This window comes from Falco biarmicus, chromosome 12, assembly GCF_023638135.1.
Source record: "Falco biarmicus isolate bFalBia1 chromosome 12, bFalBia1.pri, whole genome shotgun sequence".
In the NCBI taxonomy this organism is placed as follows: domain Eukaryota; kingdom Metazoa; phylum Chordata; class Aves; order Falconiformes; family Falconidae; genus Falco; species Falco biarmicus.
The window spans coordinates 26,453,432-26,597,610 of record NC_079299.1 but is presented as its reverse complement, the minus strand read 5'-3'; the positions used below and the strand labels follow the sequence as shown (position 1 = coordinate 26,597,610).

General features: G+C 39.1%; 1 protein-coding gene across 1 annotated transcript; it reads left to right on the top strand.

Annotated features, from left to right (window-relative positions):
• The first annotated feature begins 47,076 nt into the window (after positions 1–47,076).
• SPTLC3 (serine palmitoyltransferase long chain base subunit 3) lies at positions 47,077–133,906 on the top strand. Its single transcript, XM_056357442.1, has 12 exons — positions 47,077–47,415; positions 80,923–81,114; positions 82,706–82,860; positions 83,794–83,942; positions 94,660–94,784; positions 96,962–97,055; positions 106,940–107,045; positions 114,321–114,540; positions 116,692–116,818; positions 129,521–129,656; positions 130,655–130,784; positions 133,149–133,906. The coding sequence occupies exons 1-12, from the start codon at positions 47,305–47,307 to the stop codon at positions 133,260–133,262; spliced, it is 1,659 nt and encodes a 552-aa protein (XP_056213417.1). The 5' UTR covers positions 47,077–47,304; the 3' UTR covers positions 133,263–133,906.
• The last annotated feature ends 10,273 nt before the right edge of the window (positions 133,907–144,179 follow it).

The window sequence follows — 144,179 nt, the reverse complement described above, 5'->3', positions numbered from 1 at the left end:
TCTTACTTAACAGATTGGCTGTTCTGAGATGATTTCATGGCAGCTGTAACTATTGAAGAGTGGATCAGAGAAAATAATCTTAAACTAGAGCCCTTTACTTGTAAAAGCTGTCATCAAGAAGTGTCCCTCAGTCTGGATTTCTTTCTGAACTCGGACCATAAAATCATCTCTCTAGAAAGACTGCCGCATGGTCCAGAGTCCTCAGGTGCTTGTTGTAGTGCTTTATCAAGTATTCACGTGTGTTAATAGTTTTCTTGGGTAATGAGCATCCTAGTGTAGAAGAAAGTCAGTGATGTTTTTGATGTGAATGAAAACTGTGTCCTTCAGAAAGGGGACAACAGTCACTGGTGCAGATGGTCCTGAAAAAGGCATGAGAACTTCTGCCCTGTGGTGTCACAGCAAGATTCAGTATTACTCCAGGTCCCATTCAACTGGTGAAAAACACATGAATACAGATACTCATGCTGGTATTATTAAAAGGTGATTCCCCCTGAATCTGCATTAACATTCTAGCATAACTCTCCTTGTGTTTACTGTTTATTAACTCTATCTAGTATTCCTTGAATAGTTCTTTTACATATGCATCCACTCTTTTACAGCTTTCTTGTGGTAGTGACACTATTGTAGAGCCTTTGATGTGTTTAGGAATTTAAACAAATGTTGACTGGTACGAATGAATTTGTCAATTTAGCAGAAGCCGTTTGCCTTTTCAATTCTGATTAGCTGATCCAGTGAGAGAGCTTGGTTCCACATGGCCTGCATTGGACACAGTGGGCCAGCCATGGTCAGAAAAGTCTTTTTTATGTAAAGTAGTACATCAAGATATGCACTTGTTGATGAACAGCTATGGGGCTTGATTAATTTGTTTTCATACCATCCGCTATTTCTCTTGCAGAAATCAATTTAACAACATAAGCCAAAAATACCCCAAAATAACAGAGGAAATGCTGAAAAATAGTCAGAAAGAGAAAATCTTTTACTTTCAAAACTTATGCTGTGTCAGGTGGACTGTTGTGAGAATATACGTATCAATTAAGAAATACTGGAATGTTTTACTGCCTGACAAAAAATATTTTTCATTAGCATTTTTCTCCAGTATATTTTGAAAAGGGCATTTATTAATACTCCAAAAGATTCATATAGCTAAGTGCCTAGAGCCCTGACATGTTTAGAACTGATACTATGATCACATACAATTTAATCTCTTTCATTCCAAGTTATTGTTAAGGGATATCATGCTTGTAAAGTCAGCAAAGTGTATACTTGCTGTGGCCTGGGGGTGGTAGAAAGAAAAAATCTAATTTTTTTTTTTTATATATTATTGTGTATGTATATGAAAGAAATACATAAAAGATTAAGCAGGAACAATAGGAAGCTGACAGTCACCCAGATGTGGTGAAAGTAAAAGATACTACTACTTGTTTGCCAGAGTTTGGAGTTACAATACTGGGCATGGATAGCTTAGCAGCAATTAGAAGATTCCAGATTCAGTGCTATGCATTCCTATTGAAATTGTTGGAAGATTCAGGTTTGTATGTTAATAACATTTTTAATCTCTGTGCTTCCTTGTTAGTTTGGAACTTCCTATCAGTGATGTTTTTTTTCTCTTAATCCTGTTTTTCAACATCTGGGGGTTTTAATTAAAATTGCTGCATGATTTACAGCTTGTTCCTCATCAGCTTGTCCTTGGAACTGGGAAAAGAACCCAGTTAATTTATGGTTGTCTAAATCAGTAAAAGCAAAGACAACGATATATGAACTATCTTTAATATTGTTTGGTACGAGTAGATTTTAAAACAAAACCACACTATCAAATCTACAACCACTATTAATACAGTCTGACTGCTTCCAGTGGCTCTACATCTCAACCCCTTAGTTACTCTTCTAAGCACTTTACCATCTAGGTTTAACTTCCACATGCAATCTGCAGAATTAACCTGAAAAATCTTAAAATATTTCTTGCAAAAATCGTATTTGTGTGATTGTGTCAATCATGAGAAACCCTGCCTTGCATTTTGCTTCACTTCTTCTTTTCCGTACCTTTGTGATAGCTTTGAGTAGCAAAGGTTTTCTGTCTAGCACACAGTCTAATACAGTGGTAGATGTCCATGCTCTAAAATCACAATTGTTTTTTAACAAAAAAAATGTGCAACTAAATAGAAATGAATATATATGAATATATATAAAAATGCCCTGCTTTCCAACACAAAGGCATTTCATCTATTTGCCTTCTTTAATAGAAATGCTATGCCTAGGCAAGATAATTTTTGTGTTTGTTTATTTAACTTCTAGCTGTTGCCAGGGATTTTTTTTCAATACCCATTATGTTTGTGTTCAGATTGTATAATATTTCTTCTTGTATTAGGCTGTTCAATTACGGCAGGCACACAACAGCAATACAGGATAACAGTAAAAAGATTTTTACAATGTGGGTAAAATATATGAAAGGAAATATTATTATTCTTTTTTAGCAGCCTTTTATTATGCCAGAAGTTTCCTCCAGGGAATAGACAAAGGAGATCCTCACAGTCTCTTGCAATGTGTATAAGCTGGTTTGGTTCATCTTTCATTTTGAACTGGCTGCGGATGCAAATTGAAACCCCTCCAAACAGCCTGGAATTTCTCAAGCATCCCAAGACCTGAACCTCCATCTGCAGCTAATTTTGCAGATGATTCATCTCTTGTCTTCAAAGAAGATATGGGTGCATATTACAATCATACTAAGCCATCTCAAACTTTTGAGATGTTCAGCTGAATGTAAATTTGCATCTGTTTTCTTTACAACAGGCTGAACAAAAACTTTAACACTTAATCCCCTGAGCTTTTAGAGTGCTGGGTGCTCTGCGGTTGTGAAAATCAGGCCAGTCATTTCTGTGCTTATCCATTACTTTTGGTGTCTGTACTGACTTCCAAGTCAATCACAGCCAGAATTTGTCAAAGGGTACAGCATTTGCTAACACAGAGTGAGATGCCAAGTGTCATGAGTTCCGTGATTGAATTACATGTTACAATGCATAACAGCATTTCAACAGATGCCCAAATTACAGCAAGAACTGCAGCTCAGCCTGGCTGAATAATGCTGACCCTGCTCTCTATGGGCTAGATGGTAAATCTTTATCTTGCATTGGGGAAGAGCTGGCTGTTCAACTGGACCTAGGGAAAGGAGGAAAAAGGTGTTTGCAGCCTTGTTTGTGGTACGCTGCCTTTCCTAACCCTGCCTTTCCACCACCTTTACAGTTTCCCCTTTGGGATCTAGTGTAAATGCTGCCCTTTTCTCGTGTGTGCTCTCTGATGTAGGCTAGGCAAGAATACCAGAAAAATGCTAACGCATTTTTAATGCCAAGTTTGGGGTCCACGTCTGCACTCCTAAGCAGAGTGAATCTCCACTGCTTTACTTCAATGTCAGGAGTACCTAGTCAGACCTTTAAAAATGTCGTTTTGGTTTTCAGTCTTTATTTGTATCTCTTTCTTGTGTCAACACTGTTACACACCAAAGAAGCTCTGAACTCCTACCTTTTCCTTTCATTGCTGCTTCTTGCAGCTGCTTTTCTTTGCTGTGGCACTGCTGCTCTTTCCCATAAACTGTCCTCTCTTCTAAGATCTGTTGTTGACTGGCTCTCAGGAGATGAGTTCACATGGGTCATCACCCTGACTTCCACCAGGACATAGCCTAGTGTGTCTGGCATCTCTTTCTCTTTCTGGTAAAGAGAAGTTGATGCTGAGTCAATTTTCATACAGCTCTGTCGGGAAACTCCAAGGTGTTTAGTTTCTGTTATGTGATAGCTTTGACTCCATGTGTTAGCCTTACAGGAGCCAAAGGTTCTCAGTTTCACTCTGATGCTATGTAGTCTTAATTTTACACACTGTTCTTAGAACTTCTGGTTTAGTCACTCTTGACTAAAATACGGTAGGCACTATATGCTTTCTTGATGTTTGCATTTGCTTTCTATGCGATGGTAGTGCCTAGGTACAGAGTCTCACTTGCCTAGGTTGATTGTGCCTGTGTTTTGGAGCAAACGCAGTAGCTACTATGGAAAAAGAATAGCATAAGTATGTTTTATACTTATATGAAAAGCATAAGGCTAGGAAAAAAACCACTTTATTCTAGTGGTACTCAAAAAATTCTGCTGTCCAAGCACAGTGCTTGCTGTGATGAGTATTAAATCAGGGCACAAGAAAGCACATGTTGGTATGGAAAGACCTCAATTCTCCAGTGCACATGCTTAAGAACAACTGCTTCAGAGCTACAAGCATTTGCTGCCCAGCAATGCTGGAATTTGTGTGGCTTATTCACTTCACCGTTTTGTCTATGCCTGGAAGTACAAAGGAATATTTCAGCCTTGCCCACAGCATGCCACTCTGTTTCCCATTCATTTCCTTTAACGGAGCAGCCACATAGCCACTGGCTGTACTAAGTCCACACCAAGTAGTGAGGCAGCCAAACAGGGCTGGGATGTGCAGAGCAAAACAGCTGGTGCTGAGGATGCTCCCTCAATATGTATGTGACATTGGAGCTGGGTTATTTTTTAACTGATGTTAGTATGGCTCTGTGAATTGGCCATTGCCATTAGCTGGAGTGTATTGGGCACGTTCTTGTACATTATCTTCTACTCCAGCACATCCAAAAGGGATCCAGTTCATGCACTTTGAGACAACGCTGTGTCACAAAGGAAAGTAAAGCGCATAAGGACAATTGGGAGATTTGTTTCAAAACGGTACACGAGATCCTAATTAAACACAAGATCCTAACGAAAAAAGTTAATGAGGACTAATTCAGGAATCTCCAGAAATGAGGCTAAGGGTGTGTGCAGACTGCCACGTATCTTTTAAAAACTGTGGAAATAAGAAAGAATGATACATGCTGCTCTGTGAATTCCTGTCTTTAATGGCCCATAGTGAGACTGTCTAGTCTGTGCAGGATATTTGGCCCTTCTAAATAAGACAGCTTTTTTTCCTTTCCCCCCTCTCCCCCCCACCCCTTTTTCCCACCTCCTCCTTCTGAGCTTTTTAACTACTGAAGACTTCTTCCACTTCAGTGCTACAGACAGCAAGATACCCGGTCATCCAAGAGAGTTTCTGTTCCTATTACTCAGGGACAGGCTCCTCTTCAAACCACCCTGTTGGTTTTGTTACCACTTTGATACCAAGTTCTTGGACATTTAGGCTGTAAAGTTTATTGCTTTGACATTTTTCAGCAGCTGAGCTGGTGCCTCACATCCTGAGCCATTTTTATGCCAGGTTGTTCATTTACAGTAAATCTTCAGAAAGTGATTGGAAAGAAACAGATCTGCATGGAAACTGTATGATCCAAGTTTGAAATTAACCTTTTCTGTACAATCAGCCACAAAACTGGCATACTCATACTGTCTCAGCCTTGCCACCTTATAAACTGTCAGCTTCAAATGATCCAAAGACCTTTGAATTTCAGTTGTATTTATGTATATTTTTGTTTTCAGATATATATAAATGTTCTATACCTTAAAAGTTATAATGTGCCAAAATAACTGCTTCTTTTCTAGTAATATCATGTGTGAAATATGTAAATATACTGATTTCAGATACATTTGCAGTCCTGTATAAAGCTCACAGCCTGAAAGAACTAGCATATAACAGCAAAATTAGAATGCAGAACAAAAACATATTGTATTAACTTGTAAATTAAATTGGTTGCATAGCAAATGTATTGCTGAGCTCTATGCGTATTTGTGTTTCTGAAGTACAATGTAACTTCTTAATTCACTGTGCCTCTCAGTAACTATGGGATTCCATATTCTACAGGAAAAACAGAGCAGTGGGTAGTCTTGAATCTGGTGTTATGCCCAGGCTTCACTGAGCACAGTTCTGTGCCTTTCCAGTAAGTTTTCTGCTCTCCGTTGTAGTGACTCAGGATGTTGATACTACGTATTTTGTTAGGTTATGTGATAAAGACTCATTCCCCCAAACATGAGGGAGCACAGGGCACCATAGTATTTGGGGGGACCCCAATATCCCAGTCAGAGACCCAGACCCTGCTGAGGCTGTCCCAGAGGGAACCTCAGCCCCAGGGGCTGAAGGGCCACCAGCACTGTGTGTCAACAGGAGATGGTGTCCAGAGCACCTTATGGATGAGGGAGGGTTACCGCCAAAGGCATGGGCCTCATTATGTGTGCAAGGATAAATATCTTGGGATGTTTAGATTTATTGGCTTAGGAGAGGAGACAAAGGGAGGGAAAGGAGAGGGATCAAGGTGGTTTGGGAATGAACAAGCATGGAAAACTAGAGAGGCTATAAAAGGGACCAGTCTCCTGATCACTGCAGTTTGTCCTGTGTTCTCAGTAAGCTCAATTTCTAACTGTCCTGCTGGGTGAGGGACTCTGTTCTGAGCACATTTGTATGTTGCTGGAGTTGGACCATGGATCATAGGGGCTCATGTGCCTGTGGTGCCAGGAAAAGGAGTAACAACCAGTGTGTACATTGGTGTGCAATTGCTGGCAGGTAGAAAATTGGACTACCAGTGAGTAGAATAAGAGGCTTGGGAGCCAGGTATCGAGGCAACTGTGAGTAGGGTGAGATAGCAGAGAGACCAGAGGGCCTGCAAGTTGGCTATGGTAGGAACCCAGAAGCCCAATATAAGGCCATAAGGTCTCTAAGTCTTCAGGGGTCAGTTGAGTGGGATCCATTTGCATGTGTGTGTCTCTGCATGAGGCAGATAGAGATGAGAGGATTCAGGGCCAATTAGTGATAGGCTGAGTACTTAAGACCAGTTGCTGGAGGGATATCTAGTGTGTGTGCAAGAGCCTTTGTGGACTGGCTGGAGTGAGGCTGCTGGTCCTGAGGTGCCTGCAGCTGGGGAGAGCAAGGGCAAGCTCAAGACTGTCTGTGGCCAGTTACTTAGGGCATCTGTGTTGTGTGTGTATATTAATGTTTATATGTGTGTGTATGTATACTTTCCACTAACAGGCTTTTATCCTGCTCAGCCAGAGAGGAAGACAAGATTATGCTGGTGGTGCTGGTTTTGCACAAGTGCTTGGTATTTCTGTCTGCAATAAGCCATGTAGCTAGCCATGTGTCTGTGTATATATTTGTTATATACTTGTGTTTGTGTGGGTACCTATTTGGAATCGATGCTCAGCCTCACTACTCACAGGACCTGGGAAAATGGAGCTGCAGCAGTTTTGCCTCTATCTGGCCACTGCAATTGGCAGCTTCTAAATAGCTGCTGCAAACCCTATGAATGCTAAAAAGCAATAAGGTATTCCGTATATACTTTACTATTATGACTGCTGAGAAATAACAGTAAGTCTTCATGAGCAAAATATTGCATAAATTGCTTCAGAACTCCTGCAGAAATAATTTGCTTCTCTTTTTGGTGATCACTGAAAGGTTAAGCCAGAGAGAAATATTCTGTTCTGTACAGACAAGAGCAGACTGGATTTTTCTGTGTGTCATAACATCCATTCTGTAACAGGCTGGAAAATCTGCTGGAAAAAAATTCTGATGAGAAATAAAAGTTAGTTGGATGAAAAAAAATTTACAGAACAAATGCACGCTCCGTTTCTAAGTAAGTTCTTGTGCAGATGATATACTGTCCTCAATTGGTACATTTAACTTCTGCTGCACCTTGCTTATGTCAGTAGGACTTCTAAAACATAGTGACAGAAGGCTCAGAACAGTCTTCCATGTTACCCCTAGTGAGTATGTGATGAAACCCCGCCAAATCAGTGCGGTGTCATTTGATCTGAATTCTCTATTCATTTGTACCTTGGTGTAAATGAAGCTTGTTTGAGAGAAACACTTCCAAACATGTTACAAAAATCTAGACAACAGCTCTTGAAATATGGCTGTGAATGTTCTTCAGAGGGCTTCATTCCATTCATTGGATTATTTTGGGATCTTTTTATTTGGTTCCCTTTTGAGTAAAAAGAAAAAAGATTGTAACATTTCCAAACCACCAAGAGGTTTACTCACACACACACACAAAAAAAAACCAAAAAACAACCAGCCCAACAACCAAAACCCACCCACTGCCCTTAGAAGATAAACATCTTACAGAACTCACTTCAGGACTTGTTACCTTCATCTTCTAGATGAGCAGTTGAAACCTATGAGACGAGCTACTGTTTATGCCAGATCTGAAACTCCTACTACTACCTCCTGTCAGTCTGTTCAAGCATAAGTAAAGCTGCCATCAGGTGTCTTCTGCAGGTGGAGGGTCAGTAAATTGGCTGCTCTTGCACTGGAATACATTCAGTTATGATCTGTTTTCAGTCTTACTAATTTTCTGGGAATGGGCCATGTGTAATTGTAGGTTAGGTAATAATTTGCTGACAGACTAGCTGTCAGCATAATCCATAATTATGTTTTTCTTGGCCTGACTCTGATGTCTCAGTAGCTACTGTCAAGACCAGCCTTAGGTAGACAAGTCACTGCTGTTGCGCCATTGAAAGCAGTTCAAATAATATCAGTATCACACCCGCAGCCTCCAAATGATGATACACTTGTATGGCTGAGTAGGGAATTTGCATTCAGGAGCATTTTGTTGCTGTTTTTCAGGAGGGTCCGTGGCTACACAGATTTAGGCTGTTCCTCAAGCCTAAATTCAATATGTCTGCATTGAAATGTTCATTTAGCAACATTTCAATGGCTGGATAATAGCAGCTGGGTTTCTTTTCCACATTTTCAGCGTGTTTTCCCATCTGACATTTCTCAGAAAAATCTTTTTCACTCATGAAAATCAAATCTAGAGCTAACAGGGGTCTCCACGTGTCAAACCCCAGTGCAGGCTCCTCAATCCCACTGTCTCAGAGTGGGAAGAGTTACCTTATAGATATAGCTGACTGTTGTTCCAGATATCCCATTCCCAACATAAGAGCTTATGGCAGATGAACACAAGATCCCTTCTCATGCTGGAAATGCTTTGGTTGCCTGCAGTCCTGCAGGGAAGTGGGGTCTTGGGGGAAGAGATCATAATTTGGTTTGATGTGGGCCACTTTAAGAGGTGCAAGGAGAACTGCCGTTCAGCTGGGCCATCAGCCTTGGAGAGAGATAAACAAGTTCCTGTCTTAGTAGCCCGTATAATGCAGAGCAGCTTTACATAAAGCAAGATATACAGCAATGGAGAAAAAAACTTTTGAAAATACTGCCTTAAGAAAAGACAGATTATGCACCCATATATTACACTTTTAATATTTTTATTTAGTACAAAATTGACAGGCTTATACCACTACTGTGCTTTCATCTGTTACTGAGAAAACACCAATATTAATTGTGATGAGCCAATGGTGGTTATTTCAGTGTGGAATCCTGATCCTTAGCTTCTGAGAAAATTGTTGTAAAAGTAGTCTATAACTTTGTTTTTGGTTTTGGGGGTTTTTTTGGTTTTTTGTGTTTTTTTTTTTTTTGTTCAATACTAGTCTTTCAGGTAAAATCTTGTTCTTATCTGATGGCGGTAATCAGTAATGATGTTTAAGCTGATGTACATAATCTTCCCATTTTGCAGAATAGGTCTGTCATCTTCTTTCAGTGTGTTTTCTCATCTGACATTTCTCAGAAATGTGTTTTTCACTCATCTAAATCCAGTCTGGGGCTATTAGATGACAGACAGATTACAGCATTTGTGTGCCCCCATACTGAACCAAGCTACAAATGAAAAATACATCTTGCCTGATCTTGAGATTTGGTAGAAATGTAACTTCTTCCCACTGTTTTAAGCAACAACTTGTTTTAAGTGTGTCTTCTCTATCCCATTTATAACTTTCTACACTGTCTCCAAAACATAAAGAAGGAAAGGACAATAAGTGTGAAATTTATAAGGCTTTCAACTGGACTTGCACAGCCGCCTGCAGTTCAGGGCTGTGAACAAGAATTCTTAGGTGGACCCCCATCATGGTTTTGGCTGGAATAGAATTAACTTTCTTCTTAGTAGCTGGTGCAGTGCTGTGTTTTGGATTTAGTATGAGAATAACATTGATAACACACTGATGTTTTAGTTGTCGATAAGCTGTGCTTACCTTAAGTCAGGGACCTTTCAGTTTCTCATGCTCTACCAGCGAGGAGGTGCACAAGAAGCTGGGAGGGAGCACAGCCAAGACAGCTGACCGGAATGAACCAAAGGGATATTCCGTATCATAGAACATCGTGCTCAGCATATAAACCAGGAGGGAGTTGGCTGGGGCAGCCAAGTTTTTCACTTTCTTAAACTGTTCTTGTCTCAACCCCACAGGTTTTACTTTTTTCTGATTTTCCTCCCCATCCCACCAGGAGGGGGGCAGGGCTAAGCGAGTGGCTGCATGGTACTCAGTTACTTGCTGGTGTTAAACCATGACAACCTCTATTTACTATTAAATTTACTATTAATTTGATGTTCTGGACCTGTATCATGTTACATTCACAAGTCTGAAGTTGGACCTCACAGTTCTCAATGTTTTTGTCTACTGTCCAGAAAGTGTGTGTTTATTTTTGCACTAGTGTTTAATAATCCTCAACAAGTATTAGAGCCATGTTTTTTGGCATAGCACACAAAAACAATAACTGTCCTTGAAACTCTACAGTCTAGCATAATAAGCAGTATATGTCAGAGAAGAAAGACAGTGGGAAATAAAAAATGACAGGTGTCTATTCACCCATAATCACAGTAGAAGCCAAAGGCAAATGTTTGACCTTATAATCTGTCATCTACTGATCTTTGTCACCACCATGATAGTGGGAGAAATCAGGATATGGAACCAAGGAGCAGTTCTTTAATAGGGTGACATTTACCAAGACTTGGCAGTAAGGTGACAAGATCAGTGTCTTACCAATTCTCAGATGCAGCTCTGTGTCCTAAGTTGAGCTATGAGGAAACCTCTCGCCCACACCTCCCATTCCTTGGCTGGGCTGGAATAACATCAGATGCAATAGTTACCACAATTACTGAAGCATACTGTGATCAAGACTCGTACTAAAGCTGCTCCATGCCATTTCAGCATTGTAACAGGTATTTTTAAAAGCATGACTAATTTACACCTGCTATCTGCGACAGAAGTCTGTAAGTTGGCCTCAGTGTCTGAAAAGCCTACTCCTAATAAAAAGTTAATAATAATTATTGTAAATACTATTCTTCTCAAATTCTAGAAAATGGATGCATTTAAATTCAGACAGTGCTGGATTTAAAACGATAGCTGGTCTCAATTCCCATGTTAATAGGACAGTTTTAGCATGACAGAAGCACCTTACCAACATGTGTGGCATCAGCCAAGGAAAGTGGGGAAATACATACTGGGAGAAGCACTAAGATCTTCACTCCCAGCACGGGCCCTCCAAAACCGTGTCATGGTATGCTCGTGGTCCATGCAGGAAAGTTTGCCCAGGTACCACTAGAGGTCCAACTGTTTCATGACAAAGAATATTTCCCTCGCTTAAACTGTCCCTTCAGACTGTGATTTATTATTCTAACATCTACAGGCCAGGTTGTGCTGGATATTAACATCAGAAATGACAGCTCTCACACTTCAAATCTACTGTCAGAGACAAGTTATAGCAAGTAGGTAGGAAAAACAAAAGGCAGGGATTGAAAAGAATTGGAGTAAAAATATCAGGTATTTGAATATGTATTACTTGGCTGTTTATTTCCTAAGCTTTAATAAGCTTTAGTTGCATACATGTTGATATGTCTGAAGGCTTAGAGAAAAAGAAATTCACACACTTATTAATTATGTGTGTGCATTTCTGGTAGTATTTAAGAACTGTAAGGATTTTCTAGTGAATGATCAGTATTATCTGAATTTTTTCCACCTGTTATGTGTCTGATATTCATGTGCAAACTGACTTACCATGACATGGCTCAACTTTATTTTTGAGGCCTCTGTTAATCTGATCCTAAAAAAAAGTGAACGGTATTGCTCACTTCTAAACTTAGTTTTAAGCTTTCCAAATGCCTTGATCACAAATATTTCTTACCTAATTACCTGTTGCCCTCTTTCAGTGTGTCATTGTATTTTTCTCCTCTTAATATTATGGAAATGTAAAATAACTCGACCTTGAACAGATACCTTGTGGGGATTCCTTTAATATATGCAGTGAATTATATAAATGCCCATTGATAGCTAAAAGAATTTTACCTCTTCTATTTCATAACAGAGCTTTGCACTTCAGAAGCAGCAAGGTTTATGGTCTGAAAGACCATTTGGATTTGCTCATTCATTGCATTTTTATTAATTTGTGCTATGTCAAATGAATAAGTGATCTCTTTCACTTCTGCTGATTAAAAACTTCTATTAAGAACCTAGATGATAAATATATAAGATATGAAATGAACTGAGTTATAAATCCAAAATGGAGACATAATGTAATAAAACACCTTATTCTCAATATCCTGCTCCATTTTTCTAATGTGTAGACACCTATTGTCAGCTTAATTATTTTAAGGTAAGATCAACCTTAATTAATCAAAGACTGGCTTTGTAATATTAAAAAGAAAGGCAAAATAGATGTGTGCGTGCTTAAACCAGCACACATAAATTGAGATATAAGAACTCAGGAGGATATACTAATAAACTGAGTCATAGTAACCAACGGTATAGTTGGAGTTAATACTTCATTGACACAAAGGGGGACAACTTGCTGTCTTCATCGCAGGAACAAGCATCGTGTCAGCTGTCAGATGCACCAGGTAGAAAGCCTACTGTAATGACTGATGTGCTAGGCAGACAGGAGGGATGGATGCACTCTAAGAAAAATGAATGTCAAGCTTATTTCCCAATTTTTTTTACTTATTTCAATCCTAAGTTTTCTTTTAAATAGTTCAGACTTTGTGTGGTAGTTCTGGCTTTGCTTTTTCTTTAATGGATTCAAACTTTTTTTTTTATCCAGCGTCTGTTTTCTGTAATTGAGGACTTTTAGGAAATGGCTATTAAGCTATAAGCTGAGTTTCATTCTTCCATATACAAGCATATTGGCTGCTGCTTAGCTTTTGTGAGTTCTCCATTGGGATCTATGGTGTTGGAGCCTGTGTATTTGAAGCCCCTGCTTTATCCCCACATGAATTGTGTCCTGAGGAGAAACAGGATCCATGGACTGTGCCCATAACAGCAAACCCTGGAGAAGGGCAGTGCTGATATCCCCTTCATCCAAAAGTCAGATTAAGTCCTTTACCTGCTTCTCTTGAGTGCCTAGGTGAGGGAAAAGTAACATCTGCAAAGGGGATGCTGGGGACTGGTGGCTCCCCAGTACTGACTGCTCACACCTTGTTAGCTCAAATATGAGACACCATTTGGGACGTCAGGTAGGACTGGTAATGTTGTCTTCATGTCAGCCCCCTCACGCAAGGGTAGTGTGCTTATATAATGACCTTTAAAATTACATTCCATATCTAGAGATGATCAGTTTAAAATCCAGGATTGGTAGGAAATATTTTCCCTCTCTCATTGAGTGCATGTGTCTTTGTGGGGAAAAAGCAAATTCAGAACCAAATGTAATGGGGAGCATCAGGTTGCTAGTGTTGTTCATGTGCCAGTGGTGCAGTTCCACTTTACTTTCACTGCAAATCTGGCTGATTAGCTTTTCGTCAGTGAAGCCTGATTTTTTTTTTTTTATTTTTTATTTATTTTTTTTATTTTTTTTTCACACAGCTTTAGTGCAGTGTTTTTGTGGCAATTATGTAAATTATGTGTCACACCACTGCATATTTTCCACATCATTTGATTTGACCTTTAAAACTAATAAGAGAATTATCATTTTTATGGGTAATTTGTGTTTCACGGTATGAGACAGCAGGACAGGGACTGATGGGGAAAACATCAGAACACAGAAGTCATGTTGCAGGATAGTACTAGAGGCTGATAAATAGGTATTCTGGCACGCAACAGTGGCTGATGTGAGCTCCTGAAGAGTAAATTAGAAGATATACTGTGGAATAAACTTCCCAGAGGGGGAATTTTCTTTCCAATAACCATCGGTGAGGTCTGGGATAGCCATTGTTGCTTTGGTTCATAATTGTTTCTAATATGTGCATTGATATCTCATTGTAAACTATATATAGATACGGATATGTAATTCAGGCAATATAATAAAGGATATTACTCTCCCCATGCAAATGTTGGTAGGTTATACCTCATGATACGCATACATACCTAATCCCATTTAAACACACCAAACCTCTAGCTACATTATCTTGAGTTAATAAATTCTTTGGTTAAGCACACACTGTATAATTTTTCAGTTATTTTTGACAATTTTAAAGCTGCCGTAATTAACTTCTCTATGCATCCACTTGTTAAACTACTATGAAAACCAAAATGTTAAAAGCAAACAGAAGCATCTATACATTTTCTTCCCCAAGTTGTACAGAATAAGCATTACTGTTACCAAGTTCTTCAACAGCACTCCTCTTTCAGCCTCCTTCTCCCTCAAAAAAAAAAATTATGGAAAGTTCAAAGTGTCAAAACTGTTGCAGAATCGTAATAAAACATTGCATTTGAGCAGTGAAGACTTCATAACACTAGCTAAATGCCTTATTAATCTTACATGTCTCTGTGTGTTTAGGATGATGCCTGGAAGGACCGTATGTTGTTCTGTGTGGGCTGTGGTTTGAGGAGGGGGACAACAGACTTATTCTTCACACTGAAACTTAATATTTCATATAGTTTTTAGCAGTAATGGGAACTACCCATATATAGAGCCCTAGGAAGTGACGGGAAAGATTCCCAAATGGAATAACATAAAGCAGTATTTTGGCCACAGTTATCACTTCCCAACTTCCCTCATGACCATTTTTTATATGGTATTCTCTTCTCCTTATTGTTGGATTACTCAACAATAATTTTGTTTGGGGTTTGTTGTCTTTTGCTCTTTCCCTGTTCTTCAGTTCCTCTCTAGACTTTTTTCCAACAGATGTCTGCTGTGCTTGTACAGTCACGTTTCTGGTAGGTGGTTCTCTGTCCTGTTGCAGCAGAGACATGTGGAGTTCAAGTACTTGAACAGGTTCTGATCTAGGCTTACTGTGCAATGGAAATGTATCTTACAGATCAGTGTTAGACCAGCAGAACTAAGGCATTCTTAAACAGAAGCTGGAGAATCATGCTTTTCCTTTGTTCAGTCTGTTTTGGTGGTATTGCTGATGGCGTAGTTCATTTTCTCTTCAATTGCTTGTACATCTCTCTGCCCTTGCAGTTTCTTGCACCCATTTTGTGTCCATACTTAACATACATGAAGTTTATACTTCCCTCAGTGTGCTGATTTAATCCTTATGGAGTCCATTGAATGAGCACACTGAAACTCAGGGATCTGAGTCAAGTTTCTGTCCTGTGCAAAAGACTAGCATTGAAGTGAATCATTGTTGTAGGATCTTGAAACCAAAAGAACGTAAAAATCCCAAAGGCTGTTTTGCATAGCCTGACTGATTTTTGCAGTTACATAAGACGTGTGAATATCCTGTAAACACTCTTCTCACCTTGAAAAGAAGTTTGCACCTGTTTCTCATCATCTTGCAATGCATTTTGGTTTTTTCCCACCTTCTGCTTCTTTCTTCAGCTGAGCACACTTTTTCCTTTGCCTTGACACAGCATATCTTCGGGCTTTTCTTCACATAGGAAAGAAAAACCTACAGAAATGTAACAAAAAATACAAAAACCATCTGACTTGAAGATAGAGGCACCCAAAAACTTCATGCCAAGTTCCAGCTTTTTCAAGACAAATTACAAAAATGCTAAAAGCTTAGTAACTATAGCAGCACAAACAACACCACTACAATATGCCGCAACAGATTGTTCATATGTCACTATTTTTCCAAAGTTCCTTGGCAAACATTTCCATCAGTAAACAAGTCAAGTGAGAGAATTGTAAAATGGCCAGCAACAAGCCTCAGTCTTCTCTGGCTAATGAAATAAAATTATGGTGCTTATCACTATTATTCTGTTCTTCAAACTCCCTTCTTTCACCTGTGCTGACAGACTACAGTTGTCTCTGTTTCTGCCTTCACAATGAGGCTTTTGCCTGTTGTGTCACCATCCTCTTTATATTGCAAGTTTATCAAAGCAATGTCATGTCTAAATGCTGGGTCACATGCTCTTACCTGGGGGGAAAACTTACATAGATTCATTAACTTTGTCAGAAAAATGACAAATTGCGTGAGCTGGTACTGCATATTACTTGCAGCATGGTGCTCATCAATGGAACTGAAAAAAACATTAATAACACTAGTCCGCTTAGACAGATTGGCAGTTCATTATATTTCTATTGTCTATTCTGCTTTGCTGCTCAATATGTCGCTATCATCAGAATTTATTGTTGGATGAAGTGTCTGGGGAGTAGGCCAATTCATGCTATATGTTAATGATGGGCAAATGCTAAAAGTTTAAGAGTTCTTACTTGATTATTACTGGAATATTCTCTTGAATCTGAAAAATACATATTCCTACCACACCAGTACATTCAACATCTGTAAAATTGGAATGGGGAAGTTGCTTTTTTTATGGAAAAAAGAACCTTACTGACCAACATTTTAAATGGTCCTTCTGGGTGAGAAACTGAGGGTTCTTTGCCTGACATTTGTAATTACTTGTAATTCGAATGTTAAGTAAAATTAAGGTAGATTAGATTGTAACATTTATCTCTTCAGGTATTGAAATAACTTGAAGAAGTCTTACCTTTACTGAAGCCAGTGGAAGCTTTTCCATGAGCTTCAGTGTGGAATGAATTTAACTCACAACTTTTAATGCTTCCACTTTGTGCAAGAAAGCATGTTCTGGCTGTGCTTTGACTTTGGTAACGGCTGCAGTTCCAAGTTGCAGGGATGATTAAAAAATAACAGTATAATGAAAATAAATATGTAATTGAACACCCAATCTGATGAAAACAATATAGAGCTACCTGTAAATGTATATTTTACTAATGAAAAAATAAAGGAGATATAACTAGCAAGTATATTTAATAAAAATAAAAATTAAAAAAAAAAAAAAAAAAAAGAAAAATCCAGATTCTGGGGATCATACAGAAGAAGGGAAGAAGGGGTTTTTTTTGGTCAATTCAGAAAGTGAGGGAAAGTCTAGATTCTTATCTACATTCACTCAACATGCATAAGCAAGACTTAAGACAGGGACTGGAGCTTGCTACCCCTTGCTCCCTCTTTCTGGCCTCATCAGTGCTGAATTCTTCCATAGGAGAGGTACCGCTCCTGGAGGAGGCACAGTGAGTGCCTGTGGAGCCAACTGCCAGGTGAGAAAGGCTTTTGCATTTGGGACAGTTGCATCACTTTCCTTCCCCATCCCAAGCAGGGCATCAAGTTTGTGTTTCATCTCCCAGGTAAGTGCAGTAGTCTGATGTATATACTGCAGCATTAAAGAAATGGGCAATGTTTCTGAGAAACATCTCATTTGTAAAGTCCAACTGTAGTTTTTAAAGGGTATGGGGAACTGGAAATTCTCATGACCCATAATGTCTATCAAGTCATGTGTTAAAACGTATTTTATTATATTTCCTTTTCTTTAAAAAAATGTTCCTTACTCCAGAGTTCGCTTCAGCTCTGTGCCTTCCTTTGACTGCACCACAGATGGATTAAAAAAGGGAGGGGGCTTGGAGCATTTACTCTGTTGTTCCCACATGGCTGGCCACAGTGTTATATCATAGTAGTAGCATAATCAAAAGAAATCATTAAGTCAAAGTGCTAGGCTGTCCTCTGTTCCACTTTTTAGCAATTTAATACATTCATTACTTGCTTTTATGACACTCATCCTTGGCTTACCAAGTGTGATGGACTGCAAAGCCAGGCCTTTCTATCAGAGCTTTCAGAAAGCTACATCCATACATCACCTTCCCTGTTTATTTCTCTAAGTGCCCTTTCACAGTGCTCATTTCTCTTCATGCAACACAGCAATAGCTGTGGTAGATAAGTTTAACTACAGTTTAGTTAACTGGTATTGTGAATTGAGTCTCCTACCATCACTAGCCTGAGTTAATTATGACAATATTAGCAATAGGACTTTAAGATTAACTTCTGTTTGAGGAACCTACACAGTTCACGCAAAATTCACATAATGCAATATAGTTAAACAGCATGGTTGGCCTTCTTTGCAGCCTTTATTCCTGTATAGCAAAGCCGTGAGTTCCCAACAAGCTTAAAAAGGGCAAGCATGCTATACAAACCCATGTGTAACCTTCCTGTTGATTTGTTCTCAACAGCCAACAGGTGCCTTATACAGAATTCAAACTAATAAATGCAGGAAAACCAAACCAACAACCTTACAATGAAACTTGTCAGGGACAACTTCTAATCCTCTCTGTCTTTGTAACACTGCTTGTGTTGAAAAGATGAGAGGAAAAAAGAAAGGTAATAAAGGAGGGTGGGGAAACAAAGAGGAAAATCCTGAAAGAGTTAGTGCCCCAGAGAACTGCATAATGATTAATGATTCGTTTTCAAATTTTCCTTCTAAGTACTGGATGACAATAGAATCACAACTTCATAAAAATTACTTTGAATAGTCTCATTAATGACACATGGTCTTGGTTTGTCCCTGCCTCAAAGTCCGATAATATTTTCATACCCACTATTGAATGTGTGTTTAGCTTTGTGCTCCTCATTTGTACAATACATTCACACATATCAGATCATCTGCTTTTGTACTCAGATGTTCAACAATGCAAAAAAGGTTAACAATAAAAAGGGGGTAAAAGAGAAGGGGAGAATAAGATGCAGGTTTATTTTCAGTACAAGCTAACTAAACAATGGGAAGGGAAGTGTATTATATCATTTGTAGAAAGCAGCCTATCCATCCAATTCCAGCCACAGAGGAGATTTAAGGAAGCACAGGTCTTAAATAGGACTTACTGAAGTACAGTGTTGCCTTTGTTGTATAGAGTAGAGGCATTTTCTTCTAAAATAGCTGATTAACAGAAGCAGCTCCCTTAATGGCTGCACGGCAGTATTCCTGTCAAGCCCCTACCTTGTATAAATATTTTTAATTAATAGATGCCTTCATCAAATACAAGAAAAAATAAGCATTATTGCTCACCAGAGACCCCGCTATTAGAATGATTATCTTAGATTTAATTTCATTTGCAAATGCCATTATTTTATTTTTAATAAAGCTCATTTAGTTTTATCTATTTTTTGTTCAGTTTTTGCAGATAATAGCAGGATGCACTTCCTTCAAAGCCCACTGGCTTTCCTCTCCCACCTCCTTCAGGCTCTCTAGTCTCCACAGTGTTTGTGTTTAAATCAGCTGGACCACTGCAGGCTAAGATACAGACTAATCTTCACATGTGCCACAAGGTAGAAGTTAATGGCCTAGCTGAGGGACTTAAAGCAGGAAACATTGTTACTGGTGCAATTCATCTGTTCTGTTTGGCAAAGCAGTAGTTGTGTCACACAGGAGCAGGCTGCCCTTGAAATATCTTCTGTTCGAGTGAGTGGCAGCGAGTATTGTTGCACAGTATATAAACCTCCTTTTGTCAGCTTGCATTAACCACAGAATTGACTTGTAAGACGTTTGTACTTAGAGATGAATGATGTCAGGCCTTTAACAAAGGATATGTCAGTGCTGCAGCACAGAGGGGAAATAGTTGGTAAACTCATGGCAGCATGTTTGAAGTTTTCTGCTGTCCCAGCTCAGCACTCCTCTTTCATAGGTGTTTCAGTTGGGGGTTTCTGTGCAACTGTTTGCAATGAAGTGGCTCCAAGAGCTACATGTCTGATAGCTGCCCTGCTAGCATGAGCTCAAACAGCCCCTTACTTGGTATTCTTCTCATCAGTTTTAGGCTTGTGTCCGTGGTGTTCAGCGTATGTAAGAGCACTTCACAGTTATGCGATGTTCCTACATGTATGGTGTTCAGGAATGTAGGAGATGAGAATAAATCTTCCTTAACCCATCTAGACCGAGACACAAAGCAAGGGATGGAAGGCTGCTTTGCTCTGGTTTTGAACTGGCAACTCTGATACAGAAGGATGGCATGACTTTTTTTCAGTCACACAGGAACTTTAAGGTAGAACAGGAGATTAATCTAGTTTTTCTGTGTCCTAGTCCAGGTCTGAGCTGTAAAATTATCCTTTGTTGTTTTATAACGTATGAGTAGTACTTGCTAAAGAGCAGTGCTGTAGTCCAGTTAGCTCTGCGTTGTTGTAGTCAATATGTACTTTATTACTGACTTCAGAGGGAGTACACACTCAACAATTAGAAGCCAAGAAACTGCTAATTTTATATTGATCTAGAGAATAAGCTTCTCCAGCAGTGTGTCTCAGCTTCTAGCTGGGGATATCTCTAGATTTAATTTTAATCAGATCTCTTCTAAAAGGGGTTAAAGCATGCCAGTTGTGATGAGAAGCTTGGCATTTCTACCTTGTGGAAACTTTTTTTTTTGAGGGGGTATCTCAACAAGGTCATTTAATATGAACAGTGTTCTATGGGGATAATTTTAAGTTTTGCCATTCTTAGACTGAATGTGAACCAGCATCTCATAGATTCAAGGACCTGTGTTTCCTTGTCAGCCTCCTGACTCAGGAAACCAAGGATGTTAATTTATAAACTCCTCCAGGAAGTGGCTGGACAGATAAAAGATATTAATATTTGTTTAAAACAGTTGCTGTTCTTTATTTTTAAGATTTTTGTCTTTTGTCCATATCCTGACTTCAGCAACAAAACCCAAGGCCATAAGAAAAGAAGCTGAAATAATTTTAATAACACAGTGCTACCACCCCTCATTGTCCTTTTACTGTCTGGCTTAATAACAATGGTGTCAATAAACCTAAAACTATTCTAGTCCCTAGTCTGAAACTAGTCTGGAGATTGCTTTATCAAGTTAAGCTAGACAAAAATCACAGCAGGTCTGGGAATAAGGAGAATGCTACATTTGCAGGAGCAAAATCCATGAGAGAACATGGTTTACATGAGAGAATATTTTTAGAAACTAATTGGTGTGTGTGAAGTAGGCTAAAGAGTAGGAGAGCAGGCTCCCATCTGATCAGTTGCATACATGCATGCTCTGTTAGCAGACTGGGAGTAATTAACATTTGCAGTGAATCTGTCATAGCAATGAAGCATGTACCTCCTACAATTGCAGTCAGCTCTACTGTTTACAGCCTTAAATGGAAGAACCTCTAGTAAGGTCTTAATAATCACTTCACCTACTTCTTTGTGAGACAATCCTCAGAGAAGGGGATGTCCCAGATGTTCTTTGTATGTGCTGTTAAATTTGGGGGTTTAGTAAGCATATGATAGTCAAAAAAGACAAATATTAATGTAAAGGAAGAAGGAAATTATGATCATGATTATTGCTAGTGACTTTTCGGGGGGTGGGGGGGTTGGGGGGGCAGTGTTGATGATATATGGGTTTTTCTTCCATACCATTTTCACTCCTTTTTTTTCAGTGTTAAAAAGTTAGGTTTTTATATCAACATCATACTATAAAGTATGACTTGCTTATAGATATTTTTATGACCATATTCCAGTTAGAAAAATAGGATGTTTTTTCCAGCTGTATTTACAGTTGTTACTTCTGTTGTCCAGTGGTTCCTCCAGGGTAAATCTTTCACTTTCCAGAAGAGCATGGAAGCAGAGAAACCAGAATGGTTTCCCTGTTTAAGGATAAGGGTTTTATGAAGCTAACCTAACTGGGTGTGGATTTGTGTGATCTTCCTGCACCTCTACAAAGAGAGATAAACTACAGAAAAGCCACTACTTTCCTGTGACAACAGTTACTAGAAGACATCTCTTTCACAGAGACCCTGCCTGCTACCCAGTTTCTGAAATAACCCATGCAGTCTTCACCCATTTAGTAATTTCTGAAGACCTACTGGGTTGTGGGCACCATGAGCATCTTCAAAGACCATATTTTATCTAGAAATGCTATTCCAGGGGTTTGCAAGTTAATCTGAAATATCCAAGTATATGTGAAATAGAGAAATATCTTCTCATAGCAATCTTGTATTACAAACACTCTTCAAATGAGCATAGAAGTAAGTGTGCAGACATGTAGGCAAACCATAATTGCCTTGTGCCTTTTAAATTAGCTCCAGTGGCAATGGTCTGCTGAAGCTGCTACATTCTGATGTCAAGGCCAAGCAATGCCGTCTGTGAATCATCCCCAACATCAAAAACTGTGAAGAATTTCCTAACAGGAAAGCAAATTCCTGGGTAGGGCTGTGAGTGACTGCAGAAACTCAAGAGGTCTGGGAGTGAGGAGCACTCTCTTGAAGACTGCCATAGTGTGAGATGTTCTGTCCATATCTAGAAATGTAGCACTAGTCTGTTCGCTTGCCAGATCAGCAAGTCTCACTAGCTTCAGTTCAGAACCACAGAAAGTTAAAATATTCTGAAGCAGAAAGGAATTTGGTAAAAGAAGGGATGGAAGCTGCAGGGGAAAATCCCAAGTTTTATCCAAACTGGTATGAAAGTAAATAAAAGTAACAACAAAATATTTGATAGCTCCATTATGAATGCATTAGCTGTAAATATGAAATGCAGGCTGCTTAGAAGGAGCTATTGATAATGTCTATCAACACTGGAGTGAGTAAGTACTCATGTTGATAAGGGTCCTGGCAACATCCTATAGTACCCTCTTCAATGCACTTACAGGAAAGACTTGCAGAATGTCACTCCTCCATAGCCAATGTTGGAGGTTATTTTGGACTGCTAAGGATTTTAAGTTTCATCTAAATGCCAAGGTAACCTTGGAGTATGTTAAGGAGACCTGGCTGTGATCATTCATCTGTGGGTGATAGTCTGCTTGTGATGAGAGAGTGACTATCAATCACTGTACCAGCTAGATATGGAGACAAGTGCCTGTGAAGAGGTCACACAGCTTCAGCAGAACCCAGCAGTTTGGACAATACCCAGTATCTTGGCACTAGAAAACAATGTTCTGCTTAAATAAATAAAGTCATACAAGAAAGAAGCCTGCTGCATGCAAGCTAATGAGACCACAGATTTTAAGAGTTGTTGAGAGTGAAAAAAGATTGGTTCTCAGCAAAGATTGTGTTGATATTTGCTTTGTGAGTCCCCACTGTGCAAGGACTTAATAAACCATAAAACTTTCCCTTAGACTACAATCTGTGTCAGCTGCTAGACCAGGAACATTTTACCTGTGGTTGTTTCGCTTCACAAATATACTGCCTTTTAATATATTCTGCTGCCATATAAATGTGGGCTAGATATTTTTTCCAGTAAAACCTTGGCTATTGATTTCTTTTTAGTCTACACAAAAATATTAGGCCATTGATTATTACAGATGAAAAATGTGCTATGCAGTATATGCTTTCAGAAAAATACATACAGGCATCCCGGTAAAGGCAAGATTGTCTTCTTTCCCTTTGCAGAAGAAATGTGAGTTCTGCTCAGGAGATGTGAGATTATAAAAATAGCTATGCTGGTTCAGCCCAGGGACTTGTTATTCACTCTCCTGTTTCCAAATGTTGCTGGATGAAGTGTCAGGGTACATGGAACAAAGGGACCCCAGGGATATCACGACTGCAACCATGGCTCATCCTTGGTCTTCTGCCTGCTTTTGTTTATCAGTATATGAATGTACTGCAAACATCAGATTTCCTCCAAGTGGCTAACCATCCTGGTGGCGTGTGCAGGTCCGTGCTCTTCATCATCATCCTCACAAACTTTGGCGACCTGGGCAGGGTGAACCCTGGTGAAAGATTCTAGGTAAAGACATTCTGCAAAATCATTACCTGCTGCTTCCTCTTTGACTTTGGCCTCATCCACTGGCCTTGTGTCTGTTTGGCCTCTACAATGTCAAAAAAGACTCCCTACCAAGAGAGGGGGAAAAAGCAAGATGGGGAACTGATCCTGTGTAAACTGTCCCCAGAGTAAATGCCTGTAAATAATTTTTCCTGTTACAACAGGAAAAAATCAAGCCTTTCATGTATTGCTTTATCATCATCATTCTCTTTCATCCGTTAGCCCAGTTTTGTAAGCCTAGCAACTGCATACTGAATAATGGTGTATTATGGGAAGTAAGCAATAGCAGAAAATGTATTTGAGAAATTCAATTTTTCTTTCTGTTTTGAGATTAGCAGTTGTTTTTTTCCAAACATATTTGTTATTTAGAATGATACCCTGAGTAACTTTGAACTATAAATTCCTTTTGACACTGCTTCAGAGGAGGTAATAGTTTATTTGACATTAGCCATGTGATTGTGGTACTGTTCTTTTAACAGCTGAACCATAAAACTTTTAATTACAATTCTAGTTTTTCTCCTAGGATAGTGAATTTGAAACTATTTTTCTATATGGATTGGTTGTGGTGTTTTCCACCAGAAATACTTACTTTAAGAAAAAAAATTAATCTAGACAGTCTACTTCCTGAGAAAGAGTAAGTTTGTTTAGAAAATCATATATATTTGAAAAGGGAATTACAACCCCTAACTGGTTTTCAGCTTTGGTCAAATAATCTGGCCAAAACTATATGCATTTTAATGACAAAATGCTATCCTATTGTCCTATGTCCTTATTTTTTTTCTCCCTGGGTCCTCTTCCTAATGTCTACACATAGCATTATATGTATTTCCTAAGAGGAGAAAGCATGCTAATTTTTTACCCCAGTATATAAAGGAGTGTAAATTCCCTGAAGCTCCCAGATTGTGCTTCAAATCCCCAAAATATTATTGCTTTTGGCTAAAGCATTTAGAATGGAACAGGGAGGAGTCTTCCACGAAGTTTTCTGTGGGTAGAGGGTGAGGAAGAAGAAATGTTGATATGTTTTCAAGTGACTGCCACAGAAATATTTGGTGGTGTGTCTGATATGCATTTTCTCTGTGGAATGCCAACCACGAATGTGAATACAGGCAATATTGAATTAAAACTGGCACCTGTGAAAATACCTGCAAGCAGTATGTTTCAGTTTGTCTTTAGCTCTTCTGTCCACTATCTGAACTAAATACTCTTTCAAGCTGTATTTATTATGTCTGTTGAACAACTTATCCAGAATGCAGTCTAATTTATTTTAAACCCAAAAGAATAGGGGCGATTTTACTCTGACGACGGTGATTAATTTAAATCTTTTAAGTCCGTTATGGACTTGAAGTGTTCAAAATTATTCTTGATGAACTATTGAACTGATTACTCTTTTTTTCCTTTTGTCATGTTCCTGAACTAATCAGGTTTTCTATGAATGTGTTAATTCATTAAAAAATTCTTCTAAATCTTGCCAATAAAAAAAAGTTATTACAAAGGATTTTTTATGAACTATCCCTGCTACTGTTTCTTTAAGAATCTGGTATTTTTTTCAGGCATTTGATTTGTCTGCTTAGGCAAGTCTTCTGTTTCTATGCTATGGTTAGATAATTTAGTCTGTTAGAATGAGAAAATAACCAAAAACATCTAATCTATAATGAGTTGCAGTATTACTTTTCAGCATGGATAATTATTCACTGACTATTTGTGAAGTATTTAGGATTCATAAACATCTTCAAGCCTAAAAACATTTGTCATGCAGATACGCATATGCAGTTAATAATAAGCCACAAATAATAACTGAATGAGCCGACAGTGCTTACAACAAAATTATTCTCTATTTTTTTGATATTTAGCCAAGTCTACTCAGGATCTATAAATAACTGCTGACTTACAGATTCTGAAGACCAGGTAGAACTGTTGGATCATTTTTCTGATTTACTAGGTAGTATAGGCAAGGTGCTTTTTACCTAGTTATGCTGGGTGAAGATTATATCTATGCATATTTATTGTTTTAATTCTGCTGAGTGTAGATAAACTGAAAAGGTTTAAATAAAAGTAGAAAAAATCTGGTAAGGAATGTTTAGTGTAGCAATCTCTTATTTAAACAGTGCAGCAGTCATGTCATAGTTAAAATTTCCTCATATACAAGGTGGAAGGGTTTAGGGAATTTCTTATTCCTTCTTTTTGCAAAATCAGGTAGAATCATGTTGGGAAATAGAATCCAGAGAACAGTGACAGTTGTTTCTCTATAGCAAATGAGATTTGTTAATGGAAAGAAATGCAAGACAGCCATCTGTTGGAATGCACAGCAACATGCTTGGTTTCCAGGTCCCAGTGTGGGCTATCAGTAGCCCAGAAAGGAACAAGTACAGTGCTTGTTGCAAGGGCAGATGGTGTTTGTGGACAGTTTAAATTCATACCGAGCATAAGTCCACTAAACCCAAAATGTATGCATGTGAAAATGGGTCCTAGGAGTGCTGCAGACAACTGGCATTCAGGCAGGGCTTTGTCATCAGCATGTCACTGGTTGTACAGAGGTTTTCCATGTCTTTTCACAAGTCACAATTCTATACTGCAGTACTACGTGGCCAGCTACCATCAAAAATGATGGATTCACACTGATACACTTTTTGAGGAGAGTAAATGTGCAGCTGATCTCAACATGCATATCAACGTAGAACAGAAGACTGGTTTGTTCCTGGGCTTGTATGACACCTTCAGATATATATTGTAAAGAGCATACTACTGAAGATTACAATCATATTTATCTTTGAAAAGTTGGGTTTACTGTAAGATTTGGATTAGATATCTTGGATCCTTATATTTTGTATATTATTAGTTTTTATCAAAAGCCTTTCCAACATATTGACCACAATTGGGTCTTTGGTTGTCCCAGATCTACTGATCCAGATTTACAGTTTGATAAATTAGCCTAGTAGCATGTCATTGCCATTCATGCTGAGGATCTAAGCCATCTTCTTTCCCATCCAGACTTCTATTCTGAACTGATTTTGTACCTTTCTTAGATCTGGGGCTGTTTAGATAGGCTTAGTGCCCAAAACAAAGAAAGTGACTTCATTCTGCTTTCTGTCTCCAGATCTTTTTAGTAGACAGAAATAAAATAGTGCATATACCGCCTCCCTCTCTTACTGCAGTCTTCAGTGTAATGCTTGAGCACATACTCTCTCTTCTAGGTGATAATGACACAAAGGGGAACTCTTTATAAGGTACCATGGTGCTGGGTGTTTGGGCAGGGATGTTGTAAGCCTCTTGCGTATTGCTGCTGTCACTAGGCATTACAGCTGCATGCTAGTACTCAGGACTAAGCTCCAAACCACAGTGAAGTGAATGGAAATATTACCACAACCCATGCAATTTTTCAGAGCTCCCTGGCTTGCCTTTTTTTGTCCTTGGTGAGGCCAATTAAATGTAAAGCTAGAAAAAATTGAACCAGTGTTGAAAATCACACCCTACATGTTCCTCTGAGTACAAACAGATTGGATTTCAATTAAAAATTACAGTTAAGTAAAAGGTCACTTGTTAATTCTAATGTAATTCAAAATGGGCATAAACTAATTTTGTTTCTTTCTTTGTCTTTAAGTTCTGTCACATGCTTTTCTGTAGGTCAGTGAAATCACAAGAATGGATAACAGCCAGTAGCTGTAAAAGCTAAAGGGGAGAGGAGCAAGGGTGTGTGAAGCATAAGAAAGGTATCCAAATAATCAGTTACGCTATATAATGGAGCAGAAGTTTATACTCATTGATCTGCACTGATGATTTGTTTGCTGCATTTTGTGGCAGGCATGTTGTGAATATTTGACAGATGTGATTGCTTTGGCAGAGATACTCAAATTGTTTGCAAACACTGAGGATTTGACCACTGCATTCAATGTGATAATCATAACTCTCATACTCTGAATTCCTGTGCTGGTTATTTTTCCCAGTAATTTGACTTAGACTATGACTGCTTCTGGTTGTGATGTATTCATCCCATGTGCTATCATCATCAGATTAATATATGTTCTAAATAAAGTTCAGCTGATACCAGACCGGTACAGCTGGAAGGACGAGGGTACCAGCTGTGGTAGGCCAGCTTGTTAACATTCCTACAGATCTTACTATGAGCTGAATACCTGCTGCTCAGGTTGTAACTTTCTGGGAGTTTTAAAATTACATAAGCAGAAAGGACAGAAGAAAAAGGTTATACAGTTTCTGGGGAGATGTTTGACAGAATGTGTTCTGTTTTTAAGAGAAGCTGGCCTTTCTGCTGTGTAAGGTTTTATTCTTGATTAGTCAGCATATCATAACAAAAAAGGTCTAGTCTGGTTCTGATTTTATGTTATATTTAATGTAAATTTCATGACTCTGCACAAATTTTAATCTATAAAGCCTGGACTTTTCCCTTTAATTTAAATGACCCAGTTTTGAAATTGCTGACTGCTGCTGTTTGGGGGTATTCACTTCCAGAAGCTCCTGGGAAAGAGGGACCGATCCCTAACCTCAGAGGAAGTTTTGTCCTGCATAAATAACTTCATTCTCAGAAGCAATCTGGGCTGGGATATGGGATTGTGTTTAAGACAAGGGAAAGGTAAAACAGCTTCAATAGAAGAAGATAATAGCTACATTATGTTTACTGAAAGCAAAAGAAAGGCCTTCAGAACTTTGGGATCAAAAGCAAACCAATTTTTTGATAGAACAGAACAGTTTTCCAGCAATGCTGAATAAGTTTGATTCTGCTAATAACCTTCTCCAAGCTTTGCCTTTGACCCCAAAACCAAAATAGAAGTTTTTGCCTTCATTGCTCAAGACAGATGAGTTTTTTAGAGCAAGATAACAAATGTGGATTATGTCACTGCAAATATTGCAGCAGAGGGTGACACTTCATGTGCTTGCCTCTGGCTAAGTATGTAAGGCTAGTGCTATATTCTTACCTAGGCTCAGCCTCTCTGCTTACCTTAGAATAAATTAAACTGACTTCTTGTCTTTGGTATGGCTGAAGCAGCTTTTTTTTTTTTTTTTTTCTTCCTTTTAACCTCAGGGTAACGAATATACCTTAGCTTTCCTGAGGTAAAACATAGCGAAGAGGAGACACTTCGGTTTACAAGATCAGTGCTATACATCTGCCTAAGGCTGACTTAGCTAAATTCATCTCGCAGTAAAACTGAAACACTTTGACAGTGTTGTCTTCTTTTTTTGTCTTTTTTGCATTTTTTTTTTAAACCTCTGACAACCTTGTGTGTGCTAATTACCCCAGCTAAAACACAGTGCATCCTGAGCAATGAATGAAATGTTTTAACTGCAGTATTCTTAGGTTATGCTAGTATGGAGATCACACTGCTGATGTAATTTATCTTTTCCCATAGGCAAGTAATCTTCCTCCTTCTCCTGGTTCATTATTCAATTGTATATTTCAATTTGATTCACTCACGTGTGGCATTCTGCTGTTCTCCTTACTAGATGTTCCTGCTCAGATTTAGCTACTTCTAAAGTACTTAGACAGCTGTGGGCTTCCTGTGCTGCTGCCATCTGCTCTCCACTGAAGCAGGTGTAATTAACATAGGAACAGTACTTGATACCTCTGCACAATTTGTCTTTTCACCCCAGAGTGGCAGCCTGAAATTTTCTGACTTTCCTGCACTTAAATAGACTAACTCAGTTTCCCCGTGAAACTCAGTTTCACCCATCCAAGCTGTACAGGAGAATGCTGTGAGAGATCATGTCAAAGGCTTTACTAAGGTCCAAGTAGACAACATCCACAGCCTTTCCCACTCTAATCTTTGCTCTGTATAACCTTGTGACATCCTTATAGTCTTCCAGAGTTGTCTGTCCCTCCTTCCAAAGATGGCAAGCTCTCCTTTTTTCCCCCAAGTCCCAGCCAAAGCTCTCTTTTCAGCCAGGCCAGTCTTCTTCCCCAATAGCTTGTCTTTGGGTACATGGGGATGGTCTGCTTCTGCACCTTGAAGACTTCCTTCTTGAAAAATGATTTTCCTCCAGATAGGGAACCTAGGCACTTGTTTCTTTCATTCCCAAAGCTTTTTATCAGCCTGCTTTTTGGGCTTGTTTAGGCTATCTTCACAAGAGCCATGTGTTGGTTTGTGGGGGTTTTGTGTTAATAAAGAGTGATATTTCTACTTTAAAGGCTGAAAGTTGCTACTAATAAGGCTCCTAGATAAAGCTCTAGAAAGCGTCAGAGTTTGCCTCAGGGACAAAACCTTGGGAGAAAATCTTGATAGAATGAAGGCAGCTTCTCTCTGCCCCACCTCATTAACCTTTTTGGTTGGCCCATTCCAAAGATCAAAAGACATTTTCTACCATACTTAGTGATTTAAGTTCATGTGCTTCTCCCAACTTAGCTGTGCCAGGAATCGGGACTTACGTAATATATTGTGAACTTAGCAGCCATGAAAATTGTGACAGCAGGGTTTTTTTTCAAGCTTCATGTGTTTTCTCCCTATGATCAGAAAAATCCATTTATAAAGAAGGAATAAGGTGGACAGGTGTTTTAATAAAACCTTCTTGTGAAATTTCCAAACAGCTGAAAGATAGAAAAACAGATGATCTGTTAGTAATAATTTTTTCTGCAAATACTTGGCTTGCATATATTTTAAATATGCTTTCAAAAGAAAATGATGATGCAAAGCAAAAATAATCCCAAGGCTCCCTTATAAATCATTTTATTTCCATCTCAAAAGAGGTTTTTTCTTGTCATGTCAACATTATTTTAATTAGAGCACTGGAGCTCCTAAGGAAGCACAAATAACTGCAGAACCATGTTTCATACACATTCACAGCCATCAGAGGTCAGTACAAGTTCACTAATCTGAGCAGTTTTAAGGTCCTTTATTCTTCCAGTTTTGTATAACAACTTTTTCATAAGTAAGAGAATAAGCCTTCATGTCTGTGACATCTTACTACATAAGAAGATTCTTGGGAACTGTAAAAAGCTAATGAACACAAAATATATGCTTATGCTAATATCTTGACGCTATATAGTGTGCCAGGAAAAGTTCAACTTCATGTTTGTTCTAGTTTTGGGAGTGTAATTCAGCAATTGCCAAAGGACTGGAATGAGCGGAATAGCTATACCAAGTGTTCTTCCAGACTTTGGTTAGTGCTTGTGCATTAATGTTTATGTTCAACATTAGTCCTACCATTTATGAAGCTTAAGCTGCTAAGATTGAGCACCAGGACAGCTGCAGTAAAGGGCCTACACCTTGCAATGTGTTATTCCAGTGGCTCATCTAAGCCCAGTATTAATGGGCCACAGCGAAGTGCCCTCTAAAAAATAAATCTGAATAGTCTTTTGTTAAAAAGAATGAAGGTTTAAAGGCTACGTTTTGAGGATTTATAACTGATTTTAAAATATGCCGTGTTTATTTCAAAAAAGCATGCTATAAACTGCTAAAAATGGAAAGTCTAGCAAACTGAGGAACAGAAGGTTCAGGAAATTCTGAACTTAATTTTCCCAAACCAATACTTACTTCTGTATCCACCTGCATTTCACTGAAAAATGTTCCTTAGAGGAACATGAATAAAACTATTTGGCTGTAGTGTGGGAGAGTGAAAGAAACACAGTGAATCTAGTGGTTTAAGTCCCTGCTGCAGAAAAGGTCTGAGAACCTTCGTTAGGAAGCCGGCAGAGAACAAATTTGACCACCTTCTCCCACTACTAAAAGCGTGTCTTTGTTGTGGGATCTTCTCCCTCTACAGACAAATGTCAAAGGTAAACAAAAAATTGGTAACTAACATGAGTTTAAGTGTTTGTTTAGGAAAAGCCTTTCTAAACGATTTTGGTTTTGACACAAAAGAAATATTGAAACAGAAAAATTCTAAGAAGTATAATTTTAGCTCCCTAGACAGCAGAAATAGTAATGTGAACTGCTTCTTATCTGTAACTAAACTATGAAAATAAAATTTAAGTGTAGAAGGTCAGTTGAAAATTAAGAATGCAATTTATTAACTTGGTTTCATTGGAAGAAACACTGAAACACAGACTCAGGGGACAATATTACAAAATGCTGCATAATCAGAATTGCCAAGGCTTCAGGTTCGACTTGGATCTCACTATATTTGTTGTTTATCTTGAAGACTAGTTCCCACAGTCATTTATCATGTGAAAATCTCAGCTTTCATTTAGACACCATGTTGTTTCCTTTTTGCCTGTAAAGGAACATATGAAAATACAAAAAGTATGAACTCCAGTGTTCCTTTACTGTCATTGAAAGAAAAAAAAAATATAAAGCTAATCTCACAGAGTCCCACTGCTCCAGAAGGTAGGGCTGCAAGAGAAAACATTAAAAGCCATTAGACTATTGATAGAACTGTGACAGTTGGCAATTTTGAGTTTGGAAAGAAATTCTTCTTATAGTATCTAGCTCAAATAGGAGTCCAGTAAATACATATTAAGAGTACTAGCATTGAACTGACTAGGAAACCTTCATAGTCCTGGTGGATGATAGAGGAAATCCCAGTATCTGATAAAACCTCCATCAGGGCCAAACATCATCACATATCCCCTGAAGTCTGAACAAAGACTAAACAAGGCAGTATTCTGACTGTTCTTGCCACGTCAACTAGTGTTAAGCCAAAAGTCTTTGCTTTTTACTGGTGTTAACTCAGTAATAATTAGCTATCCTGTTCCATCACAAAACAGGAAAAAAAATATTGGATTTTATCAAAGGTGATGCTGAGGGACAGAGGTACACTATGAGGTCTTTATAGGGCAGTGACAACCCTGGAAAGAAGATTCACTAGAACCTAAACTGTAACCACATTTAATAATCATGATTTGAGAAATGTTACAAGAATGGTCAGGAATTTTGCTGTATCTTATAAACAATTATTCTCAGCCTTACCTTTACACTGTGAACAGCTGTATTAATTTAACCAGAAATATTTGATCTGTGTAGCTGTAAGAAGGCAGGGATGTTTGCAAGAAAAGCTTTGGTATTCTGGGAGTGACTAGTTAGATAAAAAGACTTAATTCAAAGGTGTTCTGTGTTATCAAAAGGTCATGATATTGAACAGTGGTTTCAGTTCTTGTAAAGTCCACTGGCAATTCTAATTAAGCATATATGGAAAAGAGGAAATATATGGATGATTTGTTTGCTGTTCAATATTGTATGAAATCTGGGATTTATCTTTAATTATACTGCTACCTGAAGTTAATTAAAGTATTGCCCTAAGCATCAGGTGGAAGGTGGGTTTGATCTGAAACATTTTGTGCTTAATGTCAAGGTGGATATCTAACTTTCTTGTCAAGTTTCAGTAAGACACGATGAATTATGCTAGTAAGAACACAAGCAGTCTTAAACTAGGCCTAGCTAGACACTGGTCTGGGTCTGTCTGGGAGTAAATCTGAATCTGGACAGAGTGCCTAGAGTCAACAAAGCTCTGCAGAGGCACATGTGTATTCTTAGGGAGAGCGCCATGACTCACCGCAGGGTTTTAACAGAATTACTTCCCGCCCCCCCCCTTCTAGATTTTGTTTTTACACAGAACTGCTGATTTTGTGTGTGCATTTGTGTCTTTGTCTTAGACATCAACGTCTGGACTGGGTAATCCTGAATGTTTTCCTAAAGTATTATATTTTCCATTGTTGAGGAATTCTGGTTAAATCAGAGAATTTTCTTGAGAGCTCTTTTAGTCAAATCCAGATCACTAATGGAGCACCAGGCTGTCTGAGTAAAATTGTACTAATCTTGAATCTAATTATTCAAGATTAGTGGTATCTCCTGGCCTCAAAAATCTAGTGATAAAGATGTAATCTTCACACCATTTTGAAAGGTTAAAAATAATATCAGAATTCTGAAATTCTTATGACAAGGAGTAGCACATATTTTGCTAATACTGTTGATATAAGTCAGTTGGTGTATAGGGCTATAGAAAATGACCTCCAAAACTAAGTGCTTCTGCCAAATCTTAAGTATAATGTAAAAGCAGCAGTCATTTAGGGCAGCAGGGAGCTGGGGCAGTAGAACGGCCATGGTTCAGCTGTCTCCATTACCAGGACTAGAAATCTTAGGAGCTAAACAGACTGCTAAAGCTGACAAGGGAAAGGTTGGAGTTTGAAGCATGGCAATTGCTGTGGGAAGGAAAAAATTAGTAAGGCCTTTTTCTTCCTATTTCTTTCACACAAGTACAATAGCAAACGTCAATCTCCAGATTTTCTCCTGACAGTTCTCAGTCCCTGCTCCACCTCTTTCTTCTATACACCTGCTTTCAATGAAAAGTCTATTAAGCTTTCCCCAGCCCTCAGTTTTCTCCTTCCCTGCTGAGTATTCAGTTTTTGCCTAGCCCAGTCAGAAGTCTTGAGTCACCTCTGTTCTATTTTTAGCATGCTTTCCTCCAGCAAAGAAAAGGAAGAGAATGAAACCTTATGCAAAGAAAGTGCATTAATGCTGCAGTAAATCTATGACATCAGCTGCTGTTTGCCAGCAGGTGAGGAAAAGAATTTTTCAAGGTAAAAGACTGTTTTAGATGTCTGTTAGCTACAGTGAAAGCACTGGAACTGAAGGGCACGCACTAGTCTCAGAGTAAGTTGTAGACAATCACTTAACAGCTTGAAACTTTAGCATTGAAATTTAGCAGCACAAGACCTCTGTCCTAGGTTACAGTCTCATGTATAGGAAAGGTTACTTTGAAATCCATGCAAGCAGTAGCCTCCTAAATATAGCTGGAATAGTCACCTCCCAGACTAGGGGATAAATGCATGTAGCTGGACAGTGGCATGAAGCCTGCCTAAATTACTCTAAGGCCCAACTTGCCTGGTATTCTCTGGTGATAAAAAATATGCTGCTTTGTTTGACATCAGAGTTTGTTTGAAAAGACCTTATAGAGACCGGGAGAAAGAAACCCTTGATTCTATTTCTTTACTGAGGTCTGTCAAACTTATCTTGCATAACATTAAAATTAGAGATTATGTAGAATACAAAAACAATTGAACACATTGGAAAGAAGCTTTAGTTTTCGATTGTCTTGGCATGACAGTTAAAAGACTCTAATCATAAGCTAGCCTCCTTTAAGAATACAAGTGTGTTTAATGAAACTCTTGTCTGAAACTAACATACCAAAATAGAAACTGCTGCTCTGGAAAATCTTCAAGATTATTTTATTCTCTGGTATATGTACCAGCTTTGAGCTGATCTCTTGTAGTTTAGATCCTGAAACATGGCAGAGTTTTTGGAATACCAGAATGTGTTCCTAAAGCTTCTGTACAAATGCAGGGTGTTTCAGACTTGTACACTAAATCTTAAATATGAATAACCCCAAGTAAAGAACAATATAATTTTTAATTTTTTGACAAAATTACATAGTGCCATTAAATATAAGGCTTAAACCAACTTAAAAAAAGTGTTTATCTCAGAACTTTGGGGATTTTAAAAATTCTTGGGATGATCTTGTAATGTTGCCCTTCTGGCATTTGGGACCAATTCTAGGATTATTTTTTAAATTCTCACTTACTCTTTCATCCTCCCATCTGACCCTTGGTACCTCTTCAGAGCTTCATTACCTTCAGTGAGGCATGAAATTTAGAAAGAATTGCAGCTAAGTCTGCTTAAAACAGAATTGCAACTAAGTCTTTAAAGCCATAGATGGAGCAAAAGTCAAAAGAATTTCTTCACAAGGGAAAATAGAAAAAACTGGATCTGGAAAACTTTTTGAAAATTTACAGTAGGTAGGTAAAGTGAACAATAATTTGGTTTCTTCCATCTGTTTGACAGTGGGGGGTAGCAATAATTAATGTCAACCATAGTAAAGTATCATGAGTCAACCAAATGAAAAAAATTTATTTTTTATAAGGCAACCTAGCTACCAGATCTTTACCATAATAACTGGCAATAAACACAGGGGTTTTTTAATTTGTTTTTTCTCTCTCAGCCTGTATTTCCCTAAGAGATAGTATGGACAGAACTGAAATGATGAATATCAAAACTATAGGTATTGACAACAGGAAATGAGACTATAGGTAGCCCATGTATGGAGTCACATTTAAGACAATACTCTAATTTTGTGTCACATCTTGAAATGATTTGTTTATTGGCAATGTGGAAGGCAAGGAATCTACTGTATCATGTCACTATGTTTAGTACTGCTAATAAAAAGGTGTTGAAGCATAACTACTACTTGGATGAGTAGGGCTATTGACCTAACTGGGTCTAATCACATGAAGTGCTTCATTGAATGAGTAAGAATTGCAAAACGGAGCCACTTGTACCTAGATTAAAAAATGCAATTTGGGTATTTTGCAATATACTATTTTATTATTTTTTTAAAAACAGGGTAGCATTACTAATTGTCATCTGGGCCTGTATAAATCTTATGCTTCTTTAAGCACTGAACAATTACATTATAAGAAGAATGAGCAATAACCTTTAAGTGTTGTGTGAAATCACTTCTTTAATTTCCTGTTCAGAGACTGAAATTTCATCATTAAACATAGGTTAAACCTATGGGTTTGGGTTCCCTTTTATTAGTAATACTAAGGAGATTTGTCTTCCTGGTTAAATATCAGTTGTCTTAATGTTCCAGATGTTTGTAGCTAAGAAAAACTTGTCTGAATTGATGTGGTGATGACACAGAGAAGCAACAGATGGCACAGACCTGCCTCTGCTCCATTCATCACGTCAACAACTGGAAACAGTGACAATACCGCACTGGCTTGTTCCAAATTATGGAGCCCAGCAAACAAATTAGCCTGACTTGCAGGAGGTCTTGAAAAGTACACAGAAATTTGCCTTGGACAGCTATAGAGGTTACGTGATCATGGATCACATCACTGGTGAAAGAGATCAGTAGAAAAATGTCCCAAGAATGAGGTTTTCTCTCTACCTGGTGCTTGTAAAGTTCTTTCAGCCTTTGGCTTGGATGAGTAAGTAGTTCTATTGACGTCACTGGGTCTAGCTATATGAAGAAGGTTTTCATTTAAGGAGTAAGAATTGTAGATTTGACGTTATGATCACATCCTAGTTAAGAATATGGCAATGGCATGATACTTTTAAGTGGAAGAAACTAGAGTAAAAGGGTATACTAGGCTTACTTATGCCTACTGCTGTGTTTTTGCACCGAGATCTTGGGTACTATACCATTATTCTGTTTGTCTAGATCTGATTTTCTGTATTACTGTTGGTTTTGTTTGACCATGACATTCTAGTCAGATTTTTTTTTTATCTTTGTATCATAAATTAGACACAGAACCATATCAGCTGTGCAATTTATAGTCTTAATCCTTGCAAGGAGATTGAAGGGTCAGGTACCACAGATGTCCTGGGGTTGGGTACAGATTCCTAACATGATGCATGTATTGTGTATCAAAAATCCCAACAAATTCCTAATGTTGTGAGTACTCATAGCTGATTGACATCTGGATGAGATGTCAGAGAACAAGTTCCAGTAATATTGCTCAGGAAACCAGGGGGACAGTATATTTATATGCTCATGGCTTGCAACCATTTTCCTGTTGTCTTATTGTATATCATTAAAGAACAAGGAGATGCAGGATTTGTAACTAAAGAAAAACAGATTTTGTTGTTTGTTCCACGAAAGTAGAAACCTGCTGGACTTTTTCTTCTCAGGCCTGCAGAACAGGCTGTTATAGAACACCAAATACAAGTTTTCAGTATAAGATATTTATTAGTATGAATCTTTATGAGGTTTCTTCTGTGCCTTGGTGAACACATAGTTTTGGTCAGGGGTATATTTATAGTTTGGAGGGAGTAGGAATATTCACAGTGGTATATTTAAAAATAAAATCAGCAAAATTACTTGCTTGGTAAGTAAAAGTGAGTAAAATTAACTGTTTTATCCAGATTGGAAAGTGATATGTGGATAAACTCCACCCCCTTTACAAATGGTAAACTGTTCAGCTGTTTTACTCTTGACTGCTCTAGCAGTGTTGAGGCTATTTGCTAGAAGACTATTCTGTACAGTGAGTGGAAAAAGGTAAACCTGTGATTCTTGTGCTAAGAGTATGAATAGTTCCCAAAATATGAAAGTTTAGGGATTTGAAGCCAAGGTAGTTTCTGATGCTTTTTCCTTACAAGCAGAGTAGCTTGTTCTGTGCTTCCTTTTATTACCTGACATGAGTTCTATATGTCCATCTGAAAAGTTCTTAGAAAAATGTTTGTACCAGCAACTCTCTGCACTCAGGAGTTAGCAGAATTCTTTGAAATTAAGAAGTCAGAAAAATTCCTTCTCCCCTGCAAACGCTTTGAGAATATTGCAGCAAAGCCTGTGTTTCTAACTATGGTGATTTGGGGCTGTTAAAACTTAACTTTCTGTCAAGAGAGATTCCTAGCTTTCAATAACAACAAAAGATTTTGCATTAGTATTTGAAAATATGACTCAAATGCATCCAAAAGTTTTAGAAAGGAGAAGGTCTTAAACCATTATTATTTTAAATTTATTTCATGGTGTTTCAATACCTGATATTGACTGTATCCAGTAAATCATGAAAACAATGATAAAATAATTTTGTAATCTACATAACAATTGAAAATGGTAAAGCTAATTAAGTATTTTCAGAGGAAAGTGCAACTGTGATTGAATTTCCAGTAGATCACATTATGATGATGGTAGACTGTTAATACAGAGTACATGTAGTTTGAGGATTTTCTTTTTATGGCAGAATAAACAAAAGGAAAATAGAAACTAATTTAGAAGCCTCATTTCTCAATAGAGATATCCAAAATCAGCGGTTATATGCAAACTTTTTAGACCATACAAAGGGTATTACAATTTAATTTTCAGCTTATAGACACTAAAGAAAAACAGAAAAGACTATGAAAATAACAGTAGTGACAGCCAAACAGCAGAAGACCTTGGCCTAAGATTTAATAGATCTAAAAAGGAGCACAGCCCTACAACATTAATTGATTCCAAAAATATCGATGACGATCACATGCCAAGACACCCCAAAATACTAATCATGGTAACCAAGTTATCCTGAACCATGATGCTTTTCCTTGATAACATAATACATCTGATTAACTAGTAGAAACTTGGCTACCTGAAAACCTAGTGGGGTTTTTTATCAGCTCAAAGCTTATAGCCCCTTTTATTTACATAGCTGAGCTAATGCAGACTTAGGTTATTTAATATGTGTACTACTGATTATAAACAGGAAAAAAGCAGATAATGGTTTATTAATTTTATCTAAACCTTAGCCTGAATAGCAGTTTTCATGATGAATGACTCTGGAATATAAACCGAAGATTTGAAATGTGTGGCTTCCTTATATACTTCAAGAATGACATCCAAAGTCATGTGCATGCTGATACATTAAGCTTAGGTCTGGTTATAATATGCCAGTCTGTTATCTTTTACTAGCCTATAATAAATTATCTGTGGATTTAATAATCTATTTTTCAAAAGGCCACCAAAACTTATGCTAGTTGCTGACACAACACAAGTTAGGATTAAAAAATCATTAGAAATTGAAGATATCTGTCAACTGGTAATTTATTCATACTACTATTACTCTGCTGACATGTATTGACTTAAATATTGTATTATTATAGTGCAAGAGTAGAATAAGACTTCAACCCTAGTCAAGGAGGGAACAACATCTGTGAGTAGCAAGAAATATGTTGTGTTTGTCTTTAACTACATATTAAAGCGGTGAAAGCAAAGATGACAGAAAGAATTTGACACCTAAGCAGAGATCTTCCTATCCAACAACAGGATGATCTGGCATTCAGACATACAATAGTGTGCGTAACTCAAATGAGTAAAACAGCTGCACTTAGTTCATGCATCTCCTTTTAGCCATTTTTTTTTGCTCAGAGAAATGTACATTAAGGTTTCAATAAATCTCCCTGTAGCACTGGAACATTAACACTAAGTGCATCCAAGGAGTGTTTAATAGAATGCAACATTAAAATGAGACATTTTATGCATACCATGTTCAGTATAGGGTTTTTAGATGCATCCACTATGATTGAGGGTGCCTTTGTTATCAATGATGGTCTGGCAATTCATGCAGTGCTGTCCACTACTGCACACACCTAGTACTGTGTGTACTGATATCAAAGAGCAAAATTTTCTGCTGTGGTTTATTCTGCTTTTCAAGAAAATATAATTTATTTCCAGTGTTCTAAAAGCACTTGGAGGTACAATTGGAGCTCCATTATGTTTCATATGTAAAATGAGAAAGATGTTCTGAGAAACCTACAAGAAATCTGAAACAAAAGACATAAAGCTGGTAGGAATATATTAGGAAAAAAAAATTCACTGAAAGGGTGGTCAAGCATTGGAACAGGCTGCCCAGTGAGGTGGTCAATCACCATCCCTGGAGGTGTTTAAAAAAATGTGTGGATATGGTGCTTAGGGACATGGTTTAGTGATGGGCTTGGAAGTCCTGGGTTAACGGTTGGACTTGATCTCAAAGGTCTTTTCCAACCTAAATGATTCTGTGTTCTATGCCAGGGGTGTGCAACTAGTATAAATAGACCATCTGCTCTAGTCAGCAACGTTTAAGCTTCCCTTCGAAAACACATACTGTCATGTAGGTGTGAGGAAACTCTCTACTTTCTCCTCAAAACAATTACTAGAAACATATCTTCATTTAAATTACTAGCACTTCATCCCTCTCTAAGTAACAGTTTTGTCAAAAATTTTTTTCTTTCACTGGCAATTCTTTTCTGTCCCTTAAGCCAACAGTTTCTGAGATAAGAGAGTCATTTGTTTTTAAAATGTTTTCTGATCCCTTCATGAACACAGTTAGTGTAATCAAGTTGTTAAACTGAATTCACCCCTGTCTTCATAGGAGTTATAAGCCTGAGGGAAATTTTTTGACAGCATATGGAACTGCCAGCCTGAGTGGTGTAACAAGTGTCCATGCAGGGTGTCTAGTTATCCACATCTTTTCAATGGGTGTATCGATTTATGGCTGTCTGCTGTGTAGATTTCACACTCTGCCTAGTACCGTAACTTTACTCACATCAAAGTAAACTTTGATTCCCAATAAATACGCACATACATCACTGCTTTGCTGCTACTGTGTGATCATAAATGAAAGTCTTTCCCTTTCCTTATACCCATGGAAACACTTTTTTATTAGTGCCATCCAATATGAATTCTCAAAATTTTCAGTGGCTGCTCTTTGTTTGTTTGTGAGGTTTTTTTCTAAGCCCACTGACAATTTTGTGGGAAAGCAGAATGGATGAAGGCCAAAAGCTCTTTGTGCGTTACCAAGAGCCTATCCACAAAAATCTGTTGAAAGGAAGGAAAGAGAAACAATAGATTGTGATGATAAAGCAATACAGATGAAATTCAGATGGAAAATGTAAAAGATCAAGACTCTGCCTGCTTCATGCTGTTTCCCAAGAGTTTCTCTTGGGTCACCCATCAAAGAAAGAGCTGGAGAGGGTTAATGAGGTGCATCAAGTTTTAAAGGTGGCACCTCTTCTGAACTGCCCAAAGCTGGATTGCTGGATTCGGGGGGGGGCTGGCTTACAGGTTGGGTTTTTTCCTTTTAGAGACAGGTAATCAGGGCAAGGGGGGGGAAGTGGCGGCAGCAGGGTGACAAACGTGCTAACCGCTTGAAAAAATGTGGAATTATGTATTTTTTTTTGTAGACATGCTCTCTGTGCACCTGTGAATGTGTGACTTCCCACAGAATCATGTTATTGTGCCACTCTGAGGTATGAGCCTGAAAGTAGGTCAGTGATCTCCCACCTCTGTGATTAAAAATCAACAAATCCATCTGGGCTATCACTAAGCTAAATAACAAATTTTCAAGGCCCATTCATTTGGACAAAAAAGAAATCAGTTGACATTTTTTTGATGCAAGACAGTTGCATAGAATGCAACATAGTGTACCAAATGAAATTTTCAGTTTTTTATAGACCCCTCAAATGTGTGAATCCATGTGTAAAGACTGAAAAATTGCACAACAGGCTTTTTTTCCTTGGGTACCTACATCCATAATCCCTAAGAAGTTCTTGCACTCTGGTAGTTCACAAGCCAGAGAGAATTGTCTAAAACAGTCTCTTAGGGAAAACCAATGCAGCTCAGAAGCCTGGAGTTACATTTCAAGCTATGAAGCAACACTTCTCCATCCACTGGCCCTTAAAGAGGCCTCCATCCCTTTTAAGATTTAGTCGCAGTCTGAGGTGTAAAGGAAGGATCTCTGCCAGCAGAACGGCAACCTCCATGTCCCTTAGAACAGAAGCAATGTTGAGGAAAGCTCATGATGACTTGTAGAGCAGAAGTTAAATAAGTTTTCTCAAGTAGGGGAAAAATACTGTTGCTTTCTAGCACACAGTAGTCATTTGTATATGCTGACAGGATGAAATTGCCAAACTGCTATTCTTGCTTCACCCAGAAAGATTTTCATAGCAAGCGATGAAATGACTGTATAAGTCTAATCTGTCTGTTCAAGAATTGGGTCCAAAAACAGGCTGTGGTGCAACAGCTTGAAACATGTCAAAGTGCACCCTCCAAGTCCTTGCCTGCTCCGCTGGCCCTTGGTTCCTAGGGCTAGCTCAGCTTTCACAGCTAGACATGTCTTCTTGCACTTGTGCCCACACCTCTGGCTGTGCTTTTCCTGCCTGAGTGTGAGCATTTTGCAGTCGATTCAAGGAAATTTATTTTTTACAAGTGGGGCAAGATTACCTTGTTGTCAGGACCCTCCTATTCTGGAGGTCTTACAGCTTCTGTTCTAGAATTTCATACGATCCAGCAAAGCTCTAAAATGTGCAAATTTTTGCTGTGGCTGATCTTCCCAGCTATTAATATCAGACGTAACTCAGAGTACATAGTCCCCTCTAACTCACCCCTGGGGAGCTTCTTTGTGCCCTTCTCTCCCCCCCAGCTCCCAAAATGCAGAGGTGGAGAAAGGCAGCCATGCCAACCCAGGGCTTTGCAAATGTCACATGGACCCGCCAGAGCTGGAGGAGCGCTGCCTGTTGTACCTTGTCTCTCTGTTGCAATGCTGGTTGCATGTGTCTGCCTGTGCCATAGGTCTTGGTTCTGAGATGCTCTAGGATCAGTTCCTGACCAATTTCAAAGCGGTTTGTATATCCTTCAAGAAGCAGTTGTGCAAGGGCACTTGAGGGGATCCATCAACATTGGTGTGCAGGTTTACGCCCAGGTGTAGGCTGTTATCCCTACTCATTCTCACATATAGTATGGCTAGATAGGTTTTAAAGCAGCAAACGTGGATTAGGGGTTCTTCCATGTGAGTGTTTGGGAAGTTTAGCCTACAGCCAGTGCTGGTGAAGTCTGGAGGAGTCCGGAAAGATACCCAGGGAGATGACTGGCCAGCTGATACCTGATACTTGCTGTTGCTTTGTTGTTATGGTGTCTCCCTATTTTTTTATTTATTTTAGCCTCATTGGTGTTGCTATATATTGTAAGTCATTTACAGATCTGAAGTAGGAATTCTCTCCAATATCCATGTGTCCACAGGTACCAAACATAATACTGGGATCCTAATCAGAGAATAGGTCATCAGTAGTACATAGAATTTATAAAGGTGGACTTACATTGTAAGAGAAGTGATTGGGAGAGCAAGAAGGCTTTTTAACTGTGTACTCCACTACTTGGGACATGCTCTGCAGCTGATTTAAATATTAGTAGAACCCTGACTTTTAATGAAGTAATAGTTAGGCTCCCAGTTTTTTTCAGTTCCTATTTGACATTGGTGTCTGTCCAGCGAAAATAAGCATAAAACTAGCAGGTGTCTTTGTGTAGATCCTTATTGTTTCATGTGGCATGTAAATTTGCATCTGTTGTGAACTGTAATTATCAAGATCTTGCAACCGGATTGCAAGACCATTTCACAATGATGCCATAACTAACCGTTCTCTGGGATTAGCAGGAATCCTGTGAAAAATCCTTCTGGCTAATGACATTACGGTTTTCTGGGGGTCAACTCTCACACCTTCTTGCAACACATACTTTTTTTATTGATAGGTAATCCAGTAGTGCTATTATAAATGGGAACCCTGTGGCCACTATAATGACACTATATGGTGTGAATGAGCCAAAATTCTAATGGTAGGTTAGATGGTTTTGTCCCCGTTTCTTGAGTGCATCTGAAGAGGTCAAGCTTTTAACCTATCCTGTGTAAGAATGGTAGTGCACAGCAGAAAATTTTCTTCAAATACTGAGAGACTGCTTAGTCAGAACCCTACCCCTTCCTATTGTCTTCACTGTGTTGTTAAACTTCATCTAATTAACTGTATATATTTTACTTCATTTCTGTACCACGCTCCTCAGCGATTTGTCTCAGAGCATTTACAAAGGATTTAAACACTTTATCCTGATTTGAAGGGGTGAGTCAGCAAACACCCAATGGTGTTAACATGATAATGACAAAGCAAGGAATAAAACCTAGTTCCTGAGAATTCATTGGTGGTTTTCTTACAAATTTATAGTAAATGCAGCCAAGTCTTAAAAACTTTACTAGCATCTATGTAGAACACAATGTGTGGTCTGCTAGTAAACTTAGAAATTCACTGACTTCTTGCCAGTGTATGATGGTTAACAGTGTTACTTCTGACCAGTACTCAAGCCACTAAAAGTGAAACACATATGACCTTTGTAGGATTGGAGTCCCCTGCAGTTAAATACACACAGTTCTTGTACGGTTAGCATAGTAAAATTTCTCCTCCCATTTCCCAGAATGGTAAAAAGAGACAGGGTATTGCTGTTTGCAGTTTTGGTGTTGCAAAGGACACAGTTATTGAGTCCTTCCTCCAGTGTCCAGGCAGCATAGATTCTCTTATTTTTGAGTAATAGATCTAGGTGCAGCTAATTGGTAGCATGATAGATAATGGATATCGAAGCCTGAATAACAGATGGCTTTGAGTAAGATGGAGTTCTGAAAGGCACAATTCAACCTTCTTTTTCTTCTGCAGGAGAAATACCACATCCTGTTTACAGATCATCTGTGTGTATTTGGCCAGACTTAGCCATTCTATGAATCATTTGCTCTGAATGGAATCGGAGCAGGGATTTTACTCAGCTCCTAGTGGTATTTGTTTTGTGGGCTATGGCTTTTAGAGCATGGTTAAAAGCAATCCAAAAGGACAGCTGTTCTCTAAGGTTTTTAAAATTGCTGATTTAAATTCATGTTTAAATGTAGTCTCTTTAAGTGCTGCTTGTTTCTGATCTTAAATGTTAGAGACATTGAAAACTAAAATTAATATAGCCTATTTAATTCACTATTTTACTGATGTAAGGGCACCAGTGTTTCATGGGCCTTGAAATCAATAACAAGTTTAGGCTTACAGCCAGGGGCTAGAGACAGAAGTTTCATCATCTGAAATGTTATCTAATCAGAGATTCCACTCTTTCATAAACATGATTGAAAATAAAAGAATAAGACACACGTGAGATGGTAATTATATCATATTGTGCCCTGGAAGGTGCTGAGTCTATTGACAGGAACCTGGCTGAAGTGCTGGCTGAGACACTGGAAGCTGTTAAGGGGAAGAACACTACTCTGGTAAGTCTTCTTGTCTTTTATCACAACAGGGTCAAGGTGATCAGTAACTGACTGAGCAGATGATATATTTTACAGATGTTTGATATGCTGTGACAATCAAAGAAATAATTCCCAAATGAAGAATGCTTCTTGGTGAAAGGGGGTTGCTAGATGCAGAGAGCATGCTCTACATTATCTTGTTCCATTTATCACGGTACCATAGGTGGTAGATATGCAGGGAAGTATTACTGACCATTTTTACTGCATGCTTATGGCTTGTCCTCATCTCAGTGTTCTCCTTGTGAATATGAACTCCAAGCCACTTATCATGACCAACAATTTGTCTTATCCTTACATATTCAGTTAGTCTGTAATTGAGTTATCCCTACAGATGGCTTAATGAAACCTAAAGAAGACCAAGTCATATAGAAATGAGGCATTCTTGCCTAGGAAAAACACAACAAAGAAAAAACCTACGAAATCTGAGTTCTGATAGTGAATCTGGTGTAACTGTGAAGCGGTGTTTTAATGTTTCTGTGTCATTTTAGTTGTTTAAGGAGATATTTTCTTGACCAAAATGACTACTGTCTTATTAATTGAAATATGCAAGTAAAAGGCTTCTTTCCAAGGATATAGAACTCAAACCTAGTTAGAGGTGGACTGCTTTTCCAGTTGTGCTACTCTATAGTCTATCATGGTGTTTTTTTACAGATCTTAATGGGGGTCTGCAGACCACTGGGTGGTATGAAATGAGGTGAAATGCAAAAGGAGAGAGGCACGGATGTTTGTTTTAAACACAGTTCAGTTCAGGTCTCTCTTAGGGTAGAGACTGAAAGTTTTCCAACATGTTGAAGATATTCTACTTTCCAAATCACTTCAAAGGACAAAATACATTTTAGCAGTTCTATACATGTCTAAAACAATTTTTCAAAACAAATGCAATGTGTTTCCCAGTATATTTTTGCAGTGGTTCATTTAACATCTCCTGCATTCCACATATTCAAGTTCTAGGCTGCTTTTTCTGTATCACTTGCATTTCCTTGCCAGGATGACACAGAATTTTTTTCTAATTAAAACAGTCCGAGTATCTTTTTTCTCCCTGCCTTTCGTCCTTACTGTTTTTCAAAATGGATATTATAATTCAGTTTTCCTTTAATCTGTCTCCACATTAATTTTAATTTTTTGGGGAGGAAGAGGTTCTATGAAATGCTGCCAGAGATGCTTATACTTTTATGTTTTGCCACTGAAATCTGAAACATGAGAATTTGGTTCAGGAAAGACAATATATATGAGTACTTCCACAGTCAAAAAACTCTTGTCTTAAAGGCAAGGTTGTATGTTAGTCCTGCCTAATACTTTCACATGTGACTAAAACCTGTTTTGTTTTAAAACTAAATTAATCAACTTTATAAAAATCTGTTTCTCATTAATTGTAATAGCATGCCATTTATCCTATTACTGGCTAAACTGAGTTTAAAGGGACAGTTCACACTAGTAAACACCTGTGCACACACCTGTAGGATAGGGACAAATATATTATTTCTACCTCTAGATAAAATTTCATTCTAATACTAAAATGCTTTCCATTTCCTGGTTAATATCATGTCTGTCATGTCTGTTACCTATATAAGAAAATATTTATTAAAAAAAAAGAAGAAAAAAAAAGTTCTGTTCTACTCAGCAAAATACTACTTTTTTCAACCAGTATACTCTTAGCAAGATGAACCATGTAATTTAAAAGATTACTCTGTTTAAATTTTCAAAACATTTTATTATTCTACTCTAAATGGAGTAACGTAGCTCTATGTTGAGTGTAATAAGGAGAAAAAAAATGTGATGTTCCTCACTGGGAGATGTTTAAGAGGTAATATGTCTTTAAGTGTCCCCGCCTCTGAATCCACCCACTTCTTGATAGCTGCAGCAGCCTTGTTGACTCATAGAAGCTGCATTCATACAATAGTCGGCAACGAGCAGTATTTTTCAGAGATTTTAATAGCACACCTCCTGCTATGTATTTCACGTTCTAGCTTGCTGGGGCTGAAGGTGTATGAAAGAAAAAGTTTTAAGTTTCTAAGATATTGCAAAAGATAGTTCCTCCTCTCATCCTGGAAAATCCTGACAGACCAGTTGGATACCTTTCAGGCCTTAACCAAGAACTTTATCTGCTCGTCCCACTGTCTTTTTTACAGTTGAAAGACCCAAGACACCCTTAAGAACTGAGAATCTGACTAATTTAAACAGATGGCTAATCCCAGTGCAGTCTGCAATGGACATCTACATCATCATCAGAAACAGAATAACCTCTTAAAAAGTGGAATCTATAAGAAAAATGGAATTACAAAAGGAATGAAGGTAAGGTGTAATAGTTTACCTTAATTGCCTCAATATTGAAAACAAATAGGTAGTTGCAACATTACTTATTAAGCTAGTTTTATGGCGGTCTTAGTCTCCATTGAATAGGTTGTATGGATTAGGCTTGTGTGTCAGATTTTGTGGTCTTAGGACCTGTCACTGCTTTTTCTCTATCATCCTGAACTGTTGTGAGTGTTGTGAATGTCGGTCCTGTGGACTAACTGGCTTCTAGTTCATATCAAACACAACAAACACATGCACACTGAAATGTAATTGTTTCCTTCTAAAGATTAACTGATGGTGAAGTCAACTTTGTGATGTATTAATCACTAGTGGAAAGCTGTTTTATCAACTTAAAGCATGTGTGGAGTGGTTTTTAAAGTGTGATTTATTGCCGTACAAGTATAACCCAAAAAACATTTAGGCAGGGAAGCTGTCTTTTCTTGATGTTTACATTACTGCAAGGTTGGTTTAACTGATGCCTGCACTTTACTGATGTCTACTCTCCAGCCTTGTACTTCTGAAAATACAAGTCAGTTTACTTACTATTTTCTCAAGCTGTTCTCTTTGAAACCAGCACTTCTCATTTATGTGAATGTTTTGTGGAACAGTTGGCATGTAGCATCCTAAAGAATGAACCACAAAACCGAAGGTATGCTTTTGCCAAAAAAAGCCCAAATCTTAAATGTGGTCTGTCTGCGATACCTGTCCTGACTGGGAACATACTGTCTGTCTTGAAGTGTCCTAATTCTAGATGTTGATGTGGTCACTAATAAAAATCTTGTAGTGACTAGAAAAAGGCTGGCTTTACAGCACAATGTGATGGTGAGAGGGGGATGGAGGAAGTTGCTTTTGGAGCCTGAGCACTCACCTGACCATCCTTGTTAAAAGCTTTAGATGGAGAGAGCTCCACTGTTTTACAAATAAACTGCTATCTTATATCTTTCTCTAAATGGAGCTCTTACACACCTAACACACTAATGAAGGCACGCCCAGTGTCATGCTTGATGATTGTCTGGCTTTAGGTGTCTCCCTTGGTATGGTGTTTCCCAATCATTGGCTTGTGTAGGATGAGGAAAGCAAAAAAGCTTGTGCAATGATTGAAAAGGCCTTTCCTGGTATTTGCTTCCAGGAACCTAATCTAGCATCCTTTTACGTATCACATATGTCTTCTCACCATTTTATATATTAGCTATTTGCCACAATGATGTCTGAAATCTTTGCTTTCAGCTTAAGTGGCAAATTTCAAGGGCTAAACCTTGCCATTCAGTTATTGTTAAGCTGCTGCAAATGAGCAGTTTTGAAAGCAGTAGACTCCCAGGAGGGGATTAATTAGGTTTTCTTCCTTAATAGGAAAGACATGGCTAGAAACATAAAGTAGAATACTGCTGAGGGGTGAGCAAAGAGGAAATAAATATTAACCTGAAAAGGGTGAGAAAGAAATGAAGGAAATGTTAGCAGATATACCTGCTAGATTAGTAAAGTCTTACAAGCACTGTATGGCTGGAGGGGGAGTTTTACCCTGCCATGTGATGTGTGAAAGAGGCACTGAACCACTGGTAAATATCATCCATGGCTGAGGAAGTAAAGCCTTAGAAAGTTCATGAAGCTTATCAAAGGCAGATTTGGTAAATCCGGGTCTAGTACTGTGTTCCGAATTACATACCAGTTCCCCTGTCTTCCTGTTTCAAACACAGATTGGAAAAGAAGGAAACAATAACAGACTAGAGTCCTGTATGAACCAGGAATCTCATCCCTGGTAGGAATCTTCCCAATCCTGTCTGGTCTGTTTCCCCGCCTCAGCTGCCTCACCCTGTTCAGTACTTATGCTTTATCCTATTTTACAGGAACAGATACTGTCCCTTCCTACCTGCTCTGTTTACACGGCTTACTGCTTGTAGGTGTGCAAACTCCCACAGTCTTCCAGTGTGTTTATATTTGCAACACCTCACTGATGTGTGCTTCTCACTTTATAGCAGGGATGTGAGGAGCAGGGAATATGGCAGCTGGGTGCTCAAGGAAGCTTGTGCAGAAATGATACCCGTGGTTGTCACGATTCTAGTAATCTTCCTCCCTTCCTCCTCTTCTGCACATTCTCCATGTTGCCCTGGTTTCCCCTAACACTCTGACACACGCACAAGGACACTGGGACATGGACACACATGCATGTATTTCACTGCCTATTTAGTAAATCGCCATTAAAGACCTTAAGTAGGAGGGGAAATATAGTGCTTGAATATTCAGGGGATGTGCCTGATGAGGCTGGTTCTAGCACCTGAGACTTGTGGCAGTTCTGAAACTCTTGGGGTTAGTTACAACTGTGTTACTTTGCAAGGAGGGAGATGTGTTCTGATTTGAGAAAGGCAACTGGTGGTGCAGAGGTTACAGCGAGGGCATGGCACAGTGAAGGCTTCTAAGCCAGGAATATGTAGCAATAGTTGCACACAACTGACTGACTGGAACATCAGGCTTTGCAGAAATCTGCTTTATAAACCTTTTTTTTTTTTTTTTTTTTTTCTTTTCTTGAGAGCCCACAGGAAGCACTAGCTTCAGGAAATGCTGGCTTTGGAAACAGTGCTTTTGAAAACACGGGCTCAGGAATAATGTGTTCTGCATCTTAATGATGTAAGAACATTTTGTGTGTCTGTATGTGCATGGCAGAAATAGAGAAGTGATTCTGATATAGCAAAAAATCCAGGTTTCTGAAGAAAGGATTTTCTTTAATGGGTTGGATGATCAAATGTGGGGGAGTAGTGAGGTCTTCTTTACTTCTAGCAATCTGTGGTATACCAGGAAAGGGGATAGTTAAGTGATAAAGAAGCAGTGAAGCATCCTACCAGAAAAGAAGCTGTTGCTTTGGGGAAAAAGTTATATTACTTTTGAGTGGGACTACATGTTTGAATAGCTTCTGTGATTATTTTAAGTCTGACTTAACTCTAGCTGATAGCACAGACTCCCATGTAATAATGAACACCAGGCCTAACCATGTCTCCACAACCATGCTGCATCCTTGCATTCATTGGAAGTTGGGCCAAAGTAAGACCTAAGCTTTGGAAGGTGGGTTGTGGGCCATGTCTTCCACTTCGTTAGTGCTTATAACACAGGCACATGCTGGGTGTTCCTCCTGAACCTGTAGCCTGGACTTGCCTTTATCCAAAGCACAATTCATGAGCTAACCTATTTATTTATGTGACAGTAGTAGCCAGGAGAAGGTTATTTTCCTAGTGATGGTTACTTTTGCTGTTATACTGCTGTTGATTGTGTGTTAATCGTAGGGTACATTTAAGTTTTAAAACAATAAATATGTCTCTCCAGTGGAAATATGTTTTTCCTACAGTACACATGTAACAGTTTTATTTCTTAGATCATTTCTTTGAGTGCGTTAGTGAGCCTGCAAGGCAGTATAAAGCTACCTGCAATTTCTTTTTTTTTCTTTTTTTTTTTTTTTTCTATCCTGCACTAAGAATGGCAGTAGCTTGGAAGAAACTTGCAGTGAACAAGACTTCAGCCTTTTGCAGGGCTTTCAAGCTCCTTTCAGAAAGCAAAAAAGAGCCCAGAATGAGATCAAACCCAGTAACACCTGCCCCTCTTATTTGATAGCCCAGAAGTATGATAGCCTCCAGCATTTGGGGTCTCTACATTCAGAAGCTGATTATATTTACCCTTTGTCCTGGGACATCTGAACCTTATCCTAACTGTTCTACTGCACTATTTATTCAATACTCCAGCAGTCAGTTTCAGTCCCTTCCATGCTTTTGGCTCCCCTGCTTTTCTTCCTCTCCGTTCTGCACTACAATGTCACTTACTCCTCAGTGAAGATCTTAACGAAAACATTGACTGTTTAAAAAGAGTCATGAAAGGAGTTTGCCATGCAACTGTTCTTGTAGGAATCTTCTATGTTGTAAACGCCCCCTGGAATTTCTTTGTGCTCTGTCCTCTCACATATATATATATATACACAGCACTTCTTCATGTGCTTTTACAGTAGTTTGCATCCAAAATGTCCTATTTATACTAACTCAATATAAATGTTAATGAGTCCTGTGGGGAAATATAGTAAGCTAATTCCTACAATTAGAGTTGTGCGATAAGGTTTATTGATAAGAGAAGAGCAAGGAGTGACTGTTAACGCTGATCAGACTACTACCTTTCCAAATGCTTGCAGCCTCAGCTGTGCAACCATAATGATCTATCAACGTAATAGGGTCTTTTTTTCTGAATTATCTTCCTTTTTTGATGTTGCTTTGGGTAAAAACAAACTGAAAGGAGGTTTTGTTGGCCCAGCCTTTTTCACCTGCAGCACTAAGCCTTTTGGACCTGTTCTATTGTGCACATACTAGTGGAAGGTGCAATCCCCCTAAGCCCTCTGGGTTTCATAGCTGTAGTGACAAAAGGAAGATACTGAGAATTGGTTTCCAGTCAGAGTTCTTTACCAATTACTGCACCTGTTGTTTCAGTTGTACCACAAACATGACCTCCTCATCCTCGGTTCCTGCCTTCTCTTCTCCTTGGTTTCGAGCCCCAGAAATTCGTTGCTTTGCACCAGCAGTCTCAGCTAATAATCACAGGTCTTAGATCCACACCCTTGTTTCTGTCATCTACCCTGCTATGTGATGAGCTCAATGCATTGGAAGCAGGAAATGTTGAAGACTTCTTTCTGCAAACTGAGATGTGACCAGTGTGTAGGCACATGTTAACAGTCAATGACTCTCATAGCAATTCTTTAAGTGTGTTGCACGAGACTTTACATGCAAGGTTAGAGATTTTTCACATAGCACAAAAAGTTTCCAGCAAGGCTGGAGTCACTACCCTGTTAACACCTGGAAATCCTTGAATTCATATAATTAAATTTTGGGAGTTAAAGCCCTGACAAAAATGGCATGTATTAATTTGGTTTGGTTTGAAAAACCTAGCATGTCAGGTCCTCTTAGCACAAGAACAGCTCATTCCTGTACATGTGAAAACAAGTAAATGTATCAGGAGACTGGCTTAGCTAACCAGATAACCCACGGTTGAACTCTAGTGCAAAAAAAGCAGTATACAAGAGGTAGAAGCAGGAATGGGCTAAGAAAGAGGAGTTTTGAAACATTGCAGGGGCATGTATGGATGGTATTAGGAAAGCCAAAGCTCATTTGCAGTAGACATTTGCAAGGGACATCAAGAGAAGCAAAAAGAGCTTTTACTGCTGCATTAGCAGTAAACTAATAAACATGGAAAATGCGGCCCATTGCTGAAGGGAATAGGTGACCTAGTGACTGCAGACATGGGTAAAGCTGAGGTATTCCATACTTTCTTTGCCTCCGTTTTCACCAACAGTATCTTTCAAGCCTCTGTGTCATCAGGCTGCCGGTAGGGGAAGAGGACTGAGTCGTGGAGCTCTTGAGAAATCTCAGCCCATACAAATGCATGGGATGACAAGGGAGGCACCCAAGTGTGCTGGCTGATGTCACAGTGACATCACACACTATCATCTTTGAAAGGTCATGGATATTCAAAGAAGATCCCTGATAACTTAAGATAGGCAAACGTTCCGCCTGTTTTTAAAAGACAGATCATTTCTAGCAAAGGTTGTTTCTTGGGGCACAGAGAGGAAAGTGATTTGAAATAGCAAACAGGGATGTACCAAAGATAAACTATGTTTGACTGACTGATTGTCTTCTATGATGAAGTGACTAGATTTGTGAAGGAGGGGAGAGTGATAGATGTCATCTACCTCAGCTTTAGCCATACTATCCTCATATGCTACTTGGGACATTAGGGTCTCTCTCAATGGGTAGACTACTATATGGGCTAATAACTGGCTAGATCATTGGGCTCAAAAGGTAGTGGTTAATGGTTCATACTTTTCCTGGAGGCTGGAGAGGTTTCATGTATGGGGGGAGCAGAAAAGGAAGATGCAGATAACAGCACTGGGACATGTTGCTCTGGAGTCTCCATCATGCAGGCTTTCAGGACAAAACCCCAAGCACCCTGCTGGGAATTTGGTGTTGACTTGCCTTTGAATGTGAGGATGAACCAGAGGCCAGCTGAGGGTCCATCCGGTCATTGTGTAAACTCAGACATTGAAGTGAGTCTGTGACCCTTTAGTGTAAGGAGGCAGCATTTCTCTGGCGAGAGTCCGCTGCAGTGATCTAAAAATGGACAGAATTGATGCAGAACTGCAGAAGGGCTTCTGTGGGCAAGTACCTGGCAAGCAGCTTATTCTTGCTCAACAGAAGTAACCAGTAAAAGAAAGCCGATGAAGTGACTAGTTCCATTGTCTGTCTACTTATGTCCCTACAGCATGAGAATTAATTACCTTTGTAAGATGTAAGTGGAAGTCTAGCTTTCAGAAACAAATAAGGTAATATGTATTTTCTGCCTGCTCTGTCAGCGAAGGACATAGCTGGCTGTGTTCCATTGCAGAAGCAAGTTCATTAATATAATGGGCAGAATGGTAAGATAACGGCTGTTTAGGGACTGTCTGGGTCTCCGTGTGAGCTAGTGCAGGCAGAATGCAGTTACAACCACAAAACCATGGATGAGGGGCAGAGAGTAATTTTATTTTCATTACCTCACTGGGGCATCCCCAAAGCAGCACCCGGGCAGAGGCGCACACAAGTGGGGACACAGGCACCATGGGGCTTGGTCCATGTTAGATGATCACCAGACCTGCTGTTTTCACTGGTATTTCAGGGATTCGTGCAGGCGCAGTTTGCCACTGTGCTTTGATCTTTCCCACAGCAGGGCAGGAATCTCAAGCATGTTTGATAGGATGCCTCTAAGTCTATCGCAGGCCTGTGTTATTGAAGCACAGATGTTCTACTTGTCCAACACACAAAGCTAAACAACAATTAGTAAGATATAGGTGTTTTTCTACACCTCAGCTGCAGGTCACTTGAGGACGTTTATAATCCTCCTTATCAAACTTCTGTTACTTTCCCACATTCCACCCCGTCACTCAATGGACCACTTCTGCTGATGCTGGCAAAGTTGGAGGTGTTTGTTTGTTCCTCTGGGGTATAAGGCAGAGTAATTTAGAGGCAAGTAATAAATACATGTAGAAAAAGGAAGGAACATATCTGTACAATAATGCTTTGAATCAGGTGTTCCACTTGTCCTGTCAGGGAATTAACCCACCCAGCCAGCCAGGCACCACCAGTAGATTGTTTCATTTGATGCATTAAGTCCTGGAGATGTTGAATGTCATCCTCTACACTGACTGATTCATCAGTTGTGTTGAAGCAACATGTGCCTTTAAAATTGGGGTAGTGATGTCAAAGAAGGAGATAGTTCACCACCAACCAATTTTGTAATGTTTCTTGGTGTACAGCCATTACCTACTCAGAAAAAATAACAACAAGGAACATCAATATGAAAAGCACTTGGCATAGCATAATTCTGTAATACAGCTACTGGGATTGGCATGCCAATGAAACACATTGTCAAAAGATCTGCAGCTGTAAATCCTCTCAATACTAAAGGCGGATGACTTAGTTACAGTAGAGGCCAACCACAACCATTTACATGTTGATCTCGCAGAAATGCTTCCAGAGCATGTGCCTGTAGTGTAAGACTACAAAGCATGATGAGCCAATCTGTGATAAGGGAGGAAAACAGGAATGTCATCTTCTTCCAATAATACGTATTTCAGCTCAGTAATACTCCTTCAGCTAATATCACTCTGGATTTGATAACCTGATGTGGGGTAATTGCCCACACGTATTGAAGAGCTATGGCTTGCACTTTTTTAGATTAAACTTCAATTTGATGTAGGGTTTGTGACACCAGTAACACCGTTCCAGTGCTATCCCCTCTAGATATATAGGCATAGGTATGCATTGAAGATACGCGAAATCCCTCCCGAGCATCTGATATCGATAGAGGATGTAAAATAAGAGAAACTGGGGTACAGAACATACAGCATTCTCAGGGCTTATTATATGAATCTTCACATCTAGACTAATAGGTCATGGTCCCACCATGTAATCTGTTGGTGTAAATAATTCCATTTCCCCTTTAGTTAATATTTTGGGAGAGAGACCATCTGGAAGAATTTCAGCCCTCACCATGTTTTGTAAGGGAAGTGTTGTAATATGATCATAGGGTGTTTGATTATGGATATTCCAGCTGTTTAACAAAAAACCTGTTTCAGTAAGACATGAACTCATGTTATAAATTTTAGTACTGGTTAACTTTTTAAATTGTTCCTTCAACATCCCATTCATGCTTTTAATCAAGCCATTAGGTTGGAGATGGCAGTCAGTGTGGAATGTCTAACCTATTCCTAGCCCGTGAGCGCAATCTTCAACATTATGTCCAATAAAATGTGTTCCTTGGTCACTGTACTTGGTGAGGAGGTCTATACTGATGAATGAGTTGTTCTAATGCTTCAATAGTGTTATGTTAATTAGCATATTTGGTGAGGTTAGCAATAAACAGTCCTGACAGTATATTCAAAGCAGTGAATATATATTGCCACCCCCTCAACAGGGGCCGGGGGATGATGTAATCAACATGCCAGGTATTCAAGGCCCACTGACACTGTTTTATCTTTTCCCATGGCCTATGTAATGCCCTTAAATAAAGCTGTGTACAAATAATACAATTAGGTGCACATGCTTTGTAAATATATAATGACTATCAAAAAGAAAGCATTAGCAAGATCTATCACCACCTTCCAGGGCTGTAATTTTTTGCTGATTTTTTTTTTTTCTATAAGAGTAACTATGTCTGGAACCATAACTGCAAGTGGGGGAGTAACTTTATTCAACGTATAATCTATAGTTGTTCTCCATGTGCCATCTGGTCTTTGAACAGGCCAAATAGGATTATTAAAAGCAGTCATGGTTTCCTTAATGATTCCCATTTGCTGAAGTGCCTGAATGGTTTGAGTAATTTCCTTCCCCCTCACCTCCTGGACTATGGTATTGTTTTACAGTTATCACCTTGGCAGGCAGAGGCAGCACAACAGGATCCCACTTTGGGAATCCACACAAAATGGTTATAGATGGAATAGCAAATCCCACTTGTGAAGTCTTAAGCAGAAGCAACTATTTAAAGTTTCTACTGCTTCTCCTGCCAACATATATATACCCAAGATATATTCTTTAATTGGGACAATTAACACTGTCACAGTAAATGGAGTGGCATTTCCTATTGTTAAGATAACCTTAGTGTTCAGAGGGCAGATGTCAGATTTTCCCCCAATCCACAGATCTGTGATGTGGATTCTTAATATTACTGTGCAATACAGTAACCTCAGCTTCAGTACCCACCAGAGGTAAAACATATTAAATCCCCGCAGACCACTACTTTAGAGTTAAAGGAACACAGGGACGTAGATCCCCCTCACAGTAAGAGGCTACAGTGGTAGCAATTTTGGGGGACCTGCCAAACCTTCATTTCTGCTGTTTTGGTATTTGCCAGGTAGTACCTTGTCTAGCCTATACCCCAGGTAGGTGGGGGTGGACGGTGGGTGCAGAGTTGGCAGTGGGGCCAGGGTCAGTTGGCATTTTTGCGTAGGTGCTAACTTTGGCCATTTCAGTTGTCTGGGAGGTGATCACTGCCCTGTTATCTATTTCAGGCATGCTTCCAGAAGAACCCATGTAGCTAGAGAAGTAGCCACAGGGGTCCAGCGCTCAGTACTGGGCCATCTCGGAATACAGGGGGTCACTGTTGTGGCCTCCCCAGTCCCCAGTTTTTTTGCCAGCTATGTCATGGCTGTTCCTGGATCCTGCCAGACATGTGAGCTGATACAAGAACAACCACAAAACCATGGATGAGGGGCAGAGAGTAATTTTATTTTCATTACCTCACTGGGGCATCCCCAAAGCAGCACCCGGGCAGAGGCGCACACAAGTGGGGACACAGGCACCATGGGGCTTGGTCCATGTTAGTTGATCACCAGACCTGCTGTTTTTAATGGTATTTCAGGGATTTGTGCAGGTGTAGTTTGCCACTGTGCTTTGATCTTTCCCACAGCAGGGCAGGAATCTCAAGCATGTTTGATAGGATGCCTCTAAGTCTATCGCAGGCCTGTGTTATTGAAGCACAGATGTTCTACTTGTCCAACACACAAAGCTAAACAACAATTAGTAAGATATAGGTGTTTTTCTACACCTCAGCTGCAGGTCACTTGAGGATGTTTATAATTCTCTTTACCAAACGTCCGTTATTTTCCCACAGTCTCTGTAAAACGTGACTTTTTGCCAGAATAATGGTTAACATCATGCTGCCTCTCACAGTCTGCTGTTTGCAAATGTGCAGTGGCAATTCAAATACTGTTTTACAGGCTACTAGACAACCATAAAGATCCCTTAATTTATCACAATATGCAGGTCTGTTTCTGCTGTATGAACTCTCTCATGGATTATTGTTTTTAATTTCTTTTTAAAGAACATTAACTCTTGTTACGGCTAGGACTGTGGGATTAACCAGCAAAACAGGAAATTAAATTTCCCTACAACAACCAGTGGCTCAGCCAGAGAACTTCTGCCCTTCCTGGCAGCTAATTTTTCCACAGAAAACACTTTCAGAAAGCAACCAAGCCAGAGGTTTTGTGAGACTATGGTCTGAGAGAGTTGTCATTATGGGATGGATGCTGAATTGGGAAGAAAAGTGCCATTTAGAAAAAGAGCAGGCAGCAGGAACCAGCAGTATTGTGAGCCAAACTGAGGAGGATCTGGAGCATTTCATGTTTTAGGGTGTATTGATTCAGTCAGATAGCTAGAGCCTTCGATGAGATACCTTTGGTATAAAACTGTGAGGTGAAGACCTGAATTTCCAGGGCAGATACCATCTATGCACACCCATGTCTTCAGCACAAAGTAACATTTATCCTGTTGTGGCCAAGTGACTTTCTCCATCCTGGAGTATTCTGAATTTCTGTGAGAACCTCCAGTGTAGGTGTAACACAGCAAAGCCTTGTCTGTTCTTCTGATCATCTCAGTCTTTTTGGAAATTATTCAGCTGTATCCTTTCCTTCATTTACTTGGCCAAGCACAGGCTTTGGCATGTGCTCTGTCATTTCCCTCTCTTCCGAAAAATGTGGTTTTCCTACTCAACCTACCAAGAAGTGAGGATTTATTCACTTAGCGACAGGAATATGGAGTGTCATATTTGTGTCAAGGAGCTGAGACTCGTAACCATTTCAGCTGACATCATGCTGCACTCTGCTTCCTCCATGAACTTCCATTTGAGTTTCTTCTTCCCTGATGCTGCTGATGATTCATATGGTCTGAAGGGCTGCCATACATCCCTCTCTGTGACTCACTTGCAGCTATCTGAGACTTCAGCTTGGCTAATCTTGAGCTTCCTGAGGCTGCTCTTCTGGAGAGTGCCTCAGCCTGTCCTTGTACTTCAGGTTCCTGTCCATTCCTTGTGTCTCCACAAAACTTTGTGTTCGTATTCTAAAAGGACCATTTCTTCCACTGTGCCCCCCAGGTTGCACTTCTTGAAGGTAAAGGTAGTTGCCATCAGGCATTTGTGCACACTGTTGTAGAGGACATCTGTAAATATCACTCAAGCCACTGCCTGAAGAGGGCAGGTTACGGATGTTTCCACCCAGTCCTAGCAGCCATGGGTCAGTGACTGTAGTGATTTATATGGGAAGCTTGGAGGCCAGGGAATATAACTTGAGAAATCAATTTAAAATCACCCGTGCTTGTCACATCATACCTCATTGTCAGCTGAAAGAATCCCAGCCCTGTGATCTGATCAAATATATCTCCTATTCAGGTCACCTGCTGATCAGCCTCAAAGTTTCAGGTATTACGCAGATATCAACACCAAACAATGAAACTATTCAAAGCAAATAGACCTTTGTTGAAGGTAATTCATGGTCTAAGAAAGCATTTGAAAAATCAATATATTTTCCCATCTTTTTAAGATCATAGTCATGTAAGTTCATGAGTTTGAGCTTTTGAACTTCCAGCAAATCTTGATATCAGGCATGCTCAAAGGCAACATTTTGCTTTGTCTTGGGCACAAAAATGTGTGTCTGCATGTCTCTTGCAGTCCTGTTTTCTTTATGTAAGGCATTGCTTTCCTGTACAATTTTTTCCTTGCATCATTGTTACATAAACAGCTTTTTTGTTTGCATATGTGGGCGGTAAGATTGTTTGGGAGGTTCTAGCAGGTACCAGGGTGTGTTAATCCTGAAGGCAGAAATCTTCTTCATTTTTTGTGGTTTTGTTTTGATCACAAAGGAAACAAACCCTGTTCAAACTGTTTTGATGCACTCTCCACCCCTTTTTCTTCTAATCACAATCGTTCTTTACCCATAGGCCATCATCCTCTGTTTCTTTTCACTTCCTTTAGGTTATAAGAGAACCAATAGTGAGATTTTTATAAGCCTTTAAGTATAGGATTGGTGTATCCGTGGGTGAATATATAAGGGGTGTTACAAAGTAGATTCTGCTGTGTGTGTGTATTCCAGTTTCATCCCAGGTTGAGAAATACAAAAGTGCTTTATCGAATAATCTAGGAAGAAACCCACGTGGGTTGAACTTGTCTATGTAATTTTTGGCTTTCAATACATTTCTTAACAGTGTCTGTTCAAGTTGAACTCACAACCTTTGTTTCCAAAATCTAATTCTTACCCATAACTAAGCAGCAACAAATATAGATTCCAAGACAAAAATAAGTGTTTGCCAAAATCTACACCTTTTAAAGAAAAATGGTAGTATTTTTGGTTTTCATTCTGTGACAAGTATGCTGTTGAATATGCTGTCTAATTGCTTGTTCATAAAATCTACACATTTTCAAGGGATAGAAAGCTTATTAATTTTGTATTCCATCTTTATTTTCAGATTTATATTATTAGAATTGATATATTGACATGCAGTTGTGTGAAATGTTGGATATGCTATGTGCTTGCAAAAAAATTATGAGTAATTTTGTGTCCTGAGACAGATGTACTTGGGGAACTGTAGAATAGCTTTAATAAAATCCAGTTTCATCTTTGCTTAAACCTTTTGTCACAGGAAAGGTGTAATTTATTGCATCCCTGAAAAGGAATTAATTGGCCCCTTCACACCTCTTGCTCATCAGTTAAAGGCAAAGAAATCAAAAAGGTGACTTGTTAACCAGAGATATATAGGATCAAGAAGGGCTGCAAGGAAACTGCTTTTTTTGTATGTCTGTTGTAAGGATGGATAGCTGAGCAAGCTGGCCCCAAAATCCTGGCCCTTGGGCACTGGTGCTCAGTATAGAAGCCTAGCAGAGGACTTGTTACAGCAGCAGTTCTCAGCCTAACGTGATGTCTACAAGAGCCTTCCATCTTCCTCCATGTACAATGTCTTCCCAAGTACACAGGTTCACCTGTCCATTTCCAACAAGCTTTTCTCTGCAGTTCATTAATGTCTTGGTTCTTCCTCAGTTTCTGTTGTAATGAGAAATCTCTTGCCTTTATTGTCTTACTACATAAAGGAAGTCCTGTCATCACCTCTTTGATTTGGTAAAGAAATCACTGTGGCTTTTGCATTAGAGATCCACCTCTGGAGGTTATGCAAGAGTGAAAGTCAACAGACTCTCTGCTAATAATGAACAAGACAGCATTACCAAGCATAACAGATCAGAAATGGAGCTCTGTCTGCTTCCATCTTACCCCTAACCCAAAGTATCAATTAATTGATGCTTTTGAAAATGTTAATATGAACTTCTTTATGCTTTCAGCATGGCATAATCAAATCAAGCAAATCAGAAGGTAAGAATCAGATTTTTCCATCAATAGATGGAAAATATTTTAAAACTAGCAGAGATAAGGTACTATTAGTAGTTTTTTATACCTGTGATTCAGTGGAGGTATCTGGAGAACTTTTGAAAACTTGTCTCGTATGTGGGCTGAGAATTACATGGGTTCATATAAGTGAAGCGAAGCATATCTTTATTCAATTTTGTCAGTATTATTATCAGAGACTTAGGCTTTTTTGACTGTTTAAGTATGTACTTGATGAGAAACAAGGCATTGTAATCCTGTGATTTTGTTATAAAGATGTTAACATTTACAGGAAATAAAAATTAATTCAATGACAAGTTATGCAGATTCTTAAAACATCAGGCAGGCATGCTTATTTTTATTCCCTGCTGAAAATTTTACAGGTGTCAAAAATGTGTGTAGTTCGGGGAGTATTGTATGAGGGGAAAACAAAAACCACTTATATAGTTTGTTCTTTCAGCATAGTAGCATTCTGCAATCTTGGTTGGTTTTGGCCTCATTTCCTATAACAACAAGACTTATTTAGTGATACTCTCTGTCAGATCCTTAACAGCTTGTGAGCTAGTAAGCCATTTTCAGTCAGACTTGACAAAGGCATATCATCCACTCTTTCCTTAAAGTAAGCAGCTGGGAACAGGAAACAGGTTCTGCACATTCACTGTTGAAAGAGAAGCTGCAGTGTGTGTTCCTGCAGTGTGCAGGAACCCATTCCTCCAGTACGCTGGAGAATCTGCAGTAGAAAGGTTTGGTCTGCATTCCAAATAAGAAGGAAGTTTTTGTCAGTGTGTTGCTTTATTTGACACCAAAGGCAGTCAACATGAAACACATGTAGAAGCCCATAATTTATTATTCCCAGAGTTCACAGTACTCTGTTTACTTCTGCTCTAACTCATTTCTGCACGATGCATATCCTGCAATTGCATTTCTCTGGAATTTATTTAGTCTGTAAACTTCCTGAGATAAAGATTTTATTATTATTCTGTCCTCCTCTTGTAAAATACTTGGTACATGTAGGAGAGGTATCTATCTATTAAGTGTACCTTCATTCACAGGGGTTTTCATCAATGTCTTCCCACTTTGTCAAATATCAGTGATTTTTTTATCAGTATTGTGTAAAGCAGTTGACCTGTCTCTTGTTCTAGTTGCAGATAGTAAGTCAAGATAGAAAAGTGTATCTTGGTCTCATTTCTCATGGGACATTTCTACCAGTCTATCTACAGATTAAGCCTGAATTCAAGTTAATTGTTATACTTGTGGGTTTGCAGTAATTCAATTCTAATTCAGTCATGCATCAGTTCTTCATCTTTAGATGACACTGGTTCAAAGGTGAGCAGATTCAAACTCATTGTTGTCATCTGGCTGGTGTTTACCTGTTCCACAAAGGCTGCATGATTTCAGTTCACCTACTTTTGATCAAGTATTTCACCTACTCAGCAATGGTATTCCAGTGGGAGCTGTATTTTGGAGCACCAGCATAAAGACAGAAATGGAACGGATGCAAACCTCTCAATGACAGGTAGTTTCTGTAAGCTTGGGCTGAACATTAGTGGGTAGGCATTTTAGAGAGCTTTCACTACTTCTTCCTTGAGATTTAGGTGATCACAGTTAGAATATTTTGTTTTTCAGGGCTACCCATAGAATAACTTGAATAGTGTGGAAAGCTTGTTAAAGAGCTTATAACCACATATCCAAGGGAAGCTTCTGCTTTAAACATGTAGTCTAAAATACTGGCAGAGGACGATTTGAGGGGGGGGGTGGGTGTATTTTTCTTATTATTTTGAGTCATGTTTTGCTGGGAAAGCTAATCAAAATGTCTCCACACCCTTACGCTTCTCAGTAAGTAAGCACCGTGCTTCACAGACAAGAATTTGTTTACGGATTTCACTGTTTGCTGCTTATTCTTATCTTTTTTTCTTCCAACCCCCCACATGTTCCTGGCTTATGGCTAACATTTCAAGGCGCGTTTAGCCACTGTTGCACAGTGTGTTCCATTAGTGGCTGTGCTACAGGCTCACTTGGTGTGTGGCCCTAAAAACCAGCCATTTCCCACAGGACTCGTGCAGGGTTTGAAACATAGTATTTCAGGAAAGATGGGCATCAATCATGTTTGTAATCAAACATGTTGGCAATCAGATTTGCCAACTATACCTTCTTGGAATAAGAAACAGCTTTACTACGAGATCATGACAACAGACAGAGTTACCAAGTCTGATGAGAAATCTTCTGGCACAATTTCTTGAAACTCATGGTAGAGGCAAATGAACCAATATTACTTTCTATGCTATTGGACAAAGAACTTTTTTCTTAACTTGAAACAATTGCTAGAGTCTTGTTTCTTAATTAGCCTCCTTTAGCCCTGGTTAAAACAAGCAGACACACCTGCGTTTTATCTAGTCACATGTTCTGACAGATGACTGAAAAGCTAAACAGGAGTGTGTGATTTTGGGGGTTTCTTTCAACCCATATTTTTACCATGTAAGATTTAGCAGAGCTCATAAATAACACTCTTTTAACAGTTGAGTAGGTAAGGACATTGCCAGGACTTTGAGACATTCTGTAATTAGAAAAGAGAATTGAATTGGAAAAAAAAAAACCAACACAATCAAATCTGCACACACATGTGAGACATTGGAAGGGAAGGATATCCCTAAAGCTGTCAGAAATAGGTCCTTATGTATGGATACTGATCACTTTTGGAATAGGAAAATTAATTCTTGAGATGCATAATATCTAATTTATCTAATATTGGTTAGTTTCTCATATTCAGGTTACTCATTAGGTAGATACAAAGCCATGTATGTTATAAGCCAAGCAGGTTACAATTATAAATAGTTTCATTTAGGCCCCACTTTCACATCTGTAGTGAGAAAAAAGACATATCTACCTGGAACAGCTTCTAATTATTCAAGTGGCAATACCAGGGACAAGAAATCACTGTTGAACTTTGTAACTTCTCACTTTCAAGTCAAGGTCAGTAAAATCCGTATTAGTCAATGGAAGGGACACAGACCTCTCTCACAAGCGACAGTTGGCCAGGCAGGGTGGAAATGTGGGAGTGAGATAAAGCAGTGGTTGAACTGGAGAGTCTGGCTTGCTTGGTTGTCCCAAGGAGCAAGCTGTGTTCAGCAGTGTGGTAGTGCTCGGGTGGAGCGAGGTGGAGCTGCCCGAGGGAGCAAAATGCACTGTGAGAACTAGGTCAGGGGAGTGCCCAGCTCGCTGGGGCTGCCAGAGTAGCCAGAGGCTAGAGAGGGAAAGCCAAGAGGAGGTGAAAGGTGGATGGGTTGAGTCTGTGGCAGGTGATCTCAGCCAGGGTGAAGGCAAGGAACTGAGGGGAAGGAATGGCACAAGGAGAGGAAGATGCAGATCTGTAAGCAGCTGCAAGCTGAAAGGGAGTTGCTGGCGTGTGGTTTTTTCCTTCCTATTTTTTGGAAATAGCAAAGAAGTAGGACTGGCAGGTGGGTAGCCACAGAAACATGAATTATTTCACAGTGTATTGACTAACACATAGCACTCTGAAATTAAATACTTTGGTGTTGACTGAACATTTTGTTAAAACAAAAGCAGCTGTGCTGGCCATGGCTGTTACTGCCAGCTTTTTACCATAGTCCTATTAGGAGAATTCTAGCATAATATTTTTTATAATTGTTTACGACACCCGTGTTCTGTTCATCTGGGCTAGTAAGCATGCTTTAATCTCTTTTGTCCTACATTCTTCAAAAATATACTTAAATTTTACAATTTTATTTCTAAATCCAAAATTGGGCTGTAGTATTTCTGGGGAAATGTGGTTTCCTCTGCAGTATGTCTCTTGAGATACCAGATCTGAGGGTTGTGTAGGGCTGAGATGGATCTTAGGAAACGAGGATAGAAACGCAGTTTACTGTGTAGGAATGCAAGCCTTCCACATTATTCTATTGAGATTTGTAACACAGGAAAAAGTTGGTAACACTTAGCTCTTGTTCACTAAAGACATGGACATACATGGAATTTCAAAATAATTCAGCTCAGCTTTGCAAACTAAGTGGTCAGATTTTTGGAAGAGCTCCCACAGAAAATAAAAATCTTTCAAAATTCTGTGGTCTGTGATCCTTTCTCCTGGTAGCACAGGAATGCCATTGTTAAATATTTTCCATTCTTGACATGAATTTACTCCCCCCGAGATAGGGTTCCGTTTTAATGCAAATAATCTACATGGTGTGACACACTTGAATGAGTGTACTTTAAAGATGTGACATTTTATTCCAGTCAAAAACATAAGCAATAACCTGAACCTTAAGCATAATTACATTTTTTGTTTCTAAACCTTCCTGTATATCTTCACTTACCACTACACTCTCTGACAGTTGCATTTTCAGTTTTCTAGGCATGGTGTAGGACCCAATCTTGCTGTTTGGCTGTCCTCAAGCATTTTTGGCATATAGTGGATAGAACTGGCCAAGCCTACCTTTTGGGGTAATGTGTCTATAGTAGAATCCCAGTTTGGACATTTTTCCATTGTTCAAGGTTTTTTTCTTTCCAGAAGAACTTCTAATCTGTTTTTTTTTTCTTTAACAAATAACAGAAGATAGTGGATTTTACCCCTATGCCTTGGCTTACAGTGATTCTGTGAAAATGAAGCAGCAATGCATTTGGTAAAGCAAACCCGTAAATAAACTATGTGAACATAGATTTTTATGTTTTGGAGTATTTGACATGAAGTGATATCATGTCTCTACATGCTTTTCTCCAGGTCTTCTGAAATGGTCATAACTTTTGGTTGGTACCTCAGGGAAGCCAATGTCGTTCACTGTGCATTTCTAGATCATTTCCACACAACAGCTCCAAAGGGTATAGCAATACTGAGCACTTAGCTTAGTCTGAACTGCCTTAACCCTCCTTTCATCCAAAAGGAGAAACCTCTCATTTATTTCTATTTTAATTTGACTTAAAGCTAGAGCACATAGTACATTTCTGGGATTAGCCTCTAGAACTGGATAGGGATGTGAACTGCCATCTCTTTCTGTGTGGATGTAGGCAAGACTCAAACCAGACCACTGCTCTGAGCTGAGTCCAATTCCAGAGCCACTACCTTTTGCAGAGGGAAGGTACTGCCAAGGTATCTTGCTTTTGTAAAACTCAGCATCAGAAAGCAGTTGGCAAGCCTGCCAGCTCCTGTACAAGCTGTGAGCCAGGAGCCCCTGCATGTCACCAAGGCAAGACCATGCCTTCAGGCATTGCAGAAACCACCTGCCACATGGACTGACTTACTGCAAAATAAGGAGTGTAGCTTGGCAGCGAAGGACATGCTGTGTGATCTGCCAGCCTGGCGTGGAAGCACCACTGGTTAAAGAGAAGAGGAAGAGACATCTTTGGAAACATCAGCTCCTCCCATAGTTCAAGCAATTATTTAAACAGGTAACTCAAGCTAATTACATAGTTTAGCCTTTGCAGCTGACAGTTACATTTCTGATGAAACAAGATTTATCTTTTTTAGAAGTTTCTCTAGGGCCTTGTGCTAGCACTCATAGCTGTGTTTCCCAAGTTGTGCTTTCTTTGGAGCTCACAGTGCCTTAACCATATTCGCACACTGATACCCTGGATTCTGCCTCATGAGTCCCTGCTGTTGGGCAGCTCTACCTGAGTTTTATTCTAGGAGTTCCACTTTCTTCCTCATGAGCAGAATGCAGAAAAAATACTAACATGCAGAAACCCTTTTATCATCCAGCACTGCTATGCTCTAAGAGATTAATTTCATCCATGAAAATGAAGAAAAAAAAAATGGGGGAAGAGACAACCATACTATCTGGTATTAATTTGTCCCCAAAAGGGGATATTCTTGAATTATGGTAGTTATTCTGCATGTCCCTCTTGGTTTTGTATCAACTGATTTTTTACACAGGCTTAAGTTATTCCATTAGTCTTTAAGGGAGCTGTCAGAATGGACACATAAAATTTCTTAATTCAGTTTAGGATGATTAATTTCCTATATGAGAATGAGTGGAGTGCACAGCTTCCGTCCCTGTGGAATGGGAAAGAATGTAAAATAAGGAGTTGCCAAAGTATACTAGTATTGTTTCAGCATTCCCTGTGAAGCATTATGTCTGAAACATCTTACCTAAAGGAGTGTCTCCTTAGACAGATTTTGTGAGGTGTTTATGTGCCTGATGATGTTTATGAGACCTCAGGTAGTTCATTTTTTTTTTTTCCCCACTGTAACTAAACTTCATTAATTCTTCATCAACCCATTTGTACTGTGGGATGTGCTAGTGAGATCATATTACTTTGCACACATGGACACTCCTCAAAAGTAAATGATATTTGTCTCTGCTAGATGGTAGGATGTAGGTATGTAGTTCATCCTCTCAGAGTAGTTACTAGATGAACTAAAGTTATCACAAATTTAAAGTTGTCAAATTTAACACCTCTCTGCTGCAGTTGAGAGAGGCACCTGCACCTTTTGTCATTGCTTATTATTTGCCCCACTGCACAAATGTATTTGTAGCATTGGAAGGGCACAACATTAATCTTATGTTTGTATGTATGTATTATTTATTTATTCATTTATTTATTTATTTTTGTGGAAGTGTAGAGGTGAAACATGAGGTCTTCTGAAAAAGGTTTATTTATCTTCTATGTGAAGTTTTACTGTGACTTGCTTATCATGTATAACTTCAAGCAATATCTGTGGGGTTTTTTTCAGAAATATGAGACTATTTCTTTTACTAGTACTTTAAAACCTTTGCATTTTAATAGGGTTTAAAACTACGTTCCTTTCTGAGAGAGCACGCACCTTCCTTTTGGGTTTAGTTGATGATAGTCATATTTTAGAAATAAGATTGGTGTATGGCCATCTTCTGTCACTCTTGAAATGTGTTGAGTGGCTCAGGAGAGTGGTTGCTCAGAACTTCAGCACATCCCTTCTAGATGGTCCTGTCTAGCCTTTGCTTTGCTGACTACTGTTGGTCTATCTTGGTACTTCTCAAATTTAAGAAAACAGGCACAGATGTGTGAAGTGTTATTTTAATGGAGAAGTCAGAGAAACATCATATCTTTCAGAGGACTGGTATACTATGATGGTGCTACACAAAGATGTTAATGACGTAGAGATAACAGAGGTTTTTGTATGGCCACAAAAGAAAAAAAAAGTAGTCTATACAGTCTTTGTTAGTCAGAACATTTTTCACTGAGTTGTGTGCTGAACAGATTTAAGTTCTCCAAATCCAGACAAAAGCCAGAGTCAAGATAAGCTTATTTTAATTCTAAACAAACTACTTCTTTCTTCCAGCAGCCATGGTTTAGAGGTTCTCTCTATCTGCTTGCATTTCACTTTGTGCAAAACATATATCAGCTGTTTTCAGAGTGTTGGTCTTTCCTGTTCCACATTCCGCGTCATGGTGAGGTTTCTGAACATAAGGTAAATGGGGAAAAACAGGTAATAGGGCTTAAAAGTATTTTGAGGTATCATGTAGACCATTTTTATACTAGGCAGATTCAGTTTTATCCAGGGCTAGTTTCATGCTAGAATATCTTTAAGGCTGTTTTGGAGCCTCTTAGCCTATAATCTGTGCCATTCTGTTCTGGGATTGTTAAGAGACTGACAGCATGGCTTTCTAATATCTTTTGCTAGACATTATTAGCTTTGACTTTACATAATAAGCACAAGAGCACAATAAGTAGTTTGATCTTCCCTCCTCCCCTTTTTTTTCCTGACCAGTATCATTTAAAAGAATAATTTTCTTTTTTTTACTTTATTTTCATAAAAACATAGGACCATAGAACAGCCCAGGTTGGGAGACCTGGAAAGATCTTGAAAGATCATCTGGTCCAAACTTCAATTTTAATTAACCTCTGACAGAGGTTTGTTTGTACCAGTCTTAAACACTTCCATTGCTATAACTTCATGTTTAACTGCTTTTATCAGTAGAAAGTTATTTCTAATGTCTGATTTAAATCACCTTGGCTGTGAATTACGAATGTCGATGCATAGATTATTCTCTTTCTCTTGCAAGTTACCTTTTACATATTAGGACTCCTGGCATGCCAGCCATTAGTGTTTTCTTTTTAGACAGACAATTCAAATTCATTCATTCTTTCCTCACAAATTACTTGACCAGGCTTTATGCTTCTCTTCCTAGCTCTCTCCATTTGGTTCACTTCTTGTTTCTCAAAAACCATTGCCCAAAGCTGGATGGAGTACTTCACCCGAGACCTGCTTACTGCTTAGTAGCACTAGAGTGGTTTGTCCTTTTGCCCTAAACTTTATTTTCTTAAAAGACGGCTGTTGTGGGGTTTTTTGTCCTAACTCCTTTTACCTTTAATATTGCTTCCTGTAGAGTTGCCTGCTATTTCTGAGTAGAAATCTGTTATTCTGCTGTTCCATTTCCTGCTTTTCCTAAGTCCCTTGATTTCTACCTTTTTACGATCAGTATAAATGAAAACTTTGAGTTAAGATACCCTAATGTCTGCTTAAACTAATTCCAAGGTGGAGTAATGTTTTGAGCATTGTTTTTTAATTTGCCCTACATCAGTATGGGAAGAAATAATATTGGAGGTAAGACAAAGGCTTGTGAAATGTCCACAACTGGGTTTTTTTCATTTTTTTCTAATGAAGCTTGATTGCATCTTGGGTTTTGTCCAGCATCTTCTACCACCCCAGAACATCCCAGCTTACCTACCATGTCCTCTCTTTCCAGATGCACAAGAGGTAGAGTGTGCTGAACCTTGTTTAGAGATACGTAGGTGCTGGCTCATGGATCATTACACTTGGGCTCGTGTAATTTGCTCCAAGAATGGCTAAAGAGCCAAGTTATTGCTGTCTCTCCTTCACCACATGGATTTGGATCTCTTTGCACTATCAGGTTCAGATTTTCCTGAAGCTTTCAGGAAAGTTCATATCCTGAAGACTTCCATCAGATTTGACTGAAATTGATCTATGATCTCAAAATCTACTAGAGGGGTACTTGCAGACTGAGGAGTATACATAAAGACATAAGCCATTGCTTGCTTAAAATACAGGTTACAATTTTTCAAATCCAAAGGCTAATTCAACTAACATTTTGCTTCTTACTATGTATTTGAAAGTTGTCTTCCTTTGCCGAACCAACAAAACATGCTTCAGTTGCCCTTTTCCCTCAGAATTCTTGAACCTGCTTTCTGTCTATTGAATTTCTGGTGTGGGGTTTTTTTTCCGTAATCCTTGTCTTTTCAGCCAAGAACCACAGCCTCTAGGTGTTTGCCTCTAGGTACATGTGGATTTACTGATGAAAGTTAGTACATGGTGGGTGAGGACTTTCCTTTTTGTCTATATCTAGACTGATATAAAACCTGAGGAAAGCATTTACTTAAGGGTGATTTCTGCAAACCTGATAGTTACAGAAGGTTCAGATGAAAGCCAGCCAGCCATTCTCATCTTCAGTGTTATGACTTACATAATTACTGGAACAGCTTGTAAAGACTATTGTAATGTATGATGTACTAACAGAAAAAATCATGTAACAATTTATTTCTAGATTCTTATTTGTTAATCTTTAAATAATTGAGGTAGCATATAGTTATTTTCTTTTGAGCTCTGAGATTGAATTAGCCGCTTTAATAATGATCAATGAATATCATTACAATTAAATAGACATTAAGAAGTCATCAAGGCCCAGATCATCTTTTCCAATTGTACAAGGCAGAAATTGAGATCCATGGGAAGACATAGCCTCTTGCAGAACTGTTGTACCACCTCTGGGATCCTGGAAGAGCCCACCTGTGAGATCCTCATAGGCGTAGAGGTGGACATGACTTAATCATAGCAGATCGAAAGTACCCTTTCCTTATATTTTCCAAACAAAAAATAGCTAGAGAGAGATATTACTGTTTTTGTAGAGTTTCAGGTGGAAAAGCAAAAACATAAAGTAATTGGTTGTCATCTGTTAAAATTTATAGCTTTTCTGCATTAAGGCAGAAATTGGTGCATCCAGGTTACTCTGTAAACTTTCTGGGGTTCTTGTAAGATAATTTGACAATAGGTCGGTTGCAGTTCTTGCCATGTTGTGAAACTAAATTGTGCACTGATTTGATCACGTATCCCAGTTCTGATGCTGGCTTTGGTATAGTCTGTTTGACGTTAATTATGCCATGGTCACTGCTGCCAAGTTGCCTAACTATTGCTTAAATGGATTCCTGTCTTCTTGCTTAAGACAGCTTCTCCTGTGTTTGAAGGTGTCAAGCTATCCGTTTTCTCAACTTTATTCCCACTGTGATGTGCTGTGAGACTGCTGGCACATTTATAAGATGGCTTTCTCCTTCATCTTCCTTGAATTCTTCTGTCCTAAAAACTCATGTGCTATACAATAAGTGGGTTTATTCTGAATGCTTTTTTTTCACTAGGGCTCAGAAAAGGACCTTGTCTACCCTGGTGGTGGTCTTCCTACTGAGATTTTAATTCCCCTACCTGTAAAACTAGCAATGCAAATCCTGATTGCCTCTTTCTCAACTGTTCTTGAGGAATTCTGCTTTCCCCATCATTAAATCGGTAATTTTTTGATTACAGTATTTCACATTCTCTCCATCCATGGTATGCCAAGAGATCTGCTTTTAAATAGCATTTAAAATGAGTTAATTACCTTGGAAGATATAGCATAAATCCAGCTAAGACACTGATTGCATTAACAAAATAGGCAATGATTTTTTCTGTTGTCACAGTTCTGAGATAGGATATGTTACTCCTTGCGATAATAGGAATGTGCTGTGTTTCAACTTAACCTATGCATAACTCTCAGAATAATTAGAATAATATGCAAATTATTCTAATGAGGTGCAACTTTCAGGTAGGAAGTGTGAATGCTGTAAGTTACATTTGTGGTCCTTTAACAAAGGACCTGATGTATTTATACCTTCCAGAAATCCTCATCAAAGTTGGTACTGTCATCTGTTTCTGAAGTTTTAACATAATTAAGACTGAAGCTTGTATTTGGTGTGATCCAGGGAAGTCCAGACACACATCCATTCTGATCAGGGATGTGTGTCTCATTATTAAACTGTTTCCATTGGTCACCCGTGCAAATGCCTGGCCCTGTTTGAAGCTGTTGTACTATATAATGGGAAAAGCTCTGGGATCCAATGATGATTCAGTTATGCAAGTTCATGCATAAGATCTGTCTGTTCACCTACAGCATTTTCTTCACAAAATAATTTTGCTGGGAGGGCAATGTGATGCTAGCTAAAACGTTTTCTGGTGTTCTTTGCAAAGTCACTAGCGGGGCAAATGAGTTGGTGGATTGTTTCAAGGAGATTTTAGTTCAGAATCCACACTGGGCAGAATCATTAACACTCTGGTTGGATCATCTCAAGTATCCTTCCATTCAGCTAGTCTTGATCCCAACGAATATAAGTTTCTTATCAAAAAGGTATATGAGGTGCACAGAATTAATTTCTAAATGCTATATCATTTCTGGGAGAAATTTCCTGTATTAGCAGATCATCACCAGTGATGTGCAGAAACCAACAGCCTTTGAAGTGATACCACTTAATTATCATCTTGTTAGTTTGTTTGTTTATTCTTAAAGCCAAAGCTATGGGATTTGAGTGATCAGGAGATATTCTGATGTGGCCAGGCAGTGCAAATCTTGTAGCTTACTATAAGCTTTGGCAATAATAGCGAACACTTGTTGCAACTTGATGCCCCGAACTATGTCAGGATTGCTGTAACCTAGGTGTTTCATCCAGTTCTTTTGTCTGATTCAACATGCCTGGCTTTCTACTCCATGATTGCTGTAAGGTTAGGAAATACCTTCTGCTGTTTTTAAGTATCTCTCCGAGTAGTGAACTTCACTGTTTTGTCTCTAGTAATCTGAAATTACTAAACTCCATCTTTGCCCTTGTGCATCCCTAGTTATATGGAGTTGAGTCTGCTTTGAATTTCAGGGGGTAATGGCAAGCAGAGCAGTTTCTTGCTATTACTTGCAATGTACAGATGTAAAGCCATTGGGAGAAGAGCTTACTATGCAGGATTTTTTTTATCTCCCATGTACTGTCTGATGTAAGTGCCTTGGTTGGTATTGGATAGTATCTGTCATGGTTTATATTGCAATTTCTGAAACCTACAGTTCAAAGTAGTGCTTCCTTAGATTTTTGTCTCCATCATCACATTACGTTTTTATGGTTTCTTAGTGGTATTTTTTCTAAAGTCAGTGTGTATGACTTTAAGCTTTGGTACTGTAGAGAGATGTGTGCAACCTTTCTTTTGACAAACACTGTAGTATGACCATTCTGCAACATGCAGTTCTACTTGCTGGACCAAATTCATACCAGATGAAAAGCGCTGATCTATAGGTTTTACGAAAATTGCACACAGTAGACAGTTAACTTAATAGTTGCAAATAATCATTCACTGATGCCGGAATGCATGTTGCTTGTGCTTTGTGCAGGGCTAGAAATTCATATCCTGATGTATCGGGCTAAGAGACTTCATGAATGAATATAAATATCTGCATTAAAACTTAAAAAATTAAGATAACAAAATATGTACCTTCCAAGATCATCTTTGTTCTTGTTTGGACCTCTTGCCACTTCTGTCTCTAGGCTTTTACCAACTTCTTTTCTTCCTGAATGTTATTTATAATGTCTTCTGCATCCTTTCAACCTCCCGTGTTGCACTCAAAAGTATCATTTTAGCATCAGAGTACACTGTCAGTCTGAAAATTATATAGTAAGGGTATTGTTTTCCTAATTATTATATGATGTTTTCTTTTTAACTGTATATTTCTAATGTGCTTATCATTCAGATCTGTATTTTTATAGCATTATTGTCATAGCATTGCAGGACTTGACTATTTGGTGCTGAAAGAATTTATTACAAGGTGAATATTTTGGAGTTTCACTTGTGCTCAACTGAAAAAATTATGCAAGTCTGGAAGGTGAAGGTCCTGTCTTTGCATACCTTTGTGGGTATTGGCCTATAGTATGCTGTCATGAATTTGTAGAGAGTCTGCAAGTTTCTAGACAGTAATTAGATGACAGTTGATTAAAAAATGAAAACCATTTTACTGGTGCTTGTGAAAAGTATGGTGAAAGGACCCAATCTTCATACAAAACTCAAGCAGCAGAACAGAACAAGCAGCAGCTAATACCGTTACAGGGAACAAACTTTTCAGAGTTCCTGAGTTGTTAAATTCTAAACCTCTGATGAGTTCAATTGCACATGGATTCCCAAGTTATTCTAAAGGTGTTCTATATTTCCTAAACCTTCTGGACAGTCTTGGAAATTTTACTCTTAGTCCTTATTGATTGACTTATTATCACGCATATATTTTTTTCTTGAAGGTTCAGCAGAAATCAATAATCAGTCTAAACAAGGATTCTGCAGACATGCAGTAATAAGAACTAAAGGTTTTTTGGCTTGGTTCCTATTTATGGTCTGTCTTGTGTGAAGATTATATTTTCCTGTGGCTTTGTCACATTGCAAGAGGCTGTGACCTTCATTTTAGCACCCTCTAGACATAGAAGTTTCACAACTATTTGTAATTTAAGTTTTGTCTGTATATGTACGAGTTCCCCATGTATTGATTTTTGGTTTGTGTTTTAGAAACTTGAGCCTGTAAGATCTGAAATGTGTTGTAACAGAAAAGAAACCACATACTTAAAGTAAAAGTTATCATTGCCAGTAACTGAAGAGATTTGTGAAGTAATCTCAATTTGTGTCAATAGTACATTCATTATAGGAAACTTTTGTTTTTCATAGTTTCGGTTTCCTTTTTTCTGTTCCTGGGGAACTGCATACAATCATTAAGAATCCCCCAATGTCTTATGGATGCCTATGTATGGTGGTTTTATGAAAACTTTTTAATTATTGCAGTCCACTGGTGGATTTGCATAGAACCTGACAGTTTTATTTTTTGAGATCCAGCCTTCTGGTGACAATGATCCATAGGGAACAGAATTGCACATCAGCCACTTCAAATTATGACTATCCAGTGGCAAGCTCTCAGTGACATTCAGCTAGTCCATACTCTTCTCACAGATAAAATGGAACTGCAGTACCCCGTCTTCAGCTTCTGCACCAGAAGGGTACGGGCCTCTACAGGTCCTGTCACACCCATGTGGCTGTCTCACACATCCTAGGACATCTAAAATCACCCACATTTAGGATCTTGTCCCATATGCTTTTCTTCTAATGTTGGGGAGGAAACATCTGTTTTGAACCAAACCATCTGCAAGCAACCAGATCTTGCATCAGTGATTATCAGTCTGTTCTCCCATCAGTATTTAGCTGAAGCAACACACTGTCCTAATTTGCTCAAGATTTCAATTTCATCTTGAAATGTGCAGATATTGAGCAAATATGGCTATCAGTTGGTTCATAGTTCTCAACACCTATCTCTTAATATACATATCTGTCTCGGAAGCTTTATGTAGATCAGTCACCTTGCATTGCTTTTTTAATAGGTTGTAATCAAGAAACAGAAGAAACATTCTTCTGAAACTGAGTGAGAGTAAATTATAAAATTTCATCCATTTCTGGATCAGATTTTATTCCTAGAGGAGAACATATATTTAAAGATAAATGCTTTATTATTCTCCCAGTAGTTTTATTTCAAGGATATAGCTTTCTGCACCTACTGCTGCTGTATTGGAAGTGGCCATAAGAGCTCAAAAAATATTTACTCAAGGAGGGTTTCAAAAGCAGATTGGGATTTCTGGATTTCTTTAGAGTTTATGTTGTCTCTACAGAACAGACTTGCATGAATACATGAATTCTTGGGTCTCAGTTCCCTTGATGCAGCTCCAGTCACACAGATTTACTCCTAACTTATGCCAGCATAGGTGGTTACCTTTTTGCCAGTAAATTAATCAGGGCCAACACACAGATTTAGTACTGTGACACTATGTCTATGCTGTTCAGTTTTTAGGTTTCCCCTTGATACAAAATCTGGCCCATGCCAACTAGCACTATCCCAGAGGCTGCAGGACCTAAATGCAATGAAAAATTTTCTAACTTTAAGGGTAGTATATTCAAGTATTATTCATGCTATTGCATAGCTATCTTTTAATTTTCTTTGCTAATACAAATATCATGTTTTATAGTTATTCCTTATAAAGGTGTTGCCAGGAGTGTTTTTAATAGGCTTAGAGATAAGTTTATGTTATTATTGGAGCAAGATATTTTGATTAAGATTATGTGTCTGTTATATTCAGTGTTTTATACTGATATCCATTCTAATAGCACTCAGATTTTTTGTTAGCGTTAATTTCTCCATTTTAAAACTGAAGGGATTTAGGAAGGGAATTCTTCATTAGGGAAGAGTTTCAGAATACTTTGGGTAACTGCAGGATATGAGGATCTAAGAGGTACTGCTCTTAAAGCCGACTTTACTGCACTGGCATCACTCTTGTTGACTTCCTTGTCATCATAATCTTCCCTAGGAATTATTTTTCTTTATGTGCCTTACTGGAAACCAATTTGCAGCTGTGGTTTAAGGCAGCTGCCAAATCTGCTGACGTGTTCTCTATAGCTATGTGCTACAGAGTTATAATGCGCTCAGAGTTATAAGGCTGATATGCCAGTGCGGCCTTTGGTATCAAAAAGTTAGAATGATCTAATAAGCTAAGCAAATATTCAACACAGAGAAATTGCATATCCTGATTGTGTTTTTGGTTTCCAAGAAGTCAATGAAATCCTAGATTTTTCAGAATCCATGGCAAAACATCCATTGGTTTTGAATTTCATCTGTAACCTTTTTGGATTGGGTGTCTTTTTACATTGTATCAGTAGATTCCTTGCATTTGTGCCTGGACAGTGTGCTTAACTCTGTGTCAGACTACTGAGAAACCATTCTGATTTGGAATGCCAGCAGAATTTTTAAAACAAGCCAATAAAATGCAGATTACGATATGACAAAGGGTGTTTACTCAAGGTTTTTAGAGGAAGACAAACATAAAATTGCTGAGTAACTCTGGGCTGCTGATTAAGTTGACATTTTTGCCAGAGAAATGGGAGATTACATATAAGAGACAATTTTTGAAAAGGCAACAAGGGAGATAGAGGGAATGGAGTCCCACGGGAATCTCTAATTCAGCCTGTACTCTCTTACATTTTTACCAATGGTCTGGAAAAGGGGGAGAGAGAAATAGGTGACAATATGATTTGACAAGACCAAATTCTTCAGGGTAGTGAAATATTAGCTCTGGGCAACAAACATTGCAGAAAATACTCTTTGGTAGTGTGTATTGCTGTTAAAAAAAAAACAGACAGAACTGCAGGTCACTAAGTAAAAACCAATTAATTAATTGGAGGGGGAAATGATCCTAAAAATGCACAAGCAACAGTGTGGTCTAAGGAAGGATATATTGTAATCATAAGAGATATTTCTGAAACGGTGAACTGTGGCAGAAAAGGCAAATAAAATGTTAACAAACTTTAGAAAAGCAACAGAAAACAAGACAAAGTGTCATTTACGGATTTATAAATCCATACTGTGCCCTCAAGTGTTGTATGCAATTTTAATTCCCTTCCTCTGCATCTCAAAAAAGTATTACTGAACTTGGTATAGTGAAGAGAAAGTTGAGCATTAAAATATGGATTTTTATCATTTTTTTTATCTTTTAAATCTGTGCAAGTACAACAACACTAGACTAGATTAGAATTAAATAGATCAAGATTCTTCAGCTTGGGAAGAGACAAGTGGAGAGGCAGACGTCATTGAAGAACAGAAAATTATGAGTTGTGTAATTGAGTAGAAAAGCTTAACAGACAACAACGGCAAAGTAAATTGTCAAATGAAATTATTAGGCAATTTTATAGTAGAACAAAATAAATACTGTTTTTACAGTTTAAATCAATCATCAGAGTTCATAATTCCTTTCCACAGTCTATGGGTTCAGCAATTATGAACAAATTCATAGTTATCCTCTGATTACTATTAAATGTGGTAACACGATCAGACTCATGCAGTCTCAAAGCCACCATTGCTGGAAGCTGGGAGAATATGCTGAAGAAAGTATCATTTTAGTTTTTAGAATCTTTGCTTAATAGTCTGCTACTTAGGATTGCTAGAGTTGAGGTATGGAGCTAGAAAATTTACTGCCTACTACAGGTGTTATTACAGATAATAATATACTTGTGAGTGTACAATTCAGCAGAGCACCCAGTATGTAACTAGTGTAACTAGTGATCTCTGAATCATTTCAGGCATTTGTAGGAGATTTGCTGTATTTAATTTTGGTGCCAGCAACAGCTTAGTTACATCGACCTTCACTGTCTAGGTGTTTTAAATGCACGGTCTCCAATCCCACCTCTTTCTTCTCAGATTAAACTTTATGATAACATATAAAAAATCAACAGTAAAGTAATGCACAATGGCAATTAACCATTCATCCACTGACCATTTAGTTGGCTGAAATTGAACTTCCTCATGATGTTCAGTCAATGACCTATATCCCAAAGTCTGGATTTGAAGTGCTGCACAAAAGCATCATTATTACTGCTCTCCAGAAGCAGCAAATCCACTTGTTTTAGTTATTTCAATGCTGAGACCCTTTCTCTACTTTGTGGGACTCTAGGGTTGGATCAAACATTCTTTACTCTCCTCATTTTAGTTTTCAGATGAGACGTCACTGTGTTCTTTTGAATTTATTCTCCCAGCCTTATACTAACCTTGAGCTATTTGAAGACCCCTCATTTTAGTCATTCATAAACTGGAGAATATGGGTTGCATTCTGATTCCTCATTCTTTAGTGCTTTACTACTATTGATGCCTTTTACTACTAGTTGTTTGTATTAAGGGTAGCAGGTGACAGTGGTTACCTGTTTAAATGCATGTCATACTGCATAAAGCAGCAGCAGCTGAAATGACAGTTCCACACAGAAGAGTTTTATTTTGGAAGGATTTTTCAGTGCAGGATATGAACTTCGCTGTTCCCTCATCCATAAGAGAAGTGACAACAAAGTGTTTCTTAATAAAATTTATAAACAGAATCACCATGCTAATTTTCTCCTCCGGGCTCAAGTGCATTACCACATCGTCACAGCTTGACAAGCTACAATGTCAATTGAATTGCCACAGATGACCATAAGTATGCTCTTAGCCCATGGCACATGTAAGGTAAGATGACTGAGCTTAATCCTTGAATTTATCTTCACACTGTATGCACACAGCTGTTGTGACTCATGTGAAATATGACTTGACCATGTATTTAACTCATGCTCATAAAATGTTTTTCATGGTAAATAGTTTACCCTAAAAGAGCAATTAGCTTGAGGTAGGAGTGCATGTATAGCATTTTTCCCAAGGCCTGCCTACACTCACACGTTGAGAGCCAGCCCTGCATTCCTTCTCCCTCACAGGGCAGTAAGTCTTTCCAAAGCCTAAATGGTTTCTGTTCAACCCTGCTAACAATTTTCTCCTTTTTTTTTTTTTTTTTTGGTTTCCTTCAAAATCTTTATATTCTGTCTTGTGGGCAAAACCTTTTTGTCTTCACACACACACACACACACACACACACCCCAGAAAACTTTGTGAATCCAGGATTGAACAGCCAGTTGCTACTGAACTCAAAATGTTTTAAGGATAAAGGTGTTTTAATGCAGTATGAAGATTAGTAATACTTTAGGTCTGACAAGTACCATGAACTTGCAGTTGTTCTTAATATAATGATTCTATTTCAGCTTGCTGCATTACATAAATAGATAATCTACTTTTTGTAGTTCATCCATCCCATAGGCAGCAATGTATTAATGGGATTTATATGTTGGAAGTCTTGCTTTATAATGTGTGCAAAAATGTCTTGTGTGTCTTTTTTTTTTTTTTAACAAAGGACACTTTTTTCTGGATTAAATTTTGTTATATTTGAATTGGCAGGTTGGTTATTACTAGCCAGTATCTCTAAATGCCATCATATTTTGCAGAAATAAAGGAATTACCTCTCTTCCAAAGAATAATCTGATTAGCTACTGAATAAAAGTTGGTTTGAGAAGATTGAAACTAAAAAACTTTAATTTTAAAATGGAAATTTTAGACTATCTTCAAGACAAAACATTTTGTCCCCACATGGTTGTAAATTTCTAGAAGCTCCTCACAACAGGGTCACTAATTCCACCAAGCAGGATGTCTGTGTCTCTCTTATCTTTTTTTTTTTTCCTTACCCCCACTCCCTCCCCCCCCCCCCTTTTTTTTTAAGTTCCCTTAGAAGTATGGAAAAGGTCACTGAAAATATGATTAAAAGCATTTATAAAAGCAGAACAGAAATAGAAGGCCAAGATCATAGGTGTTTTGGATACTTCCTCAGATCTGAGGAGTACCGTGGTAAAGCTGCCCTATTTCAGATGGGATTTGTTGTGTATCGGTTAGTTGCTGCAATGTATTACACAAGACTTCCAGAAGCAGAGTCAGGTGCAGTGTAGGTGAGTTTTTAATGCTGCCCTTCCCTTTTTATAGCTCTGTCTTGCAAGAACAGAGTATTGTGGTTTCTATTTAATCACCTCTGAAATAATTGTCCAATTACACAATAATATGTTGCCAATCTTTTATAAGTTTCACATTTCAAAATAGACAAGGGAGTGGTGTTGAAGACAGATGCAATTGAGAACATTGGTGGAGAGGAAAGAAAATGGAAGATACTTATAGTGGTCAGTAACAACCGCAGCATTGAAACTTGAAGGTGTATATATATATATATGTTCAATTTATGCTCTTAAGGTATAGGTTGAACCACCTGATACGGTGTCAGTTCTAAATGTCTCTCCTAATCTGTAGCATATTGCAGAAAAATATTTGCCTCAAGATCTAACATGTAATCTTTGATGAGATTAAATGTATTAATCACAAGTTTCTGTTCTATATTTTCAGAAGAATGGCATATCAAATGGAACTCTCTACAAAAAAACATTTATTGAGCACTTTGAACAGGCACCAATGTATGTTGCTGTTCTTACTTTCCTGGGTTTTGGAGTGGGAACAGTATTTGGCTACCTGCGAGATTTTATGAGAGCCTGGGGACTAGAAAAACGTAACGTTGCTACTGAGAGAGAACAACAAAAAGTATGTATGAAAAAGACATTATGTATCCACAGCTGAGTTTTCCCCTCCTTTCAAGTTGTGTAGAATAACCTGCCAAAGTAACAAGGCAGACAACTTTCACCTTAGAGAAGAACATTCCATAGGGATGAGAGGAATGACACACACTGCAGTATAGTTAAACTTGTGTGTATGAATATGTACCTATACATATGTAAAATCGTAATTTTCAGCCAAAGAGATGTTCACCTTGTTCTAAGTGTGTCAGAATACTCTAAGCAAAATAGAATCTCAGTGTACTAGGTCAATCCACAGAAAAAGAAAACTCAGAAATGCCTTATTGTTAAACATATTATCTCTCCAGATCTCTTAAACCCAAATTTTTCTTTGTCCCATCCGGCGGTCTTGCTTTGTCCATAACTAAAGGCAAAGCTAACATCTTTGTAACTGCTGACTTAAGTTGCTGAACTACTGGACACAGAGTATTCAGGAATCATTGTACCAGCACAAAGTTAATGTAGCCTGAATTCTTTTGAGTCCTAACTTGGAAATTTTTTCATCCCGCATTCTTCTAAGTGAAACTTGCACCTCGGCAAGCTCAATTGCCTTCCAACTTTGTTTAGATTTTTTTTTTTTTTTCTCCTCTTTCTCTGTGCAGTTTGAGCCATCATTTACAGTAAGTAGCACCTGACATAATGGAGGGAAAATGCCAATAGTGTTACTGTTCCACTTACAAATAAAATTCCCCAATTTTTTTCTTGTTTTTGCTTTTCAAAGGTGCAGGCACAACTTAATGAAATATCATAGTATAGTCTTTCTATAAGTGTTCTCATGGAATACCCTTTTCAATTTGCTTCATGATTTGGCCATTTGTTGAGCTATTTTGATTGCAGACATGCCAGCTAAATCTTTTTGCCATCCACCGTGGGTTACAAGCTCATTTAATTCTCCGGTCTCCCACATATGTAACTACATGCCATGTTATTTTTTTCATTTTATTGTAACCAATGTCTAATATGGCTATATTGGTTTTTCACATAAAACTTTGTTGAGATTCTACACCATTCTTTTAATTTAATTTCCAAGCAAAATCCATAGATAGAAATCAGTTGTCAACCAAACTAGTTGTCTTCACTGGCTGTTTGCATGTCCAGTCTAGGTGAATAATGCCCAGATCAGATACATTGGACTATCTTTAATCTTATGTATCCAGCATTTCATGAAATCTAACGAGTTGTTTATCCTAGTTCTGCAATCTGCTCCACACATAGCAAAATGCCCAAGCTGAAACATTTTGTTTCTCCGAGTGAAAGAATCATGAGTCGTTTCCAACTTTCCAAATATTAGACTGGAGAATTAGGCCAACTTGTTGTTTGTTAAAGAGAAACAAAAAACTCACAACAACAAAACCCCTCCTCCTAAAAAAGCCAACACTGTACTTCCAGGGAATTGAAGTAAGATATTTGTTGGTTGGAGTTGTTTGTAACATAGGAACACGTGGCTGTTAGAGCTCTCTGGTTGCTAATGAATCAATTTTTCCTTTTTAATGGGACTGACTTGGGTACAAAGCAGACATTTCCCTAGCAACATAACCCTGTGCATGTTTTCAAACCAGGACTTTGTGCCACTTTATCAAGATTTTGAGAACTTTTACACCAGAAACCTCTATATGAGAATACGGGATAACTGGAATCGTCCAATTTGCAGTGTCCCAGGGCCACAGTTTGACCTCATGGAACGAGTTACAGATGATTACAACTGGACATTTAGGTGAGTCAGCTTACACTCTGCAGCTGTCAGCTTCGTAAGAGTACTTCCAATACATCTGCAAAGCACAGAAAGTTGCACCTAGCCCCTCATACCTAGATGCCCAACTAATATACATCAGCATATGCTTTTCTGAAATCAGTGCTGTGCTGGTAATCTCTCCCTTTCTTCTGAATATTGTTTGGAAATGCAGTATGGAAGGGACAGAATGCTATCAATATGGATATTTGGTGTGTCAGCACAAGTAAGACTATGTACGCTTCATTTAGAACAGCAGACATTTAGTCAATATTACAACAAAAAATTGTATCCATTGATTACGATTTAAATCATAATTTCTTGCATTGCGTAAATGTGGCTTCCTACTTACGTAGTGAGGGTTTGGCAGTGAGTTTTAAGCAGTTCACAGCTTTGAAGATTGATTGCAGTGTACCGCAACTGTTACTGAATTAAATAAATATGGAAATTCACCACATAGACAATGTGTAGGTTGACTATATTTCAGCTTATTGAGAATGTATCATAGTGTTTCCTGCAATATTTTCCTCATGTTTAATTTCTGTGTGTACATGAACACTGATGACTTTGTGGAAGCTGTTGACAATTTGCTTGAAAAAATAGGTCTGTAAGTTGTTCCTGAAATACAGTCCTAGGTTCATTTATTTATTTAAATCCATAGAAGCCCCCTTTCACCTAATACCAGTATATTGCCATTTACAGCTTGGAATCTGGAAAACATTCTGATGAAGAAGCGGTATTTAGTCAGGAAAACAGAAAGGCTAGAAAAACATTTGGAACATTAAAGTATGAAGATTGTGAATTCCCAAATAGGAATTAGGCAGTGGAATAAAATTTGGTGGGAAAATTTTGGGTTTTTTTCTTTTAGTTTGGGGTTGGAGGGAAAGTTGCACTATTTAAGATTTTCTTTAATTATAGGTTTACAGGAAGGACTATCAAGAATGTAATCAATATGGGTTCTTATAACTACCTCGGCTTTGCAGAAACGGATGTTAACGCTTTGAAAACTGTGACCATAGAGTTACAAAAATATGGGACAGGAATCTGCAGTACCAGACAGGAAATGGGTGAGTAAACAGCTAGATGGCCACCAATGTTTCTGTAACTACATGCTTTTTATTACAGATATCTTGAAGAAATTGGATACTTAGAGAATTTTAGTCACATCAACAATTACTTGTTTCACTGTTAAAAATGATGCTGTGTTTTATTCGTTATCACATGAGGATTTTTTTAAAAAGAAAAAAATGTTATTGGGTTTTGGAAAAGCAAAAGCTAATTTGTCATCTAATGGCCTGGGACTTTTAATGATAGAAGTAGCAGGCTTGCTTTTTTAAAAAAGTAAAATAAAGATTGAGACTTCAAGAATTATCCTAGGGCAAATTTAATTGCATCACAGATTTATATCAGTTAACACATACAGAGTGTTTTGATTACTAAAATGAGCTTTTACATATTTTTTTTTTTAATGTTCTAAGACCACATTGTAAAGTTTTGTGTGACATTAATGGACACAATGTAGACATTTCTAGTGTGCCTCCAATGAATAAATTCAGGAAGGCTCCATCTGATGTTTTAGGTTTATATGTCCTTTATGATTTGGTTTTTTGGTTTGTAGGCTGTGTGTAGTATTATCTACAGTTGTATATTTTTACACAAAGCTGTGCATTCCTAATGATGCAATCAGCCTGCATTTCAGAGAAAACTGTTTTGAGCTGTAGAAATGCAAGGGGAGATTATTCTTCAGTCTTTGTCTTTCTTGGGAGCTATCAAAAGAGGAAAAAAAAGAAAAGAAAAAAAAAAAGTAAAAGAAAAAGGTAGGCTTCTCAGCATGGAGAAGTCTTTTATATACTTCATGCCACCCCAATCTAGGAACCTGAAAAAATGTCACTTTGTATCTCTCAAAGCAAACTATTTTCCTCCAGATATCTCATGGAAAAAGTATTGTATTTCATTTAGGTTTTTATTTAAAGTCTCATTTCCAGACAAAAACATAATGCAAACCTTGTCATCTGCTTCTTGTCATCATGGTTTGATTTCCAGTAACAAATATGTCAGTGTCACCATTCCATTCAGAGAGGGTTTACAGGTTGACCCTACTTTCCTTTTGTAGGCAACCTATCTGGGGACTGCAATATATTGTTTAACCTGATTATATGCTTGACAGTGGTCACCATTACTAGTCATCTAAGGTATTAAAGGAACATTTTTCTCTGTCTTTTTCTCTTGGATTCTGTTTTGTCTGAGAACATTTCAAGTTGTTTTCAGTATGTCAAAGAATATGCCTGGTGTGACTTGTTCTCAAAAACCTTATGCAAAGATTTGATTCTGTCTTCAAATGTTAAAAATCTTATTAGTTAACTTCATTTGGTCTGTTGACAGCCAATGTATATTGATTTCTAGGACCTTCTCTTCATCTGAACTCCTGTGCAGTACTTAAAGTTATCTTGATAGATTGAGCAAAGCTTTAGATTAATTCTAATTGCTTTCACAACAAATAATCCCACTCAGGCTATTCACAATGCAAGAATGCGCTACAGATAAAGAACACTGTATAAGTCTTGTCAGTATCAGTCTTTTAGGGAGTGAATTTCAGAGAGCAGCTTGGACAACAAGACATTAAAATAGGGAAGCAGGGTGTTAAGACCTGGGTTAGATGGTGTAGATGCGCAGTCATAGCGTTTTGTCCTAGGCAGCTAGCAGAGACCCTGTGCTTGTATAGTCAGTGGAGAGAGGTTGCTCCACAGAGCAATTCCGAGCAATTCTTACTTCACTGGCCCTGGCTGTGTTGGAGCCTGTCTACCACCAAAAGCTGTATAAACAACCTAAGGAAATTACCTTCTTATTAGTAGTGTGGGTACCCTCTTTTCTTTTTGCTTTACCCTCTTGTGCTGCTTCAGCTCTATTCTGGTTCACAGTTGAGCAGATTTGAGAAATCCTATCGGAGTTAAATCTATATATACATATATACTTTCAAAAGATAGGTAAGGAAGGGTCTATATGAAATGTCTCATGTTTTGTAATTATCATTTGCTATCTTCATCTTAGAAAAATAGAACCGAATGGTTTTGTTCCTGGGCAGATAACATTTCAAAACTTCTGTCATTATTGTGTGGCTGAGCTAAAGGGATTTGAAGTAAAAATGAAGTGAGCTATAGGAGGCAAGGCTATAAATTGCTTGTGAAGTCTCAATCCGAGAGAGCACTTGTATGTATTTATAATTTCAAGCTAATTGATTTTGAAAATACTGTTCTGCTTACGTGCATTTAAGTGTCTGGCATGTTTGGGGGGTTACCAAGATCTCTCTCAAAGCTGTGATAGGTCTCTCTTGAGAAGGATCATTCCACTACTTTAGGAAGATTTCAGAGAGGGGAAGACAAAGAAGAAACAAATAAAAGTAATGCAAGTGTTGTTTGAAAGACTAAATGATAGTAAAACTGTCTTTTGTGGTCTCCTGCCTAAACTTCTCTTTTTAAAACTATGCAGGCTATGGAGTGTCTATGAAATACTGTCATATGAGAATGCTGCTGCTCTCAAAATAAGTTAGTACGGACGTTTTAACATGGTGGTTTATATTTTGACAAAACTGTGTTTCAGTAAGGAAACTTAGTGAAGCTAAATCTTGCTAAATGTAAAATAGTTATTCTACATTCCCAGAACAGTAACTTAAGACTGTGTGTAAACACAGTTTGGAAACCAACTTCAGTGAGAACTGTGACGCCCTGCTCGTGCTTTCTGTAAAATAATAATGCACACACCACTTGAACATGCTTTTGTGGTTGAACAGGGATGGCTAGGAAACTGATAAAAACAGTGGCTGCTCTTCTGAGATTTGTCCTCCGTAAAAAGATATAAGGCTTTTCACTCCATTTTTAATTCCATGCTCTTTTAAAATAATAATAAACAACTTTCTTAGCATCACAGTTACATTTAAGACACATTCCTGGGGCTTTTGTGGGACTTTCAGTCTGAAAAAAAAATATTTTCCTTTTTTTTAAGACCAAGCTAACTACTATCCCTTAGGAGCAAGATCTTTGGGTTATAAGTGGTAGTTCCATGAAAGCATTAGCTTATTGTTCAGTGGTCAGAAAGCAAATCAAATACTAGAAATCATTAGGAAGTGAACAGAAGCCAACCACAGAACCTCAGTATGCTACTGCATAAAGCTGTGGTTGGCTGTCGTCTCAAGTACTCTGTGCAGTTCTGGTCAAAAACATTTAGCACAACTGGGAAGTGTCAGAGAAGGGCAACAAGGATCATCAAAGGCCTCAAACAGCTTTGGGTAAAAAGCTATTGAGCTAGCTGTCTTCAGCTGTCAGAAATGCCTATCAGAGCCCAAAGGAGGACATCACGGAAATCTTCAAAATTATGTGTGGCTTGGAAGAGTGGTCAGGGTTGGCTGTTCATTGTCTCTTCCACTACAATATTCTACAGGCCATCATATGAAGTTGGTAGAAGGTTTCCATCTAAATACAGGAGGCAGCTCTTCACACTGGAGGCTGGCAGACCCAAGGAACTCATTGCAAAGAAGTCTGCAGATCCTAAAACTTTACAGTCCATTGCATTCCAGGGGACACTGGTCACATACAGAGGACAGATCATCGACAGTTACTAGAAATACCAAAAAACTGTTTTCTGATTCAGGATATCATTACGCTGAAATTAGTTAGAAGCTGGGATGCTACTATATATACATGTTCGTCCTGCTTTCATTATTCCCCACTCATCAATACAAGACCACTGTCAGATGAAGTATTATGGGCAAAAGGGACCTTTTGTGTGGCACAGTGCATCTAATACTAGCTGTTTAGCATTATTTTCTGTAATTAGTTGTTTAGTATTAATTTATATTATTACTTATGTGCCTATGGCCATTACTGTGCAATCATTAATACCAGACCTGTGGACTAGCAAATCATTGTCCAAATTTGGCTTCAATCAGGAACGTGCACATACTTATATTTTCTGTAAAGTTGAGCAGTATTTGCTATAGAGGTAGCATATAAGGAAATAATAAAGCAGTAACATGGATGTTTTCAGTATTTCTGAGGACACTAAGATCAAAAAGGCATTAAGGGAAGACACTTGTAAGAGATCAACACAAAGAGCAACAAGAGAGTTGCACATATGCTTGGGGCATGTCTTCTAAGAGCAGTAGCTTGGATGAATGTGGGAAAGTGGTTGTTTGCAGATGGTAGACAAAAGGCAAAAAATGCTGATATCATGGTCTCTTAGAGAGGAAAGACTTTTCAGTTCTGTGTGGTGCATGGGATGGAAGGATCTTGGCAGCAAAAATGTAGGCATAAGTAAGACCCTTCAGAAAATCTCAGAGAAGCTGGATATGTAGAATGAGGATCCTCTTGGTCAGAGGGACAGGCTGGGAGGAAAGATAGAGCTGTTCACCTAGAACGGTAAGAGTATTTTGAGCACATCTGAGAACACCAAGGGTAAACTTACCAAAGCCAGGGGGAAAGATGCTGCATAAACAATGTGAGATGTCAAGAGAGGATAGAGATCTGCACCTACCATATCTAACAAAACTGACCATGGCTGTAATCTAAATTAAAACAGCTTTTGTCCAACAGCAGTCTCTCCTGCAGGTGAAGAAAAAGTAAATTTTTTTGTTTCTTTGGCTAGTTTATTATAAGCCAAGAAACCAATCAGGGCATCACAATGCAGGCAATTTCATTTTCCAGGGATAAATACTGGGTCTGTCAATAGTTCTTAAATATTAAAGGATTTATGTAACTGGAAACCAGCTATTAAAGTAACGGGAGCATTTGGAACTTTAGGGTATTTCATGTAAACTACTTCCAAAATTTCTCTATGTTATATTTATGTTTTGGTTGTATTTTATGTATTTTAATCTTCCTATCAGAAGTATTGTTTTCAGCTTAATGAAAATGCTGATTAATGGGTATCTAAATAAATTTGAAATAGTATGTATTCCTTCTATATAGTGAAAAGAATGACAACTTGAATGTAAAGTCCTTCTTTCCCATGCAAATCAATTTATTTAATGGCTGGAGTGAGAGTTGGCTACTATTGGAGGCAAGCTTACGAGCCTTTTGTCTGAGCCCATCGTGTCATTCTTATGTTTACAGTGAGCCTTTCCTAAGCAACGTAACCTAAAATTATTAAGGGAGAAACATGCAAATTATTATTTAACACTGTTTCCTGCTTGCTGATTGCAGGTGATAATAAAATCAGTAATGTTACACATTTTTAAAATAAAGCAGATTATCATGCCCTGAACACACTTCTAGGCTTAGCACCAGGGTGGTGGCGGGGCTGGTCACGTGAGCAGCTGGTAGTTCCAATGCTCTGTTTATCTAACTCACTATTATTCCTTATGGAGATTATATACGTGAGTAACAGGAGCAAATGTATCATTAGCACTGCTTAAGCCGCCCAGCAGGATTCCTGCCTTTTGAAATCCTTCTCCAGTGATTATGCCTTGGACCGAAAGACAAGACGGAGCCTGCACAGAAGGCTTGCAGGGGTGATTCATTGTGGAGGGCATGGTTAGGAGATCACCTTTGAGCGCCTGGCTTGCACTCAGCTGTAGGGCTTTTTGTTTGAAGACTTTTTAATACTTGATTGTGATCTGATTTCTAAAAAGCGGATCTGAAAACCTGTGCCAACATTAAAACTACAAAAGTAGCTCCATCTACTTCCTTCTATTAGGTTTTAAGGCCTAATCTGAATTTCTAGCAGCATTTCAAGATGGTAAAAATAGTTATTCAGTCATTGGGTTTTTTATACCACTTCAATGCATTAATTAGGACCAGGGCTCATTTTAAACTCAGTTCTGTACAAGCACAGAAATAAATGGTCCATTTTCCAGTTAGGAGAAAAACATAAAGAACTAAACTTCCCATAACTTACAGTTTCCAAAGAGGAGCTTAAGGAGCAATAGAACCATGTTAATGAGGATTTGTGTGTGTGTGTGTGTATATATATATCTGTGTTTTGTCATCTTGGCTACTTTCTGATAAGGTATGGTATAAAATAGGAAACAGTTCACAAGAGGAATTTTCCTTCTTTGTCATCTCCTGCTAACATAATTCTCCTTTTTGCGCCTACCCTTGCATAAATAACTGGTCCAACTTATAATCAAAGAGTCAAGTTTGTTCCTGGTATTTCACCATTGCAAAAGTATGCCTTACAAAACATGATTAAGCTCTGGATAGTCAGTCTTCTGGCAGGTGGAATTGAAGGCATCAGGAGTACCTAAGGGTTGTGTAAACCTGTTCAAATGTCTCCAATATATGATGTTATTTATGTACATACAAATATTTAGATACTTAAGATACTGCCATCCAGGCTTTGTCATGAAGAGGCTGGACTTAAATTGTTACTTTTAGCTTGGTTTTTTATAAAGGAAAAAAAGGAAACAAAACAGGAAGATCTAAATTAAATTATAAGTTTTGTTAAAATGAACCTTTTCTTTTCTGAGAATCAGTAAATTACACAGGTACATTATTATATCTATGACACCTGCAGCATCTTTGTGGTATGAAAGCCCTGTTGACTAGTAAGAACATTAAGAAAGCTTGAGCACTTAATTTCTTTCAAATGCTTCCTCAAAACCCATTTCTTTTGGGGCTCTTTTATGCACATGCAGTGTTAAATGAGCAACTACATAACATTCCTGTGTCCTTCCCTCCCTCTGTCTTGCCAGTATATATCATTCTACAAGTTTAGGCTTTGCTCTTGGAGTGGGCTCTGTATGGTAGTGGTGCTATTGGCATCATCCACTCTTGTAGAATGGTGTAAATAAAACATTTTCTGCATCTCTGTTTCTTCATCCTTCTAATAAAACCTCACTCAATCTTGCTTTTTTAAAAGTATGTAGGTGTTTCAGTAATGTTATTTTTCATCTCTGACAAATATCTTACCAGAGTGAGTTTGTGACCTTAAGTTTCAAATGTGGCAGGAAGGTTTAGGTATTTTATTCTGTTCCCCACCCTCCTAAGAATACCTCTGACAAACCATAATTTTCATACAGTAATGGTACTTATTCATCTTAGTAAGTCACATCAGTGATCCATAGGATTTCCAGTCGCTGTCCTTATGTGGAAGTAGCTTTTATGGGAATCTGTTATTTTTCTTTCGTTGTCTTGTTGCTTATATCAGCTTACTTCTCCAGCTTTTGTTTAACTTGAAGGTATTTTCCTGTCTTCTTTGGGTCTTAGAATTCCAAACAAGAAATTCTATTACATACTGTTGCCAGTGTTGGCAGTTTAACTAGTACATGTCATTAGCACATAAGAACCTGAAAGACTGTATTGGGCAGACTAACCAGTGGCATAAACCACCTTGTCCAAGCTGAAAGTGTCAAATCTAAATAATGAACTGTATAGATCATGGGAAGTGCGTTTTCAGGCTTTATCTGTCTAGTAGAATGACAGTGACTTTCAACCCAAAAGCATGGTTAAAACTATGAAAGCCTGCCAAAGCACAGGGTATTTCATGTTCCCTGTCCCCAGAGTGCAGTGGCAAGTTAATGGAGGGAACTAGGTCATCAGATTTTGAAAAGGAGGGCATTTGCTTTGAAAAGTGTGGAAATTTGTGGAGGTGGTTAACATCGCAAAAGTCCATTTTTTATAAGATCTTCAATTTTACTCTCCATAACACCTGTACAATCCCAGAACACAGTAACACCTGCTGTTCAGCAGGGAGAAATAACAAGATATTTTAAGGGCGATGATAACCTGACTTGAGGCTGCTAAGGTTGTATTCAATGAAGACCAGTGTAATTCCTGCCTTTCTTATGTAGCTTGAGATGTTAGCAGCCTGTGCCAGTGGAAGTTCCTTTGGATCAAATTTGCATGTGTCTGGTAGTGCTGTTTTTACTTGTTGGGGTGGTTGCTGTAACCAGCTGAGAATGCTAGTAGATAACCTTCGTTCCAGCAGAGCATATTTGACCCCTTGTTTCCGCCACTGGTCCACTGGAGAGAAGTGATATAACTGGTGCAGTTTACATGGTGTCCAGAGACTGACCAATACCGGAGAAATCTTATGATATGGTTAAATAATTGCATAATTTATTCAATAAATTCCCCTTTTACTTTAAACCTGGGAAAATGCAAGCTGGTGTGCTTTATCAGCTCTATTCAATGTATATTGCTGTCACAAACCTCCCACTGTCAGTACTGATGTGTATTGTATTGCTTCTACCACACCTCACCTACCACATACATTATTGCCATTATAATTAAAGTAATTCAAAAGAAGGACTTATTTTGCAAATAGTTGTCATTCAGGTTTTAGTTTTGCAAACCAAACCCTCATTGATTCCAATTTGTATTCCAGGATTTGTAGGCAATAACAATACATAATATCATCTGCATTCTCTGCTAGGATTAGTAAGTAATAAGTAGGAATCAGTCAATTTCAGAATGTCTCATTCTTCACAGTCACAAAATCAATAAAAATAGGTCAAAAATGTGCTGTTCCTTTCTGGTTCATCTAATATATGCTTGACCAGAATAGTCTGTAGTGAGTCAGGCTTTTCTTGTTTGTAAAAACAGAAAACATATGATGTAACCCCAAAAAGCAATTTAACTCCACCCCAGTAGTGTTGGATTTATCCCTGGAAGAGTCAGCAACAATTCTGTCATGCCTTAAGATGCCTGTCTTGCAAAGCACATACTACTTGTTTCTCATGCTTGCACAAACCTCCTCCTAATTCAAGCTGTGACCATAGTGTGGTTGACTTCAAGCTTCCATTTCAGACTTCGTCTTCTCTTTGTGTGCCAATAACCCTCAAGTGACAAAATAACATCTGCAGGGAACACTAGGGCAGGTGATTATGCTGGAACCTCCAGTTGTCAATGAGTGCTGCAACCAGGTTGAAACCTAACTGGGCCCAAAATGCAAAAAATACAGAACTAACCATGCAAATACACCCTGGGACTTACTGGGCTTACAAGTTAAGATGTAGATTCTCACACACATCTTTAGTGAGCAGCTCAACTATGAAACACTGTGTGGTTTTGTATGGCTAAAGGAGTTTGGCTACTAAGCAGTGGCTGTGTGCAAAGCCAGCACGTATCCTTGTATATCTTGGGATCTACAAATTCAAAAAGTAGAAATCCTCAAAAAACTTTATGCTGAGTCAGCTCACATCTAATGGAGGTTCTGCAGAGCCAAATTTTCTGCATCATGTTACCTAACTTATCAGAGCACAAAGCCAGAGACAACCCAGATCAATGTACACCCAATGTGATACTAGTGCAGAGGTGCTCTTGACGCTCTGCCAGAGTTGGCTCAGGTCTAGCAGAGCCCAGGCAGGCTCTGTGCAAAATCATGGCGCCACTGTTCTTTGTTGTCCATGTAATACAGGTTTTTCCAGAAGCCACATGATCCTTGCTCCTTATCTCCCTGGGTATGGGAGAGTTACCTGCCTGCATGATATTTTTCACATTCTGTTTCCAAGTGAATGCCAGTCTTACTTTGGATATTTAACAAGAAAAAATAACAAAAACACTACCTCACTGTAACAAGCTGAGTTAGTGCTGTTGCTGAAACTGTAATGCTGCCATTCTTATTTGGTTGGTGTTTTTTCTATGAGCTTTCCTCCATGGTGAAGGTAAGATTATCTTTGTGACTCACCATTCTTGTCAAGACACTCTAGCCAAACTTCTGCTTTCCTCCATTCTTCTGCCCGTGGTCCATCACAGTGAACACAGATTTCCTATTTCCATCAGCTGTAATTCACTTTCCTTATATTATTGTGAGATCAATTTAGGCAGTGCAAGTGAGGTGAGATATTCACTTCCCTAATTTTTTCTTCTGTTCCCTGCTTACAGCCTTATTCATAGGGGAAATGCTCTGTCAGAATCCACAGGCCACTTTCTTTTTTTCCCTACAGATCGTCCTGTAAGAGTTCCTTCTGCCTTGGTACCTGCAATGCACAGCCAGGCAATCAAAGACTAGAGAGCTGGCAAGTTGAGATGATTCATTACTGTTCAAAGTTACTTGTTATCTGAATCTCTTAACACCACTCTTTCATTTGTTGCCTTTTTTATTTTGTCACCCTTCATTGTGAGTTGGGTGGGAAAGATACAGTTTTTGTTGGATAGCTGGAACACCTCATTTGTTTGGAGACTGCAGGCGCTAATATTAGATCAGTAACGTGTGATAAAGAAGGCTCTCCAGTGTTGCCTTATCATTTATGTTTGACTGTTGAGAGGGAGGAAAAAGGAGAATTATCATCAGTTATGGAGAGTGGTGTGGCTTTCACCTTCTAAAACAGAAAAAGATGAAGAACACTTTTGGTTTTCTGTCCATACAAAATCATAATTAAGGATTTTGTACACATACCTAGGCACTCAAGAAAAAAATGGAAGAATTTTGTTGTCATTTGTTTTTATTTTCACATCCAGAGAGAACTCAAAGAATGCCCAAGATGTTTGTCCCACGTTTCCTATGAAAAGGAGGTGTTGCAGGGGGAGGAAATGGCAAAAAATTACTCTTCAGAATAAACTATGTCAAAGTTGTTGTTATGGGAAAAGGAAAGGTCTTCCCAAAGCAACTGTTTTGCTGCCTTAACAGCACTTGTATTTGTTAGCATTAGTTATAGTTGGTTTGCATCCTTGCTTTTTCTTGCTTTATCCCACATGCAGAAGATATAAATGGAAAACCTTCATTAGAATTTAATGTCATATAGCTTAATGACACATTTCTGGCCTGTTCCTTTTGTATGTTTTATGTCCTTAGAATAAATAATTTCCACAGTTTAATGAGATTTAAGATTCCCTGTGCTTATTTCTGCAGGCACCCTAGACAAACATATAGAACTAGAGAAACTTGTGGCCAATTTCCTTGGTGTGGAAGATGCTATGGTGTTTGGTATGGGCTTTGCAACTAACTCGATGAATATTCCAGCCCTTGTTGGAAAGGTGAGTACTTCCTTAAGGAATATACAGAACAATCATTTGTTAACTGTTTTAAGAACTCTTCCAGTATTCTGGGCATGTGTTAAGTGCAAAGGCTTGATTAAGGAACAAAGCTAGATACCAGGAATGCATGAGTCATAAGGCTGATGACGTTATGACCTTCACTATATGCTCCTTCATCATTTTTTCTAGCTCTGGGTGTTGCTTTCACACATACCTAGCGTCTGTTTAAGGATCAGCAATATGGTTGTTTAGCTTCTCTTAACAAAGTTGCTTCTCCTTAAAAAGTAAGCAAATGTTGCATCCCGTGTCTCAGGTGTTGTGGGATGAAGTATTCAGGCTACTTGCAGAGATATTGTCCAGTTGCCTGTGATGAAAGGTGATGATTAAAATATTTTTTACAACACTTTCAGAATAAAGAAAGCACAGTGTTTAGCATTCCTGATGAACAGATCTCCAGCCAGCCCTGCAAAGAAAGCAGGCAGCAAATGCAAGTCTAAAGTTGTGACCGTGTGACCAAAAGTTGGGGTTTTATTTAGTGTTGAAGGGACTTCATCTCCAATTTGAGGTACCTAACACAAAGGCCTAAAAATTCGTCATCCTGTCAGTCACAGCTCCTGACATAACAAGCAGATAAACTGTGCCGTTAGCTGGGAAAGTGCATAGCTCCTCTTTAGTTCATGCAAGTGTGAAACAGAAGTGTGTCATGCAAGTGGGAGACAGTATTTTCTTCTTGATGGAAACAGAAAGAGCTCACTGTGTGGTGTGTAATTAAGATTTCTTCTGAAGTACCGGCATAGGGGTGCAGCTACTTCTTTACTCACTATTGAGGATGAATCCAGCTTTTGCAAGAAATTTCTAAAATACTACATGTGTACAAGGGTTGGGCAGGGACAATTGCTTCAGCTGCCCAGAACATGAACTTCAGTCTGCAATGGTGCTGGAGAAGTTGTCCAACAATTTCATAAGGAATAGATACAGAGAATTAATAAAGATAAATTTATGAAATTGCAGACATACATAACAGCATAAAATGCTTGTCCCTTGCTTACCTACAAAATAATTTCCCCCCACTTAGCTGGCCTTATGTGGAGACTTAGGCCTCTGTCAGAGGTGGGATATTTAGGTATAAGTGCCACAGATAAAGATATTACTATATACATTATAACTATAACAATTTAGTATATATTATATATGTATTACAGATATTATATAATTGCCCTATGTTGAGGAGATTAATTTATTCCTAAATTTTCCTCTATAATTAAACCTAGCAGCTACATTTCCTTGTCAAGATGCACATACTCTTGCAGTATGTTAGTTCTGCATACCAGATTTTAGGCAGGTTTGTGTATCTCTCATAGGTATAATCTGTGTTTCCAAAATAAAAAATTACTTAATGTTGTGTTGCCCTTTGAGTAATGAAACCACAGCCAAGATGTGTAATTGTGTAATAGAAAGCAGAGCTAAATTAGGGTTCCAGTGTGAATTTCTACCATGAAACCTGGCTCCTGTCAATATAATATACAAATTTATTTATTCTGCATTTCTATTTTAGTTTCCAAAAACAAAATGAATTTTCAACAGAGTTAATTTATGAAAAATTATACTACAGGTGAACTGTATATGCATTTACCAGAGAACAACTCTGTCTGGTGCCTAGGCCCCACCTCACATTTTAATAGAGGTGGGATTTATGAGACACTGATCTGTTCAGCACTTTGGGTTGCAGAAACAAGATCAGATGTCATTCCAGCCTCCTTCCACTATTGTCATGCCGTCTTTATAAATGGAGTGGTGAATAAATGGAGTGGTGACTGCATTTTCCCTGCAACACAAATAGACTGTAGAAAGATGGTAGAGGAAGCAACATCACTTGGTTTTACTTTAAAGCAGTCAATCTTTACTAGTGTTATTCACTACTTTCCAGTTACAGGAAATATTTGGCTCTTTTGCACCACCTGGGAATGTCTGAGAATCTGATACCCCACTTTCTGCCTGCCTTTGCAGTGAGTCCTTGGCACCTTCAGAAAAGTGGCAGAAAATCCAGTTCATGCGTAATACCTACAGCTTCATTGGTGCAATGCTATATCGTAGACACACATGTATGCTGGCACACACATGCACATGTCAACAGCCTCCCAACTCATGCAGATGCTTATTGTACTCCTTCTCCACAGGGCTGCCTCATTTTAAGTGATGAGTTGAACCACACTTCTCTCGTTCTTGGTGCGAGGCTTTCAGGTGCTACTATTAGAATCTTCAAGCATAATAGTGAGTATTGAAGTTGGAAATATTTAGAGACAGAGTTGTTCACACCTCAAAGGCAAGAATGCTTCCTTTCAATGCTTGCTTTGCTGTCAATCCCAGATAATACTTTTGTCCAGATAGAAGGATTAACTATTAAACATTATGAGTGATTTTTGTTGGGGAAAAATTAATAGTGTAATACTGTAATTGCTATTGCACATGATTTGGGTCATCAGGTTGGATCTTAATTTCCAAATCCAGAGTCTTAATTTCATTGCTGTCTTTTTGACAGGCTGAATGACTGTGTGCTGTGATAAAGTTTTTATTGTTATTGTCACTATAGCCAAAATAGTACAAACATACTTATGGAAACATACTCCGTATTTCCTGCCTGTTTCTAGCAGGTTTAATGCAACCAGAGTTACATTAATGTGGCATTACTTTAAAACAGTTACCTCAAATTCCTAGGGGACTATACCAAAGATGCAGATCGTTATATCAAAAGCATCATCCCCAGTATTTTTTGAAGTATAATTTTAGTGTAGAAATCACACATTAACTTTGCAATCATATAACTATCTTCTAAAATACTTCTAAAATGCTTTTTAGCTTCTCTTTAGCTAATGATGCTGTGGTTACTGTCAGAGACATTGTGACTGGCTTTGATGACAAGAGCTTGTTCTTTTCCGTTATTCCCCATTGCAGTTCCCTTTTCCATCCCCATTGCTGCCACCAGGCAGTGATTGCCACACAAGTTATGAAGCTAGAGAAATGGTAAGGAATGAGAAAAGAGGTCTGATCACTTCTGTTAATAGCTAATACAGTCCCTTCTCTTTATTAAGTGTTCTGTTCAGCCCTGAGGTGAGCAAAAATGATTTATGCATATGCTGTAAAAGGCCCAAGGATCTGTTGGAATGAAAAGCACACTATAATTATAATATAAGGTGTTGTTATAATTAATATCTATTCATAATTTGGGCAAGAAGCAATTTCTGAAGATCATAGAAGAATTAAAGTTCATCTGAACCTGAATATTTTTACAGAAGTAATTATTCATAGATTAGACTGTAGTGTAGCCCAGTTTGATTCACTTCCGCAAATCTGGATATGCTTATCATGGTTGCTACACCAGGCTTTTCTCAACGCTTCCTTAGTTTGTTCAGTGCCTTATCCCATTCAAACTTAGGTTTGCATCACATCTTGCAGGATGACCTCTCGCTACCCAAATTCAAGTTTTCGCAGCTTCTCCACCCATCTACGCTGTGTGCAGCCCAGCTGGCTTGTGTTGCTTCCCATAGCATTTCAAACATTCCACTTTGAGGAGTGTATTAGTCTCAACTGCTAGGGAAGCAGTGAAGACATCACTGGGAGCTTCATTCTCTCTCTAAGGAAATCAGTCTCTAACCACCTCCCAATATTTCATTCTGCTCCCAAGCACCTGATACCTAACCAGCCTTTGCTTGCACTCACGATAAATTAAAGCTGATGTTCTTCCAAATAATGTGTGAACCTAAAAATAATAGTGGCCTGTCCCAAAAGCACTAAAGCAGCACCTGAAAACTTAGACAGTCCCTTCAAGGGTTTTAGCAAATATCAGTAGAAGCCTATTCAGATTGCTTTGAAAAACTCATTGCCTTCTAGATTAGAGATCTGATTTGACAAAGTCAGTCTTGTATACTGTTTCTGAGACATCATCCTAACTTATTTTCAAAATGAAACTGGGAGCTTATGCAAGTGCTGTTTGGAATCTAAATGCCAGCTTTTGTCATCACAATCTTACAAAATTACAAAAAGGCCTTGAGTTTTAACCTAAGTTGCATTTAGAGAGCATTTCATGGGAAGAAACTTCACATGTTCATGTTCTCTCTCTTAGCCTACTATCTCTCAGTACCTTTGTTCCATGTTTAGAAAGTTATTTCTTTTAAATATTTCCTTCATCATACCTGTAAGTTACACATCACCAACAGCTTTTAAAATCACATGTGCAGAAATGTATGGATATGCTTCTTGCTTTGGAGAAAATAGGATGTGTATGCGGGGAGGACAGCAATGAAAAGCATAATCCAGCAGAACCGCCTCTGTAACTTGCATACTTTCACCCAAAATGAATTAGACAGCCTTGTTCTATATGGATTTGCCAGGGAGATGTGTGATAAAGACAGTACAGCAAATTAATTAAGGGCGCATAACCAAAACTTCCACCTTGTGTTGGGAAGGTTCTTTTCAGCAAGGCAGGTGCTTGTTTGTTTTGTTAGATCAGAGCTGTGTGGCTTATGCTTCCAGATTATCTTTCTTGCTAATATGTGGATATATAGCATATATACAGACATGCACACTCTTGCCTGAATTGTCAGAGCATGTTTGTGCTGTTATTGTCATGCTTATGAACAGGGGAATTAAGCCATTATCCATGTCATACTGCTTGATGTAAAAGAAAGATTCCTTATGCTGTATTGGCCCTGTGGATGAATAGAAAACTTTGCCCCTTGAGTTACCACTTGAAGATCTTTAAAGATCATTAATTTCAGCATCAGGTAGTAATGTGTTTCATCTTACTTTTGAAAATCCTCTGTATTCTAGTCAAAAAAGGTAATACCCTCCACCTCTTCTTTCCAAGGTCAGGGGATTGATGTATGTCATTTCATAGAAGGAAATCAATGACCCTTTAAAGATCCTGGCCCTGGGCACCAATCGGATTAGGGCTTAATGTGCATTTCATTCTTACTTGTATGTACAAAGCCAAGTTGTGTGCTGGCGTGAGTTGGCCGATCTCCTTTGGAGCTCTGCCAACTTACACACATATACTGTTTGACCAAGTATTGCCCTATAGTAAAGAAAATGGAAGAGATGCCAGGCGGCACCACCACTAGTGCCTGAGACACGCTTTTTGTGCAGGAGAATCAAAATAAATTCAAATCAGGCAGTAGATTTCAAAGTTAGCTTCTTGCTATTACAATGCAGCTTGAGAAAGCAGACTTTTTTCCATGTTCCTTGTTGCTTACATCAGCCTCTTTTAAAATGCTGTGATAAATGCCCTGTTAAAACTGCCTAGAACATATTTACTTCAGCTCCAACTTCCTTGGTTGCACATGTGTAGAAGAGACACTGGGAGACAGGTGAGGTGTGAATGTTTGCAGTTACTATAAATGGCTATCAAAATGAGGAGGAATAACCAAGTAACAATTTAGTGAAGTAGTGATATATTTTCTCAACCAGCTACTTCCGGAATGTTATACTAAAAACATACACAGGTGTGTGCTAGTAACCTCTCTTTCTAACAAGATTGGCGTTGTAAATCTCTCCCTGCTCTCTTTTTCCCACCTGTTATGGAAAAAGTATTTTTACAAGAAAAAAAAAATGCAGGAAACTTTGTCCTATGAGAAAAATATTTCACAGAAAACAAATTAAACCCAGATATTTAAAACTTGCTACTGAAGCACATTCATCTTTCAAAGGCTATGCTGTACCTAATTTTGTAGAACTCATTTCATTTCAGAGCATATAATCTGTAATACTGGATCTATTTCTCATTGCTCAAAAGCAAATGATTATTTTTATTTCATTAGTAAGCTAACAAGTAATCTCTGCTTATTACCTTTATTATGTATAATACTTATTCTTACAAAAGTTAACAAAATTCTAATTCTATAAGTGGGTATCTGTTCCAGGCATTACAGTTTTCACAAAATCTGAACAGCTTTTCTAGAAGAGACAAAATTATTAGCCCTCTAATGCTTCTCCTAAGTAAAATAAAAGGCATCTGGGTGTTTCTTTTTTTTAACAAAAATATTGCACAGGTGCATGAGAAAGTCTTCAAGCCTTAAGGTGAGTAACAGAACAAAAATGTGCTGTGGACCTATAAGTCCATTTTTATTTGGACTTAGGAATGTGCCCTACATCCTGCCTGCCAGTGAACAATTCATTCCTTGTGATCAGATAGGAATTTACAGGTCTGGGCTGAGAGAATGCACAGGCACACACCTACAGATGATCTATGTGAGAGAAATTTAGGAGAATATTTCAGCCCTATAACTAAAAACTACTGAACAGGGAATTCCCTTCCTGTGGGCTTTCATTTCCTAGTCTCCCCCCTGCCAAGGTCACACCAGTATGCCACAGGGTATTTGGCCTGTACTGGACTTTTTCTGTTTCAGGTAATTGTGAGTTTTTGTGGATGTTAGCAGCAAAGCTCAGCTCCCTGGAGCCCCTGCTCTGAGGAATGGGTGGAGGGGGATTTTTAATTGGTGGGGTTTCATTTTATTTTAAGACCTGAGCAGTCCTAAATTTATGTAGTAGTGATTTTAGGGCTAGAATTGTTCTGACCTGCACCCATAAAGCATCTGCCTTTTGTCTCCCTTGCTGTAGTGTGGGCACCATTCAAGTCACCATTTCCCAGGCAGTGTTTCATTTAGGACACTAGAAAAAGGCTGCATTTCTACACTTGCACCTTCCAACAACTAGGATGCAGTGGGAGGAAGGTGGGAGGCTCTTTGGCAGTAGTAGCCCGGTCTTGGTTAGTTTTATGTCAGAAGGTGTCTGATATTACCCTCACCAGGCCTGGACTCCAGGGAGCCTCTCCCACCCTCCCCAAGGGACTGGAATGGGCGTCCCTTAGCTATATGGGTGCTACACTTTTGGATTTTTTTATTTCCTGGTCCCAGGAGAAACTATTTCTATTTCTAAGACAATCTTTCATTAATGTCATATATTTAAAAGCTCTTTTTCAGAACCTCTAATCTTGATCTTGGTTAAATATTAGCCAAAATCCTTTGACCCGTCCAATAAAACTTGAAAAAGCAAAACCAAATAGCTAGCCATTAATTGGTTTGTGATTTTATCAAGGATTTTGTGTCACAGCAATTACAAGTTTTATACTGGTATCAGGTGCAGCAGTTCTGGGTCTTGTACTGGTGTCAGGTGAAAGAATGTCTTTGTTCATTCAGTGGACAGATGAGTGTGCCACTGACTAACTACACCCAAGTGAATTCTGTTCCTATCAGCCTGTATAAGAAGGTGCTGTACAAGGCTTAGGATTTGTTTATTCTTTCTAATTCTACTATATTTCTCCCATATAACATCAAGCAAATCAATTGCAGTCACATTTTCAGGTTTAGATTTGCAATTGTGTGAGCAGTGTGTGGGAATGTCCTGACTACACACAGAAATCAGGCCATGTGGAAAAAAAAAATCATCTAATTCTCTTCATTGCAAGGACACTTCAACATGGAATCAGAACAAATGCTACCAGGAAGGCGGGCAATTGCAAGGCACAACCAAGCACCTTGGTTAGGTGAAAACCTGGCCTCTAATCTGGCGCTTGAATCTACATCTGAAATGGGAATCACAGCAGTACATTCCTAGCTCCTCCTTACTCACCTTTCCAGTGTGTCGTGGAAGTAGTACGGGTTTTTTTAAGTTCTCACAAATCAGGTGGTTGATGACAGAAGTGTGTCATGCAGGTATGAGCTGTTCAGGTTTCCATACAAAATATAGTTTCCTGCTTGGACAACAGTTGTGAATTTATGTTAATCCAACTCTGACATTTCTGAGTCTACTCACTCAGATTAATGTTTTGGAGTTCAGATATGTGTGCCACGAGGACACCTTAAAGCAAAAACACAGCAACACAGGAGGAAAACACAGGAGGAGTTGTAATTAACAGTGAAAGAACTTTTAGGCAGCAGAATGTCCTCATCTTTCAGTGCAAATATATTATCTAGCAAAAAAGAAGGAAAGGAGAGAAAAAAGAAGTGGAAAACTATAAGTGCATGCCTTTAAGTGAACAAGCAAACAAAACAGGGGGGAAACAAAAGAGATAAATAAGCAGGTAAAAACTAGTGAAAAACCTTGTCAGTCAAAAAAACCAAAGAGCTTGCAGTGGCTTGGTACAAGACAGTTTCTTAATATTTATTTTTTTCCCCAAAGGTGTATGTGGCCCTTGAACTTCAGAAGGGAGGGCAGTGTTAAGCTACTACAGAGCAGGATGAGAGGCACATTACCCACTTAGGTTTTGTCCTCCTTCAAGCCTCTGGCCACTCTCAGAGACAAGATTACTGCACCAGATAGGTGGACCACAGCCTAATCCAGTTTGGCTTGTATTTCCCTGTGACACATACAGACGCTGCCACAGAGAGGAGACTGGTATATCCTGCTCCTAGTATGCTGTGTCTGCATTTGCCCTCTCTGATTTGAGAAAGCCATGTCTGATTGCCAAGTGTGAATAGGAAGCTTTCCTGAGCCAGTGCCCTTTACTTTCCCAGAGATATATATTCACTGAGGGGCAGGGAGGGGAGTCTCAGACTGTTACTGTGGCTGCAGTAACCACCACTCCCACCACCCTATTCCAAACAAAGATATTCAAAGCTGTGATTTCAGGGAAATGGATCTAAAAATGTTTTTGCTGTTCAGCGCTGTGCCAGCACTCAGGGACTTTTCAAAGGCTAATTTTCACTAGAACGAAAACCACCTTCTACTGTCATACAGCTACTGTTTACATCAACAAAACCCTTGTGGTGGTTTCCCTTCGTCGCTTTAGGGATCAAGAGGGGACAGCATTGGAACTAACCACTGAAGTCACTCGCGAAAGGACAGTGACCAGGAAAAGGTACCAGCAGGGGGAAAGCAAGAGAGGAGGAGGCAGGTGCTGCAGCATATGCACTGTAGCAGGGGAGAGGTGGTTGCATGGGAGGCTGAGAAGGGCCAGGTAGCCACAGAGTCTGCATGAATCTGCGTAAGAGGAGAAACTGAAAACGACAGTGGCAAACACAAGGCAAAGGAAAGAAGCATGTGATAAGGGTAGTAGTAGCCTGTTATTTTAATTAAAAAGGCTTTAGCTCACATCACACAGGAGATTTCCAGTCCATGCAGAGGAATGGTGATGACATCGCCAGCATTGCAGTGTAAGGATGAGGGGTGGAGACGCTGTGTCTCCCTGCGAGGAGGCAGTGAGTGTGCCTGGGAGAGGGCAGGTGCCCCTCCAGGAGTCTGGAGTCCCACCTGCACTGGAGGCAACATGACACACGGCTGCCTGCCCAGGTCCAGGCTTGCTTACACCCACTGGCAGTTTGTGGTGTTGGTATTTCTGTTGAAGTAATTTTGAAGGATCCCAAACAAGGATTATGCAAGTCTGTATTAAATTCTAAAAACCCTAAGAGATTCCTTGTCCCTGCTTAGGAAACTTTACCCTCCACATCTAGACAATATGCCATAGGGAGAAGGTGGGAAGTAAGGCAAGGATACATTTGGTTGTGCTTTGACTAATTAATCAAGTGAAATTCTTACCACCTCCTGGGCTGGTGCACAGTTGTTAGCCATTACCGCTGAAAAGCCTGGGCTTGTGATGGTCAAACAAGAAGGACAGTTATTTTCCCCATAACTGGTTATTCAAGATGGACTTGTGCAACTCATCATCTCAATGTTCCAGTGTTTCACAGTGTAACTCTATTTAATGGGCAAATAATTTGATATCTGAAAGTCACTTGGAGTTGCACTGTTATTTTTCCTGAGGTTCAGTATATCCCACTTTCTGGAAAGTCTGAGCACGAGCACAGAGAGAGCACTGCATCTTCACTTGGAATAACAGAAACAGCCTTTTGGGGGGAAGATTAAAGGTAACAGATTTTCTCTTCCTCCCAATTTCCCCTTTCCAGATAAGGCACTACAAGCATAGAGTAAAAAGGTCAGTAAAATTCATTTGCACCTAAACAAATCATGCATTGACAGTTACAGGCCTAAGAAATGGTCACACGTAAATTTTTCAGAATGAGACGGCAAAATCAAAGTGAGATAACCCTGATCTTGCAAACAAACAAGTCCTTAGCCTGTACTCCAGCAGGGCTATGTCACGTGTAAAGTCAGGCAAGCTCATCCCTCAGAGCAGTTCTTCCCTATCTGCGGTCTCATGTCCCACACTAGTTTGGACAGGGGAGCTCCTCACATCCATGGATTTTTTCAGCAGCTCTATTAAACAGTTGTATGCATTTCACTTCTCTCTATCCTATCCTTTTTCTCTGTTTCACGTGGAAGTACATTGAAACACCTGAATCTTCAAAGCTATGCTTTTAGTTCAGAGGGCTGGGCGAACCGACTTTCTTGAAGGCTGGATATGATCTGGACTGACGTGTAGACAGAGGGTTTCAAAGGTCCCAAAAGAATGTGGATGACAATGACATCAGTAGAGAAAAAAATCAGTGGAAAAAAGGGGGACACAAAAATTTTGCTTTTGAGTGTCTGAGTGAGCTTTCTGTCATCCTGGACTGTCCTTTGCTGCTCAGAACTCAGAAGGATTTCTGAACGTTATCTACTCAAAACAAAAGAGAAGGTGAGCAGCTCTTTTCCATGAAATATTTACATGCTGCAAATGGTCAGCTGGCTAATGAATTCCCCTTTTAAAGCACCAAGGAACTTTTATTTCTTTGATTGCCATCTAGTGGAAACTGTGCTGTCTGCATTGCATTATTCATAATGCATTTCCATCTCGGAGTTCCTTGAGCTGTGCAAATGATTGCACCATTGAAATAAGGGGCAACTTATCGTGCATGTTTTGTGCTTTGGAAATTATAGCAAGGTCTTGTTAGGTCAAGAGATTACGCATTAAGGTGCAGAGTGGCAGAGGTGTTTCTGAGAAATTTATCTTTTACCGACATCAGTAAAAGGTACGAGCAAGAGGTGAGGTATCAGGATGGAAGGGTTCAGGTCATAACCCAGCCATCCCTCAGGTCATGGGTTATTCGTGATGGACATTCATATGCAAATGGACGGGTTCCACTCAGGCAAGAAACCAAACTATACATCAGTATAAATATATTTAAGGTGTATTTTCTTCACTTGGACAATTGGATTTTACAGATTAGCTTTGTACTATTTTCAAAGGTTCTAATAACTACGTTAAAATGTGTTGCTGAAACAGTGTGGTTATATTGTGAAAAAATGCCACTGATTTTCCCAACCCACAGTTTGAGTTAATCTGTGGGGTTCCTTGGGGCATTACAAGTCTCTGTAAGATGTTCTTTGAAACATTTTGAAATGTCAATCTAGATTCCTGAAAAGTACCAGAATAATTCGGTTTGGAGCGTTCACTCACGTAGAAACCCAGAATGCTGGTTAGATTTCAGCTCTGCCTTGAGAGTCACTTTAGTCTGACCCTTGTTCCTGTCATATTTTTTCTTACTTCTTCTATTCTTCCATGTTTTTCAAAACTTTGGTGACTTTCCTTCTAGAATTTTGTTAGGTTACCCACACTCAGCCCTTGAGAAAGAAGCTAAATTTCTAGCATTGTTCCAGGCTCCTTATATTAAAGTCCCACCAGCGCCAAGCATTTTGGTGCCAAATCAATGCATCTATGCCATGTGCTTGTATCCAGTTGTCTCTCCCTCTCTCATCAGCAAACTTTCACTCATTTTCCTTCTTGAGGACAAGATTTCTCTTGCTGCCATCCTGACATGATTCATGCAGCTTGATCTAAGCCTTTGCTGAAGGAATGGATGTTATTCATGAGCCCATGGTGATGTTGGAAAGCAACCAAAAACTTACTATCCGGAAACACTGAGACATTATGAATGTCAGCAATGCATACAGAGAACTGCTGGCACTTAGCCTCAGTACTTAAGCAAAGCACTTCCCTTTTGTCTTTAAATAAAAATTTACGTTTAGAATTTCTAAAAGTTTACCAGATAAGGTGCATAACTGGAAGGGTTTTGTAAGTCGTCTTGTCGCTAGATTGCAGGCAGGCAAATTAAATTAATCATTGGGTCTTGCCTACTAATAAAATGAGTTTGTCTTCAGGACACATTTTTTTTAATGTTCTCTTTTCTGTATAGGAAAAATAGTGTCAGGAGAAAATTGAAAGTTCTTTAGAAAAATCATTGTTAATGTTTTTTATTCCTCCTTTTTCTTATTTTTAACTAAAGATATGCAGAGCCTTGAGAAGTTGCTGAGAGATGCAATAATATATGGGCAGCCTCGAAGCCGCAGAGCATGGAGGAAAATTATCATCCTTGTGGAGGGCATTTACAGGTATGTTTGTGTTCTAGAAACGTGAGTAACCTTTATCATTTCTGAGGACAAAATTATATATTGAGTGAAGCGAACATTGACTCTAGGTATCTGAGAGAAATCTTAATGAGAGTGGAGGCTATAATAACATTCTGTGATCTTATAAATGTGTTGATTTCCATTACATCAATCTGAGTCCTGGTGTAATTTGCTCCAGTTAGATCCTCTGTGGTGTTCTGAAAGTTGATGTAGCAAATCACAGTGAAGTGGGAAATGTACTTTAAGAGCAAGATAGGTCATCAGCTGTTGTATGTTGTCACAGATGTGATAAAATCTGTGGAACTATAGTAGGGGTGGAGTTTTACTTATGGAGTAAGCTGAGTTTTCTAGAGTTGTTTGCTGTGCATGGACAGATCACAAGACAACTAACTATGCAGAACTAATTAAGTTTTGCATACCCAGTTCTTACCCGGCTGTTGGAATCTAAAAACTCAAGATAAATATAGGCCAAGTGATATCAGCACCTTTCTAGTAACCAGTGGTGGGTCTAATGGACTCACATTTTAACAGGAAAAACCACCAAAAGATTGGCTTTCAAAGAATTATATAGTGGTCTTTCATGTAGCCCCAGTCCCTGTAGGAATCTGAATGAGAGAAGTGCCTTTGATAATCCATCAAATTCAGCATCAATAATGTCATGTAATTATACAGCATCCTAATCAGATAGCTACAGTTCACTAGTGTGGTGCATCTTACACCCAATCAGAAAGACATACCTTCACTAGAATTTGGCAGCAAAGCAGAGGCACCAGCCACGCTCACTGTCCTAAGCATCATCCTGGCAACCACTCAAGTCAGGAGAAGGTTGCTGAGGAGGCAGCCATGGGGCTGGTGGGTGGCATGGAAGGGGGAGCCACTGGTGGGCAAGGAGTTGTAGCAGGGAGAGGTTGAGACCGTGAAGAGGAGGGAAGGGCTGAAGAAGCAGGGATCTGGACAGTAAGAGGGTTTGCAGGGATCTAGACAAAGCTACTGTGGTGATGATGAGAGAGGGAAGGGAGTAAGAGAAGGATAGTTTGGGGAGTAGCACCACCTGTACCAGAGAGAAGGGAACCAGAACCAGTCATTCACAGGATGTGACATGGTTTATGAAAGCAACATTAAACTTTATATGTAGGGATCATATCATGTGTTGCTGAAATATAAACACTCTGAATGGGCAGTCATTTACACCATTTTATCAAGAAATGCTAGCACAGATGAGCTGATTAGCTTTTTTCCTAAGGAATCTTTTACGGTCTCATGTCATCACAACTTCATAGCTTTCAGTGTTTTCTTTTTACCTAACGCTTTCCATCTGCATAGAGAACGAATCAGCCCTTATCTAAACACCTGTTACTCAGAGCTGAAACGGGTCGACAGCAGATCAGCTGATCCAAAGCAGGCTGAATGTCTCCTTTCAACCAGAATAAACAGAGCAAATCTGCAAATAAACATAGCTTGGCACTACTAAAAGAAAGTTCAGATTTAAGGACTTTGATCATGCAGAAATTAAGTAGACCACCAACATTTTACTGACAAATATTCCCATCAGTCACATGGCCTGCAGAAAATGCTCTGGCTGCTGAGCTTTGTTCACTTTTAAATCCTTTACCCTGGATATTGATCTCTGAGGAGCAAGAAGGTAGACTGGTGACACAGAAGCACAGCTTGGTCCAAGCAGTGGGACAAACCCATTGTAAGATATTTGCAATTTATATTTCCAGATGTGTATTTGATATAGTTTTCCTCTAGTTTTGCAGTTCATTGTCAAAGGAGATTTTGTTCTCAAAACTTCAAAAAACCTTCTGTTGGAATGCAAAATAAAAACATGTTAAACCTCAGAGAACTTCAACAAAAAAGGAACCGTAAAGTTCCTTCAGCCTCATAAGGGCTAAATAACGCTGACACCACTTGTGCTCTCAGTGTCTATTGTTGTGCGAGGCATAATGTTGAAGAAAAACAAAACTCAGGTCTCTAATAGTCTCTCACTGGAAACTAGCCCTAGCAGTAGCTAGTTTGGTTGATTAGTTGTTTTTGATAGTACAAGATTACGGTTTGCTTGCAAAGCAAGTCTCTGACTTGAGGCAGAATACCACCATGCCCCACCGTGTTGTATCCCTGCCACCACTGCCAGCCCGAGACACACACAGCTGATCTGTCCTTAACAGCACAGCTGGGGACAGATTTGCAGGCCATATAGTCTAATCCAGTAAGTAGCTAATAACATTTCATGTGCAAAAGAAAAGCCGGAGAAAGATATTAGAAATAGTCTTACTTTTTTTTGTGTGCATGTTCGTTCTTTTCTTGGTCCTTGATTTTTGAGAGACTAAAATTTTCCAGACCCCATATTGGCTAATGTTAGGTTTTATGAATACTTGCCAGATGCCAAATTAACATTCATCTAAAGGGTTTAAGAGGAGGTAGAGTGTTGTTAGAGTATTCTTCTTACAATAGTTAATACTGCCTTTTTTTCCTTTTTTTTTTTTTTTTTTTAACTCCTCCTTAAAGGACTTAAGTTATGCTTCAGGGACAACTAATACAGAATTTAAATAACTTAGAGCCTTTCTTCATGTTAAAATATCTTGAATTGCAAGTTTGGCTTGGCAAATTTTTGCAGAAATGCTTTTTCCAGAGATGCAAAAGAAACACTAAGCTTTCCTTCTTTAAAAAAACTTGTTATATGGGACACCATAGTCTTAGTATGGTCAAGTTGATGGTATGGAAAAAAATGTGCTTTCTGTTTCCATTAGGAGTATGTTAAAGTGTTTACACTGTGCGTGAGCCCGGACTTACCAGTTGGCAGAATTTAAAAAGGGTCATTGTTAGCCAACATGAGCATTTCTGGAAATCAGAGTTGTGTTTGAAACCATAAGCCACAGATTTTTCTTGGTTACAACTGAAAGCAGAATTGGCCCCTCGACTTGGGAAGCACTCAAGCAACATGTCAAATAAATAGCAATAAGTATATGTTTCTTTGCTTTTTAATGTCTCTATTATCTTTAAAAGAAAAAAAATCAGAAGTAAATGTAACTACTAGTGAAAGTTGGTTCTTAACTTGGGTAGCCTAGGAGCAAATATATTCCATTTGTGTTCCAAACTGAGACCATCTAACCATTGATCTTCAGTATAAAAAGCATGAACAAGTTTTGGCAGTGTCCAGGACACAGGTTAAACAGACTTGCTAAATCATATTTCTATTATTTAAATTCCAGATAATGTTTTCCTTGGCTTCTACCATTTCCAGTTCAGGATTAATCAGTTACTGTGTTCTTGCATGATTTGTGGTAGGCTTCTGCTGTCTTGCACACGTGCTTACCCAGGAGTCAGATAGGCCAAAGCCCAGGGCAGGAATTATGGGGCACCAGAAACTGTTCAGAACAGATTGTTTTTCATTTGTTTTTTCCCTGCTTCTAATTTAATTTGGGTATTTTCCCTTCCAGCTAAGAAAATAGCTCTCTGATCAGTTAGATACTGTCCAGTGCCTTTTCATGTACATTAGAAGTTCCTTGGGATTCAGTGCCAATACCTTAGGAAATTTATCAGGGTTATTTTTTATTTCCTGGGATTAAGTGACTGGACTTCCAGAAAAGAATCAGGTAACGTTTAATGTCTTTGGCTGGGGACCAGCATTAAAGGTTAACATTTCTATCATTTCAGCGTATGGGGTTGTGTTTGAGAGCAGGGTCAGAAAGTTTCCTTAAAACTATTGCTCTAAACTGCAAAACAGATTGTTGTATGAATGTGCAAGGCTTATGTAAGAAAACAGTAACTAAAGTAAACATTAAAATGGAATGAATAAGTCTTGGGAGTAACAGGTCAGGAAAGGAGGGATATTCCCAATTACAAACTAGCCTGAAAGAGGAACAGATACAGTTTGCAAACATTGAAAGGATAGTGCTACTATAGGACATGTTTAAAGACATTGAGTGGTACAATTATGAAGAAGATAACAGGTTCAATATTGGTAAATTAACTTTCCTGACAGAAAAATTAAATTGAAACTGTGGTGCCATAGTAGGATGTAGAAAACCCTTTTCCTGAGAAGTTTTGAAATAAACTGGACAAAAACTTACCAAGCGCGAGCCTGTGTTCCAAGTGAAGTGACCAGCACAACTGCACACCTCCTGCCTCTCAAAGCACCTGGCTCCACAATTCATTAGCTGCATCAGGAGGAATATCAGTGATTTGGTAGGGATTAAATCAAGCTTTAGAATTCAGTGATCCCAAAATTTTGGATTATTTCCTCACATCTGGAAGCAGATTTAAACTAAGCGTGTACTGAGGCAAGCTTTTGTGCCTGCCCACTGAACAAGGGAGATGAGGATCAGCTGAAATCTAGCAGCTTTACATCCCTGTCACCAAGCTAATAATTTTTGCTACAAGACAGGATGTAATACCACGTAATGAGAACGTCTGGCCTGGGCAGAGTTGGTTTATATTCATCTGCATACAGCTTTTTCAATGTGCCCTGCGCGCTTGAGCAGATCTGGAAACAGATCAATAGCTTTGTAAAAGTGACACAACCAGACTGAGACAGAACTTCTGGCTCTCTGGCTTAAACTCAGTTGACATCAATATTTACTGAAGGATCCTGTAAACTTTCCATCTGGGCTATCCAAGGGGTTATGTGAAGTGAGCTTTATCTTGGAGCAATTCTAAACAGAGCTTATGTGTTCATATCACAAACCATCTCCCAGGGTCAAAAGAGAGACCAAGAACAGAGTAGGCAGCAAAACAACTCTCATCTCTGCCATCAGGAGGGCTGAGGCCTGTTTGAAAGGCAGCACAGAAAATGTACACGAAACCAGCAGCACTTTATCTGCTTCATGGACACTTCAAGGCCATGTTAGGATGGCTGTTAACTATTGTAATGTTTATGTCAGACAGCATCTTTCAAGAGCAGTAAATCAACACTGGAACTGAATACAAGTGCCTAGTTTTGCTAAACAGCCTAGAGTTCAGAGAGAAATCTACTCATACAAGTAAGAAAAGTTTTCATGAATGCTTTTAATGATTAAATCTGACAACAGCCGTGTACCAGCTCTATGTGTTCTGGGATTCAGCAACAACTTGCTTCCATTCCATAAATAAGCAGCTAATCAAGCTCTGTATTTTTAATTTAACGTTCTTACTCTTCTCTTTTTGAAGATAAATGCTGTCTCTCCCATCTGAATTGCCATGAGCCACTAAACCTAATAACATCCACGTAAATGTGGGGAAAAGTATTATTGTCCTTCTCTGCCTAGCTGGTCTGCCCACGTATTGCTGGAAGGTGGAGGGTGGGATGTCTATTTACCTCCCTCTGCAGAGGGACCTGATATAGCCATATAGCGGGCTGACCATATAGCCAACCTGGAGGCTGACCAGGTGCAGCCCAAAGCTGCCACCCCCAGCACGTATGGTGCTGCGTGCCCAAGCGCACACAGTGGCTCCGTATAATTTTTAGCTGACTAATGCTTTGACTCTGGGCTATGTGAGGACTGTGGGCTCTGCCCTTGTATTCCTTAGGAAAATAGCTGTGGTAGTTCAAGTTGCAACTCCCCAAGCTGCCAAGTGACATTTGGGAAAAGTGAGAAAGCCCAGTCTTCAGGAGCTTGCAGTACAAACCCACCCTTTTTTACTGCTGCGGCCATGGTGCCGATATACAGACCCACAGCTGCCCCTTCTATGTCTGAGCAAGAGAGAAGGGCAAGATTTGCCAGCAGTCACCTGACAGCCAAAAATATGCCTCCAGGCACATACAGTCAGGCTTTCTGAACCTCCCAGTACAAACAGCCCAGGCAACCCTTGTCCAGGGCTGCTCCCCCATGCTGTTCATTCAAACTAATGGAGACTTGCCTATGGGCAGGTCTCCTTCAAAGCTGGAGACCAAGATGTTTCCAAGCTTAGTCAGGAGACCAAAGGATGAAGGACGACTAAAATTGTCAGAAATTTCCCAAGTTCTAAAAGCACATCCTGCTCCTTTTGTGTTACCAAACTGCCAGCTGCATAGTGCAGCTAGAGTGGCAATAAAAAACTCTGTGAAAGCCAGTGATCCAGGACCTAAAACTTGCTAAGAAGTTGTGGTGATTGTAGTGCCCTTTTGTACATGCTATTTGTGAACAATGTTTCTGCTTACCTGAAACTCTTGTAGCACTTGCAAGGGGATACCCCTTAGCTGCACACCTTAGCCAGGGAGCGCTGGTTTTCCTGGCACACAGCGTACTCCCTTTGTGTTTGGTAGGAAGTGGGTTAGCATTTCAGGCCCTGCTCACTACAGCTAGCGGAAGAGAATATGTTTAACTCATTATGAAACAGACACTGAGCGCATCAGAGCACATCCAAGCATAGCTATAGTCATCTCACAAAGGCTTTCAAGACATAATAGTCTTCACAGCAATATTATTGATACTTATCTTAATGGGATTAGAGTGCATTTCTTATTCATCTCCCTGGGCTTTCATTTTGCTATACAACTCCTCTGTGCCTTCTAACATACTGATGTGATTACCAACAATACAAAAGATTTATCATCTTTTCTCATTTCTACAAATCTCAGTACACCATTAGTGCAAGTTCAGAATATTTCTTTTTCCTGCATGGCTGTAAGAAATTAAAAAGAAAAAGTGGATTTTTATTTTTTTTCCCTTTTGAGTACTAGGTAGCAGGCTACGTTTCCCAAGAAGTACATGTTAGGAGCAACTATTGGCAAGAGTGGATTTAAGCTCCCTTTTCTAATCACCAATTCTGTCCGCTCTGAAGACTGGGGCTGCTTAGAGTTATGCACAGCACCATCTGTGAGTTTCATGGGGCCCATCTCCTGTGCATGTCAGACCGAGCTCCTCTGCGCCCGTAACTGTAGAGCTGTTACCTCCAATTGTTGCCACAGTAGCTGACAATGAAGTAAGCAGGGACCAGACTGAATTATAGAAATTCCTTAGAATTCATTACAATATTCGTTTTGTAGTAAATTGCAATGTGCTGCTTTGGGTATCTCCGTCTTGCTTTATACCTTTCCTTCCTTTTCTGGCGCGTTGAAAATTTTTAAATGTTCAAAGACTTTTGACTGGTTTGGATTGTTTGAAGGCTAGAACTGTTTGACTGTTTTATATTCACCTACAGGTGGGAAAGGGTTGCAATTTTTCTTTGAACTGTAAATACAAATCGAGGTTCCAGAAGATCTTTCATGGAATAAAGCAATTAATGACTATGTTTTCTGGCAGTATCTTAAAGAGAGTACAGGATTTGCTGTTCATCCATGATTCTCTCTATCTGCAGCATGGAAGGATCCATTGTGCGTCTGCCAGAGATAGTCTCCTTGAAGAAGAAATACAAAGCCTACCTCTACTTGGACGAAGCTCACAGCATTGGTGCAGTGGGAGCAACGGGCCGAGGAGTTGTGGAGTACTTCGGTATGAGTCCTGATGATGTTGACGTGTTAATGGGAACATTCACAAAGAGCTTTGGCGCAGCTGGAGGATACATAGCTGGCAGAAAGGTAAAAGAAAAACACAAATGTTTTAACATGGTGGGGAGTACCTTCCTATTATGTTAATATGTTATATATTTAATTATCTTATTGCATTGACTGCTTCACGGGAGCACTATTCCAAAGTTAGTACCATTTATGTCTGGATCCCAAATGCACATCAAACAGTCAGACTTTCTTATTTTTGTCTCATGTTCATATTATGTAATTTGCTTGTTTTGGGTATTTCTGTGCCACCCTGATGATTGTTGTTTGTCTTGGAAATGTTTAGACACGTTGTGGTTGGCTAAACATACTTCACTACATTAATTTGCATGCAGATTGCTCATTACTTTATTTCACATTTGTAAACAGTGTGTGGAGCAATATTGAGAGATTAAAGCCACAGTTTCGTCCACTGATAATAAAATTCCTAAGCAGCTGTGAATTTTCATAGTTGCATTTTTAGGAGGATGAAGAAAGAGGGTTACTCAGGGCCTTTTGCAATAGTAAAATCCATGTCCTTGGTTGCTCTATGTCTATTAACAAAACAACCTCTTGCCAACAACAGATGTCAACAAAAAGTAGAGCTGAGCTTGCTTTAACTGGGGGTGTAGAAGAAGAGAAAGCATAATCATCTCCATTGTGAAATGTCATCCGTTTTGCTGCTTGACAGAGATATCAAGTGGTTGCTGTTTATTTACCCTTTTCATATCCTGCTGAATGTATTTCTGAAGTAGTTTGTTGAATGAGTAGGAAGTCTGGTTAGACAGCCCGTATGGTTGCTGGCAGGATAACATTAATAAGGGTAGCACTTGAGTAGAATAAAAGGGCTATAAGAAAGTATAAAGTGTATATTTCTTACTGTCTTTTTTGGTTTTGCCCCTGGAGATCTTAAAGCAGGCTATCATAATACATCAAGAATCATTTTTTTTTTGTTTCCTTTGCTTCCTGAATTTGTATCTGAAGGTTTAACTCTTATCAAAGACAATGTGGCTAATGTACTAGAAATTATAGTAAGCCTAGACCTGTGAAAAGCACTCTGAACTAATTCATTACCTAATCCTTGGAAGTCTTCTGAAATGAAAGTGGGTCACTCTTTTCCTCGCTGCATGTATCACTAAATTTTGTCTCAGGGCCTTGGTGGCAGCTGCCCACCCAACACACCTAGCATACCTACATTCATTTCTGTAGCCAAAAGTTCACCGTGGCATTTTTATTCTGTGTCAGTTAGAGCACAGAAGCCTTCTCAGCTATTCAATCAAACCCTTAGGATTACAATTGCATTATAGCAATGCATAACCTGTATAAGGTTAAGTAATCTTTATCCTTAGCGTTGAAGTTACTAGACTAGAACACTGGAGCATAGACTCATACAGCTTTTTTGGCAATAATTTGTGTTACTCTTTTTGGCTTTTTTTTTCTGGTGGTATTTTTTATCAAAGCCAGTTTTCAAGCAGGCCGCACCCCTTTCTCACTAACATGCGCTTAGCTTTTAGTTGGTAACTGTTACTCTGATACTTTGCAGTGGGAGGTATCAGCTGTCATAACAATGATGATCTCAATCAAGGGCCAAATTCCAACAGTATCCTTGGATTCAGGAGAGTTATTGGTGCTTTACACGTGCCAACAGTGCATCAATGCAGATTGTGCTCTTAGTTACACAAGGAAATGTTAAAGCAACTATACCGGCTCTAACATGACTGCCCCTGCCGCACTGATGGAAAGTATCAGATGGAAGAAACTTATACGCTAAATAGCCAAAAACAGATTGCAATAAGCTTGCTTTTCCTGCATTAGGTCTTGTGGCAGAGAAACTACACTGATGTCATGTAGGCTTTGTTTCATTCACAGAGAGGAACCGACAGTATTTTAAGTTCAGCTGTTCATTGGTCTTTAAATTATTTTGGCTCCTTTATAATAGATCTTAGCGCAGAAGTAAATATTATTCTGTTCCAGACTTCTGTTTCAGCTGTAATTGCCCCACTTAAACGGTAAAGTGTTTGCACCTGCCTGATGTTTCTTCAGGCCATGTATTAACAGTAGCAGCCAAGAAAGCAAACCAATAACTGGTGCAACATCATCTTCCTTTTGCGTGTTCTCACTCCTGCAGTAGTTAAGAGGGAAATCTGCTGTTTGGCAAGCTCAAAGCTCATTCATGCTTTGTTTTGCTTGTGTAAGGACCTTGTGGACTTTTTACGAACTCATTCTCACAGTGCTGTGTACGCCACATCTATGTGTCCACCTGTAGCAGAGCAAATCATCAGGGCAATGAAATGTCTCATGGGACTAGACGGGACAACACAAGGTAAGCCACCTTCTTTAACCACTTATTTCAATTACTACCAGACCATCTACTGTTTACAGGCACATGCAAAATGTCATCCAGCAGCAAAATAGTATGGTAACGTAACACAAAGGAAATAATTCTTACTGTAAAATTAATATAAAAATCATCATGCTTATAAGTCCTATCAACTCTATTTATTTTTCCACACTCATTCCCGTGCAGCGGGGATGGAAACATTCTGGAATTCTGGATCTATGGTTGCCAGCCCAATCTGATTTACAGCAACAAATTAGGAGTATGTGAATTGCCCTTGAGTAGATTTTCTGACTTTGTAGGAGGGGTTCGTAACAACATGCCTTTGTTTATGGGCTAGATGCTGTCAGTTTAACTTCTTTGTAAGTGTGAACCTTCAAAATGGCAAGCAACTCAAGCATGGTGCAGAATTTCAAAACAGGTATTGTATGTTAAATAATGGTGTGAGAAGATGATTGTGATAATTCCTATCTTTCTCAGGCATTGATTATGCTGTCCTGAAGCTAGTTTTGAAGTACACTTTGTGCCAAAAGAATTGACTACTGGGTATCTGTATGAAAAAAATAAGTTTATTTAGGTATATTAGGAATATAAATTCCTCAAGTTTCAGATGCAGCTACCATTCATTCCTCCATTTAACATGCTTTCTATGCAGCAAGCAACAAAACAATCGTGTGACCTATCTATCTGTTACTGTCTCAAAGTAGTACTGATATGTATCCAGTGTTCTAGGTCTTAAATCTAAACTCAGAGGAAAGCTGGTGGGTTTTGAATTTGTATATTTTTTGTCAGGAATGCCTAAGAATCATATTATTTTGCAACATGAACCTAAAGATACAGGCTCTGCTCTGAATTGCAATCTCTTTTATACTGGTCCAGCAGCACTGTGCTGTGCTGTTTTCTCCTACCTTGTGTAGGACTAATGGAGCAATTCTTTACTAGTCCTCCCTGATAGATAGGACCAGGGTTAGGTGGGAACGGAAAGGAAAAAGAACGTATGAGAGCAGGTAAGATAGTGCTCTGCACTATTCTTTGCAGTGCCCTAGAGGGCAGTTTCAAACCGTGATAGGCACGAGGCTGTTAAGACGTTTATTGCAGCCCTTCAATGAGGCCAGAATTTACAAGACCCCAGTGTACAAAAGGAGGGACAGAGAATCTGGTCCTAGCGCCAAACTGCTGAGTGCAGTAACAACGCGCAGCAGAACTCCAGTGCGACGTGTAGACAGTGAGGAAACGATGCTTTTGTCGTTTTGGCAGAGAAGTCAGAGCGTAACAACTGTTTCCAGCTTGAAATTCGAAAGGTCGAGGTTGCGTGTGCAGATGCCTACGTGCTGTTCCGTGGAAGGGACCAGCTGTGACGTTTCCCTGACGTTGGGGACCAGGTGCCGCCCGCGCTGCCGGGGGCTCCCTGCGCGGGCCGGGGGAAGCGCTTGCCGTCAGAGGGCGGCCTTACACCGAGCGTCCCCAGGGCTGCCTACCAGGCTCCCCTAGATGCCGCGTGTAAAGTATTAAACATGCAGAGCGTTTCCAAACCTTCAAAGCCTTTTAAAAATGCTCTTCAGCTAGCGTGATTCTGCACGCAGTTCAGTGCCGGCTAATAGGAGAATTTGGTTCAAGACGGTCTTTTAAGATGCGTGTGTCTGACTGTCTTAGGGCTAAGAGTTTGCAGTATTTTCTCTTCCAGAAGCAGTGGTTGCTTAATGACACAATGTTTGTACTTCTGCACAAAATAAGTGCTTATTAAGTCTTCTGTAAATCCTTTATGAAATAAATTAGAATTGTGTCATTTTTTTTTCAAATGTGTCTTGTAATCTGAAATGCAAAAGAATAGAAAAACAAATAAATAAATCATATATCTCAACTTAAAGTATTGCACAAAGGCTAGCAAACTGGCTATGATGTGTAAAAATGCTTCTTGTCCTTCTGAGCCAGACTCATTATTTTAGTCTATTGGTTTTTCTTTCATGTGGGCCTCCCTTCATTAGGCTGTCTTGTGGACTACAAAAAAACCCACAACCCAAAACACAGGAAAAAATGTTATGCTGGACTATACTACAATGCTGCTTTGGCATCAGAGAGAGGAAGGTGGTGGCTTAGAAAAGAGGGGGGAACAGAAGGGAGAAAGCACTGTCTTTTCTTAGATATTTTTGTTTCTAAGTGCAACAGTGGCTTTGGTTGAGGTTTTTTTTTTGGTCTGCTATCATAGAAAATGGTGAATCCTGCATGTGAGCCGTCCTTGTGAGAGCATGAGCCACTGTGTAGCAGAGATACCTGGCAGAGAAGTTTTAAGTGAGCCAGAGTTGCCACAGGGTGGTATGGAACCTTTGTTCTCTGGAAACCTGTTGAATCGATAAAAGGAGTTTATTTTGTAATTTATTTCAAATGGCATTCTCTTCCCACAGGATGATTTGGGGAATCCTTTATAAGGAGATGTCCACTGATGGTTTGTCCTCTAGCGAGCATTTCTGTGGGGGAGGGAGCCTTGCAAAAAATACTGGGAATGTTTTGGGAAAGAGTGTAATTAGAGTTTGCTAGAAAGTTCCATGTTAACTGGAGGGTACTTCTTGAAAAGAGTATGAAATAATGGGATGACAAATGTGTTAATCCAGCATGTTCTTACATCTGAACTTCATGACTGATGCCTCGGTAGATTAATAGAAATCTAAGAGAAAGAAGGCTGATTTGATAATTTAAATTGCTGCTCTGAAAACTCTTTATATTTTTTAGCACTTCAAGCCATCTTCTTCTGATTTTTCCCAGCTATCAAGCTTTTACATTCCTTTCAATTTCTTGCTATTCTCCACTGATTTGTTAAGCAGCTGATCTAGAAAAGAGTAACATAGGTGGAATTATATAGTGGTGCTGCCAGAGGCCCAAAAGGCAGCAATACTGCTTGCATTTATCCTGGTGTATATCCAGCCGATTGATCTCCCACATTTTCTTCCCTTCTTTTCAATTAGTAAGAATATGGTCGTTTGGAAAGGAAGTGCATTTCCAGGACAGGGTTGGTATACCGGACACATGACTGCAGGATATGAATAGATGTTTATGGACATAGGGGGCACAGCAGCTTCATTACGAGGAAGGAACAGGTTAGCACTTTAAAAATAATTCTATGAAACGTAAACTGTTTAGCTGGAAATATTCTACAGCAGGTGTCTGTTTCAGGCTACAATTTTTTCATATCAACAAAAAGGTTCAGTCCTTCCTCAGGAGAAGGCTAGACATGCATATGGGGGTTTGATAATCTAGGAAAAACAAAAAAGGGGAAAAAAACCCAGATTTTAGAAAATCCTTTTTGTCCTGAAGAACTTCAGTTTCTCCAGGCTTTGGGATGAAGATTTTGATTTTGATAGCCAAGTTTATAAATTTTGCCATGTCTGTGGAATACCATCTGAATTTTGGGATGTTGCAAATCTCTAAAAAATCTCTACTTAGAACACAGACAAATGCCAAGATCCACTGAGTGAGGAAGCAACTTCCAGCTCAGCTGGGGGGGCTTGAAAAGAATTTGCCTCATCTGAAGCCTGAACAGACGACTGGGATGGGCCTGAGCACCTGCATCCATCCTGCACTGTGAGGCACTTAGGGAGGTGAAGCAGGAAGATTAAAGAGAGGAGAGACTGACAAGCAAAGGAGGCACAACATGGAACAGATAGCACGTAGGGATAAGGATGGAGACCAGGATAAAATGAGGCGCTGAGGAGATGGGCTGGAAAGGCAGTGAACAAAAAGGGCCTAGTATGGGAAAGGAGAGGAGGAGGGACAAATGTGTCTGCACGAAACTATAGCAAACACAGAACCCTCCAAACTGGTGCTGGTACCTCAAACACTCCTTTGCCTTGTCTGGCCAACAAACTGTTGTGGAGGTAGGCTAGCAAGATGTCTGTTTACCTTCCTTTGCAGTAGGAGACTCCAGTTTGGATGGGCAAGTTCTCATTTTAAAAGCCTTGCACCGACATAAGTGAAAAGATACAGAGAAGACATAGTAACTCCCAGAGAAACCATCTATAAATGGATGGGTATGTCCCATATTAATATTTGTGATAGCTGTGAGACACTAATGTCATGACAACGTGACTGGGAGGATACTGCAGAGCCTGCAGCCAACCCTCAGCCCACAGTGACTTGAGAAAATGAAGCACAAGAAATGCTGAATTAGGAGAAGATAGTAGTAGTTCCCTCAAAACTGATATGCACAGTTGTTCCTGCCTGGGAAGGAGGAGTACATTGGGGTCACTATGACAGAGTCCTTTGTTTCTTGAGGGACTGACGGAAGAGTCAGAAATTGACAAGCAAAATTGCAAATGTATTTCCATTTTTATGTGAAATCAGGTTTTTAGTTGAGTTCGAGGCTTGATGTTTTTCAATGCCATGTTTCACACAACTCTGAAAATTGATGGCTTGTAGAACAAGGCACATTCATTCTTGGTACCATAATGTCATAGATACTATCATAGTGCCTATAATAGAGTTGTTCAAAAGTGTATGAACTTCTGGCAGCTGTATTTCCTTTAGTAATGTCATAAGGCAGCAAGTTCCACGGTTCAGTTCATAGACTCTATTAAAAAAAAATATCATTTTATCCCTCTTAAGCCTTTGTGGCCTTTTCATCTCGAATGTGTCTCTCCTCATTTATTAGGAGATAGGAGAAGCAGAAGTTCCCATGGCCTTTACTCTTTATAATTCATAATATAGATATTCTTTATATGTTCTCCTCATAGCTTCTCATTACACCACTGGAGATACCTCAGGAAACTCAGCAGCTGCCTTAGTGGTTTTATCCCCATGATAAGACTGTAGTTGACTCAGTGTTTGGACCCTGCACAGATTTTCAAGTACACATACTTGCATGCAACACAGCCCCTCCAGCTGTGACCTCAGACCTTTCTTTTTCCTTTTCTGCCTGACAATGCTAAAAGCATATTTTTACACTTAAATATGACAGGTAAAAAATAGAACTACTAGGCAGACAGGTTTAAGACTGCTAAAAAATCTAAAGTAATTTTCTTGATAACCAATAATATATTATAGTGGTGTAAAAAACAAATCACAGCATTGCAAAGGCATCATTTTTTTCTGTTTAATGCATGGCAAACAACAATTCACCAACAGCAACAGGTATTTTTCGTAAGTTTTTATGGGATGCTGAAAAATTTAAAACCCTATCCTCGGGAATCTACTGCCATTGTTATGTTAAAAGATAATTCCTAAGGCTGTTTAGATAGAAAATGTTTCTTTAAAATGTTAATTTATGCTGTCATTTTTACTGATTGTCTTTTTGCAACTACTAGTTTTCATCTTTGTTTTAGGCAGACTTTCATCTTTGTTTTAGGTAGACTGCGTTCTTGCGTTTGAGCTCATTCAGATTGTGAGAAGCAACAGAACACTTTCTGTTTGGGCTTGGCATTAAAAAGATCTGTTTTTAAAGGTTCCTTTTTAAAACATTTCTGTCTGCCTTAGATTTTTGTATAACTGGACGACCAGCTTCTTAAAATGCTCAGTTTCCAGCATTTTCCACTGTTATCTGTGCTCAGCGATCCTTTGAAAATATTAGCTTTGCCTGTCAGGGTCCTCTGTAAATTCAAAAACCTTAGTTTAACATCACTACAACCTGCCATAAACCAGCGCTGGCGCAAGGAAGGGCAGTCTTGCTGTCCTTTTTTCCTTTCCCCCATGCCTATCCCCTTATTCATGCCCCTTTTCCTAACACCAGCATTAGTGTTCGTGCAGTCATGCAATGAACTGAATCAGAGAACTGATCCAGCTGAAAAATAACCAGCCCTCCCACAAATGGTTAGCCTACAGCCAAACCGGTTTGCTGAGCCAATCTACCATATGGCTACAGTGCCAGCACTTGCGCAGCTGGAGCTGAAAGGAACAATCCCTTTTGCAGCTAGGAAAATCTGTGCCACACTGAACTGATCATGAAAGTGCAGCTGTAAGCTTTAATACCTCAAGCTACTTGGTGACGAAGCCCTTGAACCTGCTCAAAACAGCTTGCAGAATCAGTAATACTAAAATATATCTTTTTACTGTTCCCTCTCAAATTCTCATTTTGCTGCTTCATTCTGAGATGTTTGCTTCTCTTGGGTCCTCATCAAGTAGAATGCTTGAACCCTGGCTTAATTTTAAGTTAATATTCCCTATAACCGTGCACTTACATTTAAAGCACATAAGCAAATTTATTCCTTTTTGCAAGCATTGGCTCCATGACCAGGGCTCCGAGTCACTATGACAGTGAAGATGCTAATGATGACACTATGTCGTTGTGATTATTACTCGTCTAAGCTGAACACCACAGATGCTCTCTTAGCAGTGGATGATGAAACAGAGCTAAATTCTGCTATCTTTACCCAAAATGAGTGAGCAGCACTGTCCAGTGGAGCCACCTGCTACATGGTCCACCTCCTAAAAGAAGCCAAATGTACCCATGAAAGGTCAGTTGATCTGAACGAGCAGGGGCTTTGGAGTAGTAGTGTTCACAGTGATTTGCAAGAGCTCTGAGGCTTGAGCAAATTCTACCTCGTTTGAAGTCACTTTCTCCATATTCAAATTTAAATCAGTGCTGCAGTCCTCCAGCAGACTCCACCCATGGATAGGTGTCCCCTGTATTCTCAAATCAGTATTAACTGCAGGCAGAGGAGGGATGTGATCATACTTGGATGTGACTCGTAGCCCCAGGGACAGCAACACGCAGCTCCAGGGCACAGTCGCCTTTTAAGGGTGCCTTTGCTGCTGGGACAGAGCGTGAGGATCCCTCCTCTGTTCCAGATGCTGCTTGCCCATGCCCAAGGAATCCAGCACTGTTATCAGCCTGAGAAGCACAAAGGAGAGAAGTGCCTTTTCTAACAGCGTTTAGATCACTGGCATTTCAGAAACACCTAATGTGATACAGATGGAGCGTGTTGTGCACTGGCTGGCTTTCAGCAGGGGGACTGACGTGCTTTGTGATTAATCACCTGTGCTGGGAGTAAATAAGGCTCAGCCAAGGCTGGCTGCTCTGTCCCCACTTTTGTGCAGGACACTGAATGCTTACATTATATATCTGAATGAAGGTGCTGGGTAGGCACAGCTGACTCATTTGAGAAATAAGGTAAAAACGACAGAATCTGTACAATCTTTCTCCTTTCTGCTTCAGCTGAAATTGTGACTTTTTCTTCCCTTAATCTGCTCTGGAAAGCGTTTCAGCAGTTCACAGTTAAAATTGGACTGACTAAAGAAGTCCTTAAGGGCTTATTTAGCAGCCGAATTAAGTTGAAATTACTAGGTTTCTAGTTGGCATTAGATTGTAGAAGAAAATGTCTTCACTTCTCCCCAATTCATAGCAAAGTTATTTTTCTATAAAGATTTTTTATCTGAGAACATATTTCCTTTAGGCACCCCAGTTTTATAGCATTCTATTTGTGATTTAATGCACATGGAGGTACATGTGTGTTACTCTTACAATGGAACCAGAGAAAAAAAAGAAAATCTGTCCATCTGCAACAGTTTAGAGGGGAAGAGCTATTGTTTTCCAAATTTTTTTCAGCCTATGAAAGTTTGCTTTTTACTATCTAGTTAGTAGAGCAGGGCAGGGAAGGGAGTTCTCCATCCAAGGGACACAGATTGAAGAGACAACTGACACCAGTATGTAAAAGTTTGATTGTGTAACTAGTTATCTAGAAAGACTCCATGAAACAACAGCTGGAGAAGATTAAAGCAGGTGGATTTGTGCCTTGAAGAGTCCACAGCATGCCAAAAAAAAGTATGGCGTGGAATTATCTTTCCTGGAATGGGTTCAGGAAAAATAGCTCTCCTTCAATTAAAATACACCTGAGATCTTGATTATGAAAGGCTACAGGTTGCTTATTCCTGTTTTCAATATACTGAGTCAGAATTTCCAAGGGTACAAGCCTACAGGAAGAGTTCAAAGGTAGAATGTTTGTGCAGGAATTGAACACAGCCAGCTTCTCTGCTTATTAAAATCTTGCAGGAGTGAAAAGCAGACATCTCTGGAAGAGGAAAACAAACTTTTGTTTCAGAGAGCTGATAGGTTTACTACCTCTTTCACTGCCAGGATAAGGTCCCCAGCTGGCATAAATAGCAGAGCTCTATTGAAGTGCGTGGAGCTGTGCCAGGTAGCACGGGCCTGAGATCAGGCCCTCAGATGTGTAGTCAGGATGCCTTCCTGCTGTCCAACTCCAGAGCAGCTCCTCACTGAAAGCAGGTCTCAAGCCATAGGCTGGCATGTGACAAAATATCTACCAAATTTTACTCCAAGTGGCTCCCTTAAAAAGCTTGTTGCTTCAAAGAAATTATGAGCAAGCCACTATCTTTTATCATTTCTCCCTCTCTTGCCTTCTCTTTGTATTTTTCCTTACACTAAACCATATTAATTTAGAGCTATAAAGCCTTCTAAAAGGCTGCAGAAATTAAGGAGCTAAAAACGGCAATATGCAATAATGCATGTGAAATAAAAATATAATCAGCATTTTCCCCAGACTTGCAAACACCTTAGAACTTTGCATTAAACCGAATACTTTTAAAGCAGTGCAATGAATGTAAATGCTAAATTTGCCAGCAGTAGGTGGACTGCAGATGCAGTAAATCTGTTTTTGTTGTACCATTCAGGTAATTAATACTGTATTTCAACAAAATTCGGGTATAGGCTGGAATAATCATGGGCTATGCTCCAAGCAGTGTGAAAATAACTTGCAAAATTTAGAATCCTTGATCATTCATTTGGTCTTCCCTCTTTCTATTCCTTCTTAATTCAGCTCATAAAAACATGTACAGCTCTTAATATGAGGTCATGCTTAACCTTAGCTGAAAACTCCGGAGCATTAGTGGGCTTAGTTTTAATTAGCTAAAGGTCAGTTTTCCCTGTCCAGGCTGTTTTCTCTGAACATATGCTATGTTGTGGTTCACATGTTTTATAGAATATAACTGGATATCCTGCATGTGTGCTGTAAGCTATTTGCATAGACTGTAAATCCTCAAAGTTTTTGCAAATTAAGAATTTTTGAACGAATATATTTAATGTTTAAGGACCTGATTCTCTAATTACTGCCTACAGGTAAATTCTTACAGTCAAATATAAGCAGCTATATCATTTTAGCTCAAGGGTCTGACTCGGCAGATTTTGACCCCATAAAAATAAAGGATGCAAGATCACAGCTTCAAGAATCAAAGAAAATAGTTTTTAAATGCAGTGCCTTTAGTTAAACATACCCCAGTGAATTTAGACTAAGATCTAATTCTAAACTGAACTCATCACTCTTATACTGATTTAATCTACAGCATGGGGGAAAAACTGGGCCAATGAGACCAAAATAAACATTTTGCTCAGATCTGCCTCCTTATCTGACATCGGAGGGTCCCATAAAGGAACGAAAAAGCATTGAAATACAGTTACAAACTTCAAGGTTTTTTTATTGCTTTTATCAGGACAGCATATAAGATGGGTGTGTATATGATGTGTGCAAGTAGTCTTTGACCACAAAACTTAACATGAGAAAGGAAAGTGTTGACATTTGGTAAAGAAAAAGGTTCCTCCCAGGCACCCACCCACAAATGCAGTGTTGTAGCAATCGTCTCCTAATGTGCTTTTTTTCTCTCCAGATATATGTGAGAGCTCTGATCTTTTATTTGGCTCTTTAATACATCCCTGCAAATGAAATTACTATTCTGGGTTGTTGCTAAAACATTAAAGTGGCTCTTTTGCATCAGCACTGGCTGGCTTGAAATGAGCCCCATAGGGAGTCTCCAAAGGGGATCCATCCCATCACAAACTGGTTGAGGATATAGATTTAGTGAGGGAAGATTGGAAAAGGAAGAGGTGTTTGACTTTTAGGGGGTTGCCTGAAACTCCCTTTCAGCTCTGATGTTTCCTTCACTGGATTCCCCTCTTGCTTTGGAGTCCAAATTTCCAGTACCTAAAATAAGTAGGGACAAACTGATAACTGGGGCCATGCGCGTATGGTTTGATAAACAGCAAAGGGCCTGGAATCCTGCATGGCTGACACTTTGTTTCCAGCTTTGTGGTAAACAGCTGAATAGAAAGGAGAAGGCAGTGAGTCTTAGACTGCACTCGCCAAGAACATCTGCATTTGTGAAAACTTTCCCTAATTGAAAATCTAGTAGTTTCAAATGCTGTAGACTGAGAGTTTGGAAAGTAGTTCAGAGGCTGCTGAGATAGCAAGAAGCAGCAGTGGTTTTGAGACCCCAGTTCAGGTTACTCCTCCACCCTCCTTGTAATTGGGCATTCAGGAGGTGCTAATAACATCTTGACAAATTCTAACAAGGGAAAAACTCTCTTAGACTTCAGACACATTATCCTGCAGTTCTTCTCTAACTCCCTTTCCTTGCCATCTCCCCTGCCCCCATTTCTCCTCCTCCTCAATATTTCCTCCTGGTTCTTTGAGATCTACTACACCAAAAATATTTTTGGAAATACCACAGACTATTGTTTTTATTAGTGACTGGAAAGCTTTGTAGTAGGATGCTTTTGTGTTTCATTTGTTTTCCTTGCTCTGGCACAGCTGTTTTTGTTTTAGCAGCATTGGAGAGATGGTTAAACTATTTGTGGCCCTTTCTAACCCAGCAGATCTCTTCCACTGAATGCTTTAAACTGAATGACTGAAACTGTAACTAACAGGTTGTCTGTGTGGGCAGTTTTGTGCATGAAGTTACAAATACACTGGTTTTATGAGATCTTTTAATTTGTTCAGCAAAACACTGATCACTGTGAAGCAAGTCCCAGTTTCCCTATAAATTTCCCAGTCAGAACATTGACAGAACCTTGATTTGGGAAGATACAGAACAGATGAAGCCGTAGATCTTGTTCAAACCTACGTGCACTCAGAAATGATTAATGGAAAAGAGGTTTGTGTAGGTGTGGTAATCCCCATCTTAGTCAAGAGGGAATAGGAAGAAAAGCCACAGCAGGTGGTGGGGCAGAATGCGGTCTGAGGACAAATCTGCTGAAGGTGGTAGGTAGCAGTTACAACTGCCTAACTGACCACTGTGGTTACAAGGAGGAAGATGGGAAATTAGGAAACAGGCATCCAGTCAGAGGAGGCTGACAGCAGAAAGCAGTAAATGAAGAATGAAGCGAATGAAAAGTAAAGTAAAATGAAAAAATAAATGGAGAGTGAAAACGTAATACATCTGTGCAAAGGCACCTTAAAAGCAAAGGGAAAAAGAGGAAATGAGTTGTACTGAAGGCTTCAGTGTTCATGTCTGGTGACATAATGTAAGTGATATTGAAAGTATGGGCTGATGAACGGCAGGAAAATGAAAGTTAAGAGCGTAGCTGAGATGTGTCCTGCTAAATCCCAGCCTTACCACATGTTCCCACCACCTCTGCTGGGCAGGCACAAGCAGCTGCACAGCGATTAGGTTTAGAGAATCCATCTGTTTGACATTGGTTTGGCAGTTTTCTTTCTGGCGGGGTCAGGCAGATGACAGACCTGACTTGATTCATTGTGTGGCTAGGTGAACCTAGGACTGGTACTGGTGGGAAAGAGCAGCATGTGGGTATGGGGTAGGTGGCACCATCCCTGTCAGCACCTTCCAGCATTGGAAGAGCAGTGCATATATCAGCTCTCTGATGAAATACAATGCAGGTGGAGTAGGGAATGGACATACTCTATCTCCTGCCTACAGTAATGCTGAGTATGGCTCTTCCCTTTTGTATGCAATGGGTGGGGAAGAAACTGCACTTGTCAGAAACCACCTCCTTGGTGACACTGCAAAAGAAAAGACTGAGATGACTTTTCAAGCACATCTTTTCTCTGCTGGTTTTTGCCTTTTTCCTTCGTTAAATATAATTGTTTTCAACCCTCCTGTCAGTTTTGCTGGGGGACACATCAGTGGATTCATGACTGAATGAGGCCAGGGACAATGCAGAGAACAAAACTTGTGTCTGAAAGTCTTGAATGACTAGTCTCTTGTCAGATGATGATATTGAGATAATAATAGCAAGATAAGAGTACAGAGAAACTGAGCAGAACTCAGCAAGGGATTACATCTGTAGATACGTGTTAGAGTAACTGGAGTTATGCTGAATGTTGGTAACCATTGGATGCTTTTCCTCTGTCTAAAAAGTTGCAGCAAAAGCATCAGTATGAGCTGACCCAAAATTCGGTATTTTCTCCTTTAAGCTTTATTACAGTCACAGAATTAAAAAAAAAAAAAAGTGTATGCACAGAACCAACTAAAATATGAGGACCCCTATGTAATACTGTAAATGAGAAAAGATATGCATATACTGACATCTGTATCAACATCTGTAGACATTGATTGTTTCCCTTTAGAGTGAATTATGTTGAGGAGGAACACACACTACATGTATTGTATCCACAGAAACATATAACTACTTCTCTATAGTGTGTGTCATTTAGTAGGCTTTATTCAATGCAATACAGCAAAGGGAATTTATCACCTGCCTATCCCCTGCAGGCATACTGGTTCTGCCGGTGGGGAAGCACCTCACAAGTACAGCAATAGCAGTTACCTCTCCTACAATGCCATAATAATCAATGTCATTGCATTTAGCTCTTTCCATGGTTTTTTTCTGATTCAGACAGCAACATACGTGTTTCAGCTAAACTTCTTAACTGTTACCCACAGCTGTTTCTTGCCTGTTACTAGATTCCAGTCATGATCTTTGCACTGACTGTTCTCCTGACTGACTCATTTCAGGACTCCAAAGAGTGCGCCAGCTGGGGAAAAACACAAGATACTTCAGACGAAGACTGCATGAAATGGGTTTCATCATTTATGGCAATGATGATTCTCCTGTTGTTCCTTTACTCCTTTATATGCCTGGTAAGATAGGGTAAGTACCAAAAAAACCTTGTTGTCAAAACAAACACTGGTCAAGTTCATAGGTTGTTTGGTATACACTCCGAAAAATCTAATTATGTGTGTTAGATGCTTCTTGGGAGAAACATATGCTGTTAGGTGAATTCATCACTTAATTATGTTCTATTTTAGATTTGGCCCTAGGATTGATTTTGAGCTGTTTCAGTATTCAGAAGTTTTAAAATTTCTCTTATCCTTTTTAATTTGCTCTGGAATAATACTTTTTTGACACCATTTTGAATTTGTTGGATTGTTTGGGTTTTTTTTTAATTTGTAATCATTACAAGAGACATATTGCCTTTGATGTATGAATTTTTTTGGATGGATGTTATTTTCCCCCATCTGACCTTTGAACAGTCTTTGCATTTTTTACCATTTGGGACCTATCAAGCAGCACTTGTGCACTGACTCGGACATGCAGACCAAAAGTCGGTAACAGCATAATGTAAGGGTTGTGCTGTAAGGGAATATTTGCAAGTGGCTTAGGCTGTCGATATGCTCTAGGTCTAGTACATACCACACAAAAGGTTCTTAAACTGGCAGAGTAATTGTGAGCACAAAGACACCATCAGGTAGATTGTTTTATTCCTGTTGTTGTGCAGGAACTCAGCTCTTACACCTTCCAAAAGCCCAACCTCTTCATGCTTAGGGACTGTGAATGCCCACACGATTTGATTTGCACTCAGAGCCTTTCACTGACATCAATGAATCCTGTCTGTTCTACAGTGCTCTCTGCCATCACACTTCTAGTATTTGACACACACTTGGCTTCACGAGCTGTTAAGCAGCAAAGAATCTCAGTCCTACTGGTAAAATTCTGGCTGTTATTGAATTCAATGGGAATATTACCATCCACTTCAATTGAAGACAGGATTTTACCCATTGTTTTATTATACTTGAATGTTTTCTCTCTGTGGTCAGTTTATTGAAGATAATTTGCTTTTGGTTTTTTTCTTCTTCTTCTCTCCTTAGGGCTTTTGCAAGACGCATGTTAGAAAAAAATATCGGGGTGGTTGTGGTTGGGTTTCCAGCTACTCCTATCACAGAATCCAGGGCTCGGTTTTGTGTATCAGCTGCACATACACGGGAGATGTTAAACACGGTAAGCACAGCAGATGTGCCGCTGAAATTAACTTCAGATGCAAAGGAGGTTAGGAGAAGCTCTCTGTGTGTTACTTTGAATCTCAATAATTCATTTTTACATTTGTTTTTCTGGCCTTGTCACTTGATCTTTAAAGGCAATTTAGCCTTATATATTTTATTTTTTAAAATAGATTACAGGACAGTTAACTTGTTATGTTCTTCTATTTCTAATAGTGAACAAATCCGTCATCACTAATAAAGACCTACATGAAGAGCACAGCAAGACAAAAGTTAAATGCTAGGTCAAAACTATCAGAGTAGGAAACCTGAAACGATATGAAAATAATTGAAAATCAAGATTCCCTTACCCTTATTTTCATTCCATATTTCCACGTGTTTCTTGAATTGCAGAAGTATATGGGACAGCCTTGGGGGTACAGGTGGAAATTGCAAGCAGTATTTGGAACTGTTTGAACCTAATGAAGTTTAATTGGTGCTGTCTGGCCTGTCTCAAGTTCCGTATCTTTCTCTGATATCAGAAATACTGTTCAGAGTATGTTGAGACTTCCATCATAAACCTCCATTCCAATGCAGTCAGAAATGTGTTTAAAATAAATTCTTTGAAATTTTCCATCTCCCTTTCTTGCCAAAGGTGGTTTTGGCCTGGCTTGATATACGTTCTTTCATTCTCAGAATAAGCTGACTTAGAGGCATGAAACACAGAGGCTTAACAGTAAATTTCAGGCTTCCTTTTTCCTCTTTGCACACGTATGATGGGCAAAGCAAAGCATCATGAACACGGAAGGCATTTGAGTGAAAGATGCCACTCCTTCATGCAGGCAGGCACCTGTGCTTGCAGAGAGCCCCTGGCTCACTCTTTGCATTCTGAGATTCATGTGAAGCTTGAGGCCAGAGCTGTGCCCAGCTGACCAGCTCCCATGCCTGTGTAGACACTCTCCAAACATCAAAAAATCTGCCTTGCATGTGTGCACTGTAAAATTCCTGCTGCTCTTAAAGATGCAATACTTATTAACAAAGTATAATACCATGATGATATATTGCATAGAAGAAGGCATAGCTACGTACTTGTGTTGGTCATTGTCAGCTTCTGCGGTTTGACTGTGTAGATTTTGGCTTATGTAACTAGTAATAGGTGGTGAAGTTGATCTGATGACTAATCTCTTGAGGTTGCTGCTTTAATTTTCTTCCTCTTCCCCCACCCCCAAATATCAAGCCCATCACAGTTTTGGGCTATCGTTGCATATTCACTCCTTGCTGCTTCCTGATAGCAGTGAAGGTCTGAAACACTCCCCAGGCATCATTCTTGAACGTGCCTTTGAAAGTGGGATCATTGCTGTGGCACTTGTGGCATTCTTTACGTGTCCTTACAGTATGGGGGAATGGAAATACCCTGAGTTTAATTACTTGCAGGTGGAAAGTGTTTTAGGACAAACACTTTGTGACTATGCCTAAACCCATGGTAACAACAGGTAACAAGCACAACGAAAGCTTTTCCCTTTGGCAAAACTTGATTTGAATCTCAGCCTGGAACTAAAAAGAGGAAAGATCCATGAAAGGGCAAGCTCCCAAGAATAACTTCCTTAATGACCTTGAAGCTATCTCTCTGCATAAACCATTACTAAATTACTTCTTTTTGGTTTTGAGCTTGTTTTATAGGCTTAACAGAAACAGGCTCAAAATCAAAATTTCTGTTTCCTTCTTTGATGCCAAAAGGTTGGCTGCTCTTGAATGTGGATCAGATGATGCAAAACACCGAGCTGCTTCTTTACGGTATAGAGTTCCCTGGCTACTTTTTGAATCTACTGAAAGATAGGGACGCAGCTCAGCAAATTGCATTACAATATTAATGCATTATTAATTATGCTTGTGATATTAATACAGGAAGATAATTGAATGCACTAAAAATATCTTACATTATTCAGACTATGATGACTTGGATCAGCACTGTGGGCTGAGTTCATCTAAGAATATGCAGTGGCAACTCCAACCTTTGGGTTCTACAGGGAAATATTGAAGTATTGCCTTACACATACTTTTTGTACAAGCAAAGATGACTTTATCTGGACTATTATCTCCCTGTGCTTTTAGAAAAAGGTCATTTCTTTTTCATCTGTGCTCATTTAATATACTTACTAATAAGCTCTAACCTACTGAAAGAGTGAACTCTATTCTTGTAGATGCTTTGTACATCTATGACTCCATTAACATTCACTACAGGAGAATGAAAACAAAATATGCCCATTTGCCCTTTACATTTTCTTTAATTGATGCTTTTATAATCTTCCCGTTCTGCTGTAAAGTAGAGTTTACTAGAACTTCATTTCTCTTCCCAGAGAACTGACACAGTATGATGGTCTTACAGGTTTTGAATGCTCTGGATGAATTGGGTGATTTTCTACATCTGAAATATTCACGGTATTCCAAGTCATCTCATCCCGAACTGTATGAAGAAACTAGGCTTGAACTTGAAGATTAAGTTTTCCACCCATGAAGAGAACATTATGATGCTATGAAAGGGGGGAAAACCTGAAAACTAAAACATATGAATGCATTTCTTTCCTTCTAAGGACAATTTTTGTTTCTTGGTTAATTGAAAGGAGGGGAAGCTCAGGTGTTGCATTTTATTGTATCAGATTTCTGTATTCAAGAGACTGAAATATTGATACAGATTTGCCTCCCAGGAGATCTGTCCTTCTTACGGTATTTTTGATGCAGAATGAATGCATCCATTGATCAAGTTGCTAACATACAGCTTTTGTTATGGCCCCTTTTTATGAAAAGGCTACAGATAGTCTTAATTGTGACTGAAATAATAAAGTTTAAAAATGGAATGGATTCCAGTGCAGTATGGTGATATAGCTGAGCTTCATCAGTGAGATGGACTTTTATCTGTTGAAAAGCATATATCAAGACATCGGCGTGGACTGCTACAGAGGAATGAGCAGAAAGTAGCTTCTCTGAGTTGCCCTATCACACATTTCTCCAAGGACAGAAAATGTTAAAAATTGGCTAATGCTGAGAACAAGAAAAGTAGCCTGACCAGATCATGTATTTCTGACAGTAGATTATGGAAAGGGAAAATGCCTCCTCCAACCCACAGGCTCTTTCTCTGCTACTTAAATACACTATAAGCTTTGTAATGTACAAAAATTTGGGCTTAGACATAAACAGAAATGCTTTTCTGCTAATGCGTTTGACCTACAGCCTAGCACATCTTACCACAACATAAGTTCTTCAGCAGGCTTGCTCCCTTTTCGTGTAGCAGTAGTAAATAATTTTAATAACCATTTAACATTCCCGTAAAAATCTTGATCAAAACAGTCAGATACTTGCAGTTCACAAACTACAGATGACATTTATGGGCCCATTCCTAAGTTTCTTGAACTCCTTATGGGCTTAATAAATTCACTAACAAGTACATAATGCTGAAGTTGTTAGTTATACAGAATGTGAAGTTCAGGATACCATAAGCAGTTCTGCCACCTGTTAAATTGAAAACTCTGCCATTTCTAAATGTGCTAAAGTCATCCACCTAATAACATTTCTTGAAATATGTTTGTCTGTTTTATGAACGTCCGGGGCTGGTTTACTTGTCTAGTTGCAGGTTTTTTTGAGTGGTTTGTTTTTCAAATAACTGATTATGTCATCTGAGGAGGAAGATGTCCTTCTCCCCTTTTCCACTGTCAGGGTGACAAACGCTCAAAGATACTTGGAAGAATTGTTACAGCTGGCAGTTTCCCTGCAACGCCTGCAGCAGCATTATTGTCAGGCTTATGTGGGCTGAGCTGCTTGAAGGAGATTTGGAGGCTTTTTCCCTTTTTTGCGGTGTTGAAAAGTGGTTCTGCAGCTTTAAGAATGAACTCCAAACAATTCCACGCTATCAAATGTCATTGTAAACACATCAGATGAGAGATGTTTAGCTTTCTGTTGCACAGATGTACCACACTTTCATGTTCTCTTGAAAGCTGTGGTGTAAACTTAACCCGCAGCTGCAATATTAGATTTAAGAACAGAACAATTAAATTGTGGAGTACCAATTACACTATATTACTCCCTGCTTGTTAAAGCAGCTTTCAGGATATAACAAGGCTGATTGGTTATGAGGGCCCATTTTTTGTTGGATTTTTGTTGTTGTTGTGCAAGTTAATAAAAATCCAGTGGTGCTATAACTTTAAGAATTGATTACAACACATTCCATAATATCAAATGTCGGCTTTAGGAAACATATATCAAGGGCTGGGGGAGGACTAAATGGTGCCGTATGATCCTTCACTTTGGTAGGCGGACCTGAAAAACACTGCAGAGGTTCAAGGAAGCTGTGTTTGTGGATAAAAGCAAACTCACTGTATAAATATTAAAATACTCAAGCACGGGATGAGGAGAAACTAAGAAACTTGAACTTTGTCTTTGAGTAACCTGGCAATTTGGGATGTACAGCTTCCTTCTGTGTCGGGTGAGTGCACTTACTGTGAAGGGGATGGGTTGAGAAATTACTGCAACCTGTTCCTCAAGGAAAAGTACTGAGTTTGATACATCGCGTTTTGATCTGTTGTTGAACTTCTGTGGCCAGATCCTCGGTTGACTTCTGACCTTCTATCTTGGGGTATACAGCCATAGTTTATATTTCAGCAAACGTTCTTACACGTGCTGTTGCAGGCAACACACTATTTCCCTCAAAGAGAGGCCTGAGATTGATTAAACTACAGAATGATCGCTTTTTGTCCCCCTATAGGGGAATGTTTTCTGTCTAAAGCCGAATTCTTCCTGCCCTCAGAACATTACTCTCTCTCATATTAAGGAGACAGGACAGCTATTTTTCAGAGACTGTCAGCTGATTTATTATATGCTCTCTTCTGATTTCTTCCATCCCTTACACATTAGAGAAAGCACAGGCTGACTATCCCTGGGCTTGGGGAGCAGTTAGGGAGCAATCCCTGCTCCATTGGTGCAATAATAAAACTCCTAGGAACCTCAGACTTTTAGATTTTCCCCATGAGGCTTGGTTATGGTCTGGCACTGGCTTTTCCGCCGGTGTAATTTCAGTGGATTTTTTCCAGATTTACATCAATTTTAACAGATTTAGAGTTGATCAGCACTTGGAGACTCTATTTTAACTGGCATAAAAAAAAAAACCGATGGAGTACTTATTAGGGAATTAGCACATCTAGCTTAAGGGTCACATATTTCCTAGAATATACTCCATCTTCAGGCATGCGTGTTCTCAGGAGATATAGTCCTCTGTAATTGTTTTCGAAGGTTTTGAAAAAGAACTGCCTTCAATAAACAAAAACTGTTCAAGTTGTCATATTTTAATCCAATGGAAATCTACGTATGTATATACTAACTTTTTTTTTTGGCAAGCTGCAATTCCAGCGTCTTGTTGTCTTACATAAAATCTTGCTTGACCTTCATGCTATGGGAAGACTCAAGACTTGTCTGTTTGACAGAGTTATCTGAATTGTTTAGCCCTTCCTTTACCTCACCTTTTAGAAAGCCTCCGTTTCCTGAGCTTACCAAACTTGTGAAGGTTGTTGCCCCATCCACTTCTCCTGCCTCTTCATACTGTTCTCTCTGTGCTGCTGGTTTCTGTCCTCTGGGTCTAGGGGAAAGCACGCTGGCAGCTGCAGAGGACCTGAAGCGTTATAGTTGTCTTTTTGGGCATTGCCTCACTCTGCCTGCTTTTCCTGGTATCCTCATCAGCTCCCGCAGACTTTAATCTTTCCTTTTCAAATATAAGTTTCCCTCTGATGGTGCTAAATTTGTAAGCTGAACTGAATCTGAACTGCCCAAGCTGTTGAACCAAGAATGGGCTTGATCTGTCACTCATGCAAGTGGAGATCAGGTTAAACCTTGCTTTGAAGTCAGTATTGTTGGTTTAAAACTAGTGCAACCATGAAAGCAACCTGTCAGTGTGAGGTAAGCTGCCTGCGTTTATTTCAGAGGAGTTTGAATACTGACATCTCTGGACTATTTCACAGCCACCGCTCTTCACAGGGGACCAAGATATGGGAGTGGATTTATTTAAAGGTAGGATTGCAATCTTTTTTTTTTTTTTTCTTTCTTTTTGTCCAAAAATGTGTTTGGTTGAAGGTAAATCACATGTTTCCCTGTGAGACAGGGAACAAAATAATGATGTACGAAAAGCAATCTACACAGGTGTTTATGTACTTTCTAGCCTGCTTAGAATCCAATAGAGAATCTCTGATATATGATCTGCTTTTTATTTGTGCATAAAGTTTAATTGTTCTTCAAATTAAAACACAGATCGAGAGCAAATTTTAAAGAAACCACACCACCAGCTGAGAAATGGCAGATGTCATTCCAATATTGGCAGCTGAACATTCGAGCCTCCAGATGCCTTCAGAAAAAGTATCTAGGTATTTCCCTCATTTACTCACACATTCAGTGTTGTTCGTGCTCACTGCAGACCAGTCACAAGATAATGAGACTCTTACTCTATCCGTTACTGAGACAGAGTTTCATACCTGTCAAGCTGGTTCCAAAACCACCACCCAAGAGACCACACAAAGTAATAATTCAGCACCATCAGAATAGGAGTCTGGGGTCTGAATCAGACTGGTTGCTCAGCAGTAACCTAAGAGGTGAATGTAGTATGTCACTGGCAAGTGACATAAGGGAGCAATGATAAATCCATTTATATCACATGCTAATCAAATGGAAAAGGTAATGTAGAGGCACAGGATCTGGAGAGACACCGTGGACCTGGAGTCTTAGACTAGATGCAGTTGTGTGCGAAGAATTTTTTTGTGTAACTGTTAAAGGAGTTGTTAAATCTTTTTAACCAGCTAGGTGGAAAACTTGGTCTCTAATACCAAAATAGTGACTGCAAAGCAGGCGGACAGAGATACTGCACCCCATGTGTTACTCCAGTTTGTTTACGAAGAGAAGACAAGGTAGATAGGGTGCCATAGCAGATGTTCCTGATACTTAGTACTCTGAGATGACATTTCATAGATCCTTTTTGGAGAGTCACTTTTGCCAGGTGCTGTGCCAAGGCCAACATGTATCAATCATTATCAATATACCCGAGTTCAACAGCTTGTGATGCAGGTGTAACCAGGTTTGCAGTAATGCTTGAGTCACCATCTGTAAACAGTGGTGATGCTGAAAATTGTTCAGAGGTCATTCTAGTGACAACCATGCACTGCATCACTGATGATTGCGATGCCCTTGCTGGGCATTGTTGGTGGGATGCCACTGCTGGAAGTGGCTGTGCTATGGTGACAATTACCTGTGCTGCTCTGCCAGGTATAAATGATGTGGCTCCAGGAGAGGCATGACAGTCTGTCACCTTTTTTGCAGATACAGAAGGACATGGCCTGTAGGTCATTCCAGCAGATAAGTTTGTTTCTGGTAAATCAGCTCAACCATAAGGTGTAGCCATGAAAGCAGGACACTAGGAAGTCTAGAAAATCAGAAATCGATTCTCAAGTAAGTCAAGTACTTGCAGTAATAGACAGAGAAATTTTGATGTGTGTGACATGAAGTGAGTGCCAGATGTTATGGGTGAAGCTTGTTTTTCTATCACCTTTGTTAAAATTGTCTCAGAGAATTTGCTATGAACATGAGCTGTCTAGTACCCTGTGAATGGGCCAAGGTTTATGTACCCTCCAGTTCCTGGAGCACAGAACTGATCTCTCATGCCATAAAGTATGAAGTACCATTATATTTGTTGCCCTTATCTTCAGTAGCTCCATTTTCACCCCCAGCACAGCAAGCAGCAGGTCTATCTTACTGTTTCAGAGCACAGCATAAACTGGACAGCTAAGCCTGTTGGAGTGCAATAGGAGTGCAAAACTTACACGGTCCATGGCACTGCAGCAAGTATTTCTTGACACAATCTGCAGATAGTGCCTGTCTTCTTGCTGTGCTGCAGATAGCCTCTTGTCTGAAGCAGGTTCCTCATCTGTTAACCTCTCCAGCAGCTGTTTTGGAATAGCACAGAAGTGATGAAATCAGTGGGGACATTTCAAAAGCATAGCTTCCCCTGTGTGTTTCCTGGAGCTTGCTCTGACACAAGTATCCTGTGTGTGTCCTACTCTCTCCCCTTGTTGTTACCACACAAACCTCGTGATGACTTGGCTCTCTGCACTGTACAGAAACAGTTTTGTGCATTGCTGGGGATCCTACTTTCATGTGGGAGATGCTTTTCCAAAAACCCTAACACCAAGGATGCAGCTTCTCTCAGCCAGAGTGGTCAGAAGAGGCATGATATTTTTCATAGTTTCTGGACCATCTATTACACTTTTGGCATTTCCCAGTGTGCAGAACATCCTGATACAAACTCTCTGACTCTCACCGCACACTCCAATACCCATATTTTAAAAATTGCTCAGCAAACCACTGTAACCTATGGACGAGAGCTCTAAATTGGAAGCAAGAGACCCAGTTCTGATCTGTCTGTGCTCTGCTAAGTAATTGCAGATGAGACACATTAGCATTCCTTGCCTTATTTTTATCCCTCTGTCAAACTGTGATAGTGATCCTGATTTATTTGTAAAACACTAAGTTGAACTGATGAGAAGAGATACAAAAGAGCTAAGTGTTGTTATTATCCGAGTGATCTTTTAACTTCTACATCTCAAAACTTCTCCATTAATCCTGTACAAGTCACGAGTACCCTGTTCACCAGACCTAATATATGAGACAGTATGATGATGAAGACTAATTACAAATCATAGAAAAAATTTCTGGAAAATTTTAACAGATTCTTTTAACATTTCTATTCTGTGCAGACTTTGTCAGTGTCTTACTACAATGATGCCAGTTGGATTAGGAAGCTTTTTAAAATGTGAATTTATCTTTTCAAAGATTTGTAGCCAAGCCTTTCCAGTTTGTTAAAATGTAATTAGTGTCTGCTTGTTAATATGATGTTCATTGATTTTTAAAGTACACAGACTTCAAAGCTAAAAATAAATAAATAAAAAGAGATAATTCAAACCAGAGTGGAACAGCTCGGACAGTTTTACTCTTTTGCCAGGATCCCAAAGCTGTTGCGTTCAAACAATGCCACAGTTTGAGTGGAAATGTGAAGATTAAATCCAAACCCTGCGTGTCAGCTTTTTTGCAAATGACTATCCAGGATTTCAATAAAATGTCCAACCACAACAGATCATGTTGCAGGGATTTTTATTGCTTAACAGCTTATGATAGTCTCTTATTTCTCTAACATAAACCAACGCACCTAGCACCTAGTAAGTGTCAGTGGAATTTTGGTACCTAACTCTGCTAGGCTTTTTTTAAGAATAATTTTGAATGGACAAAAGAAGAAAGGGTTCACAAAGATGATGGATGGTTACAGAATCTCCCAGCTGCACATCAGTGTGGTGTGGCACATAATGGAAGGTACACAAGTATGAAATGTAATTTGACCACAGTCATGGAGGAAACAATGCAAGTGGCTGAAGAGACAAGTGGAGGTAATTTGAAATTCAGACAGGAATTCAAATACGTGATTGATGAATATCCTGAGGAGACAGCCTAAGCAACACTAGAGCACAACACCTTCAGAAGAAGGAGGCCTGGAGGACGGAAAGGTGGGAAGGGATGTCCATGGGAGAACCCTACCCAAGTGCAAAAGAAAGGATGAAATTAGCTAGTGCAGGAGAGATGAAGCTGAGCAATGAATTTGTTCAACTGGAGAAGGAAAACAATTCAGAGGCAAAGAAGAAAGGAAGGGAAACTACCCCCCAGAGACAAAATGACAAGACAGTGGAGACCGCCAGGACTAAGACTCCACAGGGTAGAATGAAGGGGAATGAAAAGACAGGCTCATTTTCAGACAAGCTGGAGAGAAGAGGAGATCCCACCACACCAGTATGAGATGGGTGTCCATGACACCAGACAGGTCCCTTGATTGTTTAGAACAAGAGAGGAATAATGTGGAGCCAAAGAGTAGAGAGATGCCTTGTTCTTCCATAACTAGATGTGGATCAGTGGCAAAGAAATAAGGAAAGCTGATGGAAACAAGGATTATCTTCTATTCAGGACAAGTGATACTCTGGAAACAGGTCAAGAACAACTCCAACAGAGAGAGGACAATGTCTTGCGATACAGATGTTCTGGTAGTTTTTCCACAGAACTCTTCCAGTCCCAGTGGAAAATGATAAGGTAATAAAAAGTTATGTATTTCCTCAGATCTAGCTCTGTGAAGGAAATTTGGGCATGTTTGATACTGAGAGGCAAAGAACTAAAGCATATTCTTCTCTGAGTGTGGTCTCCACTTGTGATACTAGCCTTCCAGGACTAAAATTGGCAACAGTGAGTAAAGCCAGCTTTCAAGTGTAAAACAGGGAGAAACGGGCACAAGAGCCCTGTCTGATTTTCATGCTGAGTTTTAACAGATGGGAAAAGAAATATCTTGGTAGTGAATATAGTAGGGGACAATGGGCCTTGAAAGAATAAAGACACACTGACAGCAAAGTATTCATTCTGTGCTGGTCCCAATATATGAAGATATTTTTTTCTAAAGGTTTTGAAATTGCCATTCGCTTCACAATTGCAGATTTACTGTGTGATGCCATCCATGGTGAGCACAGAAGGAGGTCAGCTGTGTGATAACATCTAAGCTTTGATTTCTGTATTGTATACAATTTAAGTGTTCTGGTCTCTTTCTGTTCTTTGAAAATCAAGAGGCCACCTAAGTTTTAAAACAGCTTCATAGTTATGCCAGACAGTACTGACAGGAGATGCAGTCAGTGAAAACACTTTACAGGGTGGTATAGAAGCAAGTGGAAAAGGATGGAGAAAAATCTTTGAGTTCAGGATTGCTCAGTTGCTTTAGAAACTGCTGTTTGTAACAATCTCCTGATCCAAGCCTTGTTGAGTCATCGCATGAGGCTGCAGACATGGCTTGATTTAAGCTGTTTCAGTAGTAAGTCTTCATTACCTTGGTTCACTGTGACTTAACCAAGACAAAAGCACCTCTGTACACAGACAGTAGACAGAAGATTGTAAATAGAAGCAAAGTTTAAGCAACGGTAACTTTCAGAACAGGGATGATGGTGATGATGATCACAAGGGAGCAACTGCTTTCTTTGATACTTGTGAGAACAGCAGGGATATTTGTCCATGGATGCAGCACACTGAACACATTAAGTCATCTACATACATAATTTTACATCACCAGCAGTCAAAATAACATTCAGTGAAGAGTGGAGAGCTCAGAAGTTTTTGAATGTGGAGTCAGGATCTTCTGTAAGTCAAATTTTATTTTAAAAATTGTCTTAGAGATTTGCATCTCACTGGCATCACTAGAGGGAGTCTTGGGGAAGAGGAGCTGGTAGGGAGAATGCTCTCAACCCGACTGGTTAAGTAATCCTCTTAATCTGGGTATAAGAAGTAAGCTCAGATCTTGTAGGTACAGGACAAGTGGCAAAAAAAAAGCAGTGCTGTGGTAAGAAAGCAGAGGCATAAAGTGAGAACTATGAAATTTCAGCCTAAGAGAAATGGTGTAAAGGTAATGAAAGCAAATCATAATGTATCTGTTAGCCGTAGAAAGGGAAGCAAAGAACTAAGTCATAATGTAGTGAAGCTGGGGAATTTACTGCATATGGAAGCAGCAAAAAAAAGTCAAAGATCTGGCTGTGAATGTGCCATGAGGAGCCCACCATGGTGGCAGAGGTGTGATGCAGCATTGGCTGGGCTGCCCTCAAAATAGAACTTGCTCTGTACTGAGAAGTACAGAGCAAATGAGTGAGAAATCAAGGAAATCAAAAGAAAAAAAAAAAAAAAAAGAGATTAAGAAAAGCAAAAGGCAATGTTGGAAAGACTTAAAGTAATTAAGGGAAGAGGAGGTAGTGTGGATCCAAACACCCTAAAGATCATTGATACAGGGGAACTGAAGACCTATAAGGGTGATCAAGAGCTTGCTTAGTCAAGGTACAATGAAAACTTGCCCATGGAAGAGAAGTTGTAAGGTGGGTCACAATCAGTCAGCAAAGGATTAGATAATGCACTCAAGGCAGCAACACAGGGATAAAGTGATGCTAGGTGTAGGGGATTGGATTTGAGGACCCGCAAGGCCCTGTCCAGCTTAATCATCTACGATTCCATGGAGACAGCAGTGAAAGACCTGCATTGTCTTCCCTGAGAACTAATTTCGTTAGGTATGGGCTTAGGTCACGTATTACAAATAGGTCTCTTTTATGTAGGATTCTAGTTTGGAGTTTGCAGTGATTGATGGATTCATTAAAACGTCATCACTGAGACAAAAATTTTCTGTTTAAAAATAAATAAATGAAGACAGAAACGGCATAGAGCCTTCTGCTTTTCTTGTTGATTCTCCCTGCAGCTTAATATGGTTCAGGAGACTGCTTGGTGGGCGAGGGAGGAGACGGGATAAGAAAGGATTAGCAAGGGGTATCAGCATTTCATTTCGATCTTTGACTACCTGGTTGCTCTTAAATTCTACCTCCCAGTATCTTTCTCTTTGTTTTTCTGAACGTCACATAAGCATAATTCCGGTGCTGAATAATATTTATACTGTGATCTCTCATTTGGTCTGGAAAAAGGCACTTGGCCAGATTCTCAGGTAGTTATAACTGAGCTTTATTGTACAGATGTAAGCAGAGTTGCACTTGAAGATCCAGCCCACTGGATTACTGCTTGTACAGCTGTGCTGTCTTTTTAAAGCCAAATTAGTCAGTATAGAAGGAGTTTCTCCACAGAATTTGGCTGTCATCCTTGTGACAGTACGTTATATTTTCAAGTAGATCCCATGGGCCAAATTAATTGTAGTATTCTACTGATGTCAGTGATGTTACCCCAAGTGTGAATTTGGCCCCATTGTTCTAAGGCTAATAGAGATTTTTTTTTTTAATGAAAGTGGATCATAAAATATTCTCAGATTTTCATCTGGTTTTGCTTATAGTAATTATCCTTTCCTGGAGCTGAGTAGTAAAGAAAATATTCATATTCTCCAGTGTCTGGTATAAATTGCAGTGCTTGTTTGCTGCAGCCCAAGACACAAGCTACGGACAAAAATTGATGCATTTTCCCATGTGTGTACAGGCAGGATTAGCCACTTTCTCCACGTGGGAAGCAGCACGGCAAAGGATTTCAAAGTTCTTTAGTATCAGTGCTGTATCAGTGAAACACATTGATGCTTAGTGGCTTTTTATACTTTAGAAAGAAACTCTTTTGGCAACAAATGCATCAAGATAGCATTAAATTCCACCTTGTTATTAATGGAGACAAAAGACTTGTTCTATTTAAAAGGCTTCCATTTTTTTGAAATAATATCTCTAAGACTTGCAGAATTAATACTGCAAGAGGGAGCCAGCATATTTTTGCTGACAGCTTGCACCCAGTTATGTCAGGAAAGATGCGGGATGCAATTACAGTAAAATTAGCTGAACCAGGCAGTTATTAC

Coding starts and splice junctions, on each gene's coding strand:
- SPTLC3 (XM_056357442.1), top strand. CDS start 47,305: ATGGCTAATCCCAGTGCAGTCTGCAATGGACATCTACATCATCATCAG. Junction 82,861..83,793: donor GATTACAACTGGACATTTAG/GTGAGTCAGCTT, acceptor CTTTAATTATAG/GTTTACAGGAAGGACTATCA. Junction 129,657..130,654: donor TATATGCCTGGTAAGATAGG/GTAAGTACCAAA, acceptor TTCTCTCCTTAG/GGCTTTTGCAAGACGCATGT.